The 144179-nt window shown below is 36.5% G+C and overlaps 6 protein-coding genes across 19 annotated transcripts in view; 4 read left to right on the forward strand and 2 right to left on the reverse strand.

The window, feature by feature from the left end:
* Window positions 1–6913: 6913 nt before the first annotated feature.
* Window positions 6914–7682, forward strand: LOC106077631 (noggin-like). The gene has a single exon (XM_013238366.2). It carries the CDS (start codon window positions 6943–6945, stop codon window positions 7519–7521), a length of 579 nt encoding a protein of 192 aa, XP_013093820.1. The 5' UTR covers window positions 6914–6942; the 3' UTR covers window positions 7522–7682.
* Window positions 7683–8422: 740 nt separating this feature from the next.
* LOC106077634 (keratinocyte-associated protein 2-like) lies at window positions 8423–13566 on the reverse strand. Of its 2 annotated transcripts, none has more exons than XM_013238370.2 (5): window positions 13478–13566; window positions 10376–10530; window positions 10065–10128; window positions 9585–9651; window positions 8423–8827 (listed from the first exon to the last, which is right to left on the reverse strand). In XM_013238370.2, the coding sequence occupies exons 2-5, from the start codon at window positions 10514–10516 to the stop codon at window positions 8719–8721; spliced, it is 381 nt and encodes a 126-aa protein (XP_013093824.1). In that variant the 5' UTR covers window positions 10517–10530; window positions 13478–13566; the 3' UTR covers window positions 8423–8718. The 2 variants fall into 2 exon arrangements, with proteins under 2 accessions (XP_013093824.1, XP_013093823.1); XM_013238369.2 differs by lacking the exon at window positions 13478–13566 and adding an exon at window positions 12672–12826.
* Window positions 13567–13799: 233 nt separating this feature from the next.
* LOC106077632 (uncharacterized) lies at window positions 13800–26729 on the forward strand. Of its 3 annotated transcripts, none has more exons than XM_056004408.1 (4): window positions 13800–13818; window positions 22360–22577; window positions 24010–24172; window positions 25540–26729. In XM_056004408.1, exons 1-4 carry the CDS (start codon window positions 13815–13817, stop codon window positions 25680–25682), a joined length of 528 nt encoding a protein of 175 aa, XP_055860383.1. In that variant the 5' UTR covers window positions 13800–13814; the 3' UTR covers window positions 25683–26729. The 3 variants fall into 3 exon arrangements, with proteins under 3 accessions (XP_055860383.1, XP_013093821.1, XP_013093822.1); XM_013238367.2 differs by lacking the exon at window positions 13800–13818 and adding an exon at window positions 20920–21054; XM_013238368.2 differs by lacking the exon at window positions 13800–13818 and adding an exon at window positions 20961–20982.
* A 4080-nt stretch (window positions 26730–30809) lies between these two features.
* On the forward strand, window positions 30810–78659 carry LOC106066722 (alpha-1-inhibitor 3-like). Of its 5 annotated transcripts, none has more exons than XM_056004373.1 (38): window positions 30810–30967; window positions 42536–42690; window positions 43920–44105; window positions 44989–45041; window positions 47849–47918; window positions 48166–48297; window positions 48434–48518; window positions 49016–49121; window positions 49757–49972; window positions 50726–50893; window positions 51704–51895; window positions 52902–53076; window positions 54524–54723; window positions 55206–55355; window positions 55524–55635; window positions 58857–58924; window positions 59245–59320; window positions 59757–59870; window positions 60015–60105; window positions 63053–63281; window positions 63655–63804; window positions 63964–64059; window positions 64407–64458; window positions 65503–65595; window positions 66701–66877; window positions 67456–67790; window positions 68223–68397; window positions 69094–69308; window positions 69426–69647; window positions 69836–69966; window positions 70758–70851; window positions 71046–71123; window positions 72143–72251; window positions 73971–74087; window positions 74395–74423; window positions 74939–75020; window positions 75472–75612; window positions 77233–78659. In XM_056004373.1, exons 1-38 carry the CDS (start codon window positions 30900–30902, stop codon window positions 77412–77414), a joined length of 5124 nt encoding a protein of 1707 aa, XP_055860348.1. In that variant the 5' UTR covers window positions 30810–30899; the 3' UTR covers window positions 77415–78659. The 5 variants fall into 5 exon arrangements, with proteins under 5 accessions (XP_055860348.1, XP_055860354.1, XP_055860373.1 ...); XM_056004379.1 differs by having other exon boundaries at window positions 59760–59870; XM_056004398.1 differs by lacking the exon at window positions 59757–59870.
* Window positions 78660–89385: 10726 nt separating this feature from the next.
* LOC106066724 (polypeptide N-acetylgalactosaminyltransferase 5-like) lies at window positions 89386–107396 on the forward strand. 2 transcript variants are annotated; one of them, XM_056004456.1, is made up of 11 exons: window positions 89386–89405; window positions 90511–91168; window positions 94253–94406; window positions 96688–96860; window positions 97447–97611; window positions 99557–99770; window positions 102600–102717; window positions 103058–103237; window positions 103816–103944; window positions 104338–104568; window positions 105298–107396. In XM_056004456.1, exons 2-11 carry the CDS (start codon window positions 90766–90768, stop codon window positions 105442–105444), a joined length of 1914 nt encoding a protein of 637 aa, XP_055860431.1. In that variant the 5' UTR covers window positions 89386–89405; window positions 90511–90765; the 3' UTR covers window positions 105445–107396. The 2 variants fall into 2 exon arrangements, with proteins under 2 accessions (XP_055860431.1, XP_055860421.1); XM_056004446.1 differs by lacking the exon at window positions 89386–89405 and adding an exon at window positions 89418–89605.
* Window positions 107397–121591: 14195 nt separating this feature from the next.
* LOC106051400 (corticotropin-releasing factor receptor 2-like) overlaps window positions 121592–144179 on the reverse strand; it is a 249220-nt gene continuing 226632 nt past the window's right edge. For 4 of the 6 annotated variants that reach the window (XM_056004473.1, XM_056004466.1, XM_056004495.1 and 1 more), the window contains 11 exons: window positions 141868–141984; window positions 138697–138794; window positions 137421–137518; window positions 136168–136285; window positions 134668–134821; window positions 133028–133088; window positions 130993–131065; window positions 129979–130064; window positions 128828–128963; window positions 127548–127589; window positions 125155–126528 (listed from right to left, as the gene is read on the reverse strand). In XM_056004473.1, the coding sequence (XP_055860448.1) occupies window positions 126280–126528; window positions 127548–127589; window positions 128828–128963; window positions 129979–130064; window positions 130993–131065; window positions 133028–133088; window positions 134668–134821; window positions 136168–136285; window positions 137421–137518; window positions 138697–138794; window positions 141868–141984 (1232 nt within the window). In that variant the 3' untranslated portion in view covers window positions 125155–126279. Of the gene's footprint in view, window positions 121687–125154; window positions 126529–127547; window positions 127590–128827; window positions 128964–129978; window positions 130065–130992; window positions 131066–133027; window positions 133089–134667; window positions 134822–136167; window positions 136286–137420; window positions 137519–138696; window positions 138795–141867; window positions 142239–144179 lie in introns of those variants that run through there. The other 2 variants (XM_056004480.1, XM_056004502.1) reach the window with 2 other exon arrangements.

A 144179-nucleotide genomic window follows, 5' to 3' on the forward strand; every position in this document is an offset into this window, starting at 1 on the left:
TAAATTTGTTTTATTCCTGAGATATTTTACATCATGCTAATTAATGGCTGACTGGTGGTGTTGTAGGCCTATAGGCTCTGGACTGGTGGTGTTGTAGGCCTATAGGCTCTGGACTGGTGGTGTTGTAGGCCTATAGGCTCTGGACTGGTGGTGTTGTAGGCCTATATGCTCTGGACTGGTGGTGTTGTAGGCCTATAGGCTCTGGACTGGTGGTGTTGTAGGCCTATAGGCTCTGGACAAGTGGTGTTGTAGGCCTATAGGCTCTGGACTGTCGTCTCATTCTATAAGGTCCTGATTTCGAATCCTGCCCGATTTCCCCCCCCCCCCATTTCCCGTGGGAGGTTAGCGCTAGGGTGTGATAATCTTTAATTTTGAAAATAGAGAGAGCAGGAAAAAAAACAGCAAACAAAACTGCCTGGCTAACTGGTTGTGTGGTATGCGCTCTGGACTGTCGTTAGGTGGCATTGTTTAAAATCAAATATTAGCTGCTACACGAAATGTAGACCTCAGGAGGACACATTAGGATCTAGTCCCTTGTAGAGCTGCACACTTTTTGGAATGTCACTATCTTATTATAGAGTTTTTAAATGTACTTCAACTAATGAATAGTTGTGTGTGTGTGTGTTAGGACTCGTTAATTATGTTTGGGGGAGTGTTAAAAAGAAAGTTCTTTTTTTTTTGTGTGTTCCATTTGATGGCTGCCTAGTCGTGTGAGATGCGCTTCGGACTGTCGTGTCGAGTTCGAATCCTGCCCTCTTTCATACCCTCCCTGCAGGAGGTGTTGACTAGGACTTAGCCATAACAATCTTCTTTTCTGAAGGAAATGTGTCAAACAAAAGACACAAGCTGTTTGCAGTGCTGGATTTATCTACAGGCAACATAAGCTATAGCTCAGGGCACCCACTTGCTAAGGGGACACCCACCAAGGATAGTTGTAATCGTTTTGAAGTATGAGAAAAGCAATTGTTTTATTTTGATTATAAGAGACAACATATCTCAAATATGCATAGGGCCTTATCAAGTCTAGATCGGGTCCTGGGTATGAGGGGGCAGGAGGAAGGCGACATTATTTCAAAGTTTCTCCTTGACCGAGTACACAAAAGTTCTAGGTAGATCTTAATAAAAATGGCCGAGGAATCACGCTCTATTTTTGCGAAGTCAATTACAATCTAGCCAAGATTATAGGTATAGATAGGCCTATATATATATATATATATATAATATATACAGTAGCGTCACTAGGGTCGGTGTCACCCGGTGGTGCGGTAAGCTCAGGGCGCCACCACCGCCTCCAAAACAAGTCTCCAAACTTTTCACAATATTGTTATGAAAATTTAAAATCCGTATCTATTCTATTTTAAATGTGTTTGATTATGACATTTTATCCATAGTTATTACATATGTTAAAATGTAAGTTTATTAAATCAGAAACATACTTAACATCAACTTAGACTTTAAAGACTTTTACACATTAGGGAAACTGTTTAACACTGTGCTCACCTTATTCATCTAAAATATTTTAGAATCTAGACTAAAAAAAATGTTCATCGCCCCCTTAGTCATTTATTGGTCACGCTTTTTTAAAGTGTGTCTGGACTTCAGAAACTCATTTTCTTTGGTCTTAGGTTGCATCATTTCTCCTAGTCAGAAATCGCAGGTTAAAGAAAATAAATGAAGAAGATGTGGACGGGCTGAATTTGAAGTGTGAGAAACATTGGAAGTAAATGAACAGTGTTTCTCAAACTTTTACCTTTGATTTTTTGCTAGACAATTTTTTTTTACCGCAACCCCTTAGTAAGCTGGGTACCTAAAAGGGGGAATCGCTGATGTCTCACACAATGGGGTTTCAGAAGGCTTTTAAGAAAGGTTATGAAAAAATAAAAGATAGGCTACTTAAAAACATATAATTATGACAATTTTAGTATAGAATTCACACAATTTGTATACGAATTCATTACTTATGTTAATAATATATATTAATTATTTATATTTCAACCTATTTTTAGATTATTTCGCCCCCCCCCCTCTAGTATGTTGGCCGATTTGGTGGGGTCGGGAGGGGGCGATGGTATCAATCCCGCCCCCCCCCCCATAAACTTTCGAGTGGGGGGGGGCGGTCCAATTTCTTTGTAGAAATCACAGCTTGCTAACAGAATCAATTAAATATCTATGTGATTAAAACTTGTTATTGATATTTTAACCGATCTTTGTATTATGTCGTTCCCTGTTTGCCAATTTATCTCTACTGCCCTTCCCACCTAAACCTTTTAAGGGGGCGGTCCTACTTTAATGGAGAAATCATAGTTTGTGAACAAAATTAGTTGAATTAATATATAGATTTATATTATGTCGCTCGCCTTCTTGTATCTTGGCCGTTTCGGTGAGGTTGGGGGAGGGGGATATTGCATGTACTGCCCTTCTCACTCTAGCCCTCTGAGTGGGGGGGCGATCCTATTTTTATGGAGAATCATAGTTTGTAAACAAAATTAGTTGAATATCTATATAATATAAACTACATATTGATATATGGACTCATTGTATATTATGTCGTACCACACTCTAATCTCAAATTTTATCATTAGTAAAATTTAAATGAAAAAGGGTTGTACCAGGTGGGAGGGGCGATTCATGCAATCGCCTTTCCCCCATCGGACAAACAAATACTTTTTCTTTTTGTGTTACAGTTAGGAAATTACAAAACAAAAACATCTGTCACTAATATAATTTATATATATAATAAATTAAATTCTTATATCGAGTCGCCACACCCCTATTCTTTAATGCCAAATGCAATCTTTAGCAGAAATTATTAAAGAAGCGAGGATTAATCGTTTTCACTCTACCGCCCCTCCCATTTCCAGACAGAGTTTATGTAATTTCACATGAATTTATCATAACTATTTTAAGAAAGACTTTGCATTCAAAAAATTAGAATTCAAACGAAATTTTTCAGTATAAGAGTCACGATTGAGATGAGTTCTAAACCCAAATCATTTTTTCATAGTCGCCTTTTTCTAACCTTTACTCAATCTGATATTTTTCTAGTTAAATAAATTTGGGACTATAACTCACAATTTATACTTTTATTGAATATTATTTATCGAATAATTTTTTTTCGGCGGAGATCCTGAAAGCCAAAATCTAAATATGTGGGGTATCTTATCTTTTCAAGGAACAAATCGGATTTTTTGCAATGTATTAAGGGCCTATACATTCATATTAGAATATTTTTCAAGTACAACAATATTCAAAAGGTCCTTTTTTAATAGTATGAATAATGAGTTTTAGGTCAGGAGAAATACGTTTCTTCTGTGAAGTATGCAAGAAAACTCTTTTAGCGGCGGGGCTTCGCCACGACCTCCATTGATAAATAATGAGTTGTAGACGTCAGGAGAATGCGTTACTGCAATGAATAATGCAAGAAAACACTTTTGGCGTCGGGGCTTCGACCCGAACTCTATTGATAAATAATGAGCTGTAGATGTCAGGAGAATGCGTTTCTACAGTGAAGTATGCAAGAAAACTCTTTTGGCGGCGGGGCTTCGCCCCGAACTCCATTGATAAATAATGAGTTGTAGATGTCAGGAGAATGCGTTACTGCAATGAATAATGCAAGAAAACACTTTTGGCGTCGGGGCTTTGCCCCGAACTCCATTGATAAATAATGAGTTGTAGATGTCAGGAGAATGCGTTACTGCAATGAATAATGCAAGAAAACACTTTTGGCGTCGGGGCTTTGCCCCGAACTCCATTGATAAATAATGAGTTGTAGATGTCAGGAGAATGCGTTTTTACAGTGAAGAATGCAAGAAAACGCTTTTGGCGGCGGGGCTTCGCCCCGAACTCCATAGATGAATAATGAGCTGTAAATGTCAGGAGAATATTTTTCTGCAGTGAAAAAGCAAGAAAACGCTTTTGTCGTCGGGGCTTCGCCCCGAACTCCATTGATAAATAATGAGTTGTAGATGTCAGGAGAATGCGTTTCTGCAGTGAAAAAAGCAAGAAAACGCTTTTGAAGTCGGGGCTTCGCCCCGAACCCCACAAGAGAACCTTATAGCGATGCCCCAGTTGTTTTTTTTTTCACCAAAGGTTGAGAAATGCTGCTTTTAAAAAAAATTCTCATATATATATATATATATATATATATATATATATATATATATATATATATATATACGCACGTTTATGCATAGGGTTAGGGTTTACTGGGCATTAGGGTTAGGGTTTGGAAAAAAATCGCCCCCCCCCCACTCAAAAGTTCTGGATCCGCCAGTGGTTTGCTAACATACACATTATTAAACTACTTTCAACAATATGAACGATTTTTTAAATTACCAGGTCAGTCTAGCGCTCTAGCCTACATTACTAATTCAACTGTTTTGGTAAAAAAAAAAGCATTAAACTAATTCTCTAATAAATACACGAGAAATATCTTATACTGATAGTAGATTTAAATAAAAAGAAAAAAAAGAGACTCGTCTACACACTTATTTACCGAGATATTTGTAGGCCTATTTGTTTATATTTACCCCAGATGCTAGGTATAAAGAACTATATTGGCAAAACAAAAAAAAAAAAAAAACCAAAAAAAAACGTATAAAATTATAACACACAAACACACATACACCAAAACGGCTCGAATTGAGACCCGATGTCCACATATGTAAATGTCATGTCTGTAACCAACGCGACTATATAATAATCAAGAAATGCAATCTAAATAGAAGCAGGGTCTCAGTGGGATAGAGCCGTGATTCACATTTTCCACATTTAAGTAAGAACACAAAACATGAAAACACCCCAGAACAGAAGACAAAAAGTAAAGCAATAATAAAGCATAAGATACTGAACCATAATACACAAATACAAAAACACAACCTAATAAAATATTCAGAAAGTTAAGATAACAACATATTCCATATGCTAGGACTGTAGGACTAATTCGTACAAGGGTCCCTTAAAATTCTTCCCTAGTGCCATAGAACATTGAACGCTTTGCCTGAATCAGCCAGTAGGCCCCTATTAGGATCGAATCCAGAGCGACGTCCTACCAACTTTTAGCTTTAACCCATGTGAGATATTTCAGCTTGAAAAAAAAAACTATTTTTATTTGTGCTTTTAACCACCTTCTATTTGTCGTCCGAGGACGCGGTTATAAGCGCTTGGCTTCCGAGCCTGGGGTCCCCGGTGAAGACTTGGATTTTGAACTTCAGGATTTTTTTAAGGCACCCCTGAGTTCACCCAACTCTAATGTGTAGGCTACCCCTGAGTTCACACAACTCTAATGTGTAGGCACCCTGAGTTCACCCAACTGTAATGTGTAGGCACCCCTGAGTTCATCCAACTGTAATGTGTAGGCTACCCCTGAGTTCACCCAACTGTAATGTGTAGGCTACCCCTGAGTTCACCCAACTGTAATGTGTAGGCACCCCTGAGTTCACCCAACTGTAATGTGTAGGCTACCCCTGAGTTCATCCAACTGTAATGTGTAGGCTACCCCTGAGTTCATCCAACTGTAATGTGTAGGCTACCCCTGAGTTCACCCAACTGTAATGTGTAGGCACCCTGAGTTCATCCAACTGTAATGTGTAGGCTACCCCTGAGTTCACCCAACTGTAATGTGTAGGCTACCCCTGAGTTCACCCAACTGTAATGTGTAGGCACCCCTGAGTTCACCCAACTGTAATGTGTAGGCACCCCTGAGTTCACCCAACTCTAATGTGTAGGCACCCTGAGTTCACCCAACTGTAATGTGTAGGCTACCCCTGAGTTCATCCAACTGTAATGTGTAGGCTACCCCTGAGTTCATCCAACTGTAATGTGAAGGCTACCCCTGAGTTCACCCAACTGTAATGTGAAGGCTATCCCTGACTTTAGTTGAGGCCTATATCTTTGTCCACCTTTCGACTAAAATATCAAGCTAACATAGAAAACAATAAAACTATTGAGCTTATGCATACTCCACCCCAGTGATCCCACACCACGGTTTATTAAACTGCTCACAATTCCAATTCTACCACCTTCCCCCCCATTTTTTTACTCAAACATTTCGTCCACCATCAAACCTTTTCTTAAAAACCTTTGGCTACAAACTATTAGCGAGATGATATAAAACCCACACATCACACTGAACCCATCAAACTTTTCTTGTAAACCTTTGGCTACCAACTAATAGAGAGATGATATAAAACCCACACCTCACACTGAAACCATCAAACCTTTTCTTGTAAACCTTTGGCTACAAACTAATAGCGAGATGATATAAAGCCCACACATCACACTGAAACCATCAAACCTTTTCTTGTAAACCTTTGGCTACAAACTAATAGCGAGATGATATAAAACTCACACCTCACACTGAAACCATCAAACCTTTTCTTGTAAACCTTTGGCTACAAATTAATAGCGAGATTATATAAAACTCACACCTCACACTGAAACCATCAAACCTTTTCTTGTAAACCTTTGGCTACAAACTAATAGCGAGATGATATAAAACCCACACCTCACACTGAAACCATCAAACATTTTCTTGTAAACCTTTGGCTACCAACTAATAGCGAGATGATATAAAACCCACACCTCACATTGAAACCATCAAACCTTTTCTTGAAAACCTTTGGCTACAAACTAATAGCAAGATGATATAAATCCCACACCTCACACTGAAACCATCAAACCTTTTCTTGTAAACCTTTGGCTACAAACTAATAGCGAGATGATATACAACCCACACCTCACACTGAAACCATCAATGCAGGTTTTCTATTTATTATTAATTTTCATAAATTGCCTGTCTTGAAACTCTAGCTTTAGCCTTTTTTTCCTGATTCTACATGATATATTGATAGTTACTTCTCAACGAAATCTATTTAAATATTTTTTATCTTTTTCATGACAGCCTCCATCATGATGTACCTAAGTCTACTTCTCTGTTTAGTCATGGTGACCACTGCCATGAAACCAGACACCAAACACTTTTTTAACTACTATCTTAAAGCAGTTGAGGCTGAGGTGACGTCTACGCCCACACCCACCACAACGACACATTTTCCAGACATTGACAAGGAAACAATCAACGAGTTTTTACGAAAAAAACATTTCGATAAAGACTTCATGTCGGTCCACGAGCCGTCGTCTGCTTTGAAACAGCAGCTGACTGAGCGTCTTGAACATGGCCGCAATCTCATTCCAAAATATGTCAAACTCAAACTGAGGCTAGACAAGAAAACGAAAAATAGAGTCCAGAACTACCTTTGGTCCATGACCAAATGCCCAGTGAGGTACACATGGAAATACTTGGGCACCAAGTTCTGGCCTCGTTGGATCAGAGAAGGCCAATGTCCGAAAAAATCGTGCTCTATTCCTCCAGGGATGAGCTGCAGGCCGGCGGAGACAGTGAACAAGACCATCTTGATGTGGCGCTGTGAGAACCTGCACTGTGCATGGAAACACTTCACTTTCCCAATATTGACTAAGTGCACATGTTCCTGCAAGTCTTCAAAGCTTTCATTATCCTGAAGTGGCATATCAGAGACATTCTTAATGATAGACTGCAAGCAAAGTATCAGTTTAAAAAGACAACAGCCAATTAGTGCTTATGAACTGAGCAGTCCATTTATATGGATTTAGACAAGTTACCTTTCCAACTAGAGGATGTAACGTCTGTTTCCCAAGCTGGCACCAAGAGTAGAAAGAAATCGTTACTGATTACATCTGGAAACGTAATCTGTACACGATCAAGTGGGAATCAAACATATTGTTTATATAAATACCTATACTGCAATTGTATAAATATCTGTGATAATGTGTGCTATATTTAAGTATGTTTTTATTTGTGGTCATAAGTTGCTTTGACTTAATATTTTTTAATCCGAATATTTTGAACGTCCAGCGGTAGGTGAGGGCACAAAGAGAGTGGACAATGCACTTCTAGATTTGGCTTTGAAATGATTTAAATGGTGTCAAGAGTGCAAAAACCATAAGAATTTTTTTTTTAAACTCTACTCATGAGAGATTACTGGTGAAATTTGTAAGACATGGCTGTTCATGTTTCTTTCCAAAAAAAAAAGGTTTTCTAAGTATTTACAATGTAAATTTTAATTTTCAGTGTTACTAACTTTTTCTTGGACTATATCGTACATGTTTTTTCCCTCAAATATTGAAAGATTTATTAAATGCAGGTTTTAATATTTCTAGTAGATCTTTAATTTTATTTATTAAAAAATATATTTTGACTGATAAAGATGCTGTTGATTTTTGCAATATTTGTCTTAATTAGTATATGCTAAGTATGTGCCTAAAAAATAAGCTTTTAACAATAACTGATTATTTATCAACATATAAATTAGCAACTATGGTGTAATTCAGTTGAAGTATAAGAATACTAATAAGAATCAATGAAACGAAATAACTAAGTTGGCATTACTTCAGCATTCTGCTATACATTTTATTTCAGCAAAAAACAACAACAAAATATTGAATTTGTGAAGGAATACAAGAATGATGGTTATTGTTAATGTCACACATTTTGGACTTATTCATTAATGCGATGCTCTAACTATTTTAACTCATACACTTTCTTATATCTGTGTTTGCTGCCCACAGAAAACAGTTCAGTAAACTACCATGATATATGTTTATGACAATATAGGAGTGACCTTGAAAAAGTTAATATAACTTATGAACATAAATCATTAACACAGAAGCAGAGCCCCCTCACTTCCTTTTCTTTAATGTGGAGACTGACGCTGCTGTTGCTGGTATACCATAAATGGTTTGAGAGATGCGGTTGATGTAGTAAAGGGCCACCAGAGAGAAGATCAAGCTGAAACAAGAATTAAACATACATAGTGAATATTCAACGATGGAGTAGAAACAATAATTTTAAATATTTTTATAAGCATAAAATAATTTCTGGTAACAGTAATATGAACTGCAATGTTAGTTTTAAATACAAATCTAAGAAAAAAATTTGCAGAATAAAAGGCCAAGAAACATTTACACTGGCTGTTTTCTTCCCTCACTATAACTATACAAACAATAATAGTTAAATAATAAATGAATACAGATTATGTAAACAAAGTCTATTGATCATGAATGGGTAATCCTTTTTTTTTATCAGACTAACAATAACAGTTCATACAGCAGACATGAAAGTGATTTAAAGCCTATATTGGAATATACCCAGATAGCAAGCAGATTACATGCCATCTATGATACTTTACACTTAATGTGTAACCGCTTAGAGCATCAGGATTCATAACAACTGTCATTAGAATATGATATGACAGATGAAAAGATCCATTCAACACTATCAAGTTTGGCCTAGACTTTCCCCCCAAAAAAATTTATAGCTGGGACTTTGAGTAACTACACTACAATATGCACACTTCTAGTTCTTTTTAAATCCTATATGTAAGGAAATGAGGTTTATCCATATTTAACAGTAAAGGAGGAAATGCTGACAGAGCGATGAATAGCTTTTACTGTAGAGTAGTTAGCAGAAAACTATTAATAACCAGAATAAACATTGCAACATTCAGTGGAATTGGAACTCTCAAGTCAAGACCCTTTGTACTAACCATGTTGTGACACACACTCTGTGAACTAATGCTGAGGCGAACATTGCTGTAAGCAAGCAGGCTACAACTGAAAAGAAAGTCAGATTTATATTCTTTTTCTTTAAGTGCAGGCTCAAAGATAGTTATAATATGTGAAATTGTTTGTATCAACTGGAAAGCAAAGAAATCATAGTCAGTGACTTTCATATATTTTTTATTTTCAAAATATAGTTTAATTTGTTTTAATTATAAAAAGAAAAAAATTATATATAATCTATTTTGAATTTTAAAATTTATATGTACAATATTTATCTTTGAAAAAAATCCACACAACTATACATAATTTGTAAGAAATTACTAAAACCTAGAGTAATACTGCAAAATACGTTTACTTATTATAACTTGATTTTTATTTTCTGATTTACACACACACATTTACACTCACTTCCAGTCTACTTGACATTACTATCAGTTAGCAAATGAATGTTTGATTTAGCTTACCTTCAGGAAAAAGTCTGGCCTGAAAACCTTTACCAAAAAGAAACATTTCAGCATTGCTAGTGAACTAATGAATGATGAAAGGAAAAGAATAAAATCTTCTTTGGAAATGAATTAATTTTTGTTCTAGAAAGTGTAAAAAGTCATCAGTAAATTATTGAAGAAAATTATTGCTGCATTAAAATGTTTTTTTGTATGACAAAGTTTATCAATAAAATGTGATGTCTTAGGTTAGAACCAAGCCAACAATTTAAAGCAAAGACAATTGGTAATGCACACACACAAAATGTTTTTAAGTATTAAAAAAAGGATACTGTTAAAAGTAAAATAAACAAAATAGATCCAACAAATCCACCAGCAATTGTGAAGTACTCTTTTGATGCCAAATCAGATTTAAAGATTTGCATTAATGCAAAAACAATGATACTAAGCACTAGAGATGTGAGTGCAGACATTGCCGTGGATAAAGCTGTGAAAATAATTAAAAAGTAAATTATGTTACATGAACATATTTGCAGACATGTTAACAATCATTTCACTAGCTTTGGACATAAACTTTAGGTCTCAAGGAATATTTTTACATTGTTATTATTGTTATACATAAACTGTGGAAAAGAGGAACCAGGTGGGAGCAGGGGCATGACACTTACTTCAAGTAAGACAACAAATTAAAAATTAGGACCAAAAAAATGTAGGGCAGGTTGACAATGTAAATATGTTCACATCACTTTTCAAGTATCTATCAATCAACTCTTAACTCATTGCCATCAATGATTCACAAAATTTTTTAAACCCTTATATACTTGTAGTGTAATATGAAAATAACTTCAGAAATAAAATGATCAAGTTAAATCTATTTAAGGATGGAATGGGATGATGTGGTTAAGTTCAAATTAGTGGTTGAGCAACTATTCATCAGTTTAGATTCAAAACTAGATCTCTATAGATTATCACTTTTATCTTTCTTAGTGGTTGAATAATTCTGGCACACATTAGAATTTATTTGTAGACTGTATTCAGAAATAATTTCAAAATGTGTGTAATTTAAGTTATATTCTTCTAAAGTTTAAAAATATAACATATTATGTAATTTCACATATCTTGATGGGGAAGTGCATATAATAATAATAAATCATAAAAGACATTTTACTTTTTTTTTGTAAGGGAGTATAAAATGTTGAGTTAATATTCATATAAAAAGGTGAATGTTAAGGTACTCCTTTCAGAACCTACGATTTATGGGGCCAATGTTAACGAGGGTGTCATGTGACCCAAACCACAACCAGCCACCTTTACAAAAGTCAGGTAATCATTAGAGTATTGCATACTAAAATTCAAACTCCATCCCTTACAAAGACTTTGAACTGAGACATTCCACTTTGGAAGCCAAGCACTTTACCACTAAGCCCTCAAACATTAGTGTAAATCAAAATAAATATATGTAATTATATGTTTAGATCTAGATATCTTCCTGGTTAAATAGTCGTTAGGTATAGCATCTGTGACTAGATCTATAACCTTTATAGAATGATATGGCTCAAAGAGCTATTAAGAGACAACTAGAACTATATATATGCATCTAAAGAGTTAAGATTTTAAGTTTGATTTTATTTCCAATTTTAAACTTAATCTCTAGAATAGTAGACTTTAGATCTAGACTAGATTCTAGATCTTAAATATCTAGATCGACCTCTAAGACACTCTAGAGTCTAGAGACTAGAATATTTAGATTTTTAGATCTAGACCTAGAAGATGCTATATGCCTAATTAATAATATCCTATATTTATAGATCTACAAAAAAAAAGTTTGTCAGGTAAAGAGTAGGCCTAGATCAATCTAAAATCTAAACTCTAGAGTTGACTCTAGAGTAGTCTAGAGGAATAAGTTTTTATCTGAAAGTAGATCTATAGTGACTATAGAATCTAGAAAAGGTTTAATTCTGCTAAAATCCCTGAAGTTACTCTAGATTCTAGATGTAGATCTGGACTTCATATTATTAAAATATATTGATTTAATTGACTATAATAAATATAAATAATATATATTATTATTTTATTTTTAATTTCAAATGTAATTGTAATTGAATAGTCAGTATCTCAATATTCTCAGTATTATATAATAATAATAATAATAATATTAATATAGATCTAGATGATAGATCTACTAGATTTAACTAAACTAGAATCTAGATTAAAAGATTATTATATAATTATAGATCTAATTATATTGATTATAAATAATTATAATGATTATGTTATATATATAATATATATAATATGTAATATACTGTAACTGTTACTATAGTTATACTTTATACATTGTTACTCACAGTAGAGTTGTAGAGTTAAAAGAGTAGATTAAGTTAATCATTAAGATTTATATATTTAGATCTTGACGGGTCTATAATGTCTATATTTATATATATTAAATTTATTAATAAGAATATTAAGACTAAGATAAATGTCTTAAAATGTAGTTTACTAAGACCTAAGAATAGATGATAATTAATAGATCTAGTCTTGATTTAATTAAATTAATAAACTAAATTACTCTAAGCATAAGACAGATTTTAGCAATAAAGGAAGGGGGATAAAACATTTTGTTTTTACCCATTGTAACTATTAAACTACAATGCTGAGTATCTTTAGACAACAGAATTTCAATAGTCTCTCTTTTACTCTAAGAAAAATAAACGTTGTCAACCGGTGAGAAGAAATATAAGTTTACTACATCTACGTGTTCTTTCCGCTGTGGGAGTAATCATTGTATTTTTTACTTTTCAGTATCTATCTATATTATTAAAAGGGAAAACTGAAATTTGCCTAGATCATAGAATTTATATTTAAGTCGAAGTAAAAGAAATGGAATTTTAGTAATAGATTTCGATCTCTAGATTATGTCTAGATCTTGATTTTTATTTTTCAAAATTAAATTAGTTTTATGTTTATCATTTTCTTTAAATATTTCTAATCCTCAAATGATCACTAACCTACATATCTAATATAAATATCATAAATGATAGGTCAGTAGGGGTAGGCCTACAGTTCGTGATGGGAACTAAACTAATTTTTTTTAGTTAAACTAAAACTAAGTTTGAACTAAAAAAAAGTAATTAAACTTTTAGTTAATCACAAATTGAAAAAATTAGTTAAACTAAACTAAGAAACTTTAGTTAAACTTTTACTAACTATTTTGACCTTTTTTAAGGACGAAACAGCCAAAATGAAAAATATAAATATAATTAAGCACAACCAATCTCTTTAGCAAAATGTAATAAACATTTATTTGTGCACATGAAAAAAGATTTAAATGTCTTTATGGGATAGATGTAGATCTTAATAGAATCACTAGAATGATAGTGATACTATTATAGAAAAAAATTAGAAGTAATTGTCCAAGTTCTAATATAAGTTACCTTTAGAAGTAATGATAAAACTGCATGTTGACTCTCTAACTAACTCTAGATTCTAGAATATTCTGGATCTAATATCTTCTACAATCGAAATGATCAGAAATATAATCTGGGTCTAGAATTAGATCTAGCTACTAGACCTAGATCAAATAATTAATATTTTAATCTAAAAATAATCTAAGAAATACTAGTTACTACTACTACTACTACTATTAGCCTACTACTACTACTACTACTACTACTACTACTAGATCTAAAATCTAGATAGTCTAGTAGATATCTTAGTAACTCTAGATCTAGAGATTTTAGATTATTATAATTATGATTATAACTAGATGATATGGGTATTTAGATCTATATACTCTAGTAGATAGTACTAGATCTAATAGATCTAGATAATAGATAGCCTATAAGTATAATTATAATAGAAGTTGATGTAGATCTAGTCTAGATTTAGTTAATTTAGTATTAGACCTAGTATAGTGACGACTATTATTAGTATTATAGTCATTATAGATCTATCATCTATGCATCTTAGGTCTTAGTATAATAGTTAGTTGACGACTATTATTAGTATTATAGTCATTATAGATCTATCATCTATGCATCTTATAAAGGTCTTAGTATAATAATTATAGTAATACCTAAATATATCTAGATCTAATCAAGACTCTAATTCTAGAATAGTAGAATCTCTAAACTAAAAGATCTAGTCTAATAAAGTAAAGTAATATAGATTTCAATTAATAGATATTTAGGCTACATCTAGATCTAAGACTATAAAGAGTTAGACTCTATAGAGTATACTTAAGTATACTTAAGACTAAGACACTAAAATAATTAAATATAGACTTATGACTATAGATCTAATAGTAGTAATAGACTAGACGTCACTAGACTGTAACTAGGTTAACTTTTGCCCATCACTACCTACAGTAAATGTATATATATGGCATATGATAGGCTTTGCTTAGGTGGTAATTTTTTTTTAAAAGTTAAAGAGATGTGGATATGGGATCAGAATCGAGAGCTTAGAGCAATAACATGCATGACTAGATGCATGACGCGTAGGACTTATAATCATCTTTTTTTTGAAGTAACGTCTGTATTTCATAAGATAAGCAAGGAGAACCGAAACTTATGAAAAGAAAAAATATAACTAGATTTTTGAGGATCTCCAACCAGAAATCTAAACTATGCAATTAGCCTACATGTTGGCCTTAATTACGAACCCTACCCCCACCTATAGATGCAAATTTATTTAATAACTTAACTTAAAAATTGTGTATTTACTGTATAATTTGATTTACGGCCTACTCTGCCCACGTTTTAGTTTGGTCTATATGTAAGAAATGGAAGACAATGTTGTAGCCATAGACTTATATATATTGTTACGTATTTCTGATTTTCTGGCTAAATGTACTAGGCACACAAATAAAAGAAACACTGCAGAAAAACTTGACGACTCAACTTTCAGCTTTATATAACTTTATTGAATTATAACTATAACAATTCGTCACTGTAACATGGGGCTCAAGTCCACTCTCTTCTACTGTCTCGCACAGTAGAGAACAGTATCGACGACCGTACTGACTTTTTCACATGAACTCTCTGGTTTATAAAGAGTCCCTAATCGCTTGTCTATTGTTGCAAAAACACTGCTAGTACCCTCTGGAACAACATGGGAGGAAACATCACATCCTGTTGTTGTTTATACATGTCGATTCCAGAGGATGCCTGCTGCAGTGTCATCTCGCCGAGGTCACACGTAGTGACCTCTAACTGTCACTGTTCATTTGTCACAATGCCCCCCCTTCGTAAATCTGTTCGTCCTCTGGAACAACACATGAGGCACGTCCCATCCTGTCTTTGTTTACATGCATAGATTCCAGATAACACTCGGTGCTGTGTCATCTCGCCGGGGTCACACATAGTGACCTCTACCTGTCACTGTTCATTCGTAACACTGCCCCCTTCTTAGATCTGTTCGTCCCGAACAGATTCTATTTCACCACGGTACTGATGGAGTCGGTCAACGTGGACAACCTTCAGCTTGGACCGTGGACTTTTCTGTATCCGGTAGACCACGTCGTTTATTCTTTTTACGACACGGTATGGACCTTCCCAGTCTCTTTGGAGTTTCGGGGATCTGCCTTTTCGTCTCTGTGGGTTATAGAGCCACACTAGATCATTCTCATGGAACCCCGACGTATTGGCCCGTTTGTCATACCTCGTTTTCATCAGGTCACTGTTGGTCTTGATGTTTCTGCGGGCCAATACATGAGCATTCTCCAATCGTCTTCGGAGATTGGTGACATATTCAGTTGAAGACACTGGCGTATCTCTCGGAATCCCAAATAACAGGTCACATGGTAGACGAAGCTCACGACCAAATAACATCTTCGCTGGGGTATATCCTGTGGTGCTATGAACGGATCCTCTGTATGACATGAGGAACATGGGGATATGGGTGTCCCAGTCGTCTTGTCGGTCATCAGTAACCTTAGACAGATGTTGTTCTAGGGTTCTGTTGAATCGCTCCACCATTCCATCAGATTGCGGGTGGAGAGCTGTCGTGTGAGTCTTTTCGATGCCAAGTGTCTTGCACATCTCCTGGAAAACTTTGGACTCGAAGTTCCTGCCCTGGTCAGAGTGCAACTCATTAGGTACACCAAAGCGACTGATCCAGTTATCCACGAGTGTTTCGGCCACTGTGATAGCTTCTTGATTTGGTATGGCATAAGCTTCTGGCCATTTGCTGAAATAGTCCATGACTACCAAGATGTATTTGTTTCCTTTCTTGGTTTCAGGAAATGGGCCTGCTACATCTATTGCGATCCTCTCGAATGGAACACCAACATTATACTGTTGCAAAAGACCCCTAGTTTTGCGTCGAGGGCCTTTTGCTGCCGCACATATGTCGCACCTTCGACACCATTCCTCTACATCCTCTCTATATCTGAACCAGTAGAACCGCTGACGAACCTTTTCCAGAGTCTTATTGACACCAAGATGAGATCCGCTAGCGCCATTATGCATCTCTTTCAGTACTTCAGCAACTCTCACCTTCGGTAACATCAGCTGAAGGCGATTGGATGTTCCATCAGCAGATTCCCAAACTCTTTTGATGACACCATTGACCAACGTCAGCGAGTCCCACTGAGCCCAGTACGCCTTGGTGGCTACCCCCTTCTCAGAGATGTCTTTCCAATCTGGCCGTTGTCCATCTTCTTTCCATAGAAGAATGGGAGCCAGATCTTCATCTTGCATTTGGTCCTCTCGAATCCTTTTATCACACCAGGGTCCGGAAACATCTACTCCGAGCCGAAGACAATTGACAGCTACCTCCTTTTCTTCAGCCTTCTTGCAGTGCTTACATTCTGCTTTGCAGGGTCGTCGAGACAGTGCATCAGCATTCTGGTGAATTTGCCCTTTTTGGTGCTTAGTTTCAAATTCATAGGTTTGAAGACGTTCGATCCACCTTGCCACCTGACCTTCAGGGCTCTTAAACGAAAGCAACCATTGCAGAGCTGCGTGATCTGACCTTAAGATAAATTTCTGCCCGTATAGGTACTTGTGGAAATGTTTTATTGCATCCACAGCAGCCAGCAATTCACGTCTCGTCACACAGTAGTTCCTTTCAGCTCTCGATAGGCTTCGACTGAAGTATGCGATGACTCGTTCAGTTTCATCCACCTTTTGGGACAAGACTGCGCCTATTCCAGTGTTGCTTGCATCTGTGTCGAGTATGAATGTCTTCCCTGGAATGGGGTAGGCCAATACTGGTGATGAGGATAGTGTGTTTTTCAGCCTCTCGAAAGCTTCTTGACATTCAGATGTCCAAATAAATGGCCTCTTTTGCTCTGTCAGTTGATGAAGGACCTTACAGATGTTTGAGAAATTTGGCACGAAACGTCGGTAGTATGTACAGAGTCCCAAGAAACTTCTCAGCTCATGGATATTACTTGGCGTAGGCCATCGTTTCACTGCCTCAACTTTGTCAGGGTCAGTGCTGACTCCGTCATTTGACACAATGTGACCAAGGTACTTAACGTTTTTCCTGAATAAGGAACACTTCTTTGGGCTGAGTCTCATTCCCGCACTTCTTATCCGTTGAAATACTTCCTTCAGATTTGCAAGGTGCTCTTCAAACGTTTTGCCAATGACAATAATGTCATCAAGGTAAACAAGGCATGTAGTCCAATGAAGTCCTCGTAAAACCCTCTCCATCAATCGTTCAAAGGTGGCTGGTGCGTTGCAGAGACCGAATGGCATCACAGTAAATTGCCAGAGGCCATTGCCAGCAGAGAAGGCGGTTTTCTCTCTATCATTGGGATGCATTTCAACTTGCCAATACCCACTCTTTAGGTCGAGAGTAGAAAATACCTGGGACCCTGCAAGCGTGTCCAAAGTATCGTCGATTCTAGGAAGTGGATAACTATCTTTATGTGTGACTTCATTCAGAGCTCTGTAATCTACACAAAATCGCATAGATCCATCCTTCTTCTTTACTAAGACAATAGGCGAACACCAAGGACTATTTGAGGGCTCAATGATTCCTTGCTGCGTCATGCCCTCTATCATGTCCATAGCTTCTTGTTGCTTTGCTAGCGGCAAGCGACGTGGTGGCTGTCGAATCGGTCTGGTGTTTCCAGTGTCTATTCGATGTTGTACCATGTTTGTCCGTCCGCAGTCTGTTTCATCAGATGGCAGAATATCTTCAAACTCAATGATCAACTGTTCCGCTTTGCTGTACTGCTCATCTGATAAATTCACTTTCATTTCTGTCAGGAGCTTGGTAATTTGTGGATTGCAAGGTTTGGTGGAATTAACGATCGTGATATCATTATTACAGTTTCTGATCAGGTCAAGAGTATTACATATTGCGATGGGGCTGTCTTTCTCTAGATGTCTCTCCTGTAGGCCGAGGTTCATGATTCTGACAGGCACCTTTTGATCTTTTCCGACAAGGACCAATGTTTTTCCTACTGCCATTCCGCTGTTGTCATTTTCAATGCCTTCCACTATCGCCGTCATCGTTGCAGTTTGACCATGCTCTAACTTTCCCCAGATAATTGCTTCAGACTGAGCTGGCAAACTTGTATCTTCTGTTAAAAGGATTCTTCTTATTTGACCATTCTCTTCATCTTCATCCCCGAGCAAGGGAATCTCAACATCACCACATTTTAAAGTACCACCTCCGATGTTCAGAGAGAATTCACATTTCTGCATAAAATCGAGCTCAATAATACAGTCATCCGTAATGTTAGCGATCAGAAATTCATGTATAAATGACTGATGCCCGAGCTCAAAGTTTATATTTGTCAGTCCATGTATAGGCATCATCTCTCCACTGGCCGTCTTCAAGGAGTAAGAGTTCACTCTCTTGATTTCGTTCTTTTTGACAATGTCTGGACGAATGACTGAACGTGAGGCACCAGTATCTAGAAGAAAACGGTAATTTCGAGATCCAATTCTACCATTGATGTACAGACTTTTATTCTTCCCTAACACAGCGACTGGAATTATAGTTGCAGGGGCTGTCATGTTCTTGATCGCCGATTTTTGCCCCATAAAACCGGCGAAAGTTAGTTTCCCTGGTAGACATGAGCACCTGACCTTGCATCTGTCTCCGGTCTGTGCTGATACTCTGTTTGTCGGGGAAATCTTCTCGTGCAGTTCCTTTGTAGATGGCCAGGTTCTCCACAATTCCAACAACGTACACTGGTTCTATTCTGTCCTTCTTGCTTCTTATTTGGTCTGCGTTCTTCTAGCACTTCAGTTACCCTTCTGAGAAGTTGTGTAAGATCTTCTTCTTGGACTTCCAGCATACGCCCATGATGGATATTCTTAGAGGCGTCTTTGGCGGCTTCATAGGAGAGGGCGTAGACCAGAGCTTCGCTGGATTTGCGCTTACCACTGATTCTTATTGCCTTCTTCAGTTCTGGATCTCGAATAGCATCAATGAATGCATCAGTGATAATGACGTCCAGAAAGTCTTGTGCTGCTGTTGGATATGCCAAATGAGCAAGACGTTCTATGTCCGCCTCTAGCTCTTGCAAGGTTTCACCGGAGCGTTGTTGTCGGGTTTTCAACTGAACTCTATAAACTTCTTGTAAATGTTCGTCTCCGTAACGGAGCTCCATAGCCTTAACAATGGCAGCGTAATCTTGTTGATTTGTTATTGACTGAAGCAGTTCTGCTGCCTTCCCTCTTAAAGCTAACACCAGAGCAGTCGCTTTCTCTTCTTCAGTGTTCCAGTTATTAACCTTGGCCGCTGCCTCAAACTGTCTTTTGTAAACAGTCCATGAGATGGATCCATCAAACACAGGCGGCTTTATCTTCCCAGAGATTTCGGGCACTAATGTTTTTGTTCTAGTACCCCGTTCCTTACTCAGTTGTTCTTGGACATGAGTCCTTATCTCTTCCATTTCTTTTTCCACAGTGTTGACTCTCTGGTCAATCTTCTCGTTCATAGAGCTCATCTGTTCATTTACTTTTTCATTCATGGCGTTTATTTTCTTGAAGCTCTCCTTCATTAAGTCCATCTGGCCCTGCATGTTACACAGGATCTCTGTCATATCTGGGTTTAATTCAAATATGTATTCATCTGGATCTTAATCTTCCTCAATAAGGGCCTGTCTTAGGCGTTCTGTTAGTGTTTCTTTGTTACCATTGAGCTGCAGACCTCTCTCACGAAGTTCTTGCCTTAATTCTTTGACCAACAGCTGGTTAAGTAGTTTCCTCGAAGACATTTCAGCCAGAAAACATCCCACTTCTGACACCAATTGTTACGTATTTCTGATTTTCTGGCTAAATGTACTAGGCACACAAATAAAAGAAACACTGCAGAAAAACTTGACGACTCAACTTTCAGCTTTATATAACTTTATTGAATTATAACTATAACAATTCGTCACTGTAACATGGGGCTCAAGTCCACTCTCTTCTACTGTCTCGCACAGTAGAGAACAGTATCGACGACCGTACTGACTTTTTCACATGAACTCTCTGGTTTATAAAGAGTCCCTAATCGCTTGTCTATTGTTGCAAAAACACTGCTAGTACCCTCTGGAACAACATGGGAGGAAACATCACATCCTGTTGTTGTTTATACATGTCGATTCCAGAGGATGCCTGCTGCAGTGTCATCTCGCCGAGGTCACACGTAGTGACCTCTAACTGTCACTGTTCATTTGTCACAATGCCCCCCCTTCGTAAATCTGTTCGTCCTCTGGAACAACACATGAGGCACGTCCCATCCTGTCTTTGTTTACATGCATAGATTCCAGATAACACTCGGTGCTGTGTCATCTCGCCGGGGTCACACATAGTGACCTCTACCTGTCACTGTTCATTCGTAACAATATATTATATATAATAAGCCTATGGTTGTAGCCAAGAGTGAACCCTAATGAACTACGAACTGCACTCGAGACTGTGCGCACTTTTTCTTACTTTCATGGAATAGTGCACATATGTAAACCTCTTCGATTTGTTAATAAAAGGTCTCAAAGAATTTATAGTGAACTGTGTTCCTATCTTCTCTGCTTAAATTTCTCAAAAAAGATTGAATTAAAGTTTGTAGATCTCCTTAATTTAGGCTACATATGATTTTATTTCACTAATGATAATCGTATAGGCTTAATTACTATTTTATTTATATAGTTACACATCAGCCAACACATTATTAAATATTGTACGCCTACATTACATAATATTGATTATTACTATGCTGGCAAACGTTACGCCAGTCTCTCAAATTCCAAGAATATGGGATCGTGGCGTCAGAGCCCATTATCAAAGGCGGTCCTAAGGGGTGGCGAGTGGGGCAACCAGTCCAGGCCCCGCGCCTTAAGAGGGCGGGGGGGGGGGGGACCCACACTAAATATGATCTTTTGTCACAGTCAGCTTATCACACAAATATTCAAGGTCCTGATATGACACTCGGCCAGGGCCCCGCGCATGGTTAAGGCCTTCTCTGCCAGTATGGATAGAGTTTGTCACTTCTAAATTAAATAGACCTACATTGTAGGCTACTCTAGGCATTGAATATCTTGATATTAAAAATTTAAGAAGTCGTTACTAAATTGAGTGTCATAACGCTATTAGGGCCTAATTGTAATTAAATGCTATGACACAGGTGCTGACTGGGTGCAAAATTATATTCTTGAACCCGTGCCTACGGGTAGGCTACATTGCTACGGCACTGGGCCCCTACCATCTTAAAGCTTTAATATAAATGCACTTAAAAATATTATTAAATCTAAAAGCACAATCATGTGAGTGAAGAAAGAAATACATATAAATGTCGTCACATTTCCCCCATTTTCTTATATTTAAATATGAATATTTTGTTTAAAATTATATATTTTAGAAATATGGAGACCACCCCCCTTTCCCATTTTATATATGAGGCCCTTGGTGGCCGCACATGCTTGCAATTACCCCATTCACCCTAATCCTACCCTGAGAGGAAAGAGTAGTGAGATATTTTATGTGGCTATAAGGATACTGAATTAACTGAATTAACTCATGATTCGTAAAGACAACCTGCACCCATTGAACCACTGTTACATCCGATCTGAACTGAAGTGGTTGTCTCCTATCCATTAGGATTAAAACAGAAAGATTTTAAAACTCCTTCATCCGACTTTCGGTCAGAATGTTACAAGATCATCTGTCGTCATCTAATACCTAGTAGCCTACATAGAAGTTTAATTTATAAAGCGCTGGCTGTGAGTGTGTATGTGTTTCTTGTGTGAATGTTGTTCGTATTTGCATCTTATATTGTTATTGTACAGTAGTTACGCTGAGATGGTCAAACTGAATTTCCATTTGATTGGACCAATAAAAATTATCTTATCTTATCTTATTTACTTCAGGTGGATTTAAGACATTTTCTCGTCAAGTTGTCTTCAATAGCCCTATGGACAACCCGAGGCTAATATTCAAACCACCAAGACACCGCCCCGGAGATCTCCAAACGCTGCCAACACACCCATTATTATTCTCATGGCCCATGAATGCTTACGTCAGAAGTCGGATCATTTCAGAAGAACATTGCTTAATACCGGAGGCCACTAGTCTACCCTACAAGAGCGTTAGTAAAATTTTGGCTCTAACCCAAACCCTTCATCTAGTTTAAATGATACACATACTATAATAAACCTAAATAATGTATCTTCTGACCTACTTCAGTTGAAAATGACGTAACTAACCTCTTTTCGGTTCTCGTCTTATACATGAATACCAGAAGGTGACCTATTTTGGAGTAAATGCTTCTTTTGAATGTCCGCTAAAGCCGAGGTGAAGAAACTTTTAGTAGTCTTGGAAATGAACAATCTGTTATTGTGACATGAGTTGGACAGTAGTAAAGTATCTTTTACAAGAAGGAGATTTTACGACAATCAAGCCCATTACAATTATCTTTGATTGTCTCTCACACGATAGTACCGACATTTCATTTCTTTTGACTTTATTCAACCAGCAAGAGTTTTTTTTAAAAATAAACTGTAGACGCCACGAAAATGCATTTCTGCAATTAAAAATTCAGTAAAAAAAAAAACAAAAAACAAAAAAAAAACAAAACAACTTGGTATTCAGGTTGGTCAATGGGGGGGGGGGGGGGGCGGGTACCTTTCTTATCTGAGTGGAGCGTCGCAAGCAAAAGGTGGAAAAAACGCAGGCCTATGTATTATTATCTTGACCTATATCTGCATTCTAGTTATTGTGGCACCTTATATTTATGGTGGCTAATCATTACGAAAGCAGAAATGAACAGCAATCATTTATAGTTTATTCGTTTAACTTTATCACCGTCTTAATTCATACCATTGTTACATTCGACACATCTGACAGAGTCTATGTAATCTTTATCTCCATCTTCATTCCTGCAATCTTTATCTCCATCTTCATTCATGTAATCTTTATCTCCATCTGCATTCATGTAATCTTTATTTCCATCTTCATTCATATAATCTTTATCTCCATCTTCATTCCTGTAATCTTTATCTCCATCTTCATTCCTGTAATCTTTATCTCCATCTTCATTCCTGCAATCTTTATCTCCATCTTCATTCCTGTAATCTTAATTTCCATCTTCATTCCTATAATCTTTATCTCCATCTTCATCCCTGTAATATTTATCTCCATCTTCATTCCTATAATCTTTATCTCCATCTTCATTCCTGTAATCTTTATCTCCATCTTCATTCCTGTAATCTTAATTTTAATATTTAATAATTATCTAATATAATTATCTTTATATTTATTAATGTAATCTTATTTATCATATTTACTCTTTCTTCCAAGTTTTATCTCTATATTTGTTCAGCTAGTGCTATTCGTTTTACCATTTAGTCAAAACTACAATTAACTCCTTCGGTAAACTTTCTGTAACAATTAATTTCATAACAAAATCGCACAATACAAATTAACTGTAACCTTTCACTTTTAAAACACTGCTTAATCCACCATAAGTTTGTATGATGCAATAACACAAAGTATTAAATAGAATTATCATCTATTAACAGCAATGGCAATTCCAAAGTTATTCAGCTAGGGACACAACCCATCCAGACTTTGTTGATCTCAGAGGTGGGCCAGCTAATCTACAAAATGTCACAGAGTACGCTCCCCGTGTTACACCATTTCCAGAAAACTATAAGCAAGACGACAAGCCTAAAAGTTTGTTTGGTAAGTTCAACAATTCCTTGCTCAAAGTTCCATTCGGAAATGTATGGTCTATCTCTATTTTAAAATTTCAGAATAACAGATATGTACGTGTCTCTAACACGAGTTCCTGAGTTCGAATCTCGGTGAAGACTAGGATTTTGAGTCCACCCAACTCTAATGGGTGTCAGACTGTCAGACTCTAAAAGTGGTTGGTCGTTGTGCTGGCCACATGATACCCTGATCGTCAAACGTTGGCCAAAGAAAGTGATATCGTGTTACTCTACGATTTTGGTTTTTAAAATATGTTTTTGTTTAAACAGAAAAGCGCATGAAAATGGTATAGGATTATTTGGATTATTGAAAGGAAGAGTATTTTCAGACCATAAATGTTTTTAGGGCTGGGGCTACAGAGTCAAGAGAACTTGCGCTAGTAATGGCATGAGATTTACAGATGACCACCCGAAACAGGTGTTACGCTTAGTTAAAATATTTGTTGATTGCTTTGCCGTAACTCAGAAAACATGGTAAAGAAGGAAAAGCGACATTGACAAATTTTGAAACAATACCAGGAGACCAACTGATTTAAGTTAGAAATAAAATAAAAAAGGAAGATTGAAATAGATTTAAAAATAAATAGACTAAACAATGGTAAAGGCGCCATATATGGCTGCCTGGTTGTTTAATATTCATTCTGGGCTGTCGTCTCAATATTTAAGGGTTCCTATCCTGCCAGCCACCATCCCCCCCCCCATCCCGTGGGAGGTTTGGGATAGGATGTAATAATTTTCAGCTCTGAAGGAACGTCCTATAAATATAAAAGAAACAAAGATAAAAGAAACAAATAGAAAAGACATTAAAAGATCACTTTTGCAATCTAATAACAATTACTTTGTGCTACAAGGGGAAGAGCTTAGATAGATCTAGGTTTTCAGGGCTAGAAGGTGGGGAAATAATGTATAGTAAACCTTTTGAACTTAGCAAACCGTACTTAAAGAAATCTACTAGCTATTTATATTATACCCCATTGATGAATTGTTATCTTCTGGTTCGGGGATGTAGCTAGGAATTTTCTATCATTTGGGGGCCCGGGAACTTGACCTCTATGGTGGCCCCTTCATTTTGCGTAATAGACTCAATTGCCCCCTCCCCCCCATCTCAACTGGGTACCTGGGGGATTTTTTAATTCTCCCCTCCTTATCCCCCACCCTAGCTACGCCACTGTTCTGGTTACGTTTTATCTGATTGTCTTATGTAAATAATTCTGCGTTGTGTTTTCCCATCATAATTCGACCAGTAATTGGTCAGCTATTAATACTTTAGTTTACATTAAAAGAAAAGAAATGCAACACATTTTCCATTTTATTTCCTTACCCCCCCCCCCCCAACAGAAGAGTGCGATTATGTCGTGAAGTTGAACAAGGAGAAAAGGTTGAACGACAAATGGATGCAGAAATTTGGGAGGAAATATTTCTACATTGTGGATGATATGGTTCAGAAGTCCTCCAAAAATGGGCACCGCTCACTTGATTGACCCCTCCACATCTGTAGTCATGGTATAAGCCTACCAGTTCTATCTATGACAATAATGACAATAAGTGGCAGCTTAACATCAAGGTTAAACGTCTTTCGATGAATTGACATCCTTGATTCTTTGAGCCTAATAATCTAAATTTATATAAGCCAAGGGAAATTTTTTTTAAAAAGATCATGAACGCACTATTTTAGAATCGCCTTTAAGATAAGATTTATTAAATACTCGGATCATTAAAAAAATCATTACTTTCGGTTGTTATCTTAAGAGAGGAAAATATTTGTGCAATTAAAGTATCCATCATAAAATCAAAAGGTTCTGGTAATGAATGGTTTTCCAAATTATTATTTTTTTAATTATTGTGTTGAGAATAAATTGTTCTTTGTTTTCACTTTATCAATATATCACATTGTTTGCGCCTTTACATGAGATTAACGATAATTAACGGGTTTTCCCACTGCTTCATGACCTGCAGACTGATTTGCTAACAATTTAAAAATTGTATTACTATCAATTAATTAACAGTTGTAAATTATTCCTTTTATTGATTAATTCTAGCCGCAGGATATGAACCATCGACTTCCTGTCTAATGATCGTTTGACTAATCAGACAGTCGCGTGGCCTCGGTGTTTTCGTTCAAGAGTTGATTTGCTGCAAATATTGTTTATTTCTTTTAGAGTGTTATTCTGTCGCTAGACTAGATATTTAAGTAATCTCCGACGAGGAATATACAATATAAAATCTAACTCCGCTGACAAAGGTTTACATTAAGATAATGTCCTATTGGTGATATATATCGAAATGACAATCGGTTTTACTATAAAGAAAGTATCAATACAACTAGCCATCTAGAGACTATAAAGAAAGTATCAACACATCTAGCCATATAGAGACCATAAAGAAATTATCAATACATCCAGCCATCTAGAGACTATAAAGAAAGTATCAATACATCCAGCCTCCTAGAGACCATAAAGAAAGTATCAACACATCTAGCCATCTAGAGACTAAAGAAAGTATCAACACATATAGCCATCTAGAGACTATAAAGAAAGTATCAACACATATAGCCATATAGAGACCATAAAGAAATTATCAATACATCCAGCCATCTAGAGACTATAAAGAAAGTATCAACACATCTAGCCATCTAGAGACTATAAAGAAAGTATCAACACATCTAGCCATCTAGAGACTATAAAGAAAGTATCAACACATCTAGCCATCTAGAGACTATAAAGAAAGTATCAACACATATAGCCATCTAGAGACTATAAAGAAAGTATCAACACATATAGCCATATAGAGACCATAAAGAAATTATCAATACATCCAGCCATCTAGAGACTATAAAGAAAGTATCAACACATCTAGCCATCTAGAGACTATAAAGAAAGTATCAACACATCTAGCCATCTAGAGACTATAAAGAAAGTATCAACACATCTAGCCATATAGAGACCATAAAGAAAGTATCAATACATCCATCCATCTAGAGACAATAAAGAAACAGCAACGGATTATTACTACTCCAGACCTGTGCTGAACACAAGCTGCTCATATCGAACACAATATTCAGTCTTCCAATGAGAAAGCGAACTTCCTGGATGCATACCCGCTCAAGACACTGGCACCTCATAGATTACGTCATCACCAGACAATCTGACCGTCAGGACATTCGTGTCACCAAATCTTGCTGTGGTGCAGAGTGCGGAACAGACCACCGCCTCATCATTACAAAACTAAACATTCGTATCCAACCAAAGAGACGTCCGCAAAAATCAAAACCCCTAAAAAGGCTAAACACGGCCAGCTTAGCAGATGACAAAACTGAAAAGTTGCTTGCAGATGCAATAGAGAACTGCCTCAAGTACACCGTTCCAACTGAATCAAATGTAGATAAAAGCTGGGAATGCTTCAAATAAGCTATCTATAGCACAGCATTAAAAATACTCGGTCCTATGGAGAGAAAGCATCAGGACTGGTTTGATGAAAACAGTACTGAGATCAGAAAACTATTAGACGAAAAGCACAAGCTCCACAAATTGTGTCTGAACAACCCAAACTCCCAGTCCACAAAAGATGCATTCACTAACATCCGCAAAAATGTGCAAAAACAGCTACGCCAAATGCAAGATACCTGGCTTAGCAAGAAAGTGGAAACAATACAGGAATTTGCTGACAAGCACGATATGAAGAACTTCTACCATGCCATAAACGAAATCTATGGACCTACAAAGTCAGGCTCATCCCCTCTATTAAATGCTGATGGGACAATCCTATTGACAGATAAGGAAGAAATCCTAAAACGCTGGGCAGAGCACTTCGAAAAGGTTCTCAATACACCTTCCATCATAAATGAAGCGGCCATAGACAGGCTACAGCAAGTACCAATAAATGAAAAAATGGATGACCCCCCTATGCTAAAGGAAACCGATCTTGCCATTCAACAGCTCGCAAGCGGAAAAGCCCCAGGAGCTGACTCCATTCCCGCAGAGGTCTACAAAAAAGGTGGATTAGCCCTGATTGAAAGACTTCATAAGCTCTTCTTAATTATGTGGGAAAAAGAGTCAATACCACAAGACTTTAAAGATGCCAAAATTGTTCATTTATACAAGCGAAAAAAAAAACCCGCCAGATCTGCGACAACCACAGAGGAATATCTCTTCTCTCTATTGCTGGGAAAATCCTTGCACGCATCCTACTAAATCGGCTCATGCAACACATAGAATATGGTCTACTACCAGAAAGCCAGTGCGGCTTCAGAAAAGAGCGTGGAACCATTGACATGATCTTTGCAGCAAGGCAGCTCCAGGAAAAATGCCAAGAACAAAATGCTGACCTGTTCTCAATATATGTCGACTTAACAAAGGCATTCGACACTGTTAGCAGAGAAGGACTCTGGAAGATCATGTCAAAGTATGGCTGTCCACAAAAATTCATAACCATGGTGAGACTTTTTCATGATGGCATGAAGGCTCGCGTCCAAGAAAGTGGAGAACCATCAGAGCCCTTCGAAGTATCAAACGGGGTAAAACAAGGCTGTGTCCTAGCACCTACACTGTTCAGTATCATGTTCTCCGCTATGCTGACAGATGCATTCACAAATAGAGAAAACAAAGGGATAAATATATCATACAGATTTGATGGTGGCCTATTCAACCCGAGGCGGCTTAAAGCAAAATCAAAAACAAATGCAGCAGTAATCAGAGACTTGCTATTTGCTGATGACTGTGCCCTAAATGCCTGCTCTGAAAACGATTTGCAGAGTATCGTCAGTGACTTCTCAAGAGCATGCTCAGACTTTAACCTTACCATCAATACGAACAAGACTGAAGTCTTACATCTACCTGCTCCTGGGAAAGCCTACTCGGATCCAAGCATTACTATAAATGGACAGGATATAAATGCAGTGGACAAATTCACATATCTTGGCAGCACACTCTCCAGAAATGGAAAAATCGATAGTGAAATCGACCTGCGTATCGCCAAGGCCAGTGCATCCTATGGCAGACTGTCTACAAATGTCTGGAACAGACGTGGTATCACCACAAACACCAAGCTAGGGGTCTATAGAGCCGTCATCCTCCCTACATTGCTCTATGCCTCAGAAACATGGACAGTGTACAGTAAACATGCAAAGAAACTAAACCACTTCCACATGACATGTCTGAGAAAAATACTAAATGTCAAATGGCAAGACAAAATAACAGATACAGAAGTCCTTCGAAGAGCGTGTCTGCAAAGCATCCACACAATCCTGATGCAGTCCCAGCTGCGATGGGCAGGCCATGTCTACAGAATGGAAGACCACCGCATCCCAAAACGACTCTTGTATGGCCAACTAAGCGAAGGAAAGCGCTCGCAAGGTGGGCAAAGAATGCGCATCAGGGACACCCTCAAAGCTTCTCTGAAGGCGTTCAGCATAGACCCTGGCACCTGGGAGACAAAGGCACATGACAGAGCATCATGGCGTCGCGCTGTGAAAACTGGCACACAGGTTGCTGAGGAAAAAAGAACAACGCAGGCAGAAGAAAAACGCCAGAAAAGAAAAGCAAGACAAACGACACTAGCTCCAGCTGAAATAACCTGCCCAGTGTGCGTCCGAACATTCCGGGCTCACATAGGTCTCACCAGCCACATGAGGAGGCATAAAACCCCAGTGCAAAGCCCTCAGCCCCCTGGATGACAAAGTGGTCATCATCGAACCACGATGGACGAACTATATATATATATATATAAAGAAAGTATCAACACATCTAGCCATCTAGAGACCATAAAGAAAGTATCAACACATCTAGCCATATAGAGACCATAAAGAAAGTATCAATACATCCAGCCATCTAGAGACTATAAAGAAAGTATCAATACATCCAGCCACTAGAAACCATAAAGAAAGTATCAACACATCTAGCCATCTAGAGACTAAAGAAAGTATCAACACATAGCCATATAGAGACCATAAAGAAAGTATCAACACATATAGCCATATAGAGACCATAAAGAAATTATCAATACATCTAGCCATCTAGAGACTATAAAGAAAGTATCAATACATCTAGCCATCTAGAGACTATAAAGGAACGTCTGTAATTTATAAGATAAGATACTAAACAATTAATTAGCCAGTACTCAAGAACGACCTAAGGTCCCAATTTTTTCTTAAAAATTAGAAACTTTCTTTTTGAACAGAAGATAATTGCGTCTGTGTCAATCATGTGTCAATCAAATCATGCATGTTCTTTCGAGACTTAAACTGTGCTAAGTCATTGGTTTTTCTGGCTGATTCCATGGCACTAGGGAAGGAGGACCACTTGTATAAACTAGTCCGAACATATGGAATAAGAATTATGCCAATGTCATTGTGACTTTCTGAGTATTTTTATTTTTATAAATTAACTTTTGTATTTGGAAATTATGATTTAGTGTTTTATGTTATATTGCTACTTTACTATTTAGCCTTCTGTCCTGAGTTGTGACTAAGTTTTACTAATGGTGTTACTCTAGTCAAATGTGAATATTCCTTTGTTATTTCGGAAGCCAAATGCACTAGTCACCGGCCACTACGCACTTTGACTCCAAACACTACAACTTTTAATGTTTTTTAAAGTCCTGGATCGTATAAATAGAGTCCACGGCTGGCTTGAACAGCTCACAGCGAGCTTACCTCTCGTTAACTCAGTAAGGACGTTTTTACTAGATGTATATTTCTGACAATGGATGTTACGAGTAGAAGCCTCACACTATTTTTTATAACATTGGCCTCACTTTGTCATGCTGAAAAGTAAGTGTTTGGAATACATTTTTTAGTGTATTTGTTGTGATGGGCAAACTTAACTGAATTTTTTTAATAAAGATAAGATAAGATAATTTTTATTGATACAATCAAATGGAAATTCGGTTTGACTACAATTGACAACCTCGACGTAACTACTGTAACAATAACAATAACCAGCGTTTAATGAATTAGATTTCTATGTACTTCTCGATGAGGACAGATGATCTTGTGTAACACTCTGACCAAAAGTGGGATAAAGGATTTTTTTTCAATCTTTCTGTTTTAGTCCTAATGGAAAGGAGACGACCAATTCGTTCAGATCTTATGTAACAGTGATTTACTGGTTTAGTTGTTTAATTAAGGCTTAAGTTTAATTGGGGAAAAAAGTTTAACTAAAATCGAAATTTAATTTTTTTTTTTTTAGTTACAAACTTAAAAGCTCAATTAAAAATGTGTATACGTGGTTTTCTGATATTAACAACTTTGATTAATCAACTAAGGAAAGACAACGTATCCTTCATACAGCTGACCAACCTTTGTAAGAGCAATTATTTGTACATAATAACTAATGGATGATAGATTTAAAAAAAAATGGAATATTTTTACCTCGCCACTATCTCCCCTCCCATAACATGAACAAAAAAAAAGTCCTGGTCAAGCGAATACTTAAATCTCATGATAGACTTATTGGCTTGGTGCATAAGATGAACATGTATTTATTTGTTCAATTCTTCAATCATGAATACAGGTGGGAATAAATCTTCTAGCATTACCCACCGGCTACGCCCGTTGATTTGGTCCCAGGCTATATCTTGTTGCAGTTCACATGAACTTCCTCCCTTTTGTTTTCTGACATTTAACTTGGTCCCCCCCCCCCATTCTCCACCTTTACAAACAGTGTTATTTACACTATCACTATCAACGAATCAGGGTCCTTTGTGCTTATAACAAAGCGGTCAAGTTTTTCCATGCCTGGCCAGTTAGCTAGTAATTCTTTTCCCAAAGTGTTGAAAGATATACAGGTACATAAACTGTCAAATTGCTGGGAGCCGTTTCGGAGATCCTTGTCCAGGTTCCACCAATGAATTTTCAAGCTACTTGAAAAAAAGATGCAATTAACAATTATTTTGTCATATTGGAGATTGCTAATGATCGTTGCGGAAGTTATGAAGCCTATATCTGCACTTGAATGAAGCAGCATTTGGAATTTCGCTCAACATATTCGCCAAAAGCCAGAGTAAAGCTTCTCTGAAATTTCATGAATGGGACTGTTCCAAATTTCTTCCGAGTCACGTGGTAGTTGTATTTAGTGGTTCTAATCAATACGTTTACCGGAAATAATTTATTAATTGCAGGAAAATTAAGTACACCCATTAATAGTTTAAATCTTAGAAAGATAATGCTAAGCATATAAATTATAGTCTGCCTATTATTGATTTCAGAGCATTGGGATAAACAACTTTAGAAAAAGAACCTTTACATCCACACTATCCCTGCCCCAAAAGTAAATACACTGTGTGTCCGACAGCTTTTAACAATCTGGTCAGATAGACGTACACATGTAGGCCTAGTCTAGTGGACTGTGAGTCGATGATGACCCCCCCCCCCAAAAAAAAAAAAAACAAACGCTTTTTATTTCATGATCCTTACGCATTTTGGATTAAGGAAAAGAATCTATCAGTTTTATATTTTGGCTTTGAATGAATGAGATTTAATTAAACATATTTATAGACAAGGTTACTAAGACAGTTTGTGTGGAAACACAAACTCAAAATCGGCCCCCGAAGTGGTCCACCCATACAGGTAAAAAAGCAGGTATCAATACTTTCAGAAATAACATCAGAATTAAATTCGATCAAATACAAATGACATAGAAGAATGGAGAAAGAAGGTTTACAGATCTTATGTTGTGCCCCAGCGGTCCAGAAAACCAAAGGATAGGTGAAAGTGAATGTGAACCTGTCAATATGATGTCTTATAATGAATATCTAATTGAATCTAATTGCTTTGTAAATGGTCAATCTCTAATTCATCAAAAAAAAAAAAAAAACAACATTTTGTAAAAATTTAAAATTTTCGTTTAGATATGTGTTCTACTGCTGCCGTGTGATATTGCAGTTCACGCAATAATATGAAAAATTACTACTTATTAATTGTTGTTTTAAATTATGTATAATTTATATGCATACTAAATAGATTTTTTCTCTTTTAAAAAATAGTAACCATTTTTTTTTCGTGTAAATGTAATAGTTATTATGACAGAACGTACTTAACTTAGCAATACAAGAATTATTTTTTTTTACGAAAAATAAAAATCCGTTTGCATAAATGTGTTAAAAATATGGTAAATAGTCATCTCCTCTATTAAAGAGCCTCCAGTGTTTGTTACTATTAATAGTGAATAGTTGTAAGAGTGGTGTATTTTTATGAAACATTTCACACAAAACTAATAGCTTCTTTTCCCCTTTCGGGGGCCGCTAAAAATATCAATTAAAGGATTTTGTATAAGCGTCATGAGGCTACCAACACATTACTCTATCCAGAAATTACGTTTAACATAAATTACTTTATCTACACATTAATCATGCATTACTCTACGTAATACCAACACATTGCGATAAACATTCATTACAATACGTAGTACCTGTCAGGTGGGTTTTTGTCGCTTAGGTAGGGTATGATATTATGGTCCCGTATCCCCAGCCTGAACAGAGTAACACAAGAACCTAAAGGTAATAGCATATAAAATACAAACATTGAATAACAGTTATTCAACTGAACAGTTAGTGAATAACAACAGTTGTGAACAGGAACAATATTTAATTATACTTAATTGTAATTTTCAAACATATTTACATATACATCAATATCATTGAAGTTAGCATTTGATTAATAATTAGTCTAGTATCACACCAACAAGTTTCCGTAACACACCTTCACGCTCACACTCCATCTCGGCGCCCAACAGAACCTCAACTCCCTTCACCTCAACACCGATAGTTACTACACAACTCCAAGGGCGGAAAGACGACACACTTTCCCATAGCCCAAAGCCTAACACCGTACCCTTACAAGGGGGAAACAAACAACCAGCTACCTAGCTCACAAAAGAAGCTCTCTCTCTTGCGGGAACTAAGGATGACGTAAACACACACACACACAATATTCTAGACAACAAACGCACTAAAAGAAACTACTTCCTATACGCTAAAACACCAATATTAAATGCAAAGAAAACTTCATGCGCGCACGACAGTACGTTAAAAATACTTACTAATTATGTTAAACACACAGTTTACCCACACATTGCGTTAAAAAGACATTGCGTTCAACACACATTACGTCAAACACACATTATTTTAAACATACATTACATTATAAACACACACCTTTTTACCCTTACATTACGTATAGAACTCATTACTTTAAAAATTAAAAAAATATAACTTTACGTTGTTTTTTTAAAATTAAAAACAAAAACAAAAAATAAATAAAATAAATACACGTTTTGGATAAAGCATCAGTAGCTTAACAACAGATAACAAATTTGTAATATGTTTTAGAGATTTTCCCGCTAATTTTAACAATGTCATAGTAAGTAAAGTTCCCCTTTCAAACCTTGTGGTCTATAGGTTATCAATGTCAAGGACACTAAATTGAATCTAAATGTTGTCAACTAAAAAAAAAGCTACAAATGGAAGGGCTTCAAAACTTGATCCTTCAGTGCTAAATAATGTGATCTTTTTTTTTATTATTTCAATTTGTAGACTTTTTTTTTATTATTTCAATTTGTGGACTTTTTTTTATTATTTCAATTTGTAGACTTTTTTTTTATTATTTCAATTTGTAGACTTTTTTTTATTATTTCAATTTGTAGACTTTTTTTTTTATTATTTCAATTTGTAGACTTTTTTTTTATTATTTCAATATGTAGACTTTTTTTTTTTATTATTTCAATATGTAGACTTTTTTTTATTATTATTTCAATATGTAGACTTTTTTTTTTATTATTATTTCAATGTGTAGACTTTTTTTTTTTTTATTATTTCAATGTGTAGACTTTTTTTTATTATTATTTCAATATGTAGACTTTTTTTTTTTTATTATTTCAATGTGTAGACTTTTTTTTATTTTTTTGTTTTGGCAAGCTTTTTGGTGTATCTGGTGTACATGTTAGTAAGCTATGTTTTCTTAACCCTTTAAGTGCTGAGCTGTTTTACAATGAGTGCATACAAAATGGAATTACGATTCTGATGTTTAAAGGCTAAAGTACCACACGCATTTTAAGGGTTAAAGCTGAATGATTATTTTGTGGGATTTTCATCACTACAACAACATGGTGACATTCCACAATATATAATGAATGGAATTTCTCTGACTGGATGCTCAGAATAAACTATAAACTTGAGACTCAGTTTATAAATGAGTTTATGATTGAGCTTTTGACTCAGTTTAGGATTGAGTTTATGGCTGAGTGTGTGTTACAAACGGCATAACGACCCCACTCCAACCCCCGAAATAAAATCCACCACCTCGGAAGAATTTTACACACTGATCCATTTTCTTACCAGTCCATAACTCTAAATCTAAATTGACCACCTGGGGACAATGGTTATGCTTGCCCTGAATGTGCAAAATATTTAGGTCACAGCTGGAAAGCTCTCTCTCTCTCGAGGGGCACACATTAGAGACACAAAGAATAGTTCTTGCCAAAGACAGGCGCTAGGAAGCAACTTAACAAGCTGGGTTTCCACTGAAATAAAGTTAATAAGATAAGCTATTGTTGTAATAAACTAGAATAGGGTAAAATGTAGTTCATGTCCGACCATGTGCGCTTTATTATAGGCTTGCAATTCAATATTCTATAGCATGTTAGTCGTGACGATTTGTTTTCATTTGCGCATAATTATAGTTATCATTATATTTAATAAAGGCCTAAAATATGATTAAAAAATGTTTGCCTTATAGGAAAAATCCTTGCCAGCTGTCTTTCGATGTGATAAATGTGAACATTTCTTTGAACAAAAGTGAAGAGTGCAGTCATCTTGGTAAATGTTTATACGTCTTGCGGAGTTGCGGTCAGTGTTAGCGCTCGATAAAATAGCAGGTGAAACACGTCCACCGGTTTATGATAGAAGAGCTATCTGAATCAAAACGTTGATTTGTATCCACGGAGCACTGGCAGCAACATAAATCAACTGATAGCTTGGTTCACATGCTCGTTTTGTTTATTTCATGAAACATTTACAGTGAACTTAAAATAGCATTTCTTTTCTTTAATATTCTCTGTAATAAAAAAAAAGTTAAACCTACGTCTTTGAGCCATAGGTGGCAATTTGCACCCCCCTGCAAAACAATCCTGCGGGCGCCTATGACAGTCACACTTTCTTTATAAAATAAATATGTTGGCTTATTATCATGTTCAGCAAAAAAGTAAAGATTCGTTCACTTTTCCTGGTAGATTCTACATTCAGAGTCCCATTTCATAAACTCACAAAGGTTAAAGACCATGATACCACTCCATTAGGAAAAAGTGAGGGCCCAAACGTAGGTAAAGATATTTTTTTTTGTTTGGAAGGGGGATTTCTACATTTTGTGCCGACGTTTCGTCTGTACTGCGTCGCGGGCCCGATCTGGTTGCGGGCCGCATTTTGGCCATCACTGATTTAGACTATAGAATAGTAATAGTAATAGTTTATATTACGAAAAATGTTATAGGTATTATGTTTGATACTAGGAACGTTGAAGGACGTTACCTGAGTTTATTAATTGTGTAAGTCTGCAATCTTTATACATAAGCTATTTGTAAATAAATGTATTCAATGGCATTTGACACACCTATTTAGTATACATGTTGAGTTAAACAACTAAATGCACGCATTGACCAGACAGTTCTTGGCCATGAAACACAATGAAAACCATACACATTTGTTTTGTGTCTTTAAGTGTTTAAGTGTTTTAAGTGTATAGAAACTCAGACAGACACTTAGAAATAGACTTAGTGTGCTGAATCCTTAAACAGGTCTCTACTAACAGAGAGAGCGAATGAGAGAGAAGGATGGAGAGAAAATACAAGAAATTAAAGGCGAGGAATTGAGAGAAATAGTTAGACTGAGGGAGAACAAGGAAAGAAAAAGAAACAAACAGAGATAAAGAGAGAGAGAGAGGGAGAAACAGAAAAGGAAAGAAAGAGGATGAGAAAAAAGCCCTCTTTATTTGGGCAAAGTATTGATCGAAAATTGCTACAGTAAAAAAATAGTTTAAAAAAAAAAGGCGTGCAGTCATCTAAACAATACAAAAATTGTTTTTAGTTACACACACACACACGCCACCTTGGCTCATTATCTGCTACCAGGTACATAAAGCTGAATACAATCAAACTGAGCGTAAAGGTTAATAAAGTAAAATACTTGTAGTCATGGGCGTAGCCAGGGGGGGGGTGTTTTGGGGTTCAACCCCCCCCCCTAAATGAAATCCCCCTCCCGGGGGGGGGGGGTTGGAGTTTAGTGACTGATCTTTTGCTTTAATTTTGTTTATTTTAGGTGAAATTTTAATACTAAACCATCACTTGCCCTAGCACAGCCAAGGGGGTTTTGAGTTTAAAACCCCCTACCAAGGGGCTTTGAGTTTGAAACCCCTACCAGGGGGTTTTGAGGGGCTTTGAGTTTGAAACCCTCTACCAGGGGTTTTGAGTTTAAAACACCCTACCAGGGGGTTTTAAGTTTAAAACTCTCTACCAGGGGGTTTTGAGTTTGAAAACCCATACCAAGGGGTCTTAAACCTACCAGGGGTTTAGCTTTTAAATCCCACTCTTCTTAAAACAAAAAAAAAAAAAAAAGACAGTCCCCAAATTCCAAGAGCACATCTAAGGAAGATTTTGATTTTAAACCCCTCTCCAAAATTTACGATAAACCCCTCTTCAATATAAAAAAGCAAATTACACACTCAAAATTGTATGAGCGTAGCCAAAGGGGTTTTGAGTTTAAACCCCTCTTCAGCTGGGTTTGAAGCTAAAAATACCTCTTCAATATAAAAAAAAAGCAAATTACACACTAAAATTCTTTGAGCGTAGCCAAGCCAATGCCAATCCAATGGGGGGGGGGGGGGGGTTTGAGTTTCAACCCCTCTCCTTCAGATGGCTTTTTTAAAAGTTTAAAACCCCTCAAGATAGTTTTGAGTTTAAAGTCCCCCTACAGTGCGTTTTAAGGTTGAAAGCCTCTCTCTTCAATATTATTTCTAAAGCAAACTACAGTCACCACATTCTATGACCGTAGCTAAATGTGGTTTTGAATAAAAAAAAAAAAAAAAAACTCTAGATATATTTTAGTTTAAAACCCCGAATAGATGATTTTGACAATAATACGTCCCTTTTCAATATAACATCTAAAGCAAAATAGTCACCTAATTCCAAGATTGTAGCCAAGAGAAGTTACACATGTCTACCAGTGGCTGGGCTCCATTAATGAAGTGCAATGAATTGTCATCTACCGAAATTGAAAAGCACTAAATGTGGATAAGACGGATTTTAGGAGTCAGTTCTAGAGATCGGGTCTAAATCAAGGAAATCCTTTGCCGAAGTGGGAGACGACCCCTTAGTAAGGTTGTGTGACAGAGCGTCGCATGAGGTTTGCAGGACATGTTCTCCGACAAAATGAATTACGCATAATAAGAGTTGCGATGACATCCTAGTACAACTTGGCGCCACACTTTCATAAAGGTCCTCAGAGCAGGTGGGAAGAGGGTTCAGACATTGCCAGTGACAGATTTTTGTGGAAACAGCTTGCCAGCAAATGCGCCGAACGGCGCGGTAGGGTCTAAGTCAGTAAGAATAGCACATTAGGTTTTTGAAATAAAACTTTTTAAAAGCAAAATAATGCTTTCTAGGTACCTCAGAATATGCATATAGTTGGCTTTTAATACCAGAAATAGTGCTTGGCCCGCGCTGGGGGAGCGCTAAGACCCCTTGCTGGAAAGGGCGAGTACTCTACAATTTTTTCACTAACTCCAGGAAAAACCTATTCAAGGGCACAATAAACGTCTTCCAAAAGAATGAAGGGTCAGAATGTAATAGAGATTAATTATACACACACACATTCATACATCCAAACATATATATATATATATATATATATATATATATAGTTTTTTTCGGGGGGGGGGGAGAAAAAAATCCCCTCCCAAAACCCCACCCCCACCCCCCGAAAAAAAAACCTGGCTACGCCCATGCTTGTAGTCATACTCTACCATCTTTACTATTACAAAGTCTCCAAGAAACATCGAATTCAAAAGGGCGTTGCGCGGATTTTTAATAGAAGCCAAATAAATGCGATTCTGCTGTTTATTGGATGTCGCTACATCTTACGGAACAGAACGTAGGCCTATCATATTTCCCAGAAATATTCGTGCGATCCATGGAGTCATCTCTTCCAGTCTAGATGTACCGCGTTTTTCCTCGAAACTTAGACCCGAGAGCCTTTTCTGTACAAGAACCAAAGCTTTGGAACTCGCTTTTCATTGCTCTTAGACAAACCACATTTATAACAACACCTAAGAACATTTCAATCTACTAGTTTAAACTTCCTTATATCAATGTACACTCTATATCTGCTTCACGTCCGTTCAATTTTCAAGCGCCTTGAGCTTACATTGCTTAATTACATTGTTAATTCTGAACACAATTGAATTAATAGAATAAAGTGAAAGAGAGAAGAGAATAGAGAAAGTTTGAAGGAAGATTTTAGTGATTTTAAGAAAGGGAGAAATGCAGAGGCGTAGTGAGGTGGGGGCACGATGTCCCGGGCGCCATCCTCAGGGGGGGGGGCGCCACACGCAACCTATATTTCTATGTGATGTCCATGGAAATGGAGGGGGGGGGCGCCAATAAATAATCTTGCCCCAGGCGAACGTTTTGCTCACGACGCCTCTGGAGAGATGTGAAAGACGAGTATGCAAAGAGTTCTCATTGGAAGAAAGTAGGCGACGTAGATACCAGAGGGAGAAAGGGAGGGAGATAGAGAGATAGTGAGAAAGAAATCCATTGTAATAAGACTATAAAAAAAGCAGACAAGAGAAACCAGTTCCGGCCTCTTGTCTGTTTCCGTCCCAGTGACATCCCCAACATACCCAAGACGAACAGTTGATGTGAATCGTGCGATATTAAACTAGGTCGTAGAGGATGGTATGATTGTACATGAGTACGGTAAACATCCACTCATGCAATAGCTATAAGACTCCTTTAGGAAGTAAGCTATAGGCCTTATTGCTTAACAAAAAATGCTGCATAGATGTCATAAGCTCATATTGGTCTACCTCATTATGTTTTCGTCGATCAAAGCTATGGAAATATAGACTCAATGTTTTTTTTTAAGCACTTGGGGTCCTGGGTTAGAATCAGGATAAGACTGGGATATTGAATTTCGTGACTTTCAGGGCGCCCCTTCTTCCACCCAGCTCTAATGGATACCTGATACAAGTTGGGTAAAGGTGGTTGGTCGTTGTGCTGGCCTCATTACACCAAGCGCTTTAACGCTCAACCCCCGAATTTTGGTCCGAATGCCCATATAGTCTTCCGAGCTGCGTAGCTAAATCACAAATCACTTTTGTAATCTTAAACACTTGAGCCGAGAATCGATGGACAAAGAAACGTAATGGAGAAATTGAGAGATTCAATGCACACATGGATGGGATCCTCTGCTAAGAAATTACTGATCTGTTCCTCGCTAGTTTGACACTAAAGATTCAACATCTGCAGCAAAACCTCGTGATAATAAGGCATTGTCACGTGCGCAAGGAACTTGTGAAAGAAGTTTTTGTACGTTAAAACGCTGAAAAGCAACATGACACAAAAACATTTGGGTATATATATATATATATATATATATATATATATATATATATATATATATATATATATATATATACCCAAATAGCTTATATAGCTTATAAGCTTATATGCATATAGGAAAATAATAAATAAATTAAATTAAAACTCAAACTGGAATGTAAAGAAAAAAACAACATTCTTTCCAAAAGTTGACGTCACTGCAGATCTGACGAAACATTCACATATAGGTCAATTCCTTCTTTCATGGCTGCAGACTAAATATCAATTTATTTCGATCTATAGGGCAGATGATGTTAAGACCACGGTTAACGAGCAGGGTGTCATGTGGCCAGCACAACAACCAACCACATTTACTTTCCGCAACTTAAGTCGGGTACCCATTAAAGTTGGGCGCCCTAAAATTCCAAAAATTCAAAATTCCAGTCTTCGCCGAGATTCGAACCCGGGACCCCATGTTTCATAACCCACGCCACATTCTTCTGGACTCACTGCCATTCAAAATGGACCAATCGACGACCCCCCACCGGCCCATTTTTGGGTACCTGTCCATCGGATATGTAGCCAGTCCGCCCTTGTATATAAATTAATCCAAAATGATACACTGAAGAGGATCGTTCTATATTTGGTACAATTCCGAATAAAGTTTTAAACTTCTTCATATCTTGAACCACCAGAACAGGCTTAAGTTAATAAGGCTAAGTAGCTTAGCCTGCTCCATGACATCATGGCTTCTGATGAGGTCTTTCGAGATTGTGTCTTGTGTCTCAAGGAAAGCGTTGGTTTTTGTTTCATAAGGTTTAAAAAAGCAGATGCCCTCAGCATCATCTGCTCTATAGATCGTAGGTTTGAAAAAAAAAAAGGACAGATCTTTCTAGTATACAGGACGTAGCTGGCCACACAAAAGAAATATTGTTGGCCTCCTTCAGTGGTGAAACAAATGATCCATCTCATAGCAAAAGCTATGGTCGGAACGATGTCGCCAAACATAGCAGTTCCCCCTTCTCTCCACGCAGCTGATGTGTCCAAAGTAACGGTAGCTAGTACAGTTTGGGATCAGCGGCGTCACGGGTTCCGCCAGGGTGTAGCACTGAGTACTGAAAGCTGCATTGGGTCACCAGCTCCTGAGATTTGCACAGGGTTGACTCGCAAAACCTTTCGCTTAATTGGGCCTAGCCGCAGCAGAGGTTTGGATTCATAGCTTTCCTTCCCCTCAATGGGTAGCCAGCCAAAGCTAACGAACATTTCCGGCCAAAGCTTAATGGTGCAACAAAGCAAAATAAAGACGCATTTATGTCAAGCTGCCTTCTCAACCCACAGCATGTTGGCTAACTTCATCAGCTTATAAACTATCTCTCATTCCCTTCTCTTTAATAAACCAAGTTTTGATAGACTCTTTTCATGTTGTGCAGCTTTTCCATGAGAAAACTCCACCCCCCCCCCTCTAACTTGCATATGTCATAGATAGCTAAATTACGCAGATGGCAAAATAAGTAGTATCAGTGTTAGATCTACTATCTGATGGTTTTCTATGTTTGTTTTTGTTTTGGCTCCTTTCATGGTTTACAGTAGTTCACTAGTCAGATCATGGAACACACACTCATCAAAATCATAGGCTACAAAATCAAAATGTAGCCATAAAATACGAAAAAAAAATATGTTGATATGAAACCATGAATTTTTTATATATTTCATGAATATGTATACATTACTTTTTTATTATTTATTTACAGCAACTTTCTATTAACATTGCCTAAAGCTATTTACGCTGGAAGTAAAACAGAGTTTTGTCTGACAGCTTACAACGACATCAAAGTGACAATAGATTTCATAAGTTTAAGAAATGTACAAGACACGCCTGTTCAAATTGAAGATAGCTACTCTAGGGGTGCGTCTCAAGTATTTATTTTTTCCCTTCAAAAGCATGTTAAACTCACCATTGTATATAAAATTGTGATCACAAATTATTTCAAATATAGTTTTCTATTAAGAACATTAAAAGTGGGATACATCGTCAACAGAAACCATTGATGTTTTCTATGTAATTACTACATAATAAGGTTTGTTGTCGAGATATCTAAAGAGTACAGTATATCACGAGGCTATGTTGCGACCTACATATTTTGCCTTATCAATCGCAGACGTACAAATTGTCTGCAGGTGGTCGGTTTGGTTTCTCTTTCCGTCGTCTAACCTATCTTCGGTAGTATATTTTGTTTAGGACTCAAATGCACAGAATACAGCATTGACATTTCTGAAACTACCTGCATGCTTAAAATATGTTACATAAATATTTTATTTTCAGTAACCCATTCTCTAGTATAAATTCGCATCGCTATTTTGTCCATATAACAATATTTTTTTCTATGATTAATGCTGGCATTATTACCAGGCCAACAAAATCGATAAAATAAATTAATTAATATAGGCCTATTTAAATTAAACAATAAGAAACGAAAAAAAAACACGACATCTTAGGGTTTACTAAAAGTGCTATGTCTAAGACCCATGATAAGACCACAACAGTTCATTTTGTAATGGCCATAGAATAAAAACCTAAAGAGAAACGTAAGAAATAAATACAAAAGACTAGAAGAGATTTTATAAACTGTTCTTGTGGTTGTGGTACGCGCTCTGGACTGTCGTCTCGACGATCTGAAGCTCAAATCCTGGCCGCTGCAATCCGCCTTCGTCCTGCGCGGGGTTTGGGTTAGGATTTGATGATCTTCCATTCTGAAAGAATATCAGAAACTCTGAGAAACATGAAAAAAAAAAAAACCCAGATAAACAATGTCCAGTACACTTTATTGGGGGCGCGGTAGCTGAGTGCTTGTCTTCCAAACCTGGGCTCCTGGGTTCGAATCTTGGTGTAGACTGCTTTGAATTTCGAGATTTCTAGGGCGATCCTGAGTCACCCAACTCTAATGGGTAACTGACTTTAATTTGTGAAAGTAAAGGCGTTTAGTCTTCGTGCTTGTTAACCTTTGGCCAAACACACACACACAGACAGGGGAACTTTAATTTCTTTTTTTTTACATTATATATACTTCCCCCCCCCCTTCTTCTTGTGAAAAGTAAACATTGTAAACATTATTACATCTTTTTTTATCTAAATAGGCGAACAAAAATGCACAAATTTCCAAGCTCCACCACAAGGGGAATACAGGCTCGAGGTGACCACACAATCCACAGAACCCGGGGCAGTTAGTGAACTTCACAACTCAACAAAAGTCACTGTTCATGGCAGCAAACTGATCACTTTTATTCAGACTGACAAACCCATGTACAAGCCAGGTCAGAAAGGTAAGAACATCACACAGACGCTCACGATTGTTTTTTTTTTTACAAGTTTAACAAAAGTATAACAATGCAATGTTAGTTTTGTTGTGTGAACCTGTTTCTTCCTTTAAGACAGAATTTCACAAAGACATTGGAGTGGGCGGGGTGAGTGCCCTTACTGACGCTGCAACAAGATCCAACCTCTACCTCTAGATGTCACTGTAATAAGTATTAGTCAACACTCTAATATTACCTCTCCACGAGTTTAAAATGCTTCTCCTTCAATTAAGTTCGACAGATGCAAAAATGAGACACGTTAAAGTTGTCTCATTTGTATTTATACAGACAGCATATCTTATAGGCATATTATCTTATAGGCATATTATCTTATAGACATATTATCTTAAAATCTATTTAGTGCTGGACCTATAGGCAACATAAGCTATAGTTTAGGGACCGAAATTGTTTGCCCCCCCCCCCCCCCCCCCAAAAAAAAAGTTTTTCCATCATTTCGGAGAAAGAGAAAAAGAAAAATTGGTCTTATATTCATTACAAAGGGCCCCATACCTCTGCTTAGAGCCTTATCAGGTTCACACACGGACTTGCTTTTCTTGACATTACAGACATGTTCCTGTTGAGCTTTTCCATGATATTACTTTAAACCCTACTGGGTGAATGGTGCGCGGTGACTGAGCAGTAAAGCACTAGGTTCAAATCCTAGTAAAGAGTGGGATTTTTTAATTACGGGATCTTTGGACGCCTCTGAATACATGACACCTTCGATAACCATGGTCCACAGAAACAGATGACCTTTACATCATCTGCCCTATAGATCGCACGGTCTGAAAGGGGAACTTTTTTTTTTTTTTTTTTACTTTATTAACTAAGTGAACATTTATTTCCACAGTGATGTTCCGTGTCTTTACTTTGATGAGGAATCTCAAACCAAGAACAGAAAATGTAAGAGTTGAATTATATTCTCATATCTTTGTCTGTGTATTTAATTGATAGACGCCTTTATTTTTGGATTACATATACTTCTATGTGCGGTGATCCTTGTACGTGCTTTCAAGACCGCGGGCGGGATATGACCCTTACATAGTCTAGGCCTAAGTCTGTGGAATCTTGTATTTGTTTTGAAAAGCCAGCCGCACCCAAGGATTGAGAAGGTTGGGTCTGTTGCAGAGTTTCCCGCTTTGATAATCAGCTTTTCAGTGATCTGCATTCTTTGCTGATGGCTGAACTCTAGTTCCCCTTCCAGACCTTCCGATCTGGCTTCTTTGTCCACGGTGAACTCTAGTTCCCCTTCCAGACCTTCCGATCTGGCTTCTTTGTCCACGGTGAACTCTAGTTCCCCTTCCAGACCTTCCGATCTGGCTTCTTTGTCCACGGTGAACTCTAGTTCCCCTTCCAGACCTTCCGATCTGGCTTCTTTGTCCACGGTGAACTCTAGTTCCCCTTCCAGACCTTCCGATCTGGCTTCTTTGTCCACGGTGAACTCTAGTTCCCCTTCCAGACCTTCCGATCTGGCTTCTTTGTCCACGGTGAACTCTAGCCTATCTAAAAAAATATAGACGTTCACGGCTTTGAGCCACGAGAAGCGACCGAGAGCTAGCGTTTCCGCAGTAGCGGACTTAGGGGGTGGCAAGTGGGGCTACCGCCCCTGGCCCCGCGCCTGAGGTGGGCCCAGCGATCGGAGACTTATTGTCATCTTCGAAAACCAAATCAGTTGTCATTTTTGGTTTCGAAATACTGTTCAGTTTCGGTAAAGACAGTATCTAATGACCTGTCGATTCTACGAGGCTATCATCGTTTAACAGTTCACAATAAAAACACGTAGGTGGAAGCAACCAAGCCGAACCGTAGGCTATATTTCGTATTTAAACATCGACGTCCAAACGGATTTTATTAGGAAACTGCGTAGTGATCAAGTTTGAACTACTCTTTGAATTATGAAAGTTGTACATGAAAGAGTCATTTTTAACATTTATAGTAACATAAAATTCAGATTAAAAAAGATTTTCTTAAAAATGTAAATTATAATAAAAATGCAGTGTTTTCTTGACTTTCACTATTGATAAGACCGCACGCGAAGGTCAGATTTTCGTGGTATTTAATTTCACATAGCCTTACGTGATAGTTTCGGATATAAACAGTATCATAGGACATCCCCAAATGCAACCTCTAGATAACCATTTCCCATTTCATTAATAACTTTTACATGCTGTTCCTTTTAAAAACTCATTAAATGTTCAGTAATTTTTAAAAGTGTCATACAGCACTATTATGTCGCATAACAGTATAAAAAGGTACGCATACATTAAATTTACTGTTAATTTAGTCTGTAATGGGGAAAAAAAAGGTTGAGGGTGTATGAGAAGGATTCCTTTTTTGGTACTGTAACCTAGCCTGTAATGAAACAGTTGATGTGCTTGTACAGGTAGTTCGGCCAATCAACTTCCAGAAAATTTGGCGATGACGTATTGAGGTGTTTTTCCAATCAGCTGCGAAAGTGTATGGACCACTGTAGCTCTTATAGCCCACTTTGTTCTTATAGAACGTCCAATTGGCTTCAAGTGAGAGAGGAGACTTAATATGAGTAGTGTGCGAGTGTTTTCCTTTTTCATTTGCTTCTGGTAATTACAATTACAATACAGTATATAATGTACTTACGTAAGGTAGCTACTTAATGTTTTGTAGTAAAAATAAGGCCCACAGCTTAAAGGCGGACATACTGTATGGTTATTGTTACAGCTTATGAGACGGATGAGCCCGTTAGCGTGATGAGTTTACCGGTAGGCCTACGGCTAAAGGCCCTGCACATGACGCTCGCCCAGGGGCCCTCGCACTGCTAAGGCCGCCCCTGCCCGTTTCCCATACGTGGCTGATAATTTCACATTCTTTGAGGAAGCTCTTGATAGTGTCTTTATATCACTTGTGTTGCACGTCTTGAGAGCGTTTTCTAGCAATCATTGCTCCATTAAAATTTTTTAAGAAGCCAATTTAATTAATTGAGGCATGTATATACCAGCCCATCGTAATTAATACCTTTTTGTTGCGGATACTGTTCATCTGTGACAGATGTATCTTATCAAAATTTGGTAGATCTTGAATCTTTCTTAGCAGATGGGGAAATAGTTTAGTTTTTTTTTTTTTTTAATGTGGCAGGATTAACGCTCATTGTTTTGATAAAACTAATAAATGTATGCTACTTTCATCCTAAAGATAAATACTACTATTGTAGATCTAGAATAGATCTAAATCCTAGAAGTAGATGACTAGATCTAGATCTCTAGGTCTTTGCAATTATAGATCTATAATATATTATACCAATTATAGTATGTAATCTAGATGTATATAAATCTAGATGTCTACTTCTTACCCAATGATGAATGAAACTGCTTCAGTTGTCTTTTAAACTTAAAGGCAAAGGGGTTTCACTGATTGAAACTGTCACTGTGTCACTCACCACTACGATATACGAGTAGCCAACTATTACGAGTGACTATTATGTGGACTATGAATAAATTAGAGTATTTGCTGCTAGTTTGGCTTTCTGATTCTGAACATTGAAAATGAAAGAAAACTTTGTAAAATCAAATGAAATACCTTCATCTTCTTAAAATTCAGAATATACATAATACACAAGTAACCTATTTCCTTTTTTTTATTCCATGTTTCTCCTACAACTCTGGCTCTTAAATACATGTTGACATAGAATACATAGCTTATTAATAAAGTTATTACATTTTATGATTTTCTGACAGATAAAAAGTATTTATGTCTTGGATCCGAATGATGTTCGAGTAAAGCAATTCTTGGATGTTGAGCAAAAAGGTTTGCAATTTGAAAAATTGTTTTTTTTTGTAATAGAGCCTACTTGATTTAGTAGTAAAGTAGGTATAGATCTATCTAATACTGAGCTAATTTTTTCTATTTGCCTACACTTATGTTTGTACACTAAACTTGCTGAGAATTTTTTAATTTAAAGCTGATGTTTTAAATGTCTTTCAATTATCATTTCTTCATCTGTAATATGTGCCAATAATTAGGCCTCTACAATTTTTAAAATATTGCTATGCAGGCATTGGCAGTTTTGAGTTTCAGCTCATAGAAGAAGCCAAACTAGGGCCATGGAAAATTGAAGTATATTTAGATGATGAGGATGAAGTCAGACAGCGAGCAACTGTTCAAGAATTTGAAGTCAAAGAATATGGTAATGTACATGAGTTGATTTGGAAATGAAAAGATTGGTAATATTTTGTAAGAAAAGAAATTTCATTAATAAAGCACAAATAGTCTTTTAAGTTTTAATATGTTTGTCTAAATTCATTTCTTTTACTTTTTAACAGTGCTGCCTAGGTTTGAAGTGCTGATAACTGCACCAAATAACATTTTGATTACTGATAAGAATATCAAAGGCAAAGTATGCGCTCAGTAAGAAAAAATAATTTATACATAGCCTATAATAACATTGTTACTATTGAGTACAAATATTAATGGTAGGCCTACATCTTTCTTTATGCTGGTTATGTCCCCCCCAAAAAAGTTAATTTCTCCTTTCAGACCATGCGGTCTATAGGGCAGATGATGTTATGGCCATCTGTTTCTTTGTCGAACGGTTAAAGAGCAGGGTGTCATGTGGCCAGCACAACGACCAACCTTTTTTACTTTCCTTAACTAAAGTCAGGTACCCATTAGAGTTGGCTGGACTCAGGGTGCCCTAAAAAAATCAAGAAGTTCAAAATCCCAGTTTTCATCGAGATTTGAACCCTTGACCCCCAGGTTTGGAAGCCAAGCACTTATAAGGTACTCGGCCAACACACTCTCGCCGGTTTATGTTGGCTTGCTATAAAGGTTTAATGTAGTAGTACAATCTGCTTCATGTAGACATGTAACTTGTAACTTATCTCATTAAATGTTATTTATATCAGATATACATATGGCAAGCCAGTGAGTGGGTTTGTTCATATAGAGCTGAAGACATCCACTAACTTGTACAGATATTCACCTTCAGATAGCCAAGAACAAGTTAAGCAGGTCAGATGGGAGAAGACTTTCAATATAGAAATAAGTTAAAATTTAGTGTTACAAAGTTGTATTATGTATTATATTTTATTATGGGAAATATTCCTATTTTTTTACTGTAAGACCCTTTTCCAAAGTATCCATTATTTTGTTAACCTTTTAGCCCTTAAGCAGTTGTCATGAACTATCTACCGCGTCCCTAAGAGAAGGGATATAACTCCATAAAATTATTTTTTTTACAAAATTCACAGAAAAAAACTTTAAAAAATCATTTAAAAAACCCCACTTCCTTTGATGATAGAGAAAAATAGTCCTAGGGATGAGAATCATGTTTCAAGTCATGAATAGGTCTACAGAGCTCAATAACATTTAAATATTTTGTCCAATTTAGTTGCATTCCACTAGCAACAATTTCTTCTTTACTATATTGTTCTCAAATGGTTGTAAAACACTTACCCTGGCGCTATAGTTTTGAAATGGTTAAAGCATTATAGACTATTTCATTTAAAACATTTATAACACTAGAGCTTACAAAAAAGTGTAAAACAACTTTGGCATTGAGAAACTATTTGCTTTATGTACTTTCAATTTAAGCACTAAGTTATTTTGTATCCTCTAAATTTGAATTATATTATTGACAATTTCAGATCTCTGGTTGTTATGAATTCTCATTTGACATACCTGTTGAAAAACACTACACACTTTACTCATATAAACTGAATGTTACAGTCACAGAAAAAGGCACTGGAGTTGTTGTTAATAATGTCTTTGATGGACCGAAAATAACATATGAACCACTGACAATAGAAATTGAAGATTTTACTAAGGGTTTTTTTAAACCAGGATTACCTTATTATGGAAAAGTAAGCTGCTTTAAGTAAGAAAGGTAGATTTGGTTTTGTAAGCTAGGTGTTTTTTAACATTATTTGCCAAAAATGATTTTTCCTGGCTTGTCTTTTATTACAAGCTTTTAATAGTGTAATTTTACCAATCTTTACCACATTTCTGAAATTATGGCAAAAAGTTTTTATTTGTGGAAATGCTGCTTCGAGTAAAGAGCCATATGAACTAGAAGCATAACCCTAATCTTCTTCGTTGGGTCATACTCTTCTTGTAGGTCATGCAACTCCAACTGTATCTTTTGGTTCTGGAATAGTCTGAATGATATACTTATATATTGAAGAGTGGTTCTACATTTTTGCCTTTATTCAAGCCTCATAACTAAGGCTTCCAATAGTCTTGTATTTCTTAGCTGTTTGACCCAAAATTCCTGTGTTTCCAGAAAAAAAAAGTAAAACTTTTTTGTTAAGAGTTCATTGTGAATTGAGAATTAACATATCATTACATTTTTTGTACAAACAATCTATAACTTTGAAGTTATTTAGTTATTTAAATTTTTTTTCATAATACTAGTGGTAGAAGATAACCCTAGTTTGAAATAAAATATTCAGAATAAAGTTCCATAAATATAGTTTATAGCATTCTTATTTAACAAATTTAATATGATGTAGGACTAAAACATGCTGGTGACATGTGGCCTTCATACTGTAGTTTGCTGCCTTTGAAAAAGATAATCTATTTTTTTAAAGTAATGTGATCATTTCATGTATTTAAAGGTAACAGTGAAAAAAATTGATGGATCTCCTGCAGAGGGAGAGAAAATTATAGTTAGTACTCAGAATGAATTTCTGTACGCTGGAGAGTTTATCACAGATAGCAATGGCACATTCCTCTTCAGCCTGTGTGAAGGACTGACAAACAACAGATCATCTGTGCAGATCTCAGTAAGTGGAACGTTTCTTGGCTAATCAATTTTCTACTTAGTTTTTTTTTTGTTTTTTTTTTTACATGTTTTGGATGATCCAACAGAATTAGTTTATTAAATTCTAGTCCAAATTTCCCACAGAATTGTGTGGGCTGGTGGCTTAGAGGGTTTGAACCCAAGACCATCAAAATGACAGTCAAGGGAAAGTAGCATAAAAGATACTTACAAAACAGTATATTAAAGACAAAGTTTATATCAATTCACTCTGTCTGTCTGGTAAAAAGTGTGTACACATTATTTCTCCCACACCCATTCTCGGATCAAGCTGAAACTTTGCTCAATTATTCATAGACATAGACAAGACATGAATTAATAAATAAAAGGAACCAATTAGACAATTAATTACTGGTAATTCATTATTTTGTTTAATAGCAACAAGGGAAACTAATACTTTAGTATTCACAGATATGTCTAAATTTGTTGGGTTTAGTCCCCTTAAATAATTGTTAAAGCTATTTCTCCTTCATGCATTCTCCAATCATGTTGATACTTTAAACATTTATTGTAATTAACAAAACATGAATCAATAAACAAAAATACTCAATTAGACAATTAATTATTGGTAATTAATTATTTTGTTTATATCAAATAATGGAAATAACTTGTACATTATTGGTAGATATGGTTTTAAGGACGGAGTTCTTCCCCTCTAGATTAGCTTTATTTTTTTAAAAAAGGACTTTTATATTTTGCTTGTTTCAGTTTTATAATAAAAGAAAAGTTTTCTGAAAGGGATCAAATTGTAATGATGCATTTTTATGTCCTTTAGGCTGAGGCTCTGGGTTACAACTCTAGCCGTTACATTACCCGAGGCTTTAAAACTATTCAGCAGTGGTACTCTCCTTCACGCAGTTATGTGCAAATACCACCTGCAGAGGCACAGCTCAAATGTTCCGGTAAAGTGTCTTTGACTGTTCCTTTTACCACTAAAGAGAACTCTTTGGTACAATTTTACTACCAGGTAATGTTATGAGCTAGTTTTAGTGGTAACCTTGCATGTATTCTCACTTAACTTGTTGTATTATTTTATGCTTTAATTGACCTATGTTATGCTAATATCATGCTGACATTATGGAAATAGTGAGTTGTTTTTGAGTGCTAGTGTTTCCCTTTTACTCTTGTGCGTGTGAGATTTTTTATTGGGTGAACATATAAATTTAATTTAGTCAATATAAATATATTAACCCAAAACAAATATTCTAAAAAAAAAAGTAAAGGGACAATGCTAGCCTGTGAATCTGGCTTGTCATGTTTCAGTTGTTCTGGTATTGAAAATTTTGCTCATTCAGTTTTGTAAAAGAGCTTACAGGAAAGATTGGAAACAAAATTTGTGTTTATTGTTATAACACCACCATGTCCTTGTAAACACATAGCTACAGAAACCTCATGCTTTTAGACTGAATTTGAAATTACTTCTTTTGTAATAACTTTTGATGTAATTTTGGTTTGATTCTCAATTATTATTATAGATGTACAAGATATTACAAATATTTTGGCAACTTGAAAGAGTTTCTATATAATTGAGATGGTTTTGCTGAAGCATTTTCAAATAATTTACTGTTTTTGATTTCATGAATATTAAGATTAATCTTTGATATGTAAAACAAAAATAGAAAGTTATTTATAAAGATTTAGCAATTTTTATCTTCAAAAAATATTACACATGTTCCTGGGGGAGTGGTGGATGAGTGGTTAAATGCTTGGCTTCCGAACTAGGGGTCCTGGGCTCGAATCTTGGTGAAAACTGGGATTTTGAATTTTGGGATTTTTAGGGCGCGCCCCTGAGTCCACCCAACTGTAATGGGTTTCAGTTGGGGAATGTAAAGGTGGTTGCTCCTGTGCTGGCCACATGACACCCTGCTCATTAACCGTTGCCCAAAGAAACAGAAGAGCTTAACATCATCTGCCCTATGTATCGCTAGGTCTGAAAGGGGAACTTACTTACACATTTTCCTTCATATCATTAGGTGATTGCTAGAGGAAATCTGGTCAAGTCTGGTCACATAATACACAGTGGTGAATCAACTTATGATGACACTGCTCAGTCTCAGAGCAAATGTCTCAGACAGTTGTCAGAAGAAGAAAGAAATGAAACCCTTGGGTCAATTCATTATTACAGACCTTCAAGGGGATATTACCAAGGTAATGTCTAGCTCAATATCTACTCTATTTATTGAAGTATTTTAACACACAAAATGCTGACATGGATACATTTCTTGTGTAGTGCAAGGCTTAATAAAAAATGTTTTTCTGGAATAAAATATAGGAGAGTTCGGAAAAGTGTTGATGCTTCAGTCTTTCTGAAAAAAAAAAGCTTGTAAAATATTATTTTTATAAGGCTGAAACCTAGATACCTGATAGATAGTAATTCTTTACTAGTTATAGATAATTTAAAAAAAAAATAAATAAAGGCAAATTGAATCTGTGATAAGAAAAGATTGCAATACAGATACAAGTTTCCCTTTAACAAATGATCTGAATTCTATTGGTGGACCATTATTCTGACACTTGTCCACATTTAAAAAATCATTCTTTAACCTCTTTCCTTTCATATAGAGGCTTTCAAGTTATAAAACAAACATAGAAATCGAAAATCAAATAATAAAACCAGATGTGGGTTTTGTAATGTTATCACTAGACAGCTTGGCTAGTAAAAGTTAGCAGCACACAGGGAATTAGCAATGGCCTGGAAATGTAAATATTCACTCTGAAAAACAAACCTTGCTTATGCTTTTATTCAACCCAAAGTTCAATTGTATCTATCTCATTAAGTGGGGAATTCCTAAATGAGTGAAGTATTTGTTCCTCTCTGGAATGGGATGAAAGTCTTTCAGATCATAGTATAACAGCCAATAAAACAATAATTCAGACCTTAATTAGTTAGAATTTAATGTTTAGTATAAACTAGCCTTGTGCAAAAACTGTTTTTCCATTTTGAATTTGAATACTTGAGGTGGATTCTTTTTTCAAATCAGAATACCGATAATGGCTAGAAAAAAAATTATTTGAAATATTATTGGGGTTTTTAACAAACTCTTCTACTGGAAGATGATTCTCGCCAATCATATGCATGGTGGGTGCGGTGCTTCAGAGTCAGAGTCAATGGAAAACAGCACATTGTTAATGCAAAGACTACTCAATATAAGATTAATCATCAAGATTGCTATTTGAAAAGTGTTAAAGTAATGCAGCCTGGATGATTGTTGAAACATTTTTGTGAACAATGTCAATATTTTGACATTTTTGAATACTAAATTTGATTCAAATCAAATTCAAATGCAAGACACTATTCTATTCATATTTCCTTTTTCTAATATTCTCTTAGGGATAATATAAACTAGCAAATTAGTTCTGCAAGTGTAGTTATTAAATATGATCAATTCATAGTTTTAATAAACAATCAAAATTGAACATATTACCCTTCCAACTTCCTCTATGCTTTATATAGCTAATTATAAACTGTGGGAAAACATTTTCATTTTTTATTTAGTTATGTTTTAAAAATCCCCATGTTATACTTCTTGTCCATGGATGAGATGTGGCGGTATCCTCTAATGACACCTGATTTTGAGCAAATATTTTGTTTCAGGATCTCATGATGACACATTTCTGAAAGAGGTTGTAACTTCTGACTTCCAAGCTGATAAAGTATCCTTCTTTGTTCTTGAACTGGACGTTGTACCTGTGATGTCTCCCCAGTTTAATGTACTAGTCTATCACATCCTCCCTGATGGGGAAGTAGTGGCTGATGGTAGGGACTTCAGTGTTCAGCCATGCTTTGAGAATCAGGTAACTGTTTTTATTGGCATTTCATGTCCTGCACAGTGTAAAAGATTCCATTGTGGAGCCTTGTTTTTAGAACCAGCTTTATTGGCAAGCAGATTATTACAACATTTAGTTTATAACATGGCTCAAATGGAAAACATCAAAATTGTTATTAATATACTAGGACACTTTAGATAATTAATGTTATTATTTAATTTACTAAAAAATTACCCAAACAAATGTAATAATGTTAATTAAAAAAAATGCATAATCAACACTTTTATGTGATTTAGTTGTTGTATAATAGCCCTATTTGTTAATATCTATACAAATACAAACTTACATGCAGCTTTGTTTTTTCCACTTTGAAGACATTTAATCATTTTGATTGCTATTTCTGCAGAGTCTCTGCTTTAACTCTTTTGTCTTTCTCAACACTGTTGTCTTGTACACTCCTAATTTATCATACATTGAAATGTAAAATTAACAGCTTAATGGTCAAATAGGTAGAGATGACCTTCAGCAAGACTACTGTAGCACCAGGAGAGAAAGTGGATGTCTTCATAGGGGCTCAGCCTGCTTCCATCTGTGGGCTAGGGGTTGTGGACAAGAGCATCAACCTACTGGGAGGAAACCATCAAGTGACCCCAGAGATGGTCAGTTTCATTTTGTTGTCAAGATTTAGATTACATCCCTTGTTTATTTCCTGTTGGCATTGTTTCAATTTCTCTTCCTTCTGATGCATGATCTATTTACTTTGTCTATCATGTAGTGATTCTTGATATTTTGTAAAGTATATGTTTCTAATTAATCTTGTAAAATAGGTGTTTAAAAAAATTGAAGAGTTTAACTTGGTTCCTCCTCCCGGGGCTGATGAATACTTCAACAATAAGGATTACCGGTACTGTATGAAAAATGTGAAATCTACTTCTGAAGGTACTGTGTTATTCTTGGCATTCTTTTTTATTGGCAACATAATGTCTCAGCATCAATATTTAGATTTTCTTCAACTTAGATAACCTTTGTTTCTCAAAGTATTTTTTTTTTATTTTGTTTATACTTGTGATTTATCTAGGGTGATTTTGAAAAACTTTATTTCAGCATTTTACATGTTATTGAGAGTATCAATTCCTTTAGATTTTTTTTTTTTAATTAGAGGTTTATAGTCCCTAAGTTTACACCTCTGATTTAGTGAGGCCTGAACAGATTATTTTGAACGTTAGTAAAAGTTTGTTTCCTAAGTTTTTTGGTAACAATCCAGTTCATTTAATTTATTGGTATTTAACTCTTTCTCTCCATAATTATTTTCAATGTTCTGACATTATTATTCATTTAGCCCATTCTTAGTTTACTACAATGAGTCAATTATTTGTTTTTTATCAGAAAATATTATACTTGGCATACTAATAAAGTAGAATGCATGTCTTTTTAATAGAACATAAATTCATTTTTAAAGATAATGAAAATTAAAAATGAAAACTTACAGACAGTGGGTACAGACCAGTGTTTAGACTAGAACTAGGTAATATTTTAGGAAGTATTGCAATAAAATATTTTTACAAAGCTTATATCAACTCACTCTGTCCACCTGTCTGGTAAAGATTTTGTACACATTATTTCTCCCACTTCCCGTTCTCAGATCGAATTGAACCTTTGCACAATTATTCATTGTCCCTAACAAAACATGAATCAATAAAAAAAAAATAATTAATCAGACCTTGCAATTTATAGGGCAGATGATGTTAAGGTCATCTGTTTCTGTGACCGACATTTGTTGAGGGTTTCATGTGGCCTGCACTACAACAAACCGCCTTTACTTTTCCAATACTTATGTCAGGTACCCATTAGAGCTTGGTGTACTCAAAGGTGCACTAAAGATCATGAAATTAAAAACTCCAGTCTTCCCCAAAATTTGAACCTAGCACCGTCGGTTCAGAATACAAGCATTTTTCCACTCAGCTACCTCAGTTAATTAAAAAAGTATCAAGCAGAATACAAAAAAATCCTTTCTTTAAAAAAAAAGTTTATATTATGTGTAGTTGTATCAATTAGTTTGGATCAGTAATGTAATTAAATTTGTAATATAACTAGACTAACAATAATAAATCTGTGCAATAAGAAATATTTTTACCAATTGTTTTTGTTTAGCACATTTTTAGCTTTTAGCTTTCTCAATACGCTATGATTCCTTTCACTTGTCTGGACCTGTTGGAAAGGGGGTGGGGAGAGAAAGAAGGGGGTATATGGGTGATTGCTTTTTTTAATGTAATTATTAAAAAAACAAGTGATCGACCTGAATTCAAAGTTGAGGGCTATGACCTCCTCAAGCCAATACAGTAACCACGGTGCCAGTAAGTAGCTTATGAAAATCGTTTTTCTAGCTAGTTATATATTTTTTTTTAAACTTTTCTTTCTACAAACAATAAAGGGGACTAATTCAACTTATATCACCTAATCAGTCAAGTAAAATTTCTTTCCTTAGTTCAAGATACTAAACAAAATAATTAATTACCAATAGTTTATTAGTAATTAGTTAATTTTTGTTATTGATTGTCATGTAAAAGAAATAATTGTTTGAAATTTCAGCTTGATCCAAGATTGGGTGTGGTAGAAATAACATGTACAAACTTTTTATCAGACAGACAGATGAATTTGATATAAGCTTTGTTTAAAAAAAAGTACCTATTTCAGAGCTTGCAATGTATAGGACAGATCATCTGTTTCTGTCGCCCATTGTTGAGGAGGCTATCATGTGGCCAGCTTAACCACCAACTGTGTTTAGACATTAGAGCAAAGATCCTGAAATTAAAAATTCCAGGATTCAAACAGGATTCAAACATGGGAATCTTGGTTCAGAAGCCAAGCACTTTACCATTTACCCACTGCCCTTTTTCTCCAATTAATTAGGGGTAATTAATTAATTTTGTTTGATATAGAAAAGATGATGATATCGTTGATTAGGAGAGAAAGAGTTAAATTGGTTAATATTTTGTGGATTCCTTTCTCTTGTATATTGTATTTATTCCAAATATTTTTCTTTGTTGATGGCTAATATTTTCCAATTTCTGCGAGATTAAAATCTTCTTGCTTAAAAAAATGCTCTATATATATCAAAAATAAATATTTTATTAATACTGTCTGTTATTAAGTAAGTTGAGGTTGAATCAGTTTTGCAAATACAATTCTTCCATCTTTTTTTTTACCTTTCCTAAAAATTTCAAAATCACTAATGAAAATTTTTAAGTTTTAGAAATCTGGATTCAACTATATGTCTCTGTGCCTATATCTGCCTTGACAGTTGTTTGTAGATTCCCTGAATCTCCTGTTTTTATTTTTAATACTTTAAAAATTTAAGATAATATCTCTTTTTAATCACCTTTACATGATGGGACTGCTATTTAGATCTGGAAGTTTTGAGACCAGTGAATTTAAAGGAGGATTAGTTATTCTGTATCTGAAATAGTGTTTAGGATGTTGTATGTGATAGGAGTGTCTTCATAAAAAGAATCAAACAGTCCTGATGCAAACATGGTATCTTGATCTCACCCATTGGAAATTATGCTAGGATGTTTAAACTAACAAATTTTGTCCCCTCAAGAAAATGACATTTTTATTATCACCTACATCTTTTAAATCCAAATAAATATTTACAAATTATTAATATAATTATATCCTTTGCTTTTCTGTTGTAATTGTTTTGGATGGGTAATTTGGTGCTTAAAATTACCACTAGAAATAAATCTGATACAAGTACTTAAGATAATGCTAGTAATATAAAATGACATAATAATCCTGTTGCAAAAGAGTTTTAAAGTTTTCTATCATTTTTGTAAGCAGTTTAATGTTATATGTAATATATAAAGTAATGTTAGTATGTAGTAAGTAACGATTAGCAATTATTCAAATCATTCAAACAAATAATACACAGATTGCATTTATGAGCTGTAGTTAAGTGTGCTGTAACTCCCCATTTGTATTCTCATTGTCTGCTAGTATAATAACTGCTTTACATTTAATTAATAAATAGTTTAATTAAAGATACTAATAATAATAAAATGCAAAACTAAATTTTTATATGTAAGAACAAAAATCTAGTAATTTGAACATTCAATTGTTGAAAATGTAAATTTCAACATTTCATTTTTATTTTTGTTTAGGTCAAGATCATGAAGATTATTTTTGGATACATTCAAGTCCATTTGTTGATGCACTTCAGGCCTTTGAAGTAAGACATTCATTGCATTTACACTTAATAATAATCTTCATAAGGAAAATTGTTTGATAGTTATGCAGTTAGGTTTTATTAAATTCTCATTACTTAGGCTACATAGTACATAATTTTTAATTCAGAATTTTATTGTGAATAATATGTGGACGGGAGTGTCTCTCCAATATAAGGCTCCACAGCCATATAAAAAAAGTGTTCGAGATGAACCATAGTCGTTCTACGACTGAAGGAGGCCAATAAATTTTCACATTTGGTTTTCTTCCAATACAACCATAAAAAAACTTAATCTTAATATTTTTGATGTTTTTTTTTTCAAGGCATCTGGTTTCACAGTGGTTACGGATTTAAAATTAGAGACAAGACCCTGTAGTCGTAGGCCACAAGTATTTTATGGTGAGCTTTTGTGTGTTGATCTTAGGCTTAAGGGAAAACAAATGGTTTCCTTGGTTACACCTGATCACGACAAAATTCAGTCATCAATCTTTAAGTTGTATAATTAGCCCAAATCATAGCATTGCATTTTGGTCATTTATTATCCTGCTGTCCCCACAACATAGAGTGATATTAAGCAAAGCATTTTTAGCTCAACCCCCAAAAATAAAATGTTTTTCAGAAATGTGTCATAGGTTGTTATTTTTTTTAGATAGTTAATTTTTTTTCAACATTTCAGTTTTTGTAACATTTATTTTATGTTCAAAGAAATATAAAGAATTTTAAATATTATTAGACTAAATGATAAAAATCAAAATGTGGCAAGGGAGCGCTGGAAAGAAACATAACTATGCTTTGATGAAATAGTTAGACTTTGTTTTGTTTTTTGTTTTTTCAGCAGGTAAAAGACAAAAAAAACTCCAATCCAACATCAAGTGTCCAAAGGGAGACTTGTGTAGTATGTTCAGTAAACTAGCAGCAGCTCACAACATTCTTATATATCTTAATGCTAGTGCGTACTCAAACTTGATAGTCAAAGATTTGTTAGTCTTATCTAGTTACATTGATGTGTTTTACACTAGAAGCAGACATATGAGTTTTTAGATCTGTAAATATAACAACAGAACTCTTCTCTTTCCTCCTGTTCAAATGTAAGAATCCCTAGTAAGGGGTACGATGGAAGAATGGGAAAAAGCTGTCCGTGAGATCTTCCCAGAAACTTGGCTTTGGGACATCAGTGTAGTTGGGTATGTTGAGAAGTAGAACAAGCCCTCGTCTCTATGTGTCACCCTGAAATTCCTGATTTTCTGTTTCACATTTCATTTGGTATTTTAAATGCATGTTTCTTACCATTTAACCAATTACTGATTATATATTTCACTAAGCCTTTACTTTTCTAGAGGGAGGACTATTGGGGATCTAAAGAACAGTGATATAAACACAAGGCTTATTTACTTTCTTGAGCTTTTGTATTTGTTAGAGACTAGATTTTAGGTTTTTGTTTTCAGAAATTTGTTCTGGAGAAAAGATATAATTATTTCTTAGACCTAACTCCTAATTATGTCTTAGACTATATCTACTAATTATGTCTTAAACCAAATCACTTACAGTTGAAGACAGAGTTGATGATTTGCTTAAAAAAATTTTTTTTTAAGAGAGCAATAGTGCACAAAAAAATGTTATCAATTGCATCAATTGCATTTGTTTGTTACCAATGATGGGCAGGTCACGTCTACAAAATGGAAGACCACCGCATCCCTAAATGACTCTTGTATGGCCAACTAAGCAAAGGAAAGCGCTTGCAAGGTGGTCAAAGAAAGCGCTTCAGGGACACCCTCAAGGCTTCTCTGAAGGCGTTCAGCATAGACCACGATGGACGAACTATATATATATATTAATATTATAAGAAAAAGCATAGATTATTGGCATTCCTAGAATCTCTGCAGTAATAAGCATTGAAAAGAAATATAGCATTTGTTTGTTCTGGACAGAAAAACAACAAAACAAAAACAATATATAGGGCATTGTCTTTGAGTCCAAAAATTAAAGATGAGTACAGTAATTCACAGGACCATGCAAATCCTGTTGTGACTGGAATATTTTGCCACATCAAAATTAGACAAAGCTATTGCCTTTTGCAGAGGGGGTCCTAAAATTTTAAACCTAACCATCTTTTGAAAAACAAGATTAGCTGGTTATAAAAAGGTATTTTATTTTTAATATTTTACACGTAATGTGTTAAGTAACATAATAATTCATTCAACATGTTCAACTCGGAAGAACAATTAACTTATAAAAGTTGGTGTTATATGGCCAATGTGACAAGTAGGGATCTGTCCTATTCATAATGTTAGGTCTTCATCAGAACTGGCTGTTCAAAGTCTTCATATCCTCTGTAAAAATGACATTGACTCAAGCTCAAGAACCAACATTAGTACCATCCATTGCTCTTCCTTTTACCACCATGTCCCATATAGAAAGGTGTGTTTTTGTGTAGAGAAAAATGCAAACATTATTTTAGCAAAACTCTCTGTTGCAGGAATGGAGGAAAATTCACTAACAATTCATTTCTTCTTTTTAAACTTCAAAAAAACAAAAACCCCACCAAAAACAAACAACAAAATTTAGAAGAGTTTGCTCTGTGGCCTACCAGAAGCTTCACTGATAACTACCCATTCCAGCTGGTGACATATTCTCAGTTTTATTTTTGTGACATTTTTTAAACTAATTACATCGATCACATCTCTTTACAGCACACCAATTGTAATTAGACTGAAAAATGGAAGGAATTGCATAAAGACTTCAGTCTTATCTTATATAATACAGACGTTACTTCAAAAAACAAGTCTAGGCTATTAACTTCTGAATTCATTTCTCACTAGAGTAGCTCAAGATTCTGTTTTTCTTCCAGATACCTGTAGTTTTCTTACACAAAAATCCTTTTTTTTAATATCTGGAGTTCTATCTGCAGATAATGGACATTTCAAATATGTCTGTGTATGGCCATCAGTTCTATCAGCAGATAATGGACATTTCAAATATGTGTGGCCATCAGTTCTGACTGCTTTTCCATCTCTCCCCCCTTCCCCTTCCCTGAAAATGTCAGGTGCCCTGAGGGACATTTTAAAAAGCAGGGAAGAGAAACTACCAGTTTACTCTTTAATGCTGAGCACTAAGCCATATAACCACCATGCTTCTTGTATAGAATACTGTTAGTTGAAAATTGTGCATTTTTTAAATCTTAAGCTTGAATTGTTCTAAGTTTTTTTTGTTTTTTTTTTGCTTTTATTTTTTTCTAAATGTTATCCTTTCCTTTTGTGAGAAGACTTTATGGTACCTGCCAGTATGAGTTCAGCAGAGCTATTACCCCCATCTAACACACTGCTAGTTTCTTCTAATAGCAAGGCAATACGTGCACATTTTCCTGAGACTTGGCTTTGGGACTTGCACTTGGTTGGGTAGGTGCTCTTAAAAATAGTTGAATCGATTTGTTTGTTTGCTCAATCTGATTATTTGCAATGAAGTATATAATTACTTAGTGTTTTGTTGTAAGAAGCTAGAGTTCTTTATGCAGTGCATCATAGCTTCTAAAGCATTTTTGATTCACAGCTGATAGTCTTATTCCAGCACAGTGCATAAATATACATAATCTAATCTAGGTTCACTTGTCATTTTTTCCTTTTCTTCTTGTCCATCATACTTATATCATAACTGTACACATATATTTTGTTTGGTTCTAAAAGACTTTGTCATGAACTTATAAACATATAGATTTTGTGTCGCTGTATTTGAAGGGAGGGACATTTTAAGTAGAAGGTTGATTAAAATCTGCAGTAATTTGTGTATAAGTAAATTTGGAATATTTTCTAATTGTAGTAAATATTTAGTATTTACTTTTTCTATGTGTTCTAAGTTTTATGATTATCACATACCTTCTATACATTTATAGTTTCACAGTCTATGATTCATTTATACGGAGCCAAACAATTATAGACTTGTACTGTACTAATAAAAGTTACAAAAGCTTACAACATTTCATTTATATTTTTAAATAAAAAAATAAAAGAAGTGAAAATATTGAGTTTTATTTACTTTAAAAATTTTTTTTATAATGATCTTTATTTGGCATATTTTTTTTTCTTAAATAAAATATAACCACCCTTTCTGAAATAAAGTAAACTACTTGTTTTACAGGGATTCAGGGGCAGTAACCCTCCATGAGACAGCCCCTGACACTATCACCAGCTGGATCGGGAATGTCCTGTGTGTGCATCCAGAAACAGGATTTGGTGCATCACCAGTGACATCCCTGAGAACCTTCCAGCCTTTCTTCCTGTCCCTCCAGTTGCCCTATGCTGCAGTCAGAGGGGAGAAATTACCCATTATGCTCACTGTATACAATTATTTGGAGAAGTGTCTGCATGTAAGTTGGAAACTAAGTTGTAAAAATCTGTCTTGATTTGTTGCACTTCTAGTGAAATGTCTCAATGGTTGCTTGCATTTCAAGCCAAATTTTTCTTTTCATTTAGCAACCAAATAATTATTTAATTTAATTTAATCTCATGTTAAGAGTGTACATTTTTGGTTGATTAGAATTTGTGAGAAAAGCATTTAGACTTTCTCACTTTCATTGAACTGAACTAAATAATTTCTGAATGGTAGGGTAGCTATTAATCCCAAAACTAAAGGGACTAAAATTCAAATACTCAATATCTATTCTCACTGACTGGTAGTGAATGGCTATGAAGATAGGTGTAACGTTATTGTCATAACAAAAAAAATTTTTTTTTTTTCAGATAAAAATGGCGTTAGATATGGAGAAAAACTTTGCGGTGGATAAAAATGAGCTTCTTAAAGAACCAGTCTGTGTTTGTGGTGGCAAGTCTCATACTGTGAAAATATATGTCACACCCAAAGGCCTGGGCTATCTGCCCATTATAGCAAAGGTACAGAGAATAACTTTCATTTGAATTGCTTAATTTTACAAATCTTAAAAAAAAATAAAAAGATTTAAAGAACTTTTTGTTAGTTTTTAATTATGTTTAGACATCCAAAAATTTTATTCATTAAAGTGAACTGCAACTGTAGCTAATATTTGTTCTCAGGCAGAGATCATCCCTGGACTTTGTAGCAACACCATTGATGTGGACACTCAATACATTGGACTGTCTGATGCTGTGAAGAGACAAATGTTTGTTAAGGTCAGTGCACAGTCATCTTTTTGTTTTGGTAGCTCATTATTTCTTATGGTCACAGTAGTCACACATGTTTGGAGATGTCTTCATTTGTTTATGCTATGGAATTTGCATTTATCAAAATATTTAAGCCTTCATGCTAAATAAGTTTATAGGTGCCGAGCAGCTATTATTTATCTCATAGAAATATAACTAAGGACCATAAAATCATTCTGCCATCCTGAAGAAGGATAATGTTAGGATGTAACAATCCTCAGTACTTAAGGAACGTGTACATCTGAAACATATGAAACAAAGACTGGTAAACAGTTTTCTTGTGCTTTGAAACCAGGTCCAACTTTTGTCTGTTTCAGGCTGAGGGAATTGAGCAGGTGAACACAAATACAATGTTTGTTTGTTCTAAAGGTATGTTTGGTTGTTTTTTTACAAAGCTAATATCAACTCACTCTGTCTGTCTGTCCAGGGCCAGATTTAGACTTTAAAAACATTAAGCTATTTGAGACCCTTTATATGTCCAGATATCAAAAGTCAGTGCTAAATTTGAATTTCGGATTATTAGATTGCCTAACTTATATACAATTAAGAAGTATATAGATTGTGAAATAATAAACCTTTACAGAAACGGTTTATTTTTAAAACAATTTTTTTTACAAAATTTATTGCAGTCAATTGCTACACCACTGTCAAGATTTAGAGAATGACCAACACATGAAATACATCTAGCTATTTGTTAATTCTCAGTTTTATTTCTTGAATACTCTTGTATTTGATAGACATGATTGGCCTCCACTTTTATTAAAATATATTTTGTACATTTGTAGTAAAACTGTGCACAATCTTAGCCATATTTTTCCCTATGTAACTTACCTATCTCTAGGAAAGATAGTCTGTCCAGTACTAATTTTGAATGTATCATTTCTCCCTTTTCCCAAACTTGAATCAAGTTGAAACTTTGCACAATTATTAATTGTTCCTAACAAAGCATGAATCAATAAAAAAATTAACCAATTAGTTTATTAAATAGTGGTAAATAATTAATTTTGTTTGATATTGAAAAAGGGAAATAAACCTTACACTATATGTTGACTATTTTTCTCCATTCTTCTGTCTAATGTATTTTATTGGTTAATGTGTTGTCTTTTGAATGTAAAGCAGATCTTAAAATCAAAATACGAAAAAAAAAATATTGTGATTGACAAAGCCTAAAGATTTAAAATAAAACAAAAATACTTTAACAGTGCTTGGTTTCTTTGTAAGTTGATAAAGTGATTTCATTATAATCTTAATTTAAATTGAAATATTGGTCCAAACTATTAACATTATCCTGAAAGAAATTTATTTTACTCTTGTGTAAAAACAATTTCATCAAAAAAACGTTAAATTTGTAGCATTATATTGTACAAAATGTTAAATTTGTAGTATTCTATTCTACCAAACTTTGGTTTGTAGTGGACAATCCCAAGCAGGAGGAGCTAGTCTTGTCTGTACCATCAGATGAAGAGATTGTCAAGGATTCCATCAGAGGGGAGCTCAAAGTCATAGGTAAATCTTCGCACCTCTAACATGTTTGAAACAGCTCAAAGTCATAGGTAAATCTTTGCACCTCTAACATGTTTGAAACAGCTCAAAGTCATAGGTAAATCTTCACACCTCTAACATGTTTGAAACAGCTCAAAATACTTTTGGTAATATTTACACAGTAGGATATAAGTGATGTACCATGATTATATGCACTCAAAGACAATGTTTTTTTGTGTGTCTTTATTTGAAAAGCATATGATAGACGTTTTTAGGACATGGGGGAAATATATATGGGGCCTATATATATATAATTATCTATAGACAGCTAAGACTCAAGGTATAGTTAAAAAAATTGTTCAAGGTGTAGTAAGGCTCATAAGTTAATGCAGGTTATGTAAACATAACAGTGACCTACCATCTTTATTTTTCCATCTGTTAAGTGAAATATTAATATCCAGTTCTTTATTTACCTTACTTATTTTCAGTTGCAATTATAAATTTCTGTGGTTTCTATGCCCTTATATAACTTAACTTAAAATGAATTCAGTAATACAAATTCTGAGTTTCTTCAGTTCGTGAAGCCAATAAGAATAAATTCATAAATTCAAGTCACAATAAAGAATTTTATTTACTATATTTGTTACGCCAATCTTAAGTCAAATTAAAAAGCCTTTGTCTTTGAATAAATGAGCCAGAAGAGCCTCTGACAGTCTGTTTGAGTTTTCTTGAATAGTATTTCTGATAATAATGATTGAACTAGTATATTTTAGGTCAGAAGAGAATGTAACCTTACTAAGCAGAGTTTTTAGTAGATCTAGAAATGAAAATGTCTATTTTCCTTTGCTTGCATTTATTCAATCTTTGTAGAGTATTCTTCAGAATGATTTTTCCCTCTTACTAATATAAAAGTAAGTTATATAGGCCTACTCTGTTTTTCTTGCTGTGCTATTTGACCAACTAATGTCAGGTTGACTTGGTGGAGAAAAATGTCATAGTATTTCAATTTGATCTAATTTGATAATTTTTTGTTAGGCCTATATAATATTTCATGTATGAAGTTATGAAGCCACCACACGCCTAGATTTAAAAGTTATAAAAACTTGTACTTATATTTCATCTTTTCCAGGTGATATCATGGGACCAGCACTGACCAATCTAGACCGTCTGGTCAAACTACCAACTGGCTGTGGCGAACAGAATATGGTTGGCTTTGTGCCCAACATTTTTGCTTTGAAATATTTAACAGAGACTAGGAGAATTACAGATGAGATCAAATCAAAGGCTCTAAAGTTCATGGAAGTTGGTAAGATTGCACAATGGTTTAGCACTGTTAAGCTTAAAGGGAATTAAGTTAGGAAATAACAAAGTAAATAGAAACATTTGTCTGCAGTTAGTGATGATTTTGTGCTTAAATTACTTGAAAATAAAATTTACTATCATTAGATAATTTGTACAAACAAATTTTATTGTATACTTTTGTATGAAATATATAGTCGAAAATTGATATTGCAGTTTTTACCCAGTAGAGAGAAATTATAGTGAATTTAACCTATAGATTCATACTGAATTACATTTTAATTTAGAGCTATAGATATTGAGCTCATTAAGTCTCATCTCAAGGGACCAGATGTCTCTTAGTTGAACCCATCAATGTTGGTTTGTTGCTTGTATAGTTCATCCATCATGATTCGATAATGACCTAACTATACAGACAGCAAACCAACATTGATGGGTTCAGCTAAGAGATTAAAGTATAAAAGAGCTTTTTGCTTGCTGCACAGACTTCAATGAGCTGTTAGATCCAGAAACTAAATGATCAGCTACAAAGGCCAAATTAGAGTATAGACTAAAATGTATTATTATTATTATTTTCGATTGCAGGATACCAAAGGGAATTAACATTTCGACATAAAGATGGTTCGTACAGTGCTTTTGGAGACAAGGATCCTCAGGGCAGCATCTGGTTGACTGCCTTTGTGGTGAAATCCTATGCTCAGGCCCAGCCTTACATATACATTGATGAGAAGGATCTCCAAGTCAGCCTTAAGTACCTCCATCTGAACCAGCTTGAGACTGGCTGCTACAGGGAAACTGGTAGAGTCTTGGGCTCCTACATGATGGGAGGTTTGAAAGGTGACAACAAGGAGGAAGAGTCATTCACTGCCCTAACTGCTTATGTGGTGATAGCTTTATTGACTGCAGGAGTTAATTCTTCTGTAAGTACTGCTGACATGTTTAGCTATATTTGTTTCCTAGTATCTAGGGGATTAAGGATTTAAAGTGCAATTATAAATCTACTCATTCTTAGTAGGTACCAAATATTTATTGTCATGGATAAAAGTGATTAGTTGTTGTACTGTTAACTGTTGGTAACATGAACAGATGAACTTTCCCTTGTAGTCAGGAAACATCTAGGCTTTTTTTTTTATCATCAACATTTATGTAAATAAAAAAGACATTCTTTGTAAGCATGTAAAATGGAAAACATTCAATTTATAGATGTTTTAAGAAATAGCTCAGCTCCCTAATTGATATTAAGTCTTGCTTTGCAGAAATGTGCTTCTAGTTGAATTACATATTGTTAGACACAAAAAGAAAATAAATAAAACATAAAATTTAATACACAAACATTTTGTTCAATTTTAAAGCAACCAGGTATATATGGAGCAATGGAATGCATCAATGCTGATTTTGACAGTCTGAGGGAACAAATGGATCCTTATGCTTTAGCACTGGTAGCTTATGCCAATGCCCTCTATGCCCCATCCAGTCACAGAACTTCTGAAATTATTGCAGCACTAGAGGCTGTGGCAAGAACAGAAGGTATACATATCCTGTGACAGTATTCATTTGTAATTATACACAATTATTAATATTCTTTCTGTGTTATTGCTTTAACTTGCAGGGCAGATGAATTTTCAGCAAACTGGATTTGAGTCAGATCTATTTGTCTTAGTTGATACCACATTGCTTTATTACAATATTGAAGTCAGAACTTCGTGGAACCTGGAACCAACCCGGACAGGCCTGATCTCAAAAATGGCTTTAATGATTTTCCTAGAAATTGAAGGGTTGATGTATATCGCCTAGAAAAGAATTACTAGCTCATTGAGCACGTAGGGAAATCTCAAGTTTGACCGTTATAATTTTTCAAAGTAAAAAAAAATAAATAAATGTAAATTTGGCTTGAGTAATAGACTTAGAATAAATCTAGAGGTATTCTTGAAAAGACTATCACGTTAGGGAATTTCTGAATGTATGGCATTATTGATTCAAGAGTATAATAAATTAATGTTCAGGAAAATTGTGTGCATGGTCTTCAAAGTCTAGATCTAAAGGCCTATCATTGGAATTATTCAATAATTGAAACATGGCGTTGTCAGCCTTAGTGTATTATGCTATAACTGAGTAAATTTAAAGTTGCTTCAAGTTTATTGAAAAGATTATTTAAGCTTTACTTATATTTTTTGTACATAAATCTAATATAGATTACATCTAGATTCTATTCTCTGTTCCTAGGAGACTTCAAATACTGGGCCAGAAAAGATTTTCAACCTAAAGTCAGTAACTCTTGGTACACATACTCAATGCCTTCAGCTGAAGTTGAGATGACAGCTTATGTCTTGCTGACCTATATTAAACTCTTTGGGCCCAGGGCAGTGGAAAGGACTCATAACATAGCTATGTGGCTTTCAAAACAAAGAAGTCCCTATGGTGGCTTTTCATCCACTCAGGTAACACCAAAAATTTTAATATTGTACAATATTCTTTTTTTTAAATCTATATAAAACATGATCTTTGACCAAATTCATATGCTGAAGTTTTATAAAGTTACCTTTCTTTGTTGTCAGGACACAGTGGTAGGTCTGAATGCTCTGTCAGAATATTCAAGGCTGGCCTTCAATGGAGGGAAAACTGAATTGAAAGTCTCTATCACTGGTTCAAAACTGAAGCAGACATTCAGTCTGTCACAGAAGAAGAAGACAACATTACTACTCCATAGAGCCTCTATCCCTGTTCTCCCCAATCAAATTTCACTCATCTCAGAAGGTGAAGGCTGTGCACTAGTTCAGGTGACTCAAATCAGTATTTCTTGGTTTCAACTTTATAACTGATTATAACAGCCTCCTTGCTTCTGTGGCAAGAGGCTGGCAAAGTGGTTAGACTTAGATCAATTGATTGTGTAAGGATTAAGCTAATATTGACTATTTTTGTCTCTGAAAGTTTCATTTCTTTTATTTTTTTTAATTTTTTTTTTCAGTTTAGTGTTTTCTATAACAAACTGTCTAAAGAGTTTAAAGACAAATCTAGCTTTCATTTGGAAGTAAACCCAAGTCACTATAAACCCAACAAAGACAAATGTGATCACAGATCAATCGTCATAAGTGCAGGGTAATAAACTTTTTTTTAAAACATGTTACAAAAAAAAAAAACAACCCAGTAATTTTCCAAGGATTGATGGACTTTGCACTTTTAATAACTTCTGATGCTATTTATTGCCTGATTCCCTGCTTTTCATTATTTCACTATTGGGTTTAAATGTCAATGAATACATTAATGGTGGATAATGTCATACTTCTGTACATACTCACATTTTTGCTGATAGGGAGTGGGTACTTTGAATTTAGAAATGTTACTGAGAAAGAGGTTTAGTTTGAGAGGTTCATCTATATCTTGAGATAAATCAAATGAATGTGTTCACCTAATGTGTGATTACTGAACTATGAATGTGTTCACCTAATGTGTGATCACTGAACTATGAATGTGTTCACCTAATGTGTGATTACTGAACTATGAATGTGTTCACCTAATGTGTGATTACTGAACTATGAATGTGTTCACCTAATGTGTGATTACTGAACTGAACCTGTTGGGCTAAGGTAGTAATAAAAAGAATGTTTAAATGACTTTCCCTACCTTAACTTGTTGGTCATATTTTTTAAAATTAGTGCTGTCATCAGAAAAGCCAGTTATATTGTTTCCCATTTTTCAGTTTACATGCCTAAATAAAATTGGCACTAAAAATAGGTGACTTCTTGAAGGGTGAACTAGCTTAAAATGAACAGCCAACTATAGAATAATTTATTTAAAAAATCCATAGAGATAAAAAAAAAAAAAAAAAAGCAATATAAAAAAAATATTTAAAATTCATAAAATTATAATACAAATCTATTCTGATTCAGCACAAAAGGCAAAGCAAGAGAAACATCTGGCATGGTGTTGATTGAGTTGAAGCTTGTCACTGGATGGACACCACTCCCAGAGTCATTGACCAAGGTAAGTTTTTATATGAGCTTAAAAATAAGATTAGCATTCCATTTGTAAAGGTTTGCATTAACATGAGCTACAAGATGGTTCACTAGATTCTTTTTGGTCAATTGTTTTATGTTTTAATTAATTTATTCAAAATGCAGAAATGATAAGAAAACTCTGAATACCTGGATGTCTACTTATTTGTCTGAACATTTCAGATCCAGTTAAGATTTGTGGACATCAAGAAAATAGAATACAACGAAAATGAAGGTCTTATTGCCTTTTATTTTGATCAGGTATGTCAATGGCAAGTTTGTTTCAAAATACAGTTCAGAAGCTCCAAATTTTAATCCTAAACAAAATTCTAAGCTAAAAATGTTTACAATTCCTCTTACTAGCTTGCAAACTCAAGATTAAAAAAAAGGTGGGTGGGTGGACACTGATCTTGAAAATGGCTCCAGAAGTGTGACAGTTTTTGTATCACCTTCACCTATCCTTTAGTCTGTTGAACCGTTGGGATACCACACAGAATCTGTTGACCATCTTTCACCTTTCCTCTCTGTCTTTGGTCTTGGATAAAATCTCTTTCATTTACAGGCCTAACCATTCTTTTATGTCCTCTTCCTATTGCTTTTTTGTACAAGAATGACAAAACAGTTCACAATAACACAGTACACACCAAGACATTTTGACACACAAGAACAGATCAGTTTACAACACACAAGAAACATAAATACACAACAATAATCATCTTAAGTCAAATTTGGCTCACCTCTTTTTATTTTGAACTTATGAACATACTTCAGTGAGAATTCATGGATGTATTCAATCAAGAATTCAATAAACATTTTGCACACCATAAGATGTAGAAATCAAAAGCTGGACTGCTACAATTAATTTGTGACAATTTAAACATATGCATGTAATACTTATACAATCTATTAATACACAATATAATACTATATCTCTAACTAGATCCAAAATTCTAGTCCTGACAATTGTCTTTTAATGTTTCCAAGTCTGGTGGATCTATATCACCAAATAAGAATTTTCTATACTCTGTGTAGATTTATACATGGGCCCAACCAGGATTTTTTTTTTTGATTGAGGTGGGGGTGGGGGGGTAATTGGAGTAGAGTAAATAATATTCCTTTTTTTTCATCTGTCATTCATTAGTCATCATACTTATAAAGGAGGAATAGTCTATTTAAAAAAACAACACTTTTTATCTCACTTGTTTACTGGTTCAAGCCTGTATTTTAATTGAGTATAAGGCTGAGCTATAATTGTTTACTTGTTTATTCATATACTTTAGTTGAGTGGAAAGCCGATTGAGTTTACTTTAGATGTGAAACAAGACTTAGAATTAGGAGTTTCAAATCCCAAACCAGCTGATGTGAAGGTATACTACTATTATGAGAAAGGTAATTGTAAGCTTTAGTGCTTTTTCATCTTCATGCTGAAACAAAAGACTTATAAGATGGCATAATATATATATATATAGTTTTGTAGATTTTTAAAAAAGTGTTTGGGAATCACTCTGGAAAATAGCAAGTCAATATGGCAACCGCAACAATTTGTCCAGATTCTGCAAAGTCTCCCTGCATATTAAGCTTTTCTTTTAGAACAGATGATTGAAAATGGTGTTCTTCAACATCCAGATGGGTGTGAAACAAGGTTATATCTTTTCCCCATTTCTATTTCTGCTAGCCTCCTAATTAAAAACATGAATCTGGTTTCATTTTATATCCCATGGCATAAACCAAAAAGACTTACATACACTGAAAATACCTCACAAAAACACAGACCCTGAATTTTGTGAATTATATAAAATTACTCAGGATTACAATTAAATGTATACAAGAGATGAAGGAGAACCTGAAGTGAGATGCACTTATAATTGGCCTCTGAATAAATCTTGATTATGAACATTGGGCAAACTGAGTTTGAACCTATTTAGATAGCACAAGCGATAGAGATGCTTAATGCAATAGGAAAAGCAGGAGCCATCTTCCGCAAACTATGACCTATCTGGGCAAACAAATCAATAAGATTGGAGACAAAGAACCACCTCCTAAATACAACAATGAAACATGAAAGTCATTTATAAAGGTTGAAAAGAGAAGAGGAATAATATACAGAGATCATGTCATCAACAAAAAAGTCCCTCATAGCACTCATCTCTTGAGTGAAATGGTGACTGAACAGTTTATAAGATTCATGTGGCATATTCTTAGACAAGTACTCTAGGATTTCTGCTCATGTGTTTTATTGTGGATAGAGAAAATACATTTGTAGTTCAGTTTTTCAATTACTATATTTTTATGTATTAACAGTGGCTCAACTGTGCTGTATTTAAAGAAGTTAAATAGTTGTTTTTTCTTTTGTTAAAGAAACCTTCCATTTTTCTCTTAATGTTAAACAAATATTTAAAACTTCATAAAGAAGTTTCCATACGCCAAACTTACTAAATTGAAAAGCTTAAATTTATGTACAAAGTTGATACAAGTACTAGAGTACATCAAATGTTTAGTGTTCAACAACTTCTGAAAAAGACCTTGTCCTTCAAATAATATTTCAGCTTTTGAAATCCAGGATCTTGATATCTTTTTCATTTCCATACAACATTCATGCTCTGCTAGGCTGGATGGTCAGTGGCACCTTGCAATGAATATTTTGCATGAAACTCAAAAAAAAAAGGCATGTTTGTAAATTATAGTAATGGGATACATTTTTACTATTTTTAGTATATTACCACAAAAAAAAAATTAATAAAAGAATTTTTTTTCAACAGTGAAAGGGATTAGAATTTACTGGCTTGTAGCTCAGGGTTTATAGGTTTTATTGATGAGTGTCTTAAGTGAACTGAAAATGTAGGATATTTAAAGTACATCTAATACTATGACTAATGTTTCATGGCTGTTGGTCACGCGGTATGGGTGCTGGGCTGTAGTTTGGTCATCTCATGCCTGTTGCCATCCACCATCTCCGCCATCCTGCAGGAGGTTTGGGCTAGGGTGTAGATTATCTTGAAGCCTGAAGGAACATTCAAAACAGAAAACATTTTTAAAAACAATCGAAACAAGTCAACTTATATTTGTCATTAAAACTTTCTATGTATCAATCTTTATCTGTTTCTAAAGATGTGTTTAAAGTACAGTCATACAAAATCAAGACTACTTGTGGAACTAAAGAGGAAATACCTCACAAAAACACAGACCCTGAATTTGGACCTGAAGGTCCTAATCAAGTTAGAATCAGTAAGCAATGACTATTGAAATTAGTAAAATTTTTTAGGTCACTTGCAATTTGTGATTTCAAATAAATTTTTTTTCTTGCTAATTATATATAAAATCTATTGCTTGATTTTTATTGAGGGCTATCAAATGCAGAAAATATGAATGCTTATGACATACACTTTTGCCAGATCCAAAAATGATATTGATTTTTTTTATTTTAACATGATTTGTATTTCATTAGCATCTCACTGAAAAGTTTTTATAGATGTATTTTTTCTTTTTATATAAAACACAAATTAAAAATGTTGTTTTTCTTGTGTTCTTTTAGATCCTGGCATAGATGCACCTTTTACAATGGTAGGTTAATAAACCACTCTACTATTTAGGAAGTTCTATTATTAATTCAGTTAAGAAAGTTATGAAATTTATAGCCACACTCTTAGACTAAATGAAGATATAGCAAGCTTGAACCAGCATCAGACTTTGTTGACAAGTGGCTCAGATGAAACTTCTGTTAGGGCTATTGTGGAGGGAGTGGGTGTAATTCATCTTTATGAAATTTATTTTATGAACTATACAATATTGAAAAGCAAAATTTGAAATATTTTGATGGTTATAATATTTTGTAACTTACTGTATCTAATATTCCTTTGTATCAATCAACTTCCATTTGGGTTTATATTCTGTCCTGGCTTGGGTTAATTATTGGGATCTTAATTCCAGTTTTAGATGGGGTGCTAGCTATACCTAAAATCTATTTGTCAGATACATTTCATTAGAGTACCTGAAATAAGTGGATCTCAAAGATGATGTATATGTTGGGTAACATGTTTTATTTAGTTGACTAAATTGTATATAATTTTACATTTTAGAGTTCCGATGGTTGCCCAGTATGCATTCCAGTTTCTGTATTACCACTTAATTTTAAAGATTTGATCTGCAGATCTAGTGCCGGTAAGAAGTTCATCTATGCTTTACTTTAATAGACCGCTCATTATTTTGTTTTCATTCCAATTTTTCTTGCTTGCAAATTACTATTGTGCATAACAAGAGTAAAAGGTGCGCATATTGGTAATACATAGCCTCAGTGTACTATTTCTTTGTTAGATTATTAGCACTCCCAACATTCATGGATAGCGCTTTCTCTCAATTAGCTATTGTTACTTTTGTTACTTTTGTTACTTTTGTTAACTTTTGTTACTTTTATTACTTTTGTTACTTTTCTTACTCAAACTATTGGTGTTTGCATGTTGTAATGAAGTTTAATTCCTGATGGAATGTTTGAAAACATGTAAAACAAATACAGTCAATAAAATATGCACACAATATAAGCATTTAAATCTCTTTTGTACAAAAACATTTTGGTTTAACAAATGTTCTGACCAGAATATCATGTCTAATTCAGTCTACAAAGTTGCCATCATGAAAGGCAAAACTGTGAAACTCCTACAAGACTTACGCCCACCCAGCCTAGTGAAGAAGATCAATATTGTTGTGGAGCTGGAACTCCCTCCTGGATGTACCTGTGGTCTGCTTACCAATCAAGGTAACTTAATTTCTAATTTTCATTTAATTTTTCTTGATTATGTCATCTGTTCTTGATCCACAGGGTCAGTGGTAAAGTGGTTTGAATCCTGGGATTTTAAATTTCAATATCTTTGAATCTTTAGGGCTCCTCTTAGTCCTCCTAGCTCTCATGGGTACCTGACATTAGTTTAGGAAAAGAAAATGGGGCTGGTCATTGTGCTGGCCACATGACACCCTCATTAACCATGGGCTAACAGTAACAGATGACCTTTACATCATCTGCCCTATAGATTGCAAGGTCTGAAAGGGGAATGTACTTGATCCATATCTAAAACAATGAGTTAGCCAAATTCTTGTAGCTCTGTTAACTTTGAAGATTGAATGTACAACTTTCCAAACTTCTTTCTCATACACAAATGTTATGCGTTTCATGACAAGGTAAAATCCATCTTTACATTGTCTTACTGGTGAATAGTATTTGTTGGATGACTGTGAATGATTTAATAGTTAATGAAACAACATCTTATGGCCTTCACATGAGTCATAGACATAAGAAAACAACTCTTGGATCTCAGTAGACAAAGTATCTATTGTGTAAAGAATTTATTTGTGATGATTTTATCAGGAATAATTTGTAAGTTATGATTACGTTAAACTTTGACCCTGTGAAAAGTTAGACAAAAGATCAAACTACAATTAGAAATTTTTGTATTAATCAGTTAATCAGTGAAGACTTTGAGAGAAATACTTGTTCAAAAATTATTTTCTACATTTTAGTGCATTTAAATGTAAGCATTGTTTTTAAACATTCTTTTTTATTTATATATAGCTCCTCCTTTGTGATGGAAGATAAGCACATTTCTCATATATTATGAACTCAAAGATGAACACATTTCTCATATCTTATGAACTCAAAGATGAGCACATTTCTCATATCTTATGAACTCAAAGATGAACACATTTCTCATATCTTATGAACTCAAAGATGAGCACATTTCTCATATCCTATGAACTCAAAGATGAACACATTTCTCATATCTTATGAACTCAAAGATGAACACATTTCTCATATCTTATGAACTCAAAGATGAACACATTTCTCATATCTTATGAACTCAAAGATGAACACATTTCTCATATCCTATGAACTCAAAGATGAACACATTTCTCATATCTTATGAACTCAAAGATGAACACATTTCTCATATCTTATGAACTCAAAGATGAACACATTTCTCATATCCTATGAACTCAAAGATGAACATATTTCTCATATCCTATGAACTCAAAGATGAACACATTTCTCATATCCTATGAACTCAAAGATGAACACATTTCTCATATCTTATGAACTCAAAGATGAACACATTTCTCATATCTTATGAACTCAAAGATGACTGTAAAGTACAATCCTTGCTTTAAAAAACTAGCCACATAAGTGGCATGGGTAGATTTGGTCAGTTGCAGATAGGCCTGCTTCTTCTCTCTGCTTTTTGTTGGTTCGGCTTCTTTAATGCTGGACACTCTCCTTGCTGCATATCTTGTGACTCCGACACTCACAGCTTCCCACCATATTATTTAAAGTCATGCTGAATAAGCATCCCTAGGCCTGATCAAACTATTCATCATGTCTTAGCAGGTAAAAAGGCTCTCCTGTTAGTAAAGAAACCAATCACAGCTGACTCGACACTTGTCAAGCTTGATAACACTTCAGTGATCACCTTAGATGACAAAAAGTTCACCAAGACCACCAGAAACACACAGAAAACTTGTCCCTTGAAAAAATTAGAGGAGAAAAAAAAGAAGCATGAGAAAAGTTGAACTGTCCAGCAACACTTGAAATGAATTTAACCCCAAAAAATTGTATCCAGTTAAATTATAATTTAGAGAATCATGTTTCTTATTTTTTTAGATACATATACTTGTATAATCTTTATGGTGCTTATAATATTTGTAGAAAATGACAAGCTGGCTATAAAACAAATATCAGAGTTCTATCAGTTGTTATTACTTGCAATAGAATTTTTTTTGTCATTACTTCTTTGCCTTGAAGAATCCTTGTTGGTGTTTCGATAGATCACTAATGTTGGACATGCCAGGCATTACAGGCAGTTCAATCAAAGTGATCTAATAGAAGTCCTGCTGTGTTCTGCTCTTAGCCATGCTTCCCTTCCCAATGTTTGAACTCATGCCACTATTTGTCATTAGATCAGGTCTGAGACTTCTGGAGTTCCTTGTGTTTCATCAATTAACATGACAGCAAGCCATTGTCTAGTGGCATGTATACAGCAAGCCACATTGTCTAGTGGCATGTATATATACAATGTAATTGAAAATTACTGTAATATTTAGACTTTAAAATAAAATTTCATTTTGTTTGTTTTGTTGTAAAGTTATATAAGGAATAGGGTAGAAGCACACAAGAGAAATAGGATAAAGCACACACCCAAAATACATTTCTTAGTTCAGATCTCATCTTTGATGGGTTATTCAGTAAGATAAATAGTGAATAAATTGTTGATTTTTGTTTCATAATTTGTTTTAAAGATAACATTTCCTTCCTTGTGTAAACAAATAGAAACCAATTAAACACCCAGCCCTTGTAAAGTTTGAATAACCTGCCCATGGTTATTACCTGTCAAGGCTTATGATTGTAATTACTTTAAGATTTAACATCAGTATTGAGATTTAGTGATTGTATCAGTTAAGATATATACCTTATAGACAGACTAAACCTAATTCAAAATATCAAAACAGAAATTCAAATTTCCTAGTAATGTCTGATAAAAGATTCATCCTCAATGATGTTCATTAGAATGCACAAATATTTTATTAGACTGGACATGCACAACACTGCACACAAAATCTCTAGAGTCATTAGTTTATGAAAGCTCTGGGAATGGTCAAAACTTTGTCCCTCACATTTGGTTCACTCATTAAACATGTAACAATGTATTGGTGTGTGTGTGATTAGAATTTCAACTTGTAAATAAATAAAAAAACAAAACAACTGAGCTCATGTTTGTAACAAATAGATTGTAATTAAATCAAACCATTTCTAACTTCTTCTGTGCTCTAATGTTGTTGTTTTCTACAAGTGTTATATGCAGTTTAATTTTAAAACGGAACATTTGTTCTGGACACACAACACAGTATATAGCAGAAGTCAGAGGGTTGATCACCTTATGGGAGCATACAACTGTTTTTAATGGCACTTTACAGAGACACTAATATGTAGACAAATTAGTTTTTTTTTTATTAAACATAGCTAGTGGCTATAAGGACAAAAAAAATGATTCACTTGGCAATAATGTTGTAACAGATTCATATCATTAAATTTGAAAACTATGATATGCATGCATTGAAAGTAATATCATTCTTTCTTTTGTTCATGAAAGCAATCTTATATATAGAACCATATAATATAATCTTAATATATAGATCTATAGAATATCTTCTTGTAAATTTGTTACAAATTGACTCAATGAAAGTCTTGTAGAGTCTAGTAGTAACATTAACAGAGCTATTCCTGATGTAATCAATAAATCAATCACTTTAAGTAAGATGCAGATCTAGTTTTCTTGTTGATAGAACAGTTTCTCACATTTCTTGAGCTAAGTGAAGTGTTTGATCCTTCCTAGTTACAGCTGTACTCTAAAATATAGTACTTCAGTTACATATGATGGTAGAGACTCTTAGTTGCACGCTTTGTTCAATAGGCCAAACACTTTAGCAGAAGTTATGTCACACCAATTTAGGACATTTGTGAAGTTATATGTCAAACCAATGTATGACATTTATGAAGGTATATGTCAAACCAATTTAGGACATATATGAAGGTATGTGTCAAACCAATTTAGGACATTTATGAAGGTATATGTCAAACCGATTTAAGAAGTTATAAGTTGAACCAATCCAGGACATTTATGAAGTTTTATGTCAACCAAGTCAAACAAATTCAGGACATTATTAAAGTTGTATGTCAAACCATTTTATGACTTTTTTAAAGTTATATGTTATACCAATTTAGGACATTTATGAAGCTATATGTCAAACCAATTTAGGACATTTATGAAGTTATATGCCATACCAATTTAGGACATTTATGAAGTTATGTCAAACCAATTTAGGACATTTATGAAGTTATATGTCAACAAATTTAGGACATTTATGAAGTAACAGGCCTATGCCGTAAGTTGAAAGTAACTCTATCGTAGGCCTACATCCCATTTTCTAACTGCTCCCTAAGAAAGCCATTGTTATGTCTCCAGTCTGTATATATGTCTCACAAGGCCGAGCTGTTCTTCTTCGCTCATGGCTGACACTGCTTCACTGAAGACAGAAAGTAATTTCCTTTTTTAAAAAAAATATGAATTTTTCTAAACAAGTGTGATGAACATCAAAGGATTTTGATTAGCCATAGTCGTTTGTTCTCCCAATGTTATCAATAAGCGTAAAGATCACATCGGATTTCACGCACTATTCTTGAGCTCAACAAAAAGCGCATTCGGGATTATCCGTTTATTTTACGCACTGGCTAGAAAGACATGTTCAATCCTTGCATAGACCAAATGAACGCGCGACAACTTGGATTTAGAACTAGACTAGATGTACTAGATCTAGATGTATGATTTTTCGTTTGAAAATGATCAAATATTAGTAACTCGTCTCAGGTTTGACTGTAACGTAAGTGGATCTCTATAAAATGAGCTGATTTATTTTAGATTATCAAATGACGTAGATCAACACCAATGCGTCTGACTCTGAGCTTACGCTATCATCATGCTATGGCTATGGATCTAGATATTTAATTATATACTAAGATCTATATAATAGATAATAATAATAATAAGGCTTGTCTTCAAGTCCTCAGATTAATGAGGAATGCCGTGGCTACGCAGCCCCACTGTGACCTACATTAAAAAAATCTTTTCGTCTAAGTATTGAAACATAAATATTCCGTTGACATTGGACAGACCTGTAAAAAGAAGGGCCAGTATCAGAAAAAATTAGAGAATAAAATTACAATTTCTTCTATCAGTTCTGTACACAAGAGTTGACAAGTGCTTGATCTAGTAGAGCAGTGAATGAACTGATAGCCTAAATAAATACATTTTATCAGTTTTTCTTGAAGTGAACGCTGTTTGAAGGCCTACTTTTGACAAATCTAAGCACGTTAGCCGTAATGTGATGCGTGTCATTTAGGAGAGAAGCCTTTAGGCTTAAACTTGGTTGCGCAATGGCTTACGAATGAGCAGTTCTGAGGGCCTATTTTGAGAGAAAAAAAAAGGTGTTATATTTTTACCTGTTTACTGAAATAACACTGTTTCAGTCCTTGCAAGAAATGCTGTCATAACTCATTTGCCATGTGTCGACGCTGGCATACCACCCAAAGTTGTAGGCAGTGGCGTAGTGGATTTTGTTGCAGGTATGTTGGTGTTGGGGGATGGGGCGGCGAGGATGCGCTTGGCTTCCGAACCGAGTCTCGGGTTAGAATCTCGGTGAAGATTTGGGAATTCAAATGTCGGGAATTTAAAGGGCGCTCCTGAGTCCATCCAAATCTAATGGGTACCTGGCACTAGGCGGGTGGTCGGAGTGCTGGCCACATGACAACCTCGTTAACCGTCGGCCATAGAGACAGATGACCTTTACATCATCTGCCTTATAGATTGCAAGGTCTGAAACAGGATTACCTTACTTATTGTACAATAATTAGTTTAAAACCATATCTATGTACACCCCCACCCCAAAAAAAATTATTAAAAAGTATAGTGCTACAAGGGTCCAGTAGCCTATACTTGAGCTGCCTACCTGGCTACCTGAATGTTGGATTATTGGCTAGTTATTGCAGGTTCATTTCTATTGATTAACTCAAGATGAATGTAATGCTTTGTTTTTATCTTGTAGATCGAAATGGGGTAATATAAAATATCTTGTCAGATCAGTTGTAGCCAGACTGGGCCCTGCGGCGCCCTCGGGCTTTCCTTAGTTCTGTTGTGCTTTAAAAAAAAAACGTTGACTATTGTTGTTTTGGAGAATGTGTGCACATTTAGTTGTGTGTGTGTGTTTTTTTCAAATCAAAGATCATAAAATATACATCAAAGATCATAAAAATATACATAAAAGATCATAAAAATATACATAAAAGATCATAAATATATACATCAAAGATCATAAAAATATACATCAAAGATCATAAAAGAGTACACCAAAGATCATAAAAGTGTACAATGAAGATCATAAAAGTGTACAATGAAGATCATACGTTTAAAAAAAGTAATGAATGTATACAATAAAGATCCTGAAGTTTAAAATAAAAATCGTAAAGTGTGAATAAAAGATCATAAAATGTAAAAATAAAGAAGATAAAGTGTTAAATAAAAAAAAACAACTAGGCCTATTATAAAGTGTTAGATACAGATCCTAACGTGTACACTAAAGATCATATAAACACATTGCATGTTTCAAAATGTAAGGCTATTGGTGTCTGTTGAACGCAGTTGTGGCTTAAATTAATAATGGGTCAAAATTTGTTTGGAAGGACGTCTTAAATGGAGAATCCCTAAATGCCTGTCAGTCCCCGCGTGGCCCGGTCAAGTCGATCTATGAGTGGAGGACGGGGCTCAATGTCTAGTTCTAATCATTTCTTGAAGAAGGAAATGTCACAGACACATTGAACGTTTACAGAAGGAAAGAAAAACAAATGACTGAAAAGGGAGTGGGGAAAAAAAAGTACGGAAGGAAAGAGGAGGGTGGGGGCTGGATCCAAAGAGTTAAAAGAAAAAGAGTAAGCAGTGATAAGAAAGAGGGAGGGTACATGGTGTGGGAGCGTACAGCTAGGTGGACACAGTGTTTTGTTTATACGATACACCTTCCAATCCAAATAGTATCATGTTATACCACGGAGATTCGACTGTTACTGCCTCGTGACCTATATCATCTAGTAGGCCTACATGTACCACTGGTGTCACATGACGGTCAGGTGTCACTCTCGTTTTCAGCATCTGATAGTAGGCTATCCTTTCTGACTATAATCCTCCTTTTTGCTCGTGTCTACCATTCTTTCTGCCCCTGCCTACCATCCACTCTACCCGTGTCTACCATCCTTTCTGCCCCTGCCTACCATCCACCCTACCCGTGTCTACCATCCTTTCTGCCTCTGTCTACAATCTTATTGTTTATATCATTCTCTATGCTCTGTCTACCATACTTTCTGCCCCTGTATAACGTTGATGCTAATAAAAAATCACCTTCAGCACAAGAGCATCTGAAACGTGACAATTAAATTTGGGCAGAAAAAGTGAGGGGGGGTGAGGTTATGGAAACCATTAAAACTAAATCATTGATCTCATAGCTCGCCACACGTGGCAGCTGACCAAATAATATCCTGAGGGAAGAACAACTTTGCCCTTGTTTATTTATTTAATGTGTACTATACAAATATATAGCTCTAGAAATAGGTCTAATGTGTATGTCAGTTTGTTAGGCACGATGTCTCCCCCCCCCCACACACACACTTTTTGTCCTCCTTCCCCCCCCCCCCCCCCAAAATATAACACGAGATATCACTTGAAATGATTTTTATCTAGTCAACTTTGCGCTTGGGACTAACTGCCAAAACTATGTAGCAAAATTACTTCTCGAACAAATAAACAAACTGCACTGATCTATGTCAGCTGATTTAGACACTGGTAGGCTTGTCTTAAAGTAGCGTTCTAAGTAGAAGACTTTTTGGGGCGATCCACCGAATGTAACCGGGCAATAGACAGGAGTTATAACAGCGCACCATCTCAGGATGGATATGTCGTGCAGAGTGATCTTTTTGTTTTAAAGTTTATACCAACTCACTCTGTCTCTGTCTGTCTGATACAAGTAGAAATTTGGAAAAATAATAGACGCTTCAAGTGCATCAATGTTTATAATCCACCAAAACAAGAACTGGCTTTAGATGTCAGAGAAACAATAACTGTAGACACTATCATAGCTGGAGATCTAAATGCCCATTCACCTTCCTGGGGCTATGATGACACTGATCAGTCTGGTAAAAAAAGTTCATGACCTGTGCAATTCTACTAACCTTTTTCTTTTGCAAAATAAACACTCTCCTCCTACTCTTCTGCATGCTAGCAATGGTCCACTATCACGACCAGATCTTTCTTTAGTCTCTGCTAACTTGGAATCTGTCATAACTTATCAAGTACTAGGCGATATTGGTAGTGACCACCTTCCAATATTACTGACTGCCACTCTTTCTAAAATGAACACCAAGTCCACTAAAGAACCACGAAAGTGGTGCTATAGTAAGGCTAATTGGAAAGGATACGAGACAGCTGTCGACAATGCCCTTGAAAAAATCAATGTAGAGTCTAGCTCTGTCGACCTTGTGTACCGTCAAATAACAACAGCTATCCTGGGCATGGCTAAAAAGTTTATTCCTCGAACTTACCCTTGTAAAAAATTCAAAAACTTTTGGACGGCTGAAATCAACAAACTTGTTATGGCTCGGAGAAGGGCATACAAAAAGGTCCAAAAGAACCCAAACAATCCAACACTCAGGCAGAAATACAACAGACTCAGCCTACTAGTCAAAACGTCTGTTAACAGGGAAAAACGAGAACGTTGGACCAACACCTGTGCAAGGTTAAACCTAAGGGATAGCTCTAAGGCTTGGAGTCTTCTGAGAAATCTCGAAAATGCTGGGCGTACGAAAACAGCAACCCCATTATCTTCACCGAGTGGGGTAACCATTTCATCGAAAAAGAAAATTGCCACCTTGTTGAACAAATATTTTGCCAAGATCAACAAGGCTGCCAAGAAGTCCCCAATGTCCAAAGCCATTGATAAAGCTCGCAAAGCTGATGAAAAAAAAGACCGAAAGGAACCACAGACCGAAAGTGCTGAGGGAACGATGAACTCCCCATTCTCGATAGGCGAGCTTAATGCTGCCATAAGGAAATGCCGGCTTAAAAAGGCTCCCGGGCCGGATGGTATTACCCCCGAAATGCTTAAACATGTAGGGGGGAAAGGAAGGGCCGTGCTCTTGGCATTCGTAAATAGAACCTGGGCAGATGGTCATCTGCCCAGGGCCTGGAAACGTGCCACCATTATTCCTATACCAAAAAAGGGAAAAGATGCTTCCACTGCTGAGGGCTACAGGCCCATCTCACTCACATCTTGTGTGGGAAAGATGGCTGAAAAAATGGTAAATGAGCGTCTGGTTTGGTACCTTATCTTATAGCTCCAGAACAGGCTGGTTTCAGGGCTGGAATGTCCGCTATAGACCAAGTCAACATCTTTGTGCAGAGCGTAGCAGATGGATTCCAAAGGACCGAAAGCACATACGCAGTCTTCATTGACTTAAAACAGGCATATGATAAAGTATGGCGGCCTGATTTGCTTCATAAGATAAGAGCCGTGGGGGTGCGGGGACGGATATATTACTGGATTAGAGACTTCCTACAAGAGCGTACAATAAGAACAAGGATGTACGGAGAAGTCTCAGGGGAAATGACCCTCGAGCACGGCCTCCCCCAGGGCTCCGTCCTGTCATGCGCCCTTTTCATAAATGACCTACCGGCTCAGCTAAAATGCCAAAAGCTGCTATATGCTGATGATATTGTCCTTTGGAAATCCGGAAGGAGCGCATCCTCTATACAAAAAGTGCTACAGGAGGACCTCCATACGCTCTGCTCATACACACAAAAATGGAGGCTAGAAATAAACACCTCCAAGACGGTCTATTCTCTGTTCACGCTCGGGACTGGCATTCTCGGGCAACCTTTCCAGCTCTCCCTCAACGGAGTGGCTCTCAGCATGGAAAAGCTACCCAAGTACCTTGGTGTAACTTTAGATCGCAAACTAAAAATGTGTGAGCACATCCAGGATGTTGTAAGAAAGGCCTCAGGGAAACTTTGCATTGTGCGGAAGCTGGCATCCACGAAGTGGGGAGCCCGAGCAGACATGCTCCGATCCCTGTATTTAGGAGCAGTCCGATCACAGATAGACTACAGCCTACCTGTGCAAATTTATGGCTCTTGGACTGCTCTTGAACAACTTGATAAAATACAGTCCCAAGCACTAAGATTTGTCTGTGGAACCTTTAGGACAAGTCCAGTGAATGCGGCTGAAATAATGGCTAATATAGCTCCACTAACCCTTAGGAGGGAAAGGTCAGTACTGACCTGCTATGAGCGGTATAAAAGGCTGGATGAATACCTCCCAGCTAGAAAACTAGTGGATGGTTGGAGATGCAGAAGACGTATCCAGATGCAGTCTTTTATGCATCATGCCACTAGACTATCTGATGAAGCTGGCCTCTCCACCAACCGACAAAACATTCAACGCTTTCATCCCCTTCCCCCTTGGTGTCGCCCAACAACCCCAGACATACGCTTGAAATTAGTAGACCCTAATGCCACTCAGCAAAGCCGTTCATCTAACGACCTTCAAATCCTAGCTCTGGAGACCATTAATACCTTCAAGCCCAGTGCTATTTTTGCATACACTGATGGATCGGCATCAATAGATTCTGGAAGAGCAGGCTATGGAGCCTACATCGACTTTCTTGGCTCTCACACAGTCAAAATCTTTGGACCATGTGGTAGTGTTTGCAGTTTTGATGCGGAGACCATGGCAGTCTGTGAAGCCTTAAAAGTCATTGACTCTCAACTCGGCGAGGGACATTTGAGGGCAACACAGATTGTTGTGGTCACTGACTCAAAATCTGTACTACATGCTTTGCAAAGCCCCGGACCATGGCCCCCCAATATCAACACTGTCATCATGGCTTCACATAACATCAAAAAACGCTATGGCACCCCTGTAATAATGCAGTGGGTACCGAGTCACATAGGTGTGACTGGCAACACAATCGCAGACTCTTTGGCCCACCAGGGAGGGCAAATTCCACCCACTGATCAGGCTGTAAGCTTTCATCAAGCCCTGGTTATAATACAAAAAACAGAAATGGAAAAGTGGTTTGAGTGCTGGGACAAGTCCCAAAAAGCCCGTGGAGTCTGGGAGCGCATGAGGCGCCCTGACCGCACTTCCCCGTGGTGGAGGCTGTCCAGGCCTGAGCAAGCTATTATAGCACAGTGCAGGACAGGCCACTGTCCTGTTGGCTCATATTTCTCGCGTCTATGGCCAAATTTCGATTCACGGTGCCCTCGCGGCGGGGAAGAAGAGGAAACCGTGCCTCATATTCTGTTTGACTGCCCCAGACTTGCTGATCTCCGTCTCGACAGGTCTGGGAAACCCAAAATTCTCGACCTGTATGGCGACATTCATGCACTACGCAAGACAGCAGGGTTTCTGTCCAGGGCTTTTGCAAGAGAGGATTTGAGCCTCTCAAGCCCTCACTCTAATGGAGTTTGATGATGATGATGATGATGATGATACAAGTGGTGTACACGTTATCCCCCCACCCCCACACACACACCCATTCTCGCATCAAGTTGAAACTTTACACAATTATTTGTTGTACTTAACAAAACACGAATCAGTTTTAAAAAATTAACCAATTAATTAATTAATTATTGGTAATTAATTATTATTTTTGCATTGAAAAAGGGAAATAAATGCTACTTATTGATAGAGGTGGCTGTATATGTGAAGTTATTCCTCGTATTACATTCTGTGGACGTTTTTTCTCCCACTTCTGATTCTCGGATCAAGTTGAAATTTTAGTAAAGTATTCATAGTCGATCACAATACATGAATCAATTAAAAAATAAACCAATTAGTTCATCAATTAGTGGTAATTAATTGATTTTGTTATATATATAGAAAAGGGAACTTATTGGTGTATAATTGAGATACATGGCAGTGATTTTGCGGTTTTTTTCCTCGGATAAGCTTGTTTAAAAAATTATATTTTTTTTTTGCCTTTTTAAACATAAACTTCAGAATTAGATTTTCCCAAGAACTAAGCTATTATTTTGAGTCTTTGTTGTAAAAGAAATAAGTCCATTAATGTTATCATTCTGATTTCTAGTTTTAAATAGGGGAAATAGTCGTAAAGGCTTTGATGGATACATTCATTTCTTGATATAAAGAAATAAGACTCTAAACTGTATTTCTAGTTCGTTGAAAGTTGAAGTTTTAATGTTGAACAAAAAGATGAAAATATTGATAAACGATAAATGCAAGACTGTAAGCCTTTAGACACTCTACACTCTGTCATCTTGATGCTCATTGATTTTTGTTTTCTTTCTGTAGCTGTTTTCAAATATTTTAAAGAATAGAATTCCCCCAATGAAATGTTGGCCTTTCAAAGCTTTACCACGTGGGATTAAAAGTAGCATGTGTTGTGATTTGGGTACAGATTTCTGCAACAGATTGAAGAATGAGTGTGCCTGTGTGTATGCATAAGAATAAGACAGAGATTGAAAGATATACATATACATTTACATATACCCAAACACACACACACACACATATATATATATATATATATATATATATATATATATATATATATTTCTCTCTCTCTCTCTCTATATATATATATATATATATATATATATATATACATACATATATGCCTGTATGTGAAAACAAAAGAGTTATTTTTCAAAGTATGACAAACTTCTTTAACTTCATTGGAGTACACTCAAATCCGTCTACTCGGACCACATCGCGATCACTTTGGTTCAATAACCGGCTGATCCGATTAAGCGGATTGCATTGTGTTTTGGATCTGTTTCTGTACTTCAGCATTCGGTCCAAGTTGCTGGCCCGATTAACCGTAGGTCCGATTAGCCGGATTCGATTGTGTTTTTAAGCAGTTCAAGCTAGGACTGTTTCCCTTCATTTTGGCCCATCCTCTAAATTGCAAGGTATCAAACAATAGAGCTAAATAAGATACAGGACATAGGCATTGTAGGATGGATGGTATCATGTCTTAACATTTGATTATCTCCTGACAGGCCTCACTCATCCACATCGGCAGGTGTGAAATCTCCTGCTGTATAGCGCGCAAAGCCCCCTCTAAACATCATCGGTTGTATTATTTCTGTGACCTAATCACGTTTGTCTCTAGTGCGACACCCGTTTTCATCTTGATCACACTACACAGGTTTGACTGTCTCACGAGAACATTCAAGAATCGTGAGTTATCACTTATTTTATTTTTTGTTGCTACTTCCCTTGGCAAACGTACCTTACTCTTTAAATAAAACATGTCAACTCTGTAGAGTTCGTTCCCTTGGTTTACGAATGTACATTTCCCATTTCTTCCCTTTCTTTTAGCGGCCTTCCACTGCTAGGCCTAGAAACATTGAACAATTCGCCTTTTGTTCATATGCAAAGTACACTATTACATATTAACGATTTGTTGTGTATATTTAAACGCTGTTATATTATTCAGTTTTTTTTTAGTAACATCTAAATAGTAATACTTAAAACCCATTACGTCTGCTCTCCCACATGCTCACCTAAGGTGGCTAGTCGGCGAGTACTTTGGACCGTTACAGATTTGCTAAAACGAACGTCACCAACGGACCCCCAACTGTGGAGTTGGCTACGCCTTCGTAAACATTGAAACGATATATATCATACACATTTATCAAAACAATAAATAGGTGTGCTTGTGTGTGTGCATTTTTTTTCCCCTGCATACCATCATTGGTAGTGCGCTTAGACTCAGTGCAAGCACCACCACCTCAGCAGTGGTCCAGACTTAAGAGAGATAACAGGCCGCTCTTGAACCCCGCATTCACAGTAAGCTGTGAGATCCAGTTGCCACGTTTTATTGTTATAGACATTAGTAGGGAGCAGGGAGAGAGCTGGAGTGTGTCGTTGTGGCGCATATAAGTATGTGTGTTTGCATGCGTGTGTGCGAAAGAGGGCGTGTATGGGTGGGTGTAACTATGTGTGCTTAATAGAGCGAACTTGGCTCTAAATAAAAACGTGTGGTGTATATGCAGTGCTAAAAGACTACTTCTGGAGACAGTCATTTGTGTTCAATAGGAATTATCTTTGTTTTGATGTGCTAAATATATCACCTTATAGGGGTACTTTTTTCTCTTTTAATTTTTATATAATTATAAACAATATTCAGCTAAATGTTTCATGTCAATTAATTGATGTAACTAGATCATACAGTCTACATCTAGTATACCATTATACCATAAAACTATTAAGAGATGTATCCAATTTAAAGCATACTAAAGTAAAGTAAGCATATACTAGCCCTCACACAAAGTTTTGACGCTAAGATGACTTATTTCGAAGTTTCATTGATTGTAATATAGTAAGCCTTACAAGCTGAACTTATATGAGTGTCAAAATCGGCCCGGGCATTACCCGATTACTATACAATCTGGCCCCATTAGCCCGTTGGGTACCGGCCCTCCATGCATTTGCCCAAATGTCCAGTCCACCTTTGTTAATTATAAGCCTACAATCTAGATTTAAAATTAATTCTTCCCAGGAAGTTGATTCTCGTTACTAAGCCGACAGTAAACACACTTCTTCAAAGCTGCCCGCATGGTCTAGCTTTGACTAGTGATTAATTGGACCAACCTTGGTATGTTTCGTTTTTTGTTGTGCGTAGACAAATACTTGATATGGGAGACCACCGCTTATGTGACTATGTCGGCTATTTGTTTTACTTTCCTTTGTCCGCTGTGCAGTCAGACGTCATTCAAAGTTTCTGTACAGCGTGCAGTTGTACTAATGTGTCCGATCTTAAGTGTACACATGAAATATCTGTGCACATCTTATACTTGACTACACACGTGCTACGTTTATGTGTCGTCCAATAAGTACGACTACGACACGTTAGTGGAGGCACTAGGCCTACATATGATATTTGTTTTGTTTATATTTAGATCCTATATTTTAAGCCACACATATTACTATGCCAAAACCGATTCACTATTGTTGTTTATTATATTACTTTTTCTCTTTATAATAGGCTAACTACAGGATGTCTGTTGTATTCAAAGACGCCTGCTATTCTGTAGAATGCATGATGTCAAGGATATTACCAATTCACTTATACAGATAGAACATCAATTAGTTATTCAGTTGCTACCTAGATACCGCTCTGTTAAGACACAAAACATATGGGGATATATTGACTAGCCCTTGAAGATCAGCAGGTATAAAAAGACATATCAGATCAACAAAACGAACTCCTGTTCCACTGAATAACCGTTAAAACATTACAATGAGAAGATCTACCTTGCACAGATACTTGAAGAGAGCTTTAATAGGTCTACCTATTCTCTGGATAATGTACAGCATATCTGAAATTTTCATGAGAAATGAGAATGACCTAAGCTTACAAAATCATTTAGAAAAGGATCCAGGGAATTTGAAAAATTCGTTTGAGGCCAAAGAATTGAAAGTCAATCTAAATGTCCAGCAGGTGGACGACAAGAAGGTCAATCTAGATGTCCAAGTTCCAGTTCAAGAGAAGATTGTAGTCCAGGGAGCAGTAAAAGGAAATTCCCAACAGCTTGATAAACTCAGTGCCCTAGGTGGGACATTGGTGGAGAAAAAGTCGCCCGATGCATATAATGGTGTAGAGTTACCGGTCTTTAACAATCAACTTGATGCAAACGGACCAGGTAAGTCAAACCTCTATGTTAAAACAATGTTAGTTAAACTTGTATGATAGAACCAGTTAAGTCAAACTTCAATGTTAAGACAATGTTTGTTAAACCTGTATAATAGAGCCAGGTAAATCAAACCTCTATTTTAAGACAATGTTAGTTAAACCTGTATGATAGGGACCAGTTAAGTCAAACCTCTATGTTATGTTTTCACAGCGCGACACTATGATGCTCTATCATGTGTTTTTGTCTTCCATGTGGCTGGATTAGTACTGAAAGCTTTCAGAGAAACTTTGAGGAGTGTCCCTGAAACGTTTTCTTTGTCCACCTTCTGATCGCTTTATTTCCCTTCATTGGCCATACAGGAGTCGTGTAGGGATGGGGCGGTCTTTCATTCTGCAGATGTGGCCTGCCTATTGCAGCTGGGACTGCATCAGGATTGTTTGAATGTTTTGCAGGCCAGCTCTTCTAAGAGACTACTGAAGTGTTAATGTCCAAAGTGTTCTTCAGGTGGCCAAATTTGTAAGAGACTACTCTAGTGTTAATGTCCAAAGTGTTCTTCAGGCGGCCCAATTTGTAAGAGACTACTGAAGTGTTAATGTCCAAAATGTTCTTCAGGCGGCCCAATTTGTAAGAGACTACTGAAGTGTTAATGTCCAAAATGTTCTTCAGGCGGCCCAATTTGTAAGAGACTACTCTAGTGTTAATGTCCAAAGTGTTCTTCAGGCGGCCAAGTTTGTAAGAGACTACTCTAGTGTTAATGTCCAAAGTGTTCTTCAGGCGGCCCAATTTGTAAGAGACTACTGAAGTGTTAATGTCCAAAGTGTTCTTCAGGCGGCCCGATTTGTAAGAGACTACTCTAGTGTTAATGTCCAAAGTGTTCTTCAGGCGGCCCGATTTGTAAGAGACTACTCTAGTGTTAATGTCCAAAGTGTTCTTCAGGCGGCCAAGTTTGTAAGAGACTACTCTAGTGTTAATGTCCAAAGTGTTCTTCAGGCGGCCCAATTTGTAAGAGACTACTGAAGTGTTAATGTCCAAAGTGTTCTTCAGGCGGCCCAATTTGTAAGAGACTACTCTAGTGTTAATGTCCAAAGTGTTCTTCAGGCGGCCCGATTTGGAAGAGACTACTCTAGTGTTAATGTCCAAAGTGTTCTTCAGGCGGCCCAATTTGTAAGAGACTACTCTAGTGTTAATGTCCAAAGTGTTCTTCAGGCGGCCCAATTTGTAAGAGAATACTCTAGTGTTAATGTCCAAAGTGTTCTTCAGGCGGCCCGATTTGGAAGAGACTACTCTAGTGTTAATGTCCAAAGTGTTCTTCAGGCGGCCCAATTTGTAAGAGACTACTCTAGTGTTAATGTCCAAAGTGTTCTTCAGGCGGCCCAATTTGTAAGAGACTACTCTAGTGTTAATGTCCAAAGTGTTCTTCAGGCGGCCCGATTTGGAAGAGACTACTCTAGTGTTAATGTCCAAAGTGTTCTTCAGGCGGCCCAATTTGTAAGAGACTACTCTAGTGTTAATGTCCAAAGTGTTCTTCAGGCGGCCCAATTTGGAAGAGACTACTCTAGTGTTAATGTCCAAAGTGTTCTTCAGGCGGCCCAATTTGTAAGAGACTACTGAAGTGTTAATGTCCAAAGTGTTCTTCAGGCGGCCCAATTTGGAAGAGACTACTCAAGTGTTAATGGTGTTAAAGGTGTTGCCTTGTAACACAACTAGGCAAAATTTGAGTGATTAGTATTTTCCGTTTGCCACATATTACACTATGCGGGCATAATCCAATTTAAATGTGTGCTCTATCCATTGTAATCAAGTTAAACTATTTTTTTCTGCACTTCTCATGATCTTAGCACACAGTTTTCTCCCCTTGTTAATTGCTTTCTATCGGAAGTCATGGCCTGAATTATGAACTCTATAAAATGGATTTAAAGCGAACAAGACTCTGCCCCCCCCCCCCCACCTATAGAAGAAAAACAATACGGAGAGCTGCCTGATCTGGAAACCACTGCGAGGTTCATCTCAGTTGTATGATTTCTGATCTGAACCCTCCGACACGACAAATGAGAACAATGTCAAGTTGGAACGTAATTGAAGTATGTCTTGCCTTTGCTCAATAGAGCTCGCGGGCAGCACGCATTGCAATGCTATAATGCATGACGATAAAAGGAGCCTATGTTAAAACTAGGTCTACTAATGTATGTCTTGTTATGTGCCAAGGTGTTTCTGAGACACGTAGAATTGTTATTAAATCTTTTCAGAGAGTATGCCATTGTGATTGACACATCCTACACTGATAATATATAAAGGGCGACTGGCTGGTCGTGAACTATGTATCTCTTGTAGAGTATCTGATGATCAGGAGTTCGATTCTCTCGATAACAGGGTACAGACCGTGGCTACTTCTGTCACACAAAATGGTCAGGGTACAGACCGTGGCTACTTCTGTCACACATAATGGTCAGGGTATAGACCGTGGCTACTTTTGTCACACATAATGGTCAGAGTACAGACCGTGGCTACTTCTGTCACACATAATGGTCAGGGTACAGACCGTGGCTACTTCTGTCACACATAATGGTCAGGGTATAGACCGTGGCTACTTTTGTCACACATAATGGTCAGAGTACAGACCGTGGCTACTTCTGTCACACATAATGGTCAGGGTACAGACCGTGGCTACTTCTGTCACACATAATGGTCAGGGTACAGACCATGGCTACTTCTGTCACACATACTGGTCAGGGTACAGACCGTGGCTACTTCTGTCACACATAATGGTCAGGGTACAGACCGTGGCTACTTCTGTCACACAAAATGGTCAGGGTATAGACCGTGGCTACTTCTGTCACACAAAATGGTCAGGTTACAGAACGTAGCTCCTTTTTAGAATGTAGGTTTGTAATTGAACACAAACAAAGGTCTCACTTAAACATGACCATTCAAACGTTAGCTATCCTGAACTATTGATTGCAATCAAACCAGACGATCAAAGTTTGTATTGGCTTTCAACTCTAGTAGTTATTTCTTGTATACTGTTGATCAAAGCACTTTGGTTTCAACTAAATCGTGTGACTTAACTGCCTATTGTTGTGACTTGATTCTCAGGAGAAGCTGGTCAAGCAGTGGCTGTGAATGTGAAAAACTTGTCAGAAGATGAGAAGACCAAGTTCAACAGAGGCTGGACAGACAACAGCTTCAACCAGTATGTCAGTGACATGATCTCAGTGTACAGGAAGTTGCCAGATGGACAAGGTCCGGTGTGAGTAAATTGCTATGTACCCAGGGCTCACTCGATGGTTTCGTAATAGTTCTAAAACATTGTTCTTATATTTCTTTAATGATTTACTTGACCTTTAACAAAGGGAGATAATATCGAAAACAACAATAACATACAATATTCTCAAATTTGCGAAACTGTCAATGTGTGAATTTTAAATGACAGTAAGAGAGAATATGTGCGTGTGTTTGTGTGTGTGTGTGTGTGTGTGGAGAGACGTACTTAGAGAGAGATAGAGGGGAAGAGATAGCGAATGGAAAGGGAGAGACAGAAATGCAGAGAGAGACAGAGACAGAGAAAGATACAGACGGGAGAGAGGAAGAGAGAGAGAATTGGTTACAACTACCATATGACTAATTAGGTGAAGCAGTATAAATACCTCCATGAGTGCGTTTCAACCAATAGATTAATAATAGTAGCATTATTTTGTTTTGAAATTTGCCCAGCAGATACACAACTAGGGCTCAGGGCCGGCCTCAGGCTGATTTACCGATTGCTAAAAAATCATGGCCCGCGCCTGGAAGGGGCTCCGCAATTTATATTGAGCATATCACTATCAGTTATTGTTTTTGTCACAGGCTTCAAAGATGTCGTGTATCGTACGATTGACCTAACATAAACTAACCCACTGGCGCTTATTGCGTTTTAGTTGCTTCGTTTGCATGTTGTATAACAATGGTGATGTAATGATCTAATTAATAGTAATAACTGTTATTGTACACAAATTAATAGAAGAGGGCCTCGCAAGCATCCATGAAATTGGTCCCGCTATTGTTAAGGCCGGCCTTGCTAGGGTTGGTGTTACCCGGTGCTATAAGTTGATTTTGTCAGCCTTCCCGCCGTCCTAAACCATCTCTTCTAAAACTCTGGCTAAAGTCTGTCTTTAGTTGATTCTTTTGATGGAAACATACCACAATGCAGTGCACCACTAATGTGTTTGATTGTTCCGTTCAATAGCATTGTTTCTTCTGACATGGTATACCTTTGTTATCACATCCTAATTGGTGTCATGCGGTGCGGCCCGCACCTTTCGCTCCTCTCTGCAACGCTGTTGGTGCTAAGATAATGCAAACATAATTCAAGTGAAAATTCAAGTTTCATAAACGATGTTTAACTGATTCATTTTTAATGGCATATTAATTGCCACCTTGCTGAGAAACTAGATTTAAAACAAAATCTCAACATTTGATTCAAATGTACTTGAGCTGAATAATACCCTAGCAACAGCTGCGACCGTCAATACAATATTTGAGCCAAGAGTCCATGCGATACAAATTTTTTTTGTTAAATCCCTTGTGTTATTGATGTTCACTCATTGTAAAATTTACAGATTTTTTTATTCTCCTTATATCATTTCCATTTCCTTTTAGTGAATTGAAAGAAAATGTGTTCAATTCGCTTGAAGTTAGTCTCCAAATGACAAGGTGGTTTAGAAATAAAAAGTTTTTATGCTAAATATAATTTCTGAAACTTCTACACACACGGAAATTGTTGGATTAGACATTAAAGTCATCCATTCATTTTGCTTTGTTGAAAAAGATGTAACCAAATGTTTTTTGTTTCAATATTTACTCACTGAATTCATAGGTACCTCATTTGGGAATCCATTTGGTTTTATAACAAGTGCTGTCTTTCTCGACTTAGTCACTCATGAGTTCGTAATAAGCATTCTCTGCATAACATCTTTCTGGCATCACGATAGTCTTTTCAAGAACGCGATAGTCCTTTCAACACCGATGTTGGATATAGACCTAGATCTAGATCTCTAGTCAAATTTAAATTTATTACATTTTTTACTTAAAAAATGATAACGGCCAAACTAGAGTTTTTGCCGGTGTGGCCAACGAGCTGGTCATTCTTTTCTCAGCATTATACATCAACTGTTGAATTTCTAGACAAATCGTTATTGCCTTTTTGAAATCAGCGTCCAGGTTCCTTCAATGAAGTTGTGACATGAATAGAGGTATTGTAATGAGTGAGGAAACGCTAAATTTCAATGGAGATCAATTAGTAGTAGGTAGACATTTTCCATTTCTAGATAGATATCAATCAAGTCTGAACTTGAAAACCCCAACTTCTCTAGGGATTCCAAATATATCTGCCTTAATCCCTTGCTGGATTGTTTGATTTTTTTTCCTTAATAGTTTTAGTGTTGCATTTGTTTTTTTTTTAGTAATAGCAAGCTATATCATGTAGAGTTCTATATAGATCTAATTGACCTAATGTATCTATTATTCATCGTATGTCATTTTGTTTGAAACAGATGCCAGAGTAAGGCTGAACTATTTAAGACACGCCAGCAAGAAGTCAGTGTTATAATCATCTTCCACAATGAAGCCTGGTCAGTGCTTCTCAGATCTGTTCACAGCATCTTAGGCAGGACGCCAGAACATTTGCTCAAAGAAATCATTTTAGTGGATGATTTCTCGACAAAAGGTGAAGACTCAATAGACTGTAGACTTTCTTAAACCATTCCAAATCTATTTGTGTTATTTTTTTTTTTTATTTTTTTTTTTGGTGTGAATCATTTAAGTTGAGCAACCTAGTGATAGCTTAAACATATTCATTTTAAAATGTTTCCATTATAAAATGACACTATTTTGATAAGGAAAACTACGTCGTAAGTTATATATGAGTAATATTTTTTAAAAATATCCTCAACGGCCATTGTGCATTCTCTAATTTTTTTCAAAGCAATTCACAAGTTTAAATAGGTCAATACCAAAAATGTGGTGGTCAATTTAGATTTTCTTTTCGTCTTCTACGTCTGTCCTGGGCAGCGGATTTTCTTTTGGTCTCAAATGTGTATCCCGCGGTCTTTGTAAGTGATCTCCAACTGTCTTGTTCTGAAGCTGCCTGCCTCGTTCATTCATCTGTCTTGTCTTCCCATCATTCAATCAATCAATCCGCCAATGAATGAATTAATCAATGAATGAATCAACCAATCATATGTGATAATTAAACTTTTAACATGTTTTGCATTGACTAAAATAAATTCGTTTATTATCTGTTCTAATCTTAGAACACCTGAAAGCTCCATTAGAAAAATATTTCAACGAGTATCCAAAAGTGCAAATAGTTCGAGCCACCAAGCGACAAGGTCTGACCCGTGCCAGGCTTCTAGGTTACTACATCTCCACAGCTCCAATTGTTGTCTTCTTAGACTCCCACATTGAATGTTTTCCAGGTAAACATGAGTTTTAGATTTCATTGTGTGAATCTAAGGTAAACATGAGTTTTAGATTTCATTGTGTGAATCTAAGGTAAACATGAGTTTTAGATTTCATTGCGTGAATCTAAGGTAAACATGAGTTTTAGATTTCATTGTGTGAATCTAAGGTAAACATGAGTTTTAGATTTTGTTCAGTGTAATTTCCTACAGTTGTTCATGCAATGAGTGTTTCCATGATAATACTTCTTCTGAAACTGTCGGGTAGAGTTGAGCCTTCGGCTCTTGGAACTCTAGGCCAGCAAAAGTGAACAAGAGCTCTCTCTCACCCGCCTGAATGAGAACAGTGTACACTGTTCTGTCTGACGGGAGGGTCAGACTCGCGGCAAGAGACCGCGTACACTAAGACCCCCGCCATTTTCCTTTTCTATACCAGGCTAACTGTGCGGGACAAGCCATTTATGTAACGGCCCATTGAGGAACAGCGCCTGTATTGTGACAAGGTTGTGGGAGCATTTTTACAACTCCGCACAGTGCAATGAGGATGCTCTCGCACCCCCATAGGCACCCCCACGGGAGTCTTGTTTTGCTACCCTTTGGCCTAATCATTTCCTGTTACGATCGTTTCCACCCGGGCGCCATTATGAGGCAGGGTAGCATGCCCGGCCCATGATAACACAAAATATTAAGTCTTCTTCGTATTTTCATGTGTTTCTTTGTTATTGTTGTACTTATTCTATCAGTCTGTCTGTAGTCTTAAAACAATGACAAATGTGACATCTTGTTGTGTAAGCTTCTACTGTCATCCTCCTAAGATCCTCGCACAATTTGGATGTTTGGGAAGAAGATGCTTCATATTCCATAAACTTAAAGTTTATGTATTGGACAGAAACTGACGACGTGATTGTTTTATGGAGGAACATAATGTTGCTTTTTTTAGCGGCAGAAGGGAATGCTGATATAAGTTTTATATAAAATGTCCGTCTGTCCGTTTGTCACACTCAGATCTCAAAAACTAGAAGAGAAATGAAAATCATATTTCGCCATATGTTATGGCTTGCAAAGTTTAGGTGCAACGGCTACTTTTTGTTTTCTAAAAGAAAACCGTTTTTTAAAATAATTGTGAAAGCGATTTTTTTTCTTAAAAATACTCCAATTCTAAAATAATACTTAAATGTAAGGGAGATTATATTAACGTTTTTTTATATTTTCTGTATCACTTATATGAATTTATGTATAAAATGTCAATAAAATGTTCTAAACAAATGTATCTATCTATCTATTTATCTATCTATCTATCTATCTATATATACTACTAGCTACTAACATTTAAAAAGAAACATTTGTGTTTGTTTACAAAGGCTAAAATGCACTTTGTATCTATTTTACAAAATCAAATTCTTATACAACGACTTTCGTGAGTATTACACAAGCTAGAGACAAGTTTCACGCTACAGAAGAATATTATTGGAATAGTGTTCTGTTTAAGAAAATGTTTCTTATTATTAACAAAATGTGTTTATCATTCTTTGTTGTTTAGCACCAAGAAGCTATAAAATAGCCTTAATATCATATCACAACACAAACATGTATATATAATATCTCATGTTTCTACCAGAAAGGTGCAATGTGTAGAGTCTGACTTTGACTATTGATACCTCCTCAGGATCTAGTCCAAAGACTTTCAGATTTGTCCTGAATTAAATGTTCACTCACTCTTAAGTTTTCATCAGACCATAATTTTAAGATGAATGTGTTTAGGTTTTGAAATGCATTTTTTTCGAACTAGAATCTCAAGCTATTTAATTTTGGTAAGGGAGAGTCTCTTTTCATTCACTCACAGTCATTTACCCAAACCCATCCCATTTGGACAACCTTGTCTTTCAGGAATAGTGGCGTATGTTACGCTGCGTTCCACTAGTATCTACCTAATTTAACAACTTATTATTTACCATCTTATCAGGATGGGCTGAGCCTTTAAGTTATCGCATCACCGAGGAGCCAACTGTGGTGGCGTTTCCCAGTATTGAGGTCATCAACGATGAAACTTTTGCGACGGTTGCTAACCCTAACGTCAACCAGAACGGGATTTTCCGCTGGAAAGATTTAACATTTCAATGGCAGAGTGTGCCTGACTTTGAGTCCGCCAGAAGAAAAAGCGAGGCAGACCCCATCAGGTGCTGTTTATAGGATCTTCTCAATTCCATTTTTTTCCCAAATATTTTTTTTTAAAAACATTTAAATTGTAACAAAAATATTTGTTATTTTTAATCAATATTTTACACGGTTTACAATCACATTTATTTCTAGTTAGTATGTTTCTTCCATTCAGTTAACTAGAAGTTTTAACGATACATCCTGTTTGAAAGCAGCTTCAATAGGAGATTAATGGAAAAAAAAAAAAAGACAAATGTTTTGAAAAAAAAAGAATTTCTTAGGATATGGTGAAGGTACTTGGGATGTGTTGGAAGTACTTGGGATGTTGTGGAGGTACTTGAGATGTGGTTAAGGTACCTGGGATATGGTGAAAGTACTTGACATGTGGTGGATGTATTTGAGTTGTTATTAAGGTATTTGAGAAATGGTTGAGGTACTTGGGATGAGGTGTTGATATTTGAAATGTGATGGATGTACTTAAGATGTGGTTGAGGTCCTTGGGATGTGGTTTAGGTACTTGGGATGTGGTGGTGGTACTTGAGATGTGGTTGAGGTACTTGAGATGTGATGGCGGTACTTGGGATCTGGTGGTGGTACTTTAGATGTGGTGATGGTACTTGGGATGTGGTGATGGTACTTGAGATGTGGTTGAGGTACTTGGGATGTGGTGGTGGTACTTAAGTGTGGAGTCAATCAGAATGTGTTTGTTATAGACATTTTAATTCTCTTTCAAAATGACATCATTTTTATTTTGTTAAGACACTTCCTCCTTTCTGAACGTCTCTTCCCCATTGTTTTAGACTTTGATTATGCTAATTTTTTGAGTCAATTACAAATCAAAATTGTACAGTTTTTCTTTCTAAAATATTTTATGTGACTAGTTATAGTGCACAGTGTTTCTCAGTAAAAAATTTGATCTCATTATTTCTTGAGACACTAAAAGCCGCTCGCTATTCCACCAAACTACGCGTCTATACATTGAAATGAACAGCAATCCATTTCAGAATATAATGCAAATAATTTTAACATAAATAGTTGAATCTTTGTGATAAAAGGAGAAATAGATAGCGAAAAAAACTTCAATAAAACATCCTTTAACGCGCTGTCCAAATCCACATTTTCATTTTTTTCTTTTGGGATAATATAAACTTGTGTTCATGTAATTGAACTAACAACGATCTCTTCTGTCGGGCAGCGTAGTGGCGTCTGAACCGAGAGATTACGAGTTCCAATCTGTGATTTTGATCTTTTATGGGTACACGATTTAAAGTTTCTTGTTGAGTTCCCCTCTTAGACCCTCTCTCCATCTTACACCCTCTCTCCATCTTACACCCTCTCTCCATCTTACACCCTCTCCCCATCTTACACCCTCTCTCCATCTTACACCCTCTCTCCATCTCACACCCTCTTTCCATCTTACACCCTCTCTCCATCTTACACCCTCTCTCCATCTTACACCCTCTCTCCATCTTACACCCTCTCCCCATCTTACACCCTCTCCCCATCTTACACCCTCTCTCCATCTTACACCCTCTCTCCATCTTACACCCTCTCTCCATCTTACACCCTCTCTCCACCTTACACCCTCTCTCCCCATCTTACACCCTCTCTCCATCTTACACCCTCTCTCCATCTTACACCCTCTCTCCATCTTACACTCTCTCTATATCTTACATCCTCTCTCCATCTTACACCCTCTCTCCATCTTACACCCTCTCCCCATCTTACACCCTCTCTCCATCTTACACCCTCTCTCCATCTTACACCCTCTCTCCATCTTACACCCTCTCTATATCTTACACCCTCTCTCCATCTTACACCCTCATTAGTTGTTGGCCATTGAAACAGAAGAGCATTACATTCTCTGGCCCATGGATCGCAAGGTTTTCAAGGGAAGGTACTATGTCCTGTACCTTATGTATACTTCCCAGCGATAGAACAGTACTAAGAGTGAAGGCATTTAGAATATCATTTAATATGTACTGTTTAAGTATTTAATTACATCTTTTTGAAGAAGATGTTATTTATAATGTGGTTTTAGTTTTTACAACCACCCTATATAAACCTCCCTGTACCAACCTATCTTTACCAACCTCTCTAGACCCCCCTCCCTTGACCCGGACGTTACGATAAAATTTTCTCACATGCAATAGTGCTTAGGAATTGTCATTTGTCACTTATGAAAGCAAATCAATATTACCCTCTGGTGTCACATATAGTAGATTTTTTTGTCCTGCTCATATTGTAAAAGTAATAAACGCTCAAATGTACCCTACACTAGAGCAACACGTGTAACCTTCCAGTCTAGAGTAACGTAATGTACATTGTTCTAGAATAAGAGCTCAAAGGTTCTCGAAACTTATGGGATAACTCCAGAGCCTGATTTAAGGGAGCGCAGGCGGGACAACACAAGAAAGGGGCCTTCGCAAAGGCGATACAAATATTTCAGAATTTCGACGGGTCAGTAAAGTTTGTTTTGTCCAACATTTTTTTTCGAATATCTACCGCTAACACTTTAAATCTTACGTCAACTAGCAACACTGTCGTGATTAAGAAGTGTCCGTGATTAAGAAGTGTCCGTGATTAAGAAGTGTCCGTGATTAAGAAGTGTCCGTGATTAAGAAGTGTTCGTGATTAAGAACTTCCATCCGGCCCTGGATATTTCAATAATTCTTATGTTGGAATAATTGCGATGTCAAGACATCTATAAAGAAATATACAATCACGTTAAAACCCATGACAGATTATATACACTATTAAACCCTGGCCTATGCCTCTAAACTCATGACTCATAAATGTCATGCTAAACCCTGGCCTATGTCTCTACAACAGTTCTTTTGTCTTTACAGGTCACCCACTATGCCTGGAGGTTTGTTTGCCATCGGTAGAGAACTTTTCGAGAGACTTGGGACCTATGACCCTGGGCTCGACTATTGGGGAGGGGAGAACATTGAATTATCTTTTAAAGTGAGAGCATTTCTTAATATTATCTTTTGTGTGTGTGTATGTGTGTGTGCATGAGTGTGTGTGTGTGTGCTATTAAATAGATATATTTAAAGATTTAGCAAGGGATCTAGTTTATCGATTGTGTGCAGGTTATCTTCGATTTAAATAGTCTAACCAAACGGAATTGTGAATTATAAGTTCGCAGCATATTATAATCTGTCAGTACTAAATGGCCAATTTTTAGTATCGTGCAAAGTGGATGGAACAAACTTAGTTTAAAATGTCATATCCACATATTTTAACATTCTTCTATACATGATCAAGTGTATACATACCAACATAAGCCTTACATGTGTTTCAGGCCTGGATGTGTGGAGGCAGTGTGGAGCTGATCCCTTGTTCCCACATCGGCCACATCTTTAGACGTACCAACCCAATCAAGTGGAACAGCAACATTGGCAGCAAAAATTCAATTCGTGTTGCGGAAGTCTGGATGGACGAATATAAGAACTACTTCTACGAGAGAATCTTATATGCATTGGTAAGTCTACACAATCTTCTGGCTCTACAGTCTTTCTAGAGCTCAGGCCCGTTTCATTTAAGTCTACACAATCTTCTGGCTCTACAGTCTTTCTAGAGCTCAGGCCCGTTTCATTTAAGTCTACACTTGGTCGTGACATCCCAATCAGAGAATCTTGTAGCTTTAAAACCTTTTGTAGAATTCAGGTCCGATTCACTTTAGGCTGAACCTTACAATGTCCAAGACCTACTTATCAATCTTTTTGTTCATGTCTTTTTTTAACGACAACTTTTATATAGTCTCGAATTAGCTAAAAGTCTTGTGTTGAGGATTAAACACCATATCCCGTTACCTTTTTCAATTCATTAATTTAGGTAAATATAAAGTGCATTAAAAAAACAACATAAGTCACAACCCATACAACGAAAGTATCGACAGCTTAGCCCTAATTGCTAAGTGTATAAGAGTCAAGAAACTTGTCCAATAATGGCCTCTATTTATATTGTCCTATTCTCAAAGACTCACATTTTAGGCCCTTATATTAGGATTAAAAGACAATTAGAAACTTGGAATTAAAACGTATAATTTGTTTTTAACAGGGAGATTACGGAGACGTGTCGGAACGAAAAGAACTCCGCCAAAGGTTATCGTGCCATACTTTCCAATGGTACCTTAAAAATGTGTACCCTAATCTGGAGATACCCTCGAGAATGAAGTATGCAGGGGAGGTAAGTGCAGTTCAGTTTGGCAAACTAAAGAGTCAATTATAATACTTTTACTGCGTACGCTTCACAGCAATAGAATAGTATAATGTATAGGTGTACTACAGCTAATTGGTATGATTCGATTTTAAGTTAGTATTAAAAGCAAGAGTATGAATATATATATATATATATATATATATATATATTCACGCTGATAGATCTAAATGGGTTAATAATATGAGGATAGGACGACTCCTTTGAGAGTTCAACTTCTAGACTGCTGGCTGCACTGTGTTTACTGGTTACAGTACACCAGTTGTACTGATGTACCTTTTCGTTATCGCTGCATTATTCATTATTATTATTATTTTCTTTGTCTGTATCGTTCTTATACACGATCAATTATTTTCTGATTAGATTCGTAGCTTTGCTTCCCCTCGCTGCGTTGACAGTATGGGTGGACCCAATGACAACCAACCTGCACCCAAAATGTACCCGTGTCATGGTCAAGGTTACAACCAGTTCTGGTACATGACAGAGACTGGCCACATCATGCAGGACGAGTGGAAGATCTGTGTGTCCGCCAACAACGGTGTGGTCAGCTCAGTTTCCTGTGAACAGTCTTCACCTATATGGCGGTACCGAGAGGTCAGTCTTAAGAGTTGATTTTAAAACCATTTCATCAGGGTGTTGAGATAGTGATACAGTCTTGTCAATCCTAGAGCAGAGTTTAAAACCAGTTCAGCAGGGTGTTGAGATAGTGATACAGTCTTGTCAATCCTAGAGCAGAGTTTAAAACCAGTTCAGCAGGGTGTTGAGATTCAATTGGTTCACTAATTAGAAAACTACAAATAGAGTCTCAAGAAGAAACCAAAACCAGTGAGTCATCTGGGCGCATCCATTGCCTTCCGAGACAAAAATGAGCCATATACAAATAGAGAGCTAAAGATTTCACTCTCAGAATTGGAACTGATTCAGATTCAAACATAAATAAACCAAGTAGATTACAGTGATTGTTGGGGTGCTACTCTAATCTAAAAGGTCCTTAGTTTTTTGTGAATGATTCAATTCAAGATAAATATTCTTTCTAGACTAGAAGTTCAGGGTTTTGGTGCATTACTGTGAATCGTTTAAGATTAAGTTTGTATGATTTAGACAAATTCGTTTGAATTTTGTCCCTACCATTTTCTGTTACACCAGTATCCTGTGTAGGAATCATCCATTGCACTCAATTACCTTAACTTGAATCCTTGGGCCTGCCTCTCTTTAAAAGGGACTACATTCAAAGACATTCAAGACATATGCAGTGGTCAAATTTGTGTGGCATTATTTACAGTAAACTTCCAAACATAATGTTTTTTACATGTCTCTGTCCAGGATAAGACTCTAGAGCACATCCCAACTGGTCAGTGCTTAACCTCTGGGGTCAACGACGATAACATCACCTTGACCAGTTGCTCAGATTCAAAGTGGCAGAAATGGGAGCTCCAGTTGAGGAGAACAGACATAACATTCCCAGAATGATTTGTAGCAGATCTTGTTGATCACGTGATGTTGTGTTATTTGAAAGGAAGGAAATGTATGCTGAATGGTGGACGTGTGCAGGAATGTCCAAATGATTGAACTAGTTTTTATTGAGTGTGTTTCTGAAAAAAAGACATAGTATTGGACTTTAATGATTGACGCATATGTGTTCTAAGCTTATTGCTTGTTACATTGTTGAAATAAAACGAATCTAGAAAGCTAGTTACTGCCCTTGATTAGAGTATCATTAAAATGTTCGAGTGTACCCACTGTCTCTTGCCAATATTTTGAGTGTTAAAAGAATTGTACATTGTGCTCACTTGTATTACATTATCAACCTTTCGCATGTTATAGAATTATTTATATTTAAATTATTGAGAATTTGTTTCCTATGTAGACTGCCTTCTGACAAAAGAGAAGAGCACGTGAAATAATTCTTACTGGTAACATTGTACAATGCACTTTTTTTTTCTGCGCTTTTCTAGAACTAATTTTGTAACGTGGGAGTTGGTGTTGTGTGGTCTTTATGAGAACTACTGGGTTATTTTGGGTATATGCTATGGAAAAAAAAAAGTTTTCTTAGATTTCAATCTGCCATTGTTAGAACGATTGTGTGTCAATGGTGAGGTAATGGAGCTGACCTTTAAGGCTATGTATGTCTCACAACTATTTGGCTTCAGTAATTGATCTCATGTACACATTCCAATCAATACAACCTATCAAGTGCGGAAGTAAGACAATCTTTTTATTCACCTGTCAGTTACAAAAACAATGAAGTTGTGCGTGTCCTGACGGCTAGATCTGTGTCTAGTTTGATACTCTTTGTGTTTGTGGTGGTTCATTCACTTTGGTCTATAACTATAGATACAACTTTTATGTCCATGAAATCCTTCACTGTTCTGGTAACATGGCATGGAGTTTGAACAATTACTTTTTTAGAGGCTTTAGTATATAAAGACTTAAGTATATGAAGGCTTTAGTATATAAAGACTTAAGTATATGAAGGCTTTAGTATATAAAGACTTAAGTATATGAAGGCTTTAGTATATAAAGACTTAAGCGCAATGGACGTTTGAAATCCTAGTGCATCGTGAATATTAATTTATAGCTACTTGAGTATTATTTTTTTTTTAGCTCCAAGCAAATAGTGACTGGCTAAAAGACAGTGTAGTGGGTTGGGGGTGGAGCTAACAAGACAGTGAAATGGGTCTGGGACTTGAGGGGTGGAGTTAACAAGACAGTGGAATGGGTCTGGGGCTTGATGGGTGGAGCTAACAACACAGTGGAGTGGGTCGTGGATATGGGGCGAGGGTGGAGCTAACAAGACAGTGGAGTGGGTCGGAGTTTTGGGGGTGGAGTTAGCAAGACAGTGGAGTGGGTTGGGGTGGGGCTAACAAGACAGTGGAGTGGGTTGGGGTGGAGCTAGCAAGACAGTGGAGTGGGTCGGGGACTTGGGGGTGGAGCTAACAAAACAGTTGGGTGGAGTGGATCTAACAAGACAGTGGAGTGGGTTGGGGTGGGGCTAACAAGACAGTGGAGTGGGTTGGGGTGGAGCTAGCAAGACAGTGGAGTGGGTCGGGGACTTGGGGGTGGAGCTAACAAAACAGTTGGGTGGAGTGGATCTAACAAGACAGTGGAGTGGATTGGGGTGGAGCTAACAAGACAGTGGAGTGGGTTGGGGGTAAAGCTAACAAAACAGTGGGGAGGGGTTGGGGGTTGAGCTAACGAGACAGTGTATTAACAATACGTGATAATCTAAGCAATATTTTCCCGCCTTTATGAGCAGACGAGTTAGTCTAAGCAATACTTCCCGTCTTTATCAGCAGCTGTTGCTAAGATGCCTTATTTTTTTATTATATAATTTGTTGATTGACACATTTCATATTTATGTGATGACATTAGCGGAATTAGTTATTGATTCTCGTAATAAATTATTGATGAACAATTGAAAACACTTTTGTTTTTGAGGTTTTGTTTTTGTGAGGCTATAATAGTGTCACACGAAAGTTTTAAATGCGACATGGACATCGGCTTTGAGAAGTGAAGAATAAATAGGCTCCGAACCAAATCAGAAATACATCAAGTCTACATCTATGTTCTCTCTTCCAGTTAATTCTCAACTCGGCTTTCAGGTTCTTGGAATGTGAATAGCATAGAACAGTGATGCCCAAAGTACGGCCCGCGGGCCATAACCGGCCCGCGATGTGGTTCCATCCGGCCCGCAGAAGCATCGGCACAAAAGTAGATAATCCTCCCCCTTTAAAATAGTTGTAAATGTATTTTTACCTTCGTTAGGGCCCTCACTTTTTTAAGACTAAGACTAAGACTGCTTTATTGATCCTTACGGAAATTTGTTGTGATGGATTGATACATGACCTTTAACGAGTGGGCGATTATGAGTTTATGAAGAGGAACTCTGATTGTAGAATCTACCAGGAAAAGAGAATGGATCTGTTTTTTTGTGGAACATGATAATAAGCCAACATATTTGTTTTGTAAAGAGAGTCTGGCTGTTCCAAACAAAAAAACAACAAAAAAAAAAAAAAAAACATGTAGGCTATAGCGACATTGTAAAACAAATATGGCGGCCTTCTTGGTTTGGGCCGCGTCTAAAAGATTGGTTAAACTACGCCTGGAGATTGGAGGACCGAAAATATGAAAATATGTTGATAATAAAGTTAGCTAAAATGTTGCTCACATTTTAAGTAGAGAAATGAAACCATTTTAAGACGAGTAAAAAAAGATAGACTTGAACTATCCCATTAATTAATGTAAGTACTTGATCCAATAGTTTCAAATAGTTTCAGGTGAATTTTGATTTCATTTTTCGTACCTTTTTTGTTGATGTGGCTCGCGACACGCGTTTCGAAAGTTAAAATGGCCCTCAGGTTGAATTAGGTTGAGCATCACTGGCATAGAATAACTTTCACAGTCCAGTAGGTTTTCTAAAACAAACAACACTAGGTTTGCATTCACTTAATAAAGCTTTCCTCCAATTTCCTTAAAAAAACTCCTTTAAATTTGAGAATATAAATTAGCGGCATAACCGTTCCAGAGTCTGAACAAATAAGTAAAAGTAAAGATTCCCTTTTAGACCTATAGGGCAGATGATGTTAAGGTCATCTGTTTCTTTGGTCAACGGTTAACGAGCAGGGTGTTATGTGGCCAGCACAACGACCAACCGCCTTTAATTTTCCCGAACTAAATTCAGGTACCCATTAGAGTTGGGTGGACTCAGGGGCGCCCTAAAAATCCCTAATTAAAAATTCCAGACTTCACCGAGATTTGAACCCAGGACCTGTATGTTTGGAAGCCAAGCTCTTAACCCCTCATCTACCGCGCCCCCGAACAAATAAGAGTCAACAGTGGAGTTGGTCAACAGTATTAAGAGTTACTCCAGGATGTCAAGCTCACACACGTTTATTTTTGTCTCTATTTATACGTCTATTTTTGTCTCTATTTATAAGTCTATTTTTGTCTCTATTTATAAGTCTATTTTTGTCTCTATTAATAAGTCTATTTTTGTCTCTATTAATAAGTCTATTTTTGTCTCTATTTATAAGTCTATTTTTGGACACGTTCGTATGAGGGGATTCATAAACCTTGAAGCAGCAGAGAGGACAAATGAAGTCTTTCATTTAACTGTATTAATCTACCGAGATCTAGGACGGCCTACTTGTGGGATGCCCCATGTAGTCAGAAGTACACATTAATTCCACCAGTATGAAATAGAGGAAACAGTCCAATCGGTGAGATTCCAAATACAGTGTGAGATGTGAATAGAGGAGATATGAAGAGATATAATGAGATATGAAAAGATATAAAGAGATATGAAAAGATATAAAGAGATATGAAGAGATATAAAGAGATATGAAGAGATATAAAGAGATATGAAGAGATATAAAAAGATATTGTATTCAGCAGTAAATATTAAACTCACACTCACACACACACACTCACACACTCTCTCTCTCTCTCTCACACACACACACTAAATTCTAGGAACGTCAAGAGTGAAGTGGTTGTGACTGCCTTTATATTAGAAACAAATATTTTCTTATTTCACGAAGAATAGTTTTATAGTGTAGGCCATAAAATGTTGAACTCAAGACCCTCTGTTGTAGGTGATAACTACTTCTATGCTAGGACAAATCTGTACAAAATACTCCTTCTTCTCTAGTGCTCTTAGAGCATGGAACGGGTTGTCTGAGTCAGCCAGGAACCAATAACTTGGCAGAGTTTAAGTGACTGATTAACATGTATGACTAGAACGAACTAGGGATACCTGTAGGACGTATTTATCTTGTTGTTTTTTTTAAAGTTACGTCTGGGTATAAGTATAAGATAAGAGAAGATACAATATGACTAATAAGAAGTATATTATATATTGTAAGTGTTACACTACATCAATGCTTTCAGTGCTTAGTGTCTGATTGAAATAGGTCTACGTTTAATTAATAAGATTTTTTTTTAGGTTTCAATAGGGAGAAAATGAAATTCACAATATGGTTTAAATACTGCCAATTTACTATCAGGCCCCCCTCCCTGTGTAGGCTATCAGGCCCCCCTCCCTGTGTAGGCTATCAGGGCCCCCCTCCCTGTGTAGGCAATCAGGCCCCCCCTCCCTGTGTAGGCTATCAGGCCCCCTCCCTATGTAGGCTATCAGTGCCCCCCTCCCTGTGTAGGCTATCAGGACCCCCCTCCTCCCTGTGTAGGCTATCAGGGCCCCCTTCTCCCTGTGTAGGCTATCAGCCCCCTCCCTGTGTAGGCTATCAGGCCCCCCTCCTCCCTGTGTAGGCTATCAGGGCGCCCCTCATCCATGTGTAGGCTATCAGGGCCCCCCTCCCTGTGTAGGCTATCAGGGCCCCCTTCCTGTGTAGGCTATCAAGCCCCCCCCTCCCTGTGTAGGCTATCAGGGCCACCTCCTCCCTGTGTAGGCTATCAGGGCCCCCTCCTCCCTGTGTAGGCTATCAGGGCCCCCCTCCGTGTGTAGGCTATCAGGGCCCCCCTCCCTGTGTAGGCTATCAGGCCCCCCTCCTCCCTGTGTAGGCTATCAGGGCGCCCCTCATCCATGTGTAGGCTATCAGGGCCCCCCTCCCTGTGTAGGCTATCAGGGCCCCCTTCCTGTGTAGGCTATCAAGCCCCCCCCCTCCCTGTGTAGGCTATCAGGGCCACCTCCTCCCTGTGTAGGCTATCAGGGCCCCCTCCTCCCTGTGTAGGCTATCAGGGCCCCCCTCCGTGTGTAGGCTATCAGGGCCCCCCTCCCTGTGTAGGCTATCAGGGCCCCCTTCTCCCTGTGTAGGCTATCAGCCCCCCCTCCCTGTGTAGGCTATCAGGGCCCCCTCCTCCCTGTGTAGGCTATCAGGGCGCCCCTCATCCATGTGTAGGCTATCAGGGCGCCCCTCATCCATGTGTAGGCTATCAGGCCCCCCCTCCCTGTGTAGGCTATCAGGGCCCCTTTCCTGTGTAGGCTATCAAGGCCCCCTCCTCCTTGTGTAGGCTATCAGGGCCCCCCTCCTCCCTGTGTAGGCTATCAGGGCCCCCCCTCCTCCCTGTGTAGGCTATCAGGGCCACCCTCCTCCCTGTGTAGGCTATCAGGGCCACCCTCCTCCCTGTGTAGGCTATCAGGGCCCCCCTCCTCCCTGTGTAGGCTATCAGGGCCACCCTCCTCCCTGTGTAGGCTATCAGGGCCCCCCTCCCTGTGAAGCCTATCAGGGCCCCCCTCCTCCCTGTGTAGGCTATCAGGGCCCCCTCCCTGTGTAGGCTATCAAGGCCCCTCTCCCTGTGTAGGCTATCAGGGCCCCCCTCCTCCCAGTGTAGGCTATCAGGCCCCCCTCCCTGTGTAGGCTATCAGAGCCCCCCTCCCTGTGTAGGCTATTAGGGCCCCCCTCCTTCCTGTGTATGCTAGCAGGGCCCCCCCTCCTCCCTGTGTAGGCTATCAGCCCCCCCTCCCTTAAAGCATCCCCTTTTTATACTAGATGTTGTGGGAAAGAAAAAGAAAAAACGATGCATGCAGACGCTGAATATAAAAGAATGGAAATCTTTTAAACTTTAAAATGCTCTAATTTTTCATTACCCAAGCATTAATAATGGTCATTTTCATGATTAAAAAGAAGGGAGGAGTCTCCAATAAAACCCTAACCCAAGACTTCTACTCACTCATATCTGACAATCCTAGTACACTCCATCTCCACTGTGACAGTGAGTCCAGCATACTTGTGATCACGGAGGATTAAACAATTCCAATTTAACCTCAAGGCTTGTTCAACCGGAAGAAACCAACTCGCACAGCTAATGAACACACTAGAGTTTTGTTTGTTTTCACTAAACATTGATGGAGATTTGTGAACACGTTTTTTTTTGAGGATTTCATTTTCGTTTACCATCAAGTATGTCCTCTATTTTGTATTTGATCTTCTTGCTGCCTATTATCTGTTGGGCTAAATCAACAAATATTGGCGTGGATTGCATAGTCATGCCTGCTTTCCCACTGTTTGGTCGTTTGCAACCTTCGGGCTCTTTCGTGTTGACTCTTGTGTGCCCAGAATCTGAGATGGACATGCCGCTGAACTCGCCAGGGGATAACGGTATCCTCTACTGCGACCCGAATAAACAGAACTATGAACTGTCCGAAGTGATTGTGCCGGAATGTGTGCCCATAAGGCTGGCCAAGTCCGTTCACCTGCCCCTTCTCATGGTGTTCACCATTGATGCCTGTGTTGACAACTTTGCAGACGCTGTTAATCTGTATATAAATACTTATTTCCCAAAGTTTAATAACCGAGGCCCACCATTGGAGGAGTCGACTTGGTCTGCACCTGTAGTCATCTGCGACAAAAACCGAGTCTTCAAAGACGGCAAAGAATTTCAAATTGATGTGCAATTTTCTCTGGTAACTCCGTACAGAAATTCAGGTGATTTTCAAGGGTTCTCGCAGGCGTTAGAGAAATTCCGGGAGACTTTGATACTTTTTCGTCAACGCGAGAAACTTGTCGGACACTGGAACGGAACAAGAGCGATGTTTATGGGTTTTGATATCGGCATGTGGTCAGCGTACTGCAAGGAGGTGGCCAGTTCAAAAGGGACAATTCTGGCCTTGCATTTGGTGGCCGCCTGCAGAGGCTGCTCTCGAAGCTACTATTTCAGCAAAGTGGATGACAAGTGCATTCAATGTGGGTTCAACTACTACACCGAGGCGCCATACGCCATCACATGCATTCAGTGCCCAGATGAGTCCAAGTGGGGCTTTAACAGGCCCGAAATGTTAATGCTTTGCTATGGCCGCATGTAAGGGCGTGACGGCGTGTCAGTCCTGACGGGTCCCTTTGCTGAAAGTAACGAAGGACAATGATCCAAGAAGCCATAATTTATTTACGTTATGAGAGCGTCTATTTATAGCCCTGTTTCTAAATTAACATTTAAACGGAAGTGATACACAATTAGCAATAGGGTGAAGAAACGAATCTCGGAGTCGTGATCATAATATATGATATACTTTATCGATAGGTATTGTATTGTGAGACACCTATTTATAATAAATTCAAACCGGTTTGTTCAGGTTGGTTTGTAGTTTCAGACGCTTTTCTCATATTGTACACATGAGTACGACATTTTTAATGTGCTAAAATGTGCTTAAAAATATGCTATATATATAAATATATCATTATATTGTTTTATTTAGTGTTCAACATTTAGACACATTTTCTAGGATTACGTGAATCCGTTAGTCCAGTCTCACAAAGACAATGTCTTTAATCATTATCTCTCGTTTCCAAATAACGTCACTCTGACCAGGTTTTCCTAGAAAGGACAAGTGGTCCCATTTCCGGAAATGTCTGTTGACACTGATAATAAAGTAATTCTTATTCTTTGAATACGCAGTATATCCCTATTTCCATATTTGTTGATATTCAAATATTACATGTAACTTCTTTGTACATTTGAAAATCTTACTTCTGCTCGATTTAAATCCAGAAAAATACATTCCCAGACTTAGGACACTTGGTTCTACTGCCAAGCGTTTTTTAATTTTATTTTTAATTGCTGGTGTTTACATTGAATAAATAACAGCAACTTTATATTTAGAGTTCTTATTCTTTAGAACAAATAGGAGAGACGGTGTATTTTCCACTGATATAGTGTCGCAGTATCATTAAAAAGAAAAAGTTGACTGTGAAAGTTGTCTTGGCTAATGTAAAAACATTTACACAAACACATTGAATAGGAGAGTCTTTTTCGTGATAGTTATTATTGAAATTTGCAATTAGACGAATTTTTGTACAATTTTAATGTTTAATCCACTGTCATTCATTTTGTTTAAACGCGAATCTAAAAGTTGACCAAAGTATTCTGAAATGTTTCGTCAGTTTGAAATTAAGTAAACTTTTATAACTCGTATTGTGAAATTTAAAGAATTCCTTCTGAATACCTTTTCAGACTTTCGCTCAAATCTTTCCTTTGACAAACATAAAATGAGTTTTTGACATTATTTTGTATGAAACTTAAAATATCTAAATTTTAATGTCTTAAAATATATGTATTGTTAAGTTGTTTGTTTTTATTCACAGCCATTTGCTTATCACACAATACATTTTCCAAGACATTGTGCATAACTTCTTTTTGATGTTTTTTTTTAAAGACTTAATTTTTACTGAAATTTAAAAACAATTCTTTCCTTAGAATGCACATCATTATCATAAATGTATTAATAGACTTTTTTAATGTTAATTACGCCCTGCTTCATTACGTCAGCTTCATTAGTTACACTTTTTGTATAAAAAATAATATAATAATATATATGGAAAGACAAAGAGATGTTAAAATATAAATAGATTGAGTTGTGAGTTCTAAGTATTAGCAGCACTGTCAACAGAATGAAGAGAATAAAATAATCCGGCCTTCTTTTGAAATAACATAACAATTTATTCAAACAAGAAGAGCACTGTCCACGTTGTCAGATCTAGAAAAAAAAAACAGGGTTACAAAGACAGTTTGTGAGGAAACACAAACTGAAAATCGGCCCGCGAAGTGGTCCACCCAGGCAGGTAAAAAGGCAGGTTTCAATATTTTCAGAATGAAATTCTATCAAAGACAAATGACAGACATGTGGGGAAAAAAAGGTGAACAGATCCCAGCGGTCCAGCCAGGGGCGGACTGGGTATCAAAATCGGCCCGGGCATTACCATATAAACCGGCCCATAAATGGCATGTCATATATTTTCGGTGTGGCGGGGAGGATTTGAAACCCCCTCCGCAATTTATATATATATATTAGTGTGTGTGTGTATGTAATTAATCTTCATTACATTCTTATCTTTCATTCTTTTAAAGTTTTTTCTACCCTAGAATACTCTCTTCCTATAAAATGTGAAAGGCAGTACACATCGCCAAGGGACAGCTAGGGAGTCTGGGGGAGCGCTCTAAGCCCCGGATCCAAGCATTATTTCCGTTATTTTAAGCTTTAAAAAATGCATATTCTGGTATCTACAATGCAATTAGCCAGCTACTCTTCCGCTAAAAAAATCAAAAACTAAATCTTCTATTAACTGGAGTCCAGCGACTGGTAGAAAATGGTAAAATGCTTTAGTTTTGTATTAAAAGGGGGGGGGGGGGAACCACAAACCCCTTTTGGCTACGCTCATGAAATTTGGTGACCGTAGTTTGCTTAAGTTGGCTGCACTGAGGAAGTAAGTAAAATTTCCCTTTCAGACAATGAGGTCTGAGGCCAGTGATGGTTTGAACTCCTCCCCTCTCGTCTACGCCCATGTGGTTTATCATAGGTGTAAGCCTAATTCTATTCAAAATATATAAAGTTTGATAACGCAACGAAAACTGGATGTATGCTTTCGTAGGCTTATATAATGTATTCTATTTATACATGTATGTAGTCTCAAAAGTATAAACACTACAATAGCAGACTTAATGAGTTTCAAACTTTTTGGTATTACTTATAGATTACAGACGTTTCTTGAAAAAAAAAATAATAATTAGGTCCTACGTATTTCACTGTGCCGATCTAGTCCTGTATGTTGATCTGTGACTTAAAATATGCTAAATCATTGGTTTTCCTGGCTGACTCAGGCAACCCATTCCTTTAAAGGGATATCACCACAAATACAAAACTAGGGGTCTATCGAGCCGTCATCCTCCCTACATTGCTCTATGCCTCAGAAACATGGATAGTGTACAGTTAACATGCAAAGAAACGGAATCACTTCCACATGACGTCTGTGAAAAATACTGAATGTCAAATGGCAAGACAAAATACCAGATAATGAAGTCCTTCAAAGAGCGGGTCTGCAAAGCATCCACACAATGCTGATGCAGTCACAGCTGCGATGGACACGTATGCAGAATGAAAGATCACCGCATCCCTAAACAACTCTTGTATGGCCAACTAAGCGAAGGATAGCGCTCGCAAGGTGGTCAAAGAATGCGCTTCAGGGACACCCTCAAAGCTTCTCTGAAGGCGTTCAGCATTGACCCAGCCACCTGGGAGACAGAGGCACATGACAGAGAATCATGACGTCGCGCTGTGAAAACCGGCGCACAGGTTGCTGAGGAAAAGAGAACAATGCTGGCAGAAGAAAAACGCCAGAGAAGAAAAGCAAGGCCAATGACAATAGCTCCAGCTGGAATAACCTGCCTAGTGTGCGGCCGAACATTCCGGGCTCACATAGGTCTCACCAGCCAAACGAGGAGACATAAAACCCAATGCAAAGCCCTCAGCCCCCTGGATGACAAAGTGGTCATAATCGAACTACGATGGACGAACTAAATATATATATATATATATATATATATATATTCCTTTAAAAGGTAAGAGAAAGCAGAACGGTTAGAGAGGTACTTCTAAATATGAAAAGCTCTTGCTTCGTCCTAGTACATTCTCAAAAACGCGATTTGTATATGAATATATTATTTAAAATATAAATGATTCTAAATCTCCTTTCATTAAATATCGAATGTGACAGCGCTATATAAATTATTTTAATTACCGCAATGATTATCATTATTAATGACTTCATACTAAGCATAAGTTAGCCATTAATCATAACGGTATTGGATTGATTTAGATGTAGATTTATATTTTAATGAAATAATATATTTTTTTTGTAAGCTTTAAGTGTAGTATTTTTAGATCTATGTTATTAAAAATAAACAAATAGAAATTTACTTTTTCTTTTCAAATCGCAGAAAGTAGAGCTTTATACCCATGTTGAGCTATGAATAAGTTGGCTGGTTTGCAATTTCGCGGCTGTGTGTCTATTAAGTTTTGTTAAAGAGCTAATTGCCTCCCCTTTTGACGCGTTATATCATTAATTCCCAAAGTGGTCTATATAGACCCCCAGGGGTCTACGAAGACTTCGAAGGGGTCTACGAAAGTGCAAAAATAAATTGGGGGTCTATGAGATGTCCACGGGGGTCTACGATATGGGTTTCATCCAAGCAGGACGAGTTACTTAATTTTCACATTCCATTAATGTAATTTTTTCATACACTAATATATGATTTATACCTTCGTTAATCCTTTAAATATTTATCCTGCTATTCAAACGAAAAATTGTTGTATTCAATTCCAATACTTATTTAAATAGCTTAATCTTTGTTTACATATAACTAATGTTTAGAAAAAAAAAATGTAGACTGTACAGCGTTGATTATTTAACATTGGGATTCATTCCTTCCTTTTCAAACAATTGGTTGCCTAAGTGACTTTTTATGACGATATGAAGCCAGTTACGCTGGAGGATCATCTGAGACAATGCCACCCTGACAAAAATAAAGATTTGAAAAACTTTAAAACACTCAAAGATAAAGTTCAGAATAGACCCACAAAATCTCTGTTTGACATCATATAAAAAAGATGATGGTTTGTGAGCGTCTTACAAGATTTCTTTACTTATAGCAAAATACGGAAAACAGCAAAGGTCAAACATTGATTCTACCAGCCGTTTTACACAAACCTACATCTATTATTATTTTAAAAAATTCTTAAAGCAACAATACAGTTCAAAGTCGCTTCGGTGGCATGAGTTATAAAATTAAAAGCTTCTTAAGTAAATCTTTGCAAACGACATAAATACGGTTTGGCCTGACAAGGTGTAGCGCTGTGTGCTACAAACTGTCTAATGGTCGCCGTCTCCTTATATTTCCTTAGGGTTGACCCACGAGACCTTTCCCATGTTTGGGTATAGTTTCAAGGCAGCAGAGTTTTTAATTAAGTTTTCCTTCTGGGTAGCAAGCCAAGGCTAATGAGCCCTTCCTGTTCGAAGCTTACTGGTTTACGCTCCAGTTACTCGCCTTCACCCTTTCTCCTTTTAATGAAAACAGTTCCGCAGGTTTAATATTTGAGCCACACGTGAAAGATCAAGAAATACACAAGAAACTGCTCTTTGCGAAATCTTTTACAATGATACTTGAGGCAAATTAATTAACTAATTAATTAATATATAATGTTGGAAATACTACTTCAGATAACAACATATTCGTAAATGAAACAAAATATCCGTAGTTGTGTAGTTTCAACTCACTACAGTTAGAAATTTGTTTAACAAAATGATGAATTTGCAAAAATGTGCAAGTTAAGCAGGGGGTCTACCGAAAATCTGAAAACATGGCAAGGGGTCTACGAGACAAAAAAGTTTGGGAACCACTGCGTTATATCAAAGTTTTCTAACTTAACCTCTCACATCTTAACTTTCATGGAACCATTAAAAAACGGGGGAGGGAAGGAGCAAAACAAAAATGGGCTTGCCATCAAAGGCACATGCCGACCAGCAAAATGATCAGGCCAAACACAGTCTCGAAGACATCAAAGTAGTGTTGAAGGCCATACCGCTCGTCCATAGCAGAAAGTACGGTCTAACGTTTTACAAATGATAATAGTTAAATACGTACACTGTATTGTGTAATTCTTAAAATTATATTCTTGTTGAATTTCAAACAAAATTAATTTTAATAATAATTTACAAAAAAAAAGAAAACATATTCAGGCCTTTGTGTCTTGCTGCTGTCACTTTTGTTTTTAAGTTGTCTGCATTGAATTTTTTTTCTTTGGTCGCGACCAGACCGGCCCATTTGGTACGGCCCACCGGGCATTTGCCCGTTTGCCCATATAGCCAGTCCGCCACTGGGTCCAGCAGACCAAAGGATAGGTGAACTTGAATGTGAAATTAGATGTGAACCTGGCCTAACTGATGTCTTATAATGAATATCTAATTGATCTAATTGTTTTGTAAGGGGTCAATCTCTTATTCCTCAAGAATAAAACATTTCCGAGAAATACAATACAATGCGCATTGGTTTATCCTAATAAAGTGTTTGTTACTATTAATAGTGAATAGTTGTAAAAGTGGTGTATTTTTATGAAAAAAACTTCTTGCATAAGTGATTTTAAAAATTAGACTTTTCGCTTTTAGAAAAGAAAAAAGTAGCCGTTGCATCATAACTTTGAATGGACTAAAATATAATGATGTCTGATTTTCACTATCTTTTCTAGTTTACGAGATCTAAACGGGACGGACGGACGGACATTTCACACAAAACTAATGGCGTCTTTTCCCCTTTCGGGGGCCGCCAAAAAAACACATGTTCTTTCCTAAGCACTACTGAACCGGGTCCTTTTATTCGTTAATGTCTCTAAGCTATTTCCACTTAAAGTTTTTAATGTACTGGCGAGTATTTAAGGATATCACCGATTAGTCCCAACTTCTGCGCGTCTAACTATTGTTAGACACCTTATTTATATAGGTTAGTTATTTAGCGACGCACCATAGATGACGCATATTGAACGGGACTAGTGACGTTTGGGATATGTTGGGTTAGAGACCGGAAAATCAGTTAGCAATAGAACATTCCAGGGTAACGACGTGTTTAGTGACAGAGACTTCTACTGTGGCCTTTTATCAGAATAAATTCATGTGAACTTATTCATCAGTGTTGACTACATCTCTTCACCTGTTAAAACAGGTGTTGTTTTATTCTTGTTTGGCTTGTCGTTCAACTGCACGTAATACACCCGAACAATTACACCCAAACGATTGCAGAGTAATTGGTTGACTTCAAGACAGCCTGAATTAGCAACATCACAGATGACGCATATTGAACGGGACTAGTGACGTTTGGGATATGTTGGGTTAGAGACCGGAAAATCAGTTAGCAATAGAACATTCCAGGGTAACGACGTGTTTAGTGACAGAGACTTCTACTGTGGCCTTTTATCAGAATAAATTCATGTGAACTTATTCATCAGTGTTGACTACATCTCTTCACCTGTTAAAACAGGTGTTGTTTTATTCTTGTTTGGCTTGTCGTTCAACTGCACGTAATACACCCGAACAATTACACCCAAACGATTGCAGAGTAATTGGTTGACTTCAAGACAGCCTGAATTAGCAACATCACACTATTTAGTCAGTACACTTCTTGATGTCATAACCCACGATGATCTGCTGAACACTGTCAAAAAACTCAAACATAAAGTGTATGGCCATTGGCCATATCACGAAGTCCTAAAACCTAAGTGCTCGCAAAGACCGTTCTGCAGGGAACAGAATCAGGTAAAAAGAAAAAGAGGCAGATAGAGAAAGCGATGGAAAGACATCATGGAAAGAAACTTTAGTCAAGGCGAACGACAGCGAGGAATGGAGAAAGACGTCGACAGATCTTGTGTGGTCTCCCCCTAACGGTCCAACAGACTAGGGGATGAGTGATGTTGAAAGTTGATAACCCCCTACAAATGTCTGTATCCGCCCTTGCTTCGTATACAAATTCCAAAGACAGAAAGGACACGACTAGAAAAATGACACTTACGTGAAGTGTAGGTCAAAGAAAGATAAATACATGGCATCACGTGATACCCAGATCACAGGTCATTCTATTTTCCATTCACTTTAAGATCTCACTGTAAAATTTATGCTATGCAAATGTCGTCTGCGATATTCACCAGAAGTCAAACAGAAAATGCGTTTTATTTTTCTAGTTCTATGAAGTAATATTTGTACTATTAATTCTAATATTAGATTGTCATGCTGAACAATCTTATCTAATCGTATCTATTCCTACCATTAGTATAAGACCACTAAAATAAAAAAAATATTTCAACGAGACAACTTAACAAGCAACAAGTCTAATAAATATGATTCGAAGACTTCGTAACACTAATATTAATCTTATGTGACTGATATTTTATCATAGATGTACACTAATCTTATATACTATTTCTTGTTTCATAACAAAAGAAACAGGGTACATTTATGGTTGACACAACACAATCTCGGGCGGGCGGTGGCTGAGTTGTTAAGAACATGGGTTCCGAACATGGGGTCCTGGGTTGAAATCTTTGTGAAGACAGGGATTTTGAATTTAGAGAGTCTTAGGGCACCCTCGAGCTCAACCAGTAAATAGCTAGATCTAAATCAATCATGTCAAGCAGACGTGGTACTTTGAGTAATTTACACAAAACAAAGAAGGAAATAGGTAAGATAAAAACAACATCCAAAAGAAACGAAACATTTCATTTGTGGTGAAAAGTTTTATATTTTGAAAGGTACACGTGGAAACAACAAACAAGGAAACCAATCCTGTTTGTACTTTGGGATCAAAGATTAGGCACACTTACCAGTTGCCTCGTTGAAGCAGACTTGGGGCTTGTGCTAAAAAGTTTTCTTTGACCTCCTGAGCCAAAATTATCAATACATGACAAAAATAATTCACCATGTAACAATTTGACATATTTACAAAATAATTCAATGAATCAGGGTTATCATTTAGAGTTACTGTCAACAAATCGAATCATTTATAACATTTAAAAAATACGTTTCACAACTTTAACATTGACAACGAGAGCGGTAGCCTCCCTTTGATTACGCTACGCCATTTCGAGTGAACAACAGCACCAAATAATTGTAAGTCTTTTTTTGAGTCTTCAGTATTGTGTTACTTGAGTGGATTCCATCGAAAAATTAATTATGATTATGTAAATCCAATGTTATACTTTCTCACCTCTCCGCAAGTTCTACAAAATAGAGTTTGGACTAGGTGACTAGGGCGTACTGGACATGGTGTAACATGAAAACTGAGCTATACAAGAGTTATTAAAATATAAAAGTCAAGATAATAAAAAAGTAATTTATTTTAAATAATATTTAATGTGTTTCCTGCCTCTCTGAAACTGTCATTCCATATTGGCCTTTGGTTAGATACAAGGTCACAATAGATAGACAATATCAAGACATCAAACTGAAGAGGAAAAAAAAAAGCAGAGAAAAGTATTTGTTTATAAGTACAATTTCAACATTTGAAAAGAACTTGGCATACAAATAGAAATGTATTCTCTGCGTTTGGAGAGCGTACTAACTCTCTATTTAAAATTGTGCTTTAAAAAAATTCAAAGATTTAAACCTGCACTGATCGATTCATAGTTTATCAGAAATCTCACAGGCTCTTTTCATTTCATCTGCCCACTGAATTTGTTTTTATGCCCACTGTATCTGCCCATTTCAATGCTAGGCTTCTGGCCTTCTGAAACACTAGTGGAGCAGGCTCTGATTGTATTTTCCAAATATTTCAACAGTGATTCAATAACAAGCACTAGAATGAAAGTAACCGAGCTGCGCATTAGAAACAACAATCTCGCGAGAGTATAGAAAAACAACTCTTAGAAACAACTCTTTCAAACGAGCTTTGATACAATTCTTTAAAACAATCTTTTGTAAAACACAATTACAATATTTTAATATTCACAATATTGGATACAGTTTTTGGGTAACTGTTCTATCACATTAAAAAAAGGTTTAAGATTTTACATAATACTCAGTATTCAAAACAATGACCTTAAACATTTCAAACACTTTGGAATCAAGTAAAAAATACAAGTAACATAAGAAAAAAATTACATAAAAAGTATTTTTTTAAAAAGACCATTCCTTCTTTATGAAGATACTAGTCTGACATAACCCGCGGCCTGCGGGTGTAAGTTTGTGTTTACTAATCTAGCGAATTGGATTTAGATGTATGTTAAACTTAGCTAATGATCCTTTAAAGTTTTTTTTCTCTTTCGCTACGAAAATAAAATTAGTTTTGCGAAAATGGGTTTACCCGAAGTCGATACATTCATATCTATTAAAAGAGCGATAGCTTTGTTAAATGAATGGGATTATAAAGTGAACAATTAAACGAAATAATTTTTAGTACGCGATTCATGAATGAATATAGATCTAGGCCTATCTCAACTCGGCTTCGCAGCTTTTGTAAAAGAATGTAGTCTCTTAAAAATAATGCTTTAGAAAACCAAATTTGAATGTTTATTTGATCAAAATATGAAATGAATGGACTATAATTAGTATGTTTATGTGTTAAAGTATAAAACTATCTGTGCGAAGAGAAGTTTTATCATCTTAGAGTTGAATTAGAGTTTTAGATCTAGGGATGGGATTATAAAGTAAACAATTAAACGAATTAATTTTTAGTACGCGATTCATTACGGTATTGTCTAATGAAAGAATGTTTGTCAGGAAATCTGCAGTCACAGATTTAACGAACTAATTAATTCAAAAAATGCTTTTGAAACACAAAATTGAAGGTTAATTTTATAATATAATAAAATCAATGGATCTTCTTTTGTATTTTCATGTGTCAAAGTAAAAAACTATCTGCGCAAAGTGTATTTCTAAAAATTAGATCTAGGTCTAAATCCTTTCGATCTTTTCTATGTCAACATTGTAGACATGACCTAGATCCATAAAATACTATAGCTGTAATAGAGTCGGACAACTTTATTTTTTTTTAGGGTCTTAAGTTTGTTTTAGGCCTACAATACATACACTAAGGTCTAAGTTGGTACCTAGGAAACATACTTGCCAAGTTTTATCAAGATTGGTCAAGCGGTTTTGATGTCTATAAGTAACATACATACACCTCACATTCTACTTTATAGTATAGAATTAACCATTTCTAAGAACATTTTTTTTGCTCTTAATAATTAATGAATGATAAAAAAAGGAAAGGACTGTATATAAAATTCTAATACTTGTTCTATTGTTCCAGACTTAAAAAGACGGTGCGCCAAATGTTCCTGAAAGATTTTTTTTTTAGTTAACTCTTGAATGAATACATGCGGGAATACCCGCTGACGTACGGGTGTCCAAGATATAGAATGCCTGAGCCCCAGTCCCCATACCATATTGAAAGATTATTATATTTGGAAAACTCATAATGGTCAATCTAGAGTTTTCCCAGTAAGGCCAATTAGCTAGTAATTCTTTTCCAAAAGATAAACGTAAACTGTCAAATTTCTAGGAAAATCATTAGAATCAGAGAACGCTGTCCACCCAGGTTTTAGTTATTTGACCCGCTTAAGAATTTGCAAACTGATAAGGGGAATGTTAAAAAAACATGTCACCGGTTTTGTTCACTTTGTGTGTGTGTTTGTGTGAGAGAGAGAGAGAGACAGAAAGAGAGAGAGAGACAGAGAGCGCGAGAGAGAGGGGAAGAGAGAGGAAGAGAGAGGGGGGGGGAGAGGAAGTGAGAGAGAGATATATTCTTATAGGTTTGGTTGTATTTCTATGAGATCATCAGACTACATCGAGCTTGAAACAGCTTAGAACAGCTTGAAACAGCTTAGAACAGCTTGAAACAGCTTAGATCAGCTTGAAACAGCTTAGAACAGCTTAAAATATCTTAGAACAGCTTAGAACATTGTGATGAGTTACATACTTCATATAGACGAAGTAAATAGAAAGAATTTGAACTTAGTACTGACTGATTCACTGATTTAGTACTGTGTGTGTGTGTGTGGTAGAAGTAAATTTTGTATTTTTTTTTTGCAAGCTTCCTATGTTCCTTCAAATTCGAAGTCAACGGCGAATGGCTTCGAATCGGGTTCGAACCCGGGACCACAGAGACCATGTAGTCTAGAGAGCCACCCACACGACTTCCTAAGACATTTTAGACATCTGCATTTATATAGAAATTACTTTCAGATAAAAATAAAAATCCTTTCGAAACTGTATCATTAATATGAATGGTACACGAGATGGTCACTAGCCAATTTAACTTATCTTGCTGTCAAAGTCACCTCTATGTCACTCTGACATTCTGACCTAAGATCTAAGTCACCCACTCATCCACAACACCAACAGGAGACTTAGATTTACCTTGAAGGACTAGAGAGACATGGAGAATGTAGTATAAACATTTAGACGCCTTGGACAAACATTGATGGAGTGCCTAATTTAAATCGGGTGGAACAGATAATTGACAAGAGTCACGGCTGTAAAGTGTCTATTTACAAGAACAGCAAGAACTAGTGTTGGCTTGATGGCAAATGTCTCTCCCCCCCCCCAAACACCAAAGCGGTTCGCAGACCGCATCGCCTTAGTTCCACCATTAGTGCAATTTTAATTTAACATACGAGAGTCACATTTAGATTTAAACACTTCCACATTTGTTTTCTTTCTTTATCCAGAAATATGATCTATTTAGATCATGAAATAAACTGCAAAATAGTTTTGGATGCAATATTAAGATAGAAAAGGCGATATTTGTAGAGTGGAAAGTTTGAAAACGTGTATGGATGGTTAGATTTAGATATAAATATCTCGGGTGGTACACCCATCGGTTTAAGCTGCGATCATATAAATGAATCGTTCATGGTCACGTGATAACTGTTGCCACCAAGATCAAATGCAATTCAACCAACAGAACTGTTTCTGAGGTTCCATTCAACCAACAGAACTGTTTCTGAGGTTCCATTCAACCAACAGAACTGTTTTCTGAAGTTCCATTCAACCAACAGAACTGTTTTCTGAAGTTCCATTCAACCAACAGAACTGTTTTCTGAAGTGCCATTTAACCAACAGAACTGTTTTCTGAAGTGCCATTCAACCAACAGAACTGTTTTCTGAAATGCCATTCAACCAACAGAACTGTTTTCTGAAGTCCCATTCAACCAACAGAACTGTTTTCTGAAGTGCCATTCAACCAACAGAACTGTTTTCTGAAATGCCATTCAACCAACAGAACTGTTTTCTGAAGTGCCATTCAACCAACAGAACTGTTTTCTGAAGTGCCATTCAACCAACAGAACTGTTTTCTGAAATGCCATTCAACCAACAGAACTGTTTTCTGAAGTGCCATTCAACCAACAGAACTGTTTTCTGAAGTGCCATTCAACCAACAGAACTGTTTTCTGAAGTGCCATTCAACCAACAGAACTGTTTTCTGAAATGCCATTCAACCAACAGAACTGTTTTCTGAAGTGCCATTCAACCAACAGAACTGTTTCTGAGGTTCCATTCAACCAACAGAACTGTTTTCTGAAGTGCCATTCAACCAACAGAACTGTTTTCTGAAATGCCAATCAACCAACAGAACTGTTTTCTGAAGTTCCATTCCATTTGACATAATTTGTAGATCACAGGACCGTGTAACCACGTGAAAAACTAAATTACTTCTTGGTCTTCAGACTCGAGGACAAGTCACATGTAAGTCCAATACAAAGACCAGAACGATTAGCAGCACTTAGAATTTCAAAATATGTTTAATAAAACTTGTCGATTAGTTGGCTATTGTAATTTTGTGTTCACTAAAAGTCTTTTTTTTTCATGCGTAAACTTCTGTTGGTTAATCAATCTTTGTAGAATACAAATATTAGTACACTAATTTAGTAATGGCTTATTAGTCGTATTTTAGCGCTTTTATGGCAAACGTTTCCTAGGGTTTATTTTCTTGTCTTATCTTCAGCAAAACGTTCATCCTAAAAAAAGTACCAGTCCTATATGTCTTACTCTAGTACCGTGAGACATTGTCAATACAGTCCAACCACTGAACTATTTACAACACGTTGTCCATCATGGCAGCACTGGCTTCCGTTTCCATCGCCTCTTTGTCTCCTTCCCCTGCTCTGGAATATTTCGAGACCACGGATTGCTTGGGGCTCCCTGCCTTTCCGTTGCACGTGGTGGATGTCATGGCGTAGCAGCTGGAGCGCCTCCTAGCGGTGAAGAACGAGGACATGGTGTATCTGCCAAAAGTTCGGCTGTCTTGAAGCGCACTGAACTTCTGACGTAATACAGTCTGGACCTTTGAAAATGTCAGAATTAGAAAGTGACGAAACTTTATTTATTTTTTTCTAAGTATGACAAATTTACAAAAATTTAAGCATTCCAGTCACTTGAGTGCAGTGGCGTAGCTAGGGTGGGGAGGGAGGGTCCAAATTTGAAATCACATCGCCACCCTCAATGAGTGCACGAAATTTGTTTTTACATTAAATAGTTATGCTATGAACTCATGTCTTGATGTCGAATGTAAAAATGCAGGGATCCCTAAAATGTAAAGCCACCCCCACCCCCCGGGTTCCCGAATCCCTAACTACGCCACTGCTTGAGTGTTTCTTTTTCAATCTAGGAATCAGGGCTTCGTGCAGGATTGGGATTAACTGCTAAATAAAACAACAACTCCCATAATACATTCTTGTGAATCGCCAAAATGTGGTCCTAGTTTGCTTATACATTTTTTTTAGTATTATCGTAGCTATCTTATCTTATCTTATATAATATAGACGTTACTTCAAAAAAGAAGATGATTACGTCCTACGCGTCATGCATTTAGTCATGCATATTAACCAATGACTTAAATTCTGCCAAGTCACTGGTTTTCATGGCTAGCTCAGGCAACCCATTCCATGCTCTAATAGCACTAGGGAAGAAGGAGTATTTGTAAAATTTGACAATGACCACAGAAGTCAGGGACAACTTCACGCTGATTGTTTACCCGGAGAAAAAATGTTTACAATATTTATCTCATGTTACATACTTATTTCCCTTAGAATAGAACCCTGGTTACACGGCAATTAGGAAGCCAATGAAGGGAAAGAAGAGATCCAACTTACCTCCCCATTTAAAATCAATAGAAAGATAAAACATATTCAGCTTAACCCCTTCCCCCTTCTCACACTCATAGTTCTTTTTTAAAATCAATGTAGGGATAGAAGATATACAACTTACACCCCCCCCCCTTTGTTTAAAATCAACATAGGGATGAAATATACTTACCCCCTCCCTTTATTTTGTTTAAAATCAACATAGTGATATACAACTTACCTCGCCGTTTAAAAAACAATAAAAGATGGCCACAAACAAACCCTACAGAAAGAGAGGAAAAATACATGAGAGTTGAGAGAGACACAACAAAAAGTTCTATCAAGCAATTCTTTTTACGTTTTACACAACTCTATATACTATCAAGCTCTACGTGGCCTGTACACAACTCTATATACTATCAAGCTCTACGTGGCCTGTACACAACTCTATATACTATCAAGCTCTGTGTGGCCTGTACACAACTCTATATACTATCAAGCTCTATGTGGCCTGTACATTACAAACTGACAAAAACTATAAGAAATATAAAAGACTTGTAGATAGACAAAAAAGGTACATGTATTTAGGATTCCTCCACCCTACCTCTAGTAATTTCAAATAGAAGAACAAAAAAGAACTGAGAACAAATAAATGTTTTGTATCAAGGGAAATCTTTTGTCATCTGAGTTAAAATGAACCAAAAAAAAGTTACATGCATAAAATTAGAACTACAATAAATACTATCATAAAATATTCACAGTTAAGCAAAATGCCACTGTTTCTGCTACATCATCACATTATAAATTTCTTTTTCTGAAATGACTGGCAGAAAAATGTAAGCCAAGGATTTTGTTAGCAGACTTCAAATATTCATTCATTATCTATATCTCGGACGAGTTATTTGAACTCCCGTCAGAGCACGAGACTTCCCTTTCTCCACAAGGTTTCAGCACAGAAGGAAGACAACTAGAAATATTCAAGAGAATGAGGTTCTTTGACGCTGTGCTATTTCGTATGTTTAGTCTAAAGCTGAAGTTGAGAGATGATTGTGTGCACAGCAAGAGAGAAGGAGGAACATAGCTGTACAATTCAAAGCGATTCTCTTCATGCGTCTTTTTTTTCCTTTATTCATCTTTTTCCTCTATGTATCTTTTTTTTTTTCTATGCATCTTTTCACAATCATCTGTTTTTTTTTACTACGCATCTTTTTTTTTTTCTATGCTTTTTTTTCATTGCATCTTTTTTTCTCTATGCATATTCTTGACACTACTTTCTTTCTTTAGACCACTTTCTTTGTGGCTGCAAGGGGGGATAACCACAATAGGGGAGACACTACTTTAAGAAATGACACGCAGAGTTATGGAACTTAACAGAGTCTGGTTGTACACTTTCATTAGGAATTCTGTCTGTTTTGTCTTTGAGTCTAGCCGCTTGGTTTAAAACCAAGAGAAAGGACAAAAATAAAACCCACAAAACAATACGAATTAGATATACAGATAGTAAACAGATCCAAAACTGACCTGGAGGGATTGCAAGGTCACAGACAGGACGTAGTAGATGCGTTCCAGAGTCTCGTGACGAACGGGGGGCACTAGTAGTAGAATGTAGGTCACGCCTAGCAAGGGCAGTAACACAACGATGGCTTTTAGGGCTTTCCTACATTGAATTAGCAGAAGTGAAAATATTGAGTATTGAAATCTTCAGTATCCATTTTGAAAGACTGGGATCTTAATGTCAAAATAAGAAACATTGTGGATTTGAATACTAAAATTTAAACACAGTAATCGCTTCCATGTTAACATCTTGATTTCTTAAGATCTTATAATATCCGTTTTAGCAATCAGTACGGTAAAATGTACAAAGAAGAGAAAGCAATATAAAGAAATATATAGAGGAGCCAAAAGAAAAGCGTAAGAAAATTAAAATAGAACGATCAGATGATATTGAAAAACCACTGACTGATTGATTAATTACTCAACACATCTAATCAAAAGTCTTACAGATTCGGATGTAATTTCGTACACCCGTTCCCTTTACCTCCTAGGAGCTCACTACGAACCGGTTTTAACAGATTCGCAACCTGACATGCGCAATTCGAGAAAACCCACAAACTTTCTATCAAACCTTTGTATTTTATTTTCGGTATTTTCCCAAAAAGGCATCAGACTATATATAGAGCAAAAAGTCATGAAGTGGGTCTCTCCAAAAAAGTCGAACTTCTATGTCGGAGAAATTACAATGCGCAAGTTTAAAAAAAAAAATCAAAATAAGAGTTTAAGAGAGAGAAAAGAGAAAGAAAAGAGAGAGAGAGAGAGAGTGAAGAAAGATAGAGAGAGAGAGAGAGAGAAGAAAGATAGAGAGAGAGAGAAAAAGAAAGACAGCGGGCCGTTAGATTTCATTGTTACTGATGAAGTAATTCATGGGCTATGAATGTCATTAAAGGGACCACTAAAATGTGGCCCGTTTATTGAAAAAAAAAAAAAAAAAAAGAAAAGTAGTGCACTGGATACACCACAAAGCGAACTATTTCTCCCTCCGTCATGTAGGAACATCTCCAATACAATACAGGAATATCTTCCATGTTAATGTTTTGTTCTTTTTGGTCTGGTATCAACGTTGACTACAACATTAGGCTTTTTTCTCCCTTTATAATAAGGGGTCATCTACCTACCTGGACTGGCGTGTCTCAATAGTATTGGAGGCCCTAAGTTTAGTCACCAGTGTCCAGATGATGACCGTTATGAAGAAGACGTTGATCTGCAAGTAAATCAGAGGAGGTGTTGGAGAAGGAAACACCGTGTAGTGGTCAACAGTACAGTCGTTGTAATGTGAAGATATCAAGTCATATTTGGTTAATAACTACTTCTGGAGCGGTCTTTAAGTACAAGTAAGTATTCATGTCTTCCTTTCGTGCTGTGTGTGTGTGTGTGAGAGAGAGAGAAAGGGTGAAAAGGAGAAGGGGGAAGGGATGCAATAAAAAAAAAACCACTGGGCCTTAAATTGTCTTTAAAACAAGCCTCGAGCTTCCAATGAGTGACTGCTATCTGGACGAGAGTATATTTGTGGAGTGTGTTCCAATGAGTGACTGCTGTCTGGACGAGCGTCTGTTTGTGGAGTGTGACACAAGCGAAAGAAACAAGAAAAAAATAATTATATAAAAATAGCTAATCTAAGGGGAACAACTCTACATTTACATATATATGTCTCAATACTGTAAGATTTATCACATTTTCGGCAGTAAGTCCAACACATGTGTGTTTAACTGCATTTTATTCACATCCTTCTTCTTCTAACTATTGTGTCCGAGTGATGTTACTATATGTTACATGTCATGTTGATACATCATTGTACATGTAATGTTTTGATACTATTTGGAAATATGAAATTATATGTTTTATGACTGCTCTTTAATTTTGTACTGTAGCCGAGTAGATATGCCCATCATGAATGGGATAACATTATTAGGACATTAACTATTAAATTTTTAAACTGTACTTATTCTTAGTAACTTTGGGACATGATAAGTATAATTTGTTAAACATAGCTCAGAGCTACACAGAGAGCATATAAACCCCTTATCCACTTAGAGATCATAAGATTTATCTCTAGTAAAGAAATTGATTTTTTTAAGTATATGTGATTTTAAAAGCTTATCTCTGGGGAGATGCTCCAATATCTTATTTACCCCGAGAACTGTTAGAGCCGGTACATGTATGATATAGTCAACGTAGTTGGTTCCATCCTCTGGGAGCCAACATCTGGGGAGGAAACAATGAGTAACAATGAGTAACAATGAGTAATCGAATCCTAGAAGAGGTCGACTATTAATCCTTTTAAACGTCAATAGGTTCGTTGTATAGTTCAATGGAAGGAGAGAGGGAAAGCGAGGGAGAGAGATAGAAAGAAAAAGAGAGAGAAAGAGAGAAAGAGAGAGAAAGAGAGGGAGAGAGAGAGAAAGAAAGAGGGAGAGAGAGAAAGAAAGAGAGAGAGGAAGAGAGAGAAAGAAAGAGAGAGAGAAAGAAAGAAAGAGAGAGAGATAGAAAGAGATGGAGAGAGAGAAAGAGAGGGAGAGAGAGAGAAAGAAAGAGAGGGAGGGAGAGAGAAAGAAAGTAAGAGAGAGGGAGAAAGGGAGAAAGAAAGAGAGAGAGAGAGGGAGAAAGAGAGGGAGAGAGAGAGAAAGAAAGAGAGGGAGAGAGAGAAAGAAAATTGGGAGAGAGAAAGAAAGAGATAGAGAGGAAGAGAGAGAGAAAGAAAGAGAGAGAGAAAGAAAGAAAGAGAGAGAGATAGAAAGAGATGGAGAGAGAGAGAAAGAGAGGGAGAGAGAGAGAAAGAAAGAGAGGGAGAGAGAGAAAGAAAGAGAGATATGGAGAGAGAGAGAAAGAGAGAGAAAGGGAGAGATAGAGAGAGAGGAATTTCGTTACATTCAAAATTGGTGAGGTAAACTATTACAATGAATAAAACCAAATTAATATTTCTTTTAATTTAGAGAACGAAATTCATAAATAAATTTACTTTCGCTAGCGGTATTTCCCCAAAAGGCCGCAGTCTACATAAAACATTTAAACAGGTATCACGAATTAAAAAAAAAAATCATTTGTCATTTTAATACCCACCATTTCTTCTTTAAAAAAAAGACTCAAAAACAGTGCATGAATTGTATAACAAATCTTACAAAAAAACAAAAAAAACAACTAGATCTATTATACAAGATTATACGCATTTTCTAAAAGTAATGACAGTTGACCCTGCTTTAAAATTGAATAAACTTTTGGCTGAAATTTGCGCATTATATTCATTATATTATGTGAAATAAAAGAATAGGGTAGGTGATGTTTTGGTGCAGACGTTTTGGCGCGGGAGTCTCTAACAATAGATTATAAAACAATTGTTTAAAATCATTATCAATTTTTAAAATCATAAAAATTGTTGTTTTTTTTTAATACTATACTATATTATACTATTCTATACTATACTATAGTAACTATACTAAACTATATATAGTTCTATTTACTTTATATTTTTCATTTATGCACATATAAAGTTATATGTCGCGATATTGGACCGAAATCTCCAGCCACACACAAGGGATAGAACAAGAATTAGACAACAAAGCTAAATCCAGAAACGAATGGGCTAATAACTATTTGTAATTTACATACAAAACACGTTTACACACACACACACAAAACACACATATGTATCATTTTTTCATTGGCTTTAAGAACATAATAAAATGAACATTTATAATGTCACTAAAAACTTTTTGCACCAAAACGGCTGCGCCCAAACGACTTTCTTTGATCTAAAAATGTAGAAGTAATAAAAAAAAAAAGAAAAAAACAACAGAAATGAAAGTGAACTAGAAGACGAGTCTGAACATTCATTTTTCATGGCTGCCAGTCCTTAATGGACCTCATTCACCAATCGTTAACAAACAATATTTGGCCACGTGGTTCTCTCTCTCCTATACAAATTACGATCTAATTTTAATACATAGTGGCTGTCACGTGACAGTTTTTTTTAGTTGTTTTATCAATATGATCACGTGACTAAATGTTGTTTGTTTACGATTGGTGAATGAGGTCCATTGAATGAATGTTTCCTGCTTCCAAATTGTACTTTTGTTCATGGGCTCCTGGTGTTACAGCAATAGTTCAATCATTGTTACAGTTACATTCAATACAACAGAGTGTCACTACTTCCAGTAGGTTCCTACTTACAGCATGTCCTTGTATTGAGATCTGACACAAACCCAGATAATAACAAAAACAAAGGGGATACCTGGGGAAAGAAAAATATAGCGGACGTAACCAAGAAGAACTGGACCGAAACTAAAATATAGATATATTTTTTTTCCCTTTGAATTTCTTCCACAATAAACATACAAACACACACACACACAGTTATATCAAATGGGGTAGGGGTAGAGTATCTGGTAGTCCTGTTATGGTCGGAGGTCTATATTCAGAGGCGTAGTAGCTAGGGTGGGGTGAGGAAGGGAGAGAATTTGAAAATCCAGCCGGCCCCCCACTTGAGAGGCCCAAATGAGTGTTTTTACATTAAATATTAAATATTACGCAAAATGCCGGGTCGTCAAAGAGATCAACCCCTCTTCCCCCAAATGATGGCAAATTCCTAGCTAGGCCATTGTCTATATTACCACATACAAGCATGAAGTTTGTTATTCAATCATTCAATGCTTGACATAAGGCATCTTTACTAAAGATAATCTTAACTCTTGGACACTTAGATAAAACTCTATCATCTGAAGAACAAGCCATTGGGTTATATATACATCAGTTTGTTACATTTCATTTTACTTTTCAATTTTAACATCGGGCGCTTTCATTCTTGTTTGACTATGAAAGTGGTACCTAGGGGTCCTATAAGATCTCGATAGGCAGGACAAGGCAGGACAAGGCAGGACAAGGCAGGACAAGGCAGGACAAGGTCGCAAAACTGAGAAACAAAACAAATGTCGAGTCCAAGGCACCAATGAGATCCCTCTGCACTATGGGCTAGGACGACCTATGATGACCCATGGCCTAATACAGTGAAAAGCAAAAGTAGATTCTAGTTTAGTGGTATGGACCCAGTCTTGTAAACATAAAAAGACATTAGTCTAGACTAGAATACTAGATCTAGTTCGAAGTATTATGTATGGCCTCCTTCAGTCTTAAAGCGACTTGTGGAACCTCTCTTAGAACCGAAACAAATGCCTAGGCATTAGCAATCGACTAGGGACGGAACCATGTCGCCCACTCAGTAGTTCCCCTCACCCTGTCCACGCAGCTGATGTGTCCAAAGAAAAGTCGGTGCTAATACAGTTTGGGATCAGCGGCACTGCAGGCACTGCCAGGGTGTGACACAGTGTGCTGCACGAGGCCGTGCCTCACATGCAGCAGAGGTTTGTATACAGAGTTCTCTTTCTCTTAAGTAAGTAGCCTGGCAAGGCTAAAGAGCAGTTCAGATAATGATTTCTTTATAAAATCGTACGCAAAATGGACATGAGCGTCTTTTAATCCCGGCCCAGCCGTGTTCAATATAAGAAAAAAGACGCAAGCCAAATTTAATTGTAAAGATGATTATATTTTGAAACATTGTAACAGTCAAACCAAATTTTTACTATATGGAAATAAGGTAGTTATATTTTCCCAAAGATATAAATAAACTGTCAAATTTGTCAGGAAATCGTTAGAGCCGAAATTCCCGTCCACCAAATGTCCAATTTCCAGTTTGACCCCATGAAAAGTTTGCAAGCTAATAGAAGAAATTGTGAATATATTCTTGCATAAGAACTAGCATGAAAAAATATTGTAATAGATGAAATGATTTAAAAGGTTAGCTAAACCAATCTTACCCCATCCAATTAGGATGTAATGCCAGAGGCGTATCTTGTGCACTGAGTAAGCCCAGATAACAATAGTGAATAAATACAGACCTTCCACAAACATCCAAAAGAAGATGGCGCTATGAAAGTAGGTCAAAATTGTCACCAAAATTTTACACAGCACCTGGGAATAAAAAAAAAAAAAGAAAAATGTACATTTTTCTTTACATTTTGTGAATATTATACGCACTGACCGGCTCATTGTTTGTACTGAATAGCCTGTAGCTAGCGTACAATTGAAAACATTGAAGTTTATATCAGGTGCAGTAGTTGAACCTTAACAGCGATCAATTTTTAACTGTTTTAACCTGCGTTTCACAATTTTTACATAGAGTTTCTTTTTGTTATCTCAATTTTAAAATCGATCTTTAATATGTCATGTCTTCTAATGTAAAACATCATGTCGAATATTATACTATCGGATCTTCAGTATCTTTTCTAGTTTACGAGATCTAAACGGACGGACGGATGAACGGACGGACCACACAAAACTAATAGCAGCTTTTCCTCTTTTGTGGGACGCTAAAAATGCTAATTTAAATGTTATTTTTAAGAAAGAAAGGAACTTCGCTTTAGTTGTAAGTATTAAAAAACCCAGACCATATTAGATTTACGTAAAGATATAGGCACAGTTTAGATAATCTATTTATAAACTTTAAGTAACTTTAAATGTAATAATCAAGTCATCGCTTACACTACGGCTGACTACGTCGTTGTTATTTAAAAAGCTTTTCTCTTAATAACTAATGAATTTAAGATTGAAAACAATGGAACACTTTTTTTTACCCGCCACTCTCCCTTCTTCAGCCCAGAGAAAGAATCCTGGTTAAGCGAATGTATAGATGTACTAGATTTTAAACTAGTCCAATGATAAACCTTTAGATCTAGATTCTAGACTTCAAAGACGATGCGCACAATTTTTCTGAACATTATTTGTATTCAAGTCTTCAATCAATAGAGCAACACATTTGGAAATCCCCGAAAGCGATAGTCCTTTCTTAGCTTTTGATATGCTGAAAATATTGAAACCTGCCTGAGTGGACTGCTTCGGGGGACGATTTTGAATTTGTGTTTCCACACAGGCTATCTTTGTAACCTTGTTTCTTTAGGATTAACATTTTAAAATAACTTGCAACGACTTCGGTTCCACACCCTAAAACTGTCTAACATTACGACGTGAGCCGAGTGTTTCCTTCGTGTCTTTAAACCTTATCAGATGTGAACAAGAGACCTTCCTCGGGTGGATCTAGTGTCTCCATAACAAAACAAATAATTCTTTCAACACGAAATCTTTGTCCGAAAAAACAGAATACTTCAGTCACGATCTTTCTCTTTTCTTCTCCCTCTCTCTCTTTCGTGCTCTCTTTTTCTCTTGCTCAATCGTTCTCTTATTCTCTTGCTCTAGATTTCCCTATCTTACTCTTTCTCGCCGTGTCTTCTTTACGTTCGCGACACCAAGAAACAGCTTACCGGTGGAGCAGAAGCCAAACTGAAAGATGCGAGTCTCAGGATCAGCCATTTCACATTGGTCACCAAAAGGGCTACCATCAGGTTACAATGAATTATATTCCGAAGACACCTGAGACTTCTGGCAGAGAGACGCAAAACAAAACAAACTAGTTGTGAAATCAAAGTCGCATTTCTAAAGCAAAGACAATTATAAAACAGCACCAGAATTAATACAAACATTATACAACCATAAGCCAAGATATAAGCAAAGTTATTGGGTCATAAACACAGGTATTAGTTATTACAGTTATTACAGAACAGTTATTAGCAAAAACATTTACGGTTATGTTATTTGAGATGTTCACGATGCCAAGCAATTATTTGAATGCCAGTGATGCCAACTAAAATATAAATAAAAAACTTAAGCAACAAAACGGAAGGGTTTGGGAAATTTTGATTTGGCTGTGCTAAAAGTGGACAACAATAATTATATCATTTGTTTAAATTAAAGCTTATCAACATTTCTTTTATTCTGAGCACGGGAGACACCAAAATCTAGTTATTTATAAGTTGTTCCGTCATTGAGAAAATCTTAGAGTAAAGTTATACACATGAAAATTATCAAATCAATACAGTTATTGTAAAACTAGAGAGAGGGTTGTGGTGGCCGAGTGGTAAAGAGCTTGACTTCCGAACCAAAGATCTCGACTTCAAATTCTGATCAAGAGATTTTGAAGTTGAGATTTTCCGGGCACCTACGAGTCCACCCAAAATCCTCTGGGGGGGGGGGGGACTAAAGGTTGTTGGTCGTTATGCTGGTCACAGCATACAATGAAGCAATCCATGTTTTATGGAAAATCGCTTGTTTGACTAACATCAAGAAATCATGTAACTTTAAATAAATAATTTATCTTATAATTTACAGACGATCCTTCAAAAAAAGAAGATAATCCCATCCTACGCATATCCGTGTATCTAGTCATGCATGTTAATGAGAGACTCATCTTCAGCTAAGTCAGTGGTTTTCCTAGTTAAGTCAGCCCACTGGTTCACTGCTCTAATGGCACCAGGGAACAACGAATTTATCCTAGCATATTTAATTAAAAAAATATTTCTTTAATTCGGTGTCTTTCTGAGTATTTTATGGAGTTTCGTTTGTTTTTTTTAGTATAAAAAAAGAATAATTATCCAAGCAATTCTTTCCTTATTAATAATGAAATACATCAATGAATGTATCTGCAAAGATTTAAACTTTAGTCTAATAGAAAACTTACTTGAAATTCAGAAATATGGTCAAGGCCACGAGAAGTGCTATGGTCGTTATAGTGAAGCCGATGTCATAGAGAATCCAGGCTTCCGGTGATGTTGATGTCTGAAATAATCATAGTAGGTCAGCGCTGTCCAGTATTGTCCCTTGGAACAAGTCCACTCGAACGTAACGAGTTAAAACACATTATATAGACACACAATTACAAATAACCACATACAAACGCGCAAACGGGCATACAGACATACATATACGATAAAGCAGTGACGCCCAACCTTCTTCAGCCGGCGGCCCAAATAAATTCCCCACACTTTCGTCGCGGGCCTCATCATAGCGAAAATGGAAATGTAATAAAGCAGAGGATATTTTGATTAGAAACAAGTTGTATCCAACATTCCTATAGCAACTAGTTGGATGTTCCAAGCTGTTTTACCGAAACAAACTTTTGAAAACAGACATACTTAATGTATTTTTACAAAAAGTAAAAATCTGTCCACTTTTATTGTGTACACTCAAAGCCAAGTTTTCGTGTGTTCAGCAGTCCCATTTCATCGACACTGAAATGTTAAACAGCAAGCTACAATTCACGTTGCTACCAAAAACAGTCAACTCAAAATGGCACGGACACGGTTCGTTTGTTTTTTTATTATATATTTTGCATTCCGATTGATTGTATTGTGGACAAAAGTTCTGACGGGTTGGATAGACCAGCATCGCGGGCCGAATGTGGCCCGCGGGCCGTATTTTGGGCATGACTGCGATAAAGCGTTGTAAACGTAAATAAATTAAAAGATTCTCATTTTTTTACTAAATATGTTACGTCGGTTGAATCATTACAAAGCTTAAGTTAACCTTACTAATTACTAGCTTTTTACGTTTATTGTTATCCAGAGGAGACAATAAATAATTTAAAAAGTAAAATATGAATACAGTGTGATTATAATTTTTCTGCCACAAAAGCATATTTTAGTAAGAATATAATAGGGTTTTGTTTCATAGTATGCTATATTTAAAAAAAATTGACAGATCTTGATATTAATTACTAAAAAATTGTAAATATATAAAAAGTATTTGTTAAGCTTAATCGGTTATGAGATTATGTAACATTGGTATATATAATTATAAAAATTGCATTTGATGTTTTGAACCATTTATCTATATGAGTTAGTGTTATAGGTAAACTAACATAGCTTATGATGTAATTAATACATGAAGCATATTTAGACATCTACTTAAGGTGTAAACAACGAAATCACATGGTTATTCTAGAAGTACCACTCTACCTTATGAGTTTCCATTGAATGAGTGGTGTTAGGCATGCAGGCCGAGTAGTTAGCAGTCTCCCAGGTTCCATTATCTCTGCATAACTTGGTGACATTAGCTTAAACAAATACCAGAAGACACTGGTCACTGATGTGTGGTGCATACTGTTTAACAACATCATTGTACATTGTAATGTCCAAAGCTGCCATCACCCTCCTCTGCCACATACCCCACCTACCGCATACACCATCTACCACATACCTCATCTACCACATACCCGATATACCACATACCCCATCTACCACATACCTCATCTACCACATACCTCATACACCACATACCCATCTACCACATACATCATCTACCGCATACCCCATCTACCGCATACCCCATCTACCACATACCTCATCTACCACATACCTCATCTACCGCATACCCATCTACCACATACCTCATCTACCGCATACCCCATCTACCACATACCTCATCTACCACATACCTCATCTACCACATACCTCATCTACCGCATACCTCATCTATTGCATACCTCATCTAACATACCTCATCTACCACATACCTCATCTAACATACCTCATCTACCACATACCTCATCTAACATACCTCATCTACCACATACCTCATCTACCACATACCTCATCTACCGCATACCCCATCTACCACATACCTCATCTACCACATACCTCATCTACCACATACCTCATCTACCGCATACCTCATCTATTGCATACCTCATCTAACATACCTCATCTACCGCATACCTCATCTAACATACCTCATCTATCGCATACCTCATCTACCACATACCTCATCTAACATACCTCATCTACCGCATACCTCATCTAACATACCTCATCTACCGCATACCTCATCTAACATACCTCATCTACCACATACCTCATCTACCGCATACCTCATCTACCACATACCTCATCTACTACATACCTCATCTACCGCATACCCCATCTACCACATACCTCATCTACCACATACCTCATCTACCACATACCTCATCTACCTCATACCTCATCTACCGCATAACTCATCTACCGCATACCCCATCTAACATACCTCATCTACCGCATACCCCATCTACCACATACCTCATCTACCACATACCCCATCTACCACATACCTCATCTACCACATACCTCATCTACCACATACCTCATCTACCACATACCTCATCTACCACATACCCCATCTACCACATACCTCATCTACCACATACCTCATCTACCCCATACCCCATCTACCACATACCTCATCTACACATACCCCATCTACCACATGCCTCATCTACCACATACCTCATCTACCACATACCTCATCTAACCCATACCCCATCTACCACATACCCCATCTACAACACACACAATCTACCACATACCTCATCTACCATATGCCTTTTCCACTTTTACCTAATAGTCTAACCATGTCATCATGTCGCACTTGTACCTTATACTCTTCCACTATATACCGCCTCTACCATATATATAACCATTTCACCTTGCGCTCCTTGAGAATACTCCTTCCTTTCTAGTTATCTACTACTGACTTTTTTTTACATTACCTTTAAGACGTTTGTAAAGTGAAGAAAGAAGTTGATATTTTACAATGTTAGACGTTGCCCATAATTGCCTAAAGAGTTGTCGAACATTGCCTATCAACATTTAAAGTACCATATCATTAACAGAATCTCCATGACAACTAACAACTATTTCTCAAAGAAGAAAAAAATAGAACGAAATAATCTGTAGCACATTTTTAATGTCTGACCATTATTTCCATACGCTCATTGTTTTGTTCAGTATACAGTACATAAGTGTTTATAAATTTCTAGAAGATCTGCTCTCATCATGAGATATTTCAAATACAATTATTCAAGTGAAAAGGGGTTTTAGATTCTAACAAGAGAGAGAGAGAGAGAGAGAGAGAGAGAGAGAGAGGGGGGGGGGGGTATTAGTAATATATTGGAAGTCTTACTAGATGTACTAGAACTACTAGAGGTACTCGAGTTCACTAGAAGTACTAGTCAGATGGAAATTAAATTTGTGTGTGTGTGTATCGCTGCCTTGCAATATTTTAAGTTATTATTTCAGTAGTAATTCATATTTTAAGAAAATTGACTTCGATCAAAGAAGACACATCTTTAATTTCCCACGAAATGCCACACCCTGCTTTGCATGAAACTACCAAGCACTTTGTGCAAGATGTTACTCAATTTTTTCTTCTTTAGTTAATCATAGCAATAACTTCCATGTCAATTTCTTAGCTAAAGTCAGGTTGCGAAATTTTTCAAAATTTTAAATTTTGATAAGTTGTCTTCAGACGTCTCGTAATTTTGTTATTTTAGAAATGTCCGCTATTTATCAACACAGCAAATTCAATTGAACGTCTTTCTGTTCAGTCAGTTATCATCCAAAACAATTTCCTCACTAGCCATAAAGTTAAACAATAATATTTTACGCTTTTATTGTCACTTTTTTGCAAAAAGTGCAATTTTTTCCACTTGGATGTAACCCGCACTCGGTTCGGTTCGGCCCGCACTCCAAGTTAAGCCACTCGTGGCACTAGAAGTACTAAAATACTACAGACATTAGAGGTACTAGAATTTTTCGAAGAAACAGAGGTACTAAAACACTAGAACTACTAGAAGTAACAGAAGTACTAGAGAAACTAGAGCTACTAGAAGTAACAGAAGTACTAGAGGAACTAGAGCTACTAGAAGTAACAGAAGTACTAGAGGAACTAGAGCTACTAGAAGTAACAGAAGTACTAGAGGAACTAGAGCTACTAGAAGTAACAGAAGTACTAGAGGAACTAGAGCTACTAGAAGTAACAGAAGTACTAGAGGAACTAGAGTTACTAGAAGTAACAGAAGTACTAGAGGAACTAGAGCTACTAGAAGTAACAGAAGTACTAGAGGAATTAAAACAGAAGTAGAGGAATTAAAACAGAAGTACTAGAGGAATTAAAACAGAAGTTCTAGAGGATCTAAAGCTACTAGAAGTAACAGAAGTACTATAGAAACTAGAAGAACTACTAGAAGTAACAGAAGTACTAGAGGAATTAAAACAAAAGTACTAGAGGAACTAGAGGTATGGCTTGCACACTACAGTAGAATTTATTTCTGAAAGAAACCACCATTAGAGATTTGTGTCACAACTTACCAGTTTGATCCACGACACTATGTTCAGGGCACCGCTCCTGGGCCACAGCCCCGGCACTTGTCGCCGGCCAGCATGTGAATGTGTCGGATGTTGAGTTGCAGTAGAGGACGTCTGGCTCTGAAAGATGGAGCAAAACACTGAGAGGCGTGTCAGAATTGCACGTTTTCTGGGGCTCGTATTGAAAATTTGGGAAGAAGTGGCGGATGTAATCCATTGAGATGTTGTCAGGCCACTTTTGTAGAAGATACAGCTTTAGGAAGTCATCACAGAGTAGGGCTTACAGTATAGATGGCTTACAGTAGAGAATGTTTAGTCCTAATGTGATAGTTTTCTTTCTGTGATCAACCTCAACGCGTGTTCAACAGAACCAACTATATTGTGTAACACAAACATATAACAAATAATAAACGCTTTCGGTTCCACTCAAAATATAAACTTTCAACATGAAGCGTGTTTGCCACATCAACACTCATTATTATTTACTGACACCAAAAATGCTAATAGTTAAAAACAACAACAAAGAAATAAAATCTAAAAAATGCAGCCATCTTTTTATCTCGGAGTTTCAAACAATTAGTGATAGCCTCGGGATCACAGTCAACTGTGGCTAACATTTTAAACACTGCGCACAATTTCTTTTTGTGTGACTTTTCTCCGGTTCAAGATTCAAACCAAGTTAATTTTGTATTTAATATTGAGTTTTTTTTTAGTTTTGGTTTTATTAGTGATAAGGTTACTAGTTATGTGGCATAATATGTAGGTCGCAGCTGGGGCTGCGTAGTTACGGGAAATACTGTATTCCTCATTGGTCTTCGAACTTATTATTTTTATTATGTTAGAAAAGAACGAGTATTCATTCTCTGGCGCTGCCAGGGACGAGTTTTGTTAAAGGGAAACAAAATTCATCGTAGTCCCTCTATCAGCTTCCACCGAGGAATTTTCTGGTGATGTGGCAGGTCTGCAGAAGTACCGCCCTCTGACAGGCAACGAGAATGTTCCTAGGAATGCCAAGGGCCTTGAAGGTATCTGTTGTTATTGTCCCCTCGGTTTATATAACAGTGGGGTATATTGTTGTTTTAGACAATTTCCATAAACTCTTAATCTCCAAGCCAAGGTTCCCATATTTTCGTGTTTTTCAATCTCAGTTTTTCTTAAATTTTAATATTTCAAGTATGTAATAGTCTACACCAGTGATGCCCAACCTAATTCGACATGTGGGCCATTAAATTTCCAACACTCGTATCGCGGGCCACATGACCGAAAAATTACAAAAAACGAAATGAAATCGATCTGAAACTATTTGATAAGAAACTTACAAATAATTAAAGAGACATTGGAAGATTATCTTTTTTTTACGCATCGGAAAATGGCTTCATCTCTCTACTTAAAATGTGAACAACTTTGTAGCTAGTTTTACCACCAACTCATTTTCTTGTCTCTTTTTTTAATGTTCCCTTAGAATTAGATCATTTAAGCTCTAGGCGTAGTTTAGCAAGCTTTTATTCGCGGTTCAAACCATGAATGCCGCCATATTTGTTTGCTTATGAGTTATAAATAGTGTTCAAACAGCCACAAAGGCTTTATACATTAAATATATTGGCTTATTATCATGTTCCACAAAAACGGTAAAGATCCGTTCACTTTCCCTGCTTGATTCTACATTCAGAGTTATCCGTTCACTTTCCCTGCTTGATTCTACATTCAGAGTTATTCGTTCACTTTCCCTGCTTGATTCTACATTCAGAGTTATCCGTTCACTTTCCCTGCTTGATTCTACATTCAGAGTTATCCGTTCACTTTCCCTGCTTGATTCTACATTCAGAGTCCCATTTCAGATACGTACAAGTGTTAAACATTTATAGTGGGGGCCCTAACGTAGGAAGAGTTGCATGTTTCAGCCTTTTTATATGAAGGGGGGATTTTCTACAGTAGTGCTGAAGTTTCGGCGGGCCGGATAGAACAGCATGTGGCCCGCGGGCCGTATTTTGGGCATCTCTGGTCTACACTTATTCATCCCCGTTTCAACTGCATAGGAACAACCAACTTTTTTTTTCTTTCCACCCAAATACTTTGATAAGTGCAATAATTGATTACCAGATTACGGTAATAAGCGCAATGCTTGATTGCCAGATTACGATAATAAGTGCAATAATTGATTAGGTCAATAGTATTTATATTTCTTTTTTTTTTCCATTTCTATTTCTATTTATATATTAATATTTAAAAACATAAATACCAGGTGTAGACTTAAAAAGCAATGCAAACTATAAAGTAGTACAACTTCCATAGTGTAGCGCTCTATTTACATGACA

This window comes from Biomphalaria glabrata, chromosome 1, assembly GCF_947242115.1.
Source record: "Biomphalaria glabrata chromosome 1, xgBioGlab47.1, whole genome shotgun sequence".
Taxonomy (NCBI): domain Eukaryota; kingdom Metazoa; phylum Mollusca; class Gastropoda; family Planorbidae; genus Biomphalaria; species Biomphalaria glabrata.

Excerpts from the sequence above, each read along its gene's own strand:
- LOC106077632 (XM_056004408.1), top strand. Across the intron at positions 22,578-24,009 it reads CTAGTCTACCCTACAAGAGC|CAATGGCAATTCCAAAGTTA; the intron begins GTTAGTAAAATT and ends ATCTATTAACAG. Across the intron at positions 24,173-25,539 it reads CAAGCCTAAAAGTTTGTTTG|AAGAGTGCGATTATGTCGTG; the intron begins GTAAGTTCAACA and ends CCCCCCCAACAG.
- LOC106066724 (XM_056004456.1), top strand. The coding sequence starts at position 90,766 with ATGAGAAGATCTACCTTGCACAGATACTTGAAGAGAGCTTTAATAGGT. Across the intron at positions 99,771-102,599 it reads AGCGAGGCAGACCCCATCAG|GTCACCCACTATGCCTGGAG; the intron begins GTGCTGTTTATA and ends TTGTCTTTACAG. Across the intron at positions 103,238-103,815 it reads AGAGAATCTTATATGCATTG|GGAGATTACGGAGACGTGTC; the intron begins GTAAGTCTACAC and ends TGTTTTTAACAG.
- LOC106066722 (XM_056004373.1), top strand. The coding sequence starts at position 30,900 with ATGGATGTTACGAGTAGAAGCCTCACACTATTTTTTATAACATTGGCC. Across the intron at positions 55,636-58,856 it reads TGTGAAATCTACTTCTGAAG|GTCAAGATCATGAAGATTAT; the intron begins GTACTGTGTTAT and ends ATTTTTGTTTAG. Across the intron at positions 59,871-60,014 it reads TCTTATATATCTTAATGCTA|AATCCCTAGTAAGGGGTACG; the intron begins GTGCGTACTCAA and ends TTCAAATGTAAG.
- LOC106077631 (XM_013238366.2), top strand. The coding sequence starts at position 6,943 with ATGGTGACCACTGCCATGAAACCAGACACCAAACACTTTTTTAACTAC.
- LOC106077634 (XM_013238369.2), bottom strand. Across the intron at positions 9,652-10,064 it reads GGCCAGACTTTTTCCTGAAG|TTGTAGCCTGCTTGCTTACA; the intron begins GTAAGCTAAATC and ends CTTTCTTTTCAG. Across the intron at positions 8,828-9,584 it reads AGAGTGTGTGTCACAACATG|CTTGATCTTCTCTCTGGTGG; the intron begins GTTAGTACAAAG and ends TTCTTGTTTCAG.